Source organism: Passer montanus, unplaced genomic scaffold (assembly GCF_014805655.1).
Source record: "Passer montanus isolate IOZ18808 unplaced genomic scaffold, ASM1480565v1 scaffold37, whole genome shotgun sequence".
NCBI lineage: Eukaryota > Metazoa > Chordata > Aves > Passeriformes > Passeridae > Passer > Passer montanus.
In genome coordinates, this window is record NW_024368485.1 from 4,845,954 (window position 1) to 4,987,943 (window position 141,990).

A 141,990-nucleotide genomic window follows, 5' to 3' on the forward strand; every position below is an offset into this window, starting at 1 on the left:
ATAAATGGAAATTATAGACACAGTTTCATACTTTCAATCCTGTGTAGAACTTCAGTGACATGCCATTTAGGCTGTGTGTTAAACATCCTTAGGTAGGTAACAGGTGCTACAATACACTGAAAACAACACATTTTAAACAACTTTTGTTCCATGTACTCTGTGGGATTTTATCTGTAGGACTATTGAAGGGTATTCCTGCCAGTCTCTCAGTGAAGCTGTTGGTATAAATGGGACCAACTCCCACTGTCACAGACAGCACAATGCTAAAAGGTTTAATAGGCTGTTTGGCAGGAGACAGACAGAATGGATTCAGCTGCTGAAATGGTGACACTGACACTGTGCCCTTCGTTACCCGAGTTCTTATCTTTCCCCACAGGAAAATCAGTGTTGGACGGTGCAAGCTGTCAGGCTGTGGGTTTGTAGTTAGGCTGCACCACAATGGCCCTGCTGCACAAAGAGGAATTTATTTCCTGAGAATATTTGTAATCTGTTGCTATTAAAGGTTTAATTAAATATAGCTTTAGGGCACTAATTAACACATAATAATTACATGCTCTGAGTCTCCTCCACGCCCATCATCTAGCAAATATACAAGATTAAATCAAAATAGGCACACAAAGTATATTCATGGCATAGGCTCGCTTCCTTCCCATTGAAGTCAATAAAAAAGTTCTGAAATAATCAGGCAGAGAACTCTGCAGAGGATAAATTGCCTTACTAAAAGTAAATTTTTGTATCTTGACAAGTTGGCATGACATGACAGTTTTAGTATTCATTTATGGGTCACAGTTTTATTTTGAGTCCTGCTGGCATTTTAAGGCACATAGGACACACCAGGGAAAGGACACCTCAACAGAACTGTGCAGACACTTTGGGTACCCTGAAACAGTTAAAAAGAGAGATATGAAGGGGAAAAAATAATCGTCCAATCCAACAAAGCCAACTGAAGCTGTACATCAGATAAAACCCAATATAAACATTGTGCTTTTCCAGCCAGAAAAGGGCCAGGCAGTTTTTTGCATCCTTCACCATTAATAGGCCAGAGTAGTGTTCCCAGAGTTCTCTGCTCCCTCAAGAATGCTTATCTAATCCATCTTTAATCCCTCTGTGTTTTCACCTGAGTGCTGACAGCAAGAGAAGAAAGCTCCACCATTTAGGTTCCCATCTTATTCTCTCCAATATTTATGAAAGCAAAGAAATATTTGAACACATGTTGCAAAGCATGACTAAGAAAAAAAATCATTCCTGACATGCCATCCCTATTACACCCACCCAAGCAATTATTTATTTGCAATGGCCTGGCCTTCTGCAAGGCTTTACAAGGGTTTTATCTGCCACATGAATTTTTGTCAGATAACTCACTACCTAATGAAGCCACATCTGGACGCAGGGATTTTTCCCCCTCCTGCCATGGGCATTACCCTCTGAATCCTGCCGTTCTTGCCTGTCCCTGTCACTAGCACTGCAAGCAGCCTCCACACAGCTTCGGTCCTTACACGGAGCAGTGGGCGGGTGTCGCTTTGTGCATCATTGATTGAATTCCGGAGACCCGCGGGAGGTCCCTGGGAGCCGCCCGGTGACCCCGGGCCAGGAGCGGCCGCGGCACTCGGTGTTCTCGGGCGCCACCTGCCGGCGCCATCCATCACGGCCACCTCCGCGTCGCAGAGGAATTTTCCCTTGCGGAGGTGGCGGTGGCAGCGGGCTCCCCAAGGGCCACAAAGCTCCTAAACCTGCTGCGGCCTGTCCTGTTTGTGCTGCTGCGGTACCAGAGGAATTGTCCCTTGCGGAGGTGGCGGTGGCAGCCACAAAGCTCCTAAACCTGCTGCGGCCTGTCCTGTTTGTGCTGCTGCGGTACCCCACACGGTGGGGTTGATCCCAATCCCCAAAATGTAGGTCTCGACTCCGAGCCTTGCGGTCATTCTGAGCGGCAGTGAGGCTGATTCACCGCTGGATAATTGATGGAAGTGTGGTTTGTCCAGGACCTGGACTCAGCGTGTGTCAACAGTTGATCCCAATCCCCAAAATGTAGGTCTCGACTCCGAGCCTTGCGGTCATTCTGAGCGGCAGTGAGGCTGATTCACCGCTGGATAATTGATGGAAGTGTGGTTTGTCCAGGACCTGGACTCAGAGCCATGAATCCCTGGAGACCATGAATCCCTGCAGCTCCCAAACACACGGATGTAAGACTCCAGTTCATGGCTATTCCTAGCACAGGCTCTGCAGACAAAGGCACCACACCACTGTTGTGAGAAGGACAAACTGCTGTTTGTACAGATCTCTGTCATTCCAAAGCCAGCAGAATAAATACCTCCAAGAGTCAGATATTCCCATGAGGCACAAGAGAATTTGGCATTATTCGTGTGTGACAAACATAATCTAAATTTACAAGTGTATGAATCAACCAGGGAATTTCCAAAAGCATTTTAGAATGAGAAGACCATTGAGCTGCTCCTCTTCAAAAAAACCTCCTGCCACATGTAGGCTGTAGAATGAGGAAGAAATTCAGCTCTCAAATTCTCTGCTGGTGACACGAAACTCAATTTGGAAACATTAGCTAAAGAAAAATACAAACCTGTTCCTGAAACCACAGCTATGAAGACAAATTGCATACACTCACCAAATGGAAATTAGAAGTATATTTAATAGCAGGGCTTAGCAGAAGCAAGTGTACAACTATTAAACCCTGTCATACATTTTTTTGCCAAAGGATCAACCCTAAGAATAACTAAACCCACCCTGTAAGTATCTCAGTGCAAAGAGGATTTAGACATGGGCAACTAATGAGGGATGTATTAATCCTGATGCATAAGAATATTTATATTGATATACTCAGTGCTGAAGGAAAATCCTGAATATAACCTTGTATTCAAATATTCCATGAGCAGCTGCCAGTTCCTGTTTGCACTTCAAATCCCAGCCTGGAATGCAACTGTTGGGATGCAAATTCACGCAGCATTACTTGTCAGTGAGCCTAATTAAAGATACAGACCTGCTGCAAATGGCACAGCAGGGCTGGCCCAGCTCACATGGCACCCATCCTGCTCCACTGCTGTGCTCACACACAGTGCTCAGTACCCACCACTCACCTCTCTGCTCTTCTCATCCAGTTTCAAATATCCCAAAAGAGAAATTATCATCTCCCCTGGGATTATAATACCCATATTGTAAAGAAATCCTCCCTCCTAACCAGAATAATTTCATTTTTTGCAGTTTTCAGTTCAATACTGATATGACTGTAAACAATTCCATTCTTTTTTGGGCTCCTATGTCTCCTTCTACTGAAGAGCTCAGTGAAAAGGAGCTTTTTGTATACTAAAAAAAAATCCCAAAAACCCAAACAACTCCCCTAGAGAAATTAAAAAGGAAAGGCATACAAGCTATACAGCCCCGAGCTGAAGGGCCACTGGATGACAGTGTTTTCTACCTGAAGAATAAAGCTATACCTGTTTTTTGATATTCCTTCAATCTTTTTTATAAATTCATAGTTGTTTTCTTGAGCATTCCCTGCTGTTCACCCAGAAACATTTGCATTATTTGATTTTCACAGCTCAAGGAGTGCCTATGCTCCCTTAAATTTCTGTATCCTCTCCTACAGTTTTCTCCTGTTTTGTTTTTCTCCCATCTCAAAGTTCATAAATAATATTAAACTTTCCTCTCCTCCTTCCTCACTTGCATCCAGGTCTCCTCTTTCAGCTTTCCTTTCTGTGCAGCACCACACTGCCCATCTCTGTTCTTGAGCCCTCAATTCTTTCACAGATAAAAAGGGTAACAAAACCAAACCAACTGTTTGTGTACCTGGTGATGTGACACGCACATTTTAATGGAATAATATCACACATTCACGGTACAAAGTCACAGCTTCCCATCAGATGTGACATCCTGGATGCTGTGCCCCAAAACATTACATACCTGTTAAGTGCCTCAGATTGCAGCACAGAATCACCAGCCCTTCTGCCAGCTGCTGTCTCCTGTTCTTTCCATAGCACTCATTACCTTGGATATGACTCCTAACTAACTTTTCTTCCCTCTTCCCTTTCCATTTACCTTACCACTCCCTACCCTGATCTAATAAATTCTATTTATTCCTCTTACTGGCTCTAAATTCTACATCTCATTCCAAAGAATTCCCTCGGTGGGGACTGATACAAATGTAGCCAACTGTTCTTCTCGAGAAATGAACTTCAAACTTGGAGGCAAAATGTAAAAACTTGAATGAATATTTGTTCTGCAGCAGTGGCAAAACCACTTCCAGCAGCCCCCTGCAGCCTTTGGGAGCAGTCCCCAGCATGAACAAGTCTGTCAATGTCATTGCTCTGCTGCTGCCTTGCCCATTTTAATGGGAAAATATACAGGAGGAAGCTCTGATTTCTGTTCCCACCCTGCACAAGAGCCCTGCCACAAGACTTCATTTGCAGGACAGCTATACTATATATAGACCCAAAGACAATCAGGGCTCCAAGGAATTTACTGTCACAGATGAGACACAACACATGCAAATTTTCTTCAAGGGAAGTAATGAGATAATAGTATTGGCCAACATGAGAAGTGCTAATCATACAATTATGACCAAGATTTTTGTCAGCATTGCTGTAAGAATTAATTTCAAAGCTTTCCAAAAATGACCATGAAAAGAAACGTTTGATCCAAACAATGTAATTCTTTGCAATTAAGGGGGAAAATCGTGTTGTTGATAGTAATTTTGAGTGCAATGCCACTTCAAAAGATTAAGATGCTTTTTTTACTGTATCTGACATTATGTAAAGTTTTTTTGCACAAAACAGCTAACAGAGAGCAGCAGTAAAATTTATGTGAAGGAAAACCTGGATCCTTCATAAGATGTGATAAATATAAATGTCAGGTCAGCCAATCAATTTTAATTAACTAGAAATCAGAATTGCAAGGACAGACTGCATTAAGCCTACAGAGTGTTCATGTTCTGGTACTGATGAAATAAAAGTAATCGCTATTAAATTGAATTATAATGAAGAGGTAATGTTAAGAACTAAGAAACATTTATTTTTCACCAGTGTTAAGTTCAAAGGAATTTCAGTAACAGGCTCCTACTGTGACCAGCTTTGATAAAGGGATCAATACTCCAAATGCAGTTGCAGAAATGTGAGGAGGTGTGCAGAGTTGTGCTTTTTTCCTTTTTAATATTTTCTCACTCCTAGAAGAGGATGATTACAGACACCATCTTCCCTACTTGGTAAACCAGCTACCAGAAGCTTTCGGATTGTGATTCTTGAGGCGAGAGCCCCCAAGACACAGAGCAAGGAATCCTGAGAGCCAAGGGGAGGAGAAGCCCTGAGTGCTGCAATGGCTCCTCGAGGTGCCACTGCTCCTCTGTGTCAGAGAGCTTTGCTACCGGCCCAACAGGGAGCAGATGATGTGCCTCACCCCGGGTTTACCTGGCACAGTCACTGGCATGAACCCTCAAGCACGCCCTCCCAGGAGGATACCAGCACCTCTTTCCATGTGTTCATCTCTTGCAAAAGCCAAGAGAGAGCGAGAAGCTGCTCCAAATGGGAAACGTACAAAGCAGCATAACAGCAGCGCTTTGAAGGAGCCTCTGGCACCGTTCTGTACAACAAGGGCAAATATCTTCTCTGAACCACGTACTAATATTCTCCCTCTCTCTCCTCCACCCTTTGCAGAGCCCTTGGGAAATCTCTCTCCTCCCACCCTTCCAGCTCCCTCCTGCTGTCGCTGTGCTGCTGCCTGATCCTGTTGCCTGAGCAACGGCAGCCGAGGAGGGGAGCGGGGAGGGGGCCAGGCGCGCTGGGTGCTGTGCCCAGCGCTGCGCTCTGAGCCCCCAGCGCCTCAGGAAAGGAGCAGCTCAGCTGGGCCAGGCGCAGGCTCCTTGTCAGGTCTGGGGCATTTTGCACCCACCTGATGTTTTTGTGCAATTATGAATAAAATAACCTAACACTCAATGTTGTCGAGCAAGTAGTGGTTTAGCTTATCTACTACATCCAGATCATATTCATAAAGCAATCACATTTGTTACTCTTTAATTTTGGTCCAAGTAGAACTCAGATGTACAAATTAACCAGCAATTAATCTCTAGAATCAGATCTGATCTAAAAAATTCAAATTATTATGCAGTGTCTCTTTCCCCCCCTGCTCTTTTCATTGTGTATTTTAGAATTCAGAAAAGTAACCAAAACTAAAGTGTCTATCAGTGACCTTTCCAGATCTACTTCAATATTTGTAGTGTGCTTTCTTTTCATCTTTGCTGTCTGTCTCTTGGTATTTGAGCAATATCTGGTGAAATGAGAATGTAGTCTTGGTGCTATAGCTCTGCAAGAAATATTAATCTCTGCAAGATATCCAGCAGAGATTTCTTTTCTAATATGATTTTATTGGAAGGATTTTTTTTAAATAGCATTCTTCTTACATGGTTTTGTGTTCCTACAGTTTATGAAACTCCATGGGCTACCTCCCCCTCCCTGGATAGTTTATGATCAAAATGTTGGTAATTGACTGCTTGCTGCTCTGGTGATTCCAGGAGGGAGGGTTGTGCAGGTTTTCCTGCTTTTGAACAACTCTCACTTGCAACATCAAGCATGGAATAGTCTGTGCTGACACGTCTTAAATGACACTTCACTCTCTTTTTACTGTAATTTGATTTTTACTCCTGAAGTAGAAGCACAGTTAGCTAGACGTCCCACTTGCATCAGGCACTAATGGTGAGTTACTGGGAAACGATTTGGCCTTTGAAATTCCAGTGTGAGCTTCATTCAAAATCAATTTACTCCACCTTACCCAAGTGCCTTCAGCAGCTGCATGCTCGCTAATCCTGCCCCCTGCACTGTATTTATAGAACTTTAAAAAAATATTTTGTTTTTAGACTATGCTTATTTTTGCAGAGCATAAAATAGAGAACAACTGGAGTTCAACCACAAAAACCTCAGAAGATAATCCTGCATTTTTTGCTCTGCTTTCTCCAGAGATAACCTACTCCCATTTTCAGCTATCCAGCAGAATAGCCAGACTGAGCATCATCAGAGCAGAGCACAGGCCAGAATTTATGGCTTACTAAATTCAGGGAGAAGCTTTAATTAATGAAGTCTCGAGCACTGTGACTAGACAGCAGATTCCATCCATTAACTTGGAATAAAACTTCCAGGATTTGTCAGCGCATCTGGAAGCTTCCAAACCATTTGTCAAAAGTGTTCCTGTCTGCAGGCTTGGGAGTAATTGTGCTTGGGAGAGCTGGATCATTGGCCAGAGGTGCCTTTTCCATGGCTCTGACCAATGCCTGGAACAAATCACGTGGCTGCATCCAGCTTTGAGAGCAGAAAAGTCATGGAGTGAGGGAAGGAAAGGGAGCAAGGCCAAGCATCCTCAGTGTGACTCATGGATTTCCATGGGATTACAGAGGGATGGAAATAGACCACATTTACCCTCTTAGGTCACCATGTAATATCATTAATCTTCTGCCAGGCAAAGATTGCTCCTCCCATGCTGAGATTTCAAGTAGAAGGATGATTTGCCCATGGGGGTACAAGGAAGATAGAAGAAAAAAAGTGAAATAATGGCAAGAGCTTGAAGAAACAAGATTAAAAATAATTAATATCCTGATTTCCCTCAAAAGGTCCTAATGAATACAATTTGCCCATGGGGGTACAAGGAAGGTAGAAGAAAAAAGTGAAATAATGGTAAGAGCTTGAAGAAACAACATTAAAAATAATTAATATCCTGATTTCCCTCAAAAGGTCCTAATGAATATCACGTACAGACTCTTATCAGTATAAACCCTCATCAATACCTTTATCATTTATCTCTTCATCAACACAAATTCTTTTACACAGATAACCTTCTACCCATGATTTTTGTTTGGTAAAAGCTGTAACACAAAATTTTATTTGGCTTTGGATGACTTCAGAAAACCTAACTCTCACATCACATAAGAGATTTGTGCTTAAAGCAGACAAAAAGCTTAGTCATGCCCATCTCCACTCCATAAAATCTGTCAGAGTAATATTAAAAAAAACCTCACAAAGACAAGACTTGAATAAAAATAATATTATCACTGCCTCAAGCTCTAATAAAATTTCTTAGTGAGGTGCTGGAGCAAAATTATCTTCTGTGTGGTAAATGCACTGAGCTGGAAGTGGATCTTGGATGGGCTTTGTACTTTTTCAGTGAATAATGAATTAAAGACAGAAGATGAATAATCAATTAATTTTAAATCAGAAGAATCCCATGAAGCAGGAAGAACAGCTTATGACTTCCTCCTTCAGGTAAGTGTGCTGGGCACAGACTATGGAAGCAACCTCCCATTTCCTCTCATTCCCACAGCTTTAATGTCCCATTCAGTAAGATCTTGTTAGTTAACAGCCTAATTTCTGCATAAATCAAAGTATAATGGTGTGGCTGACCTTTGGGAGTGTCTGCAGCACACCAGTCAAGCACAGACAGGAAGAAATTCAGCTTCTCACAGGCTGGCAGTAATAAATTGCATATGACCATGATGCTGTGCACCTGTATCTTTTGTTCCTTCTTCAAGTATTTTAGAAACTCACAACTACTTTCTCATATTTTGACTAGACAGTGTCACCCAAGTCAGTCAGGCATTGAGAAAATGATAAAATCTAGGTTTGAATAATAAAAAAGAAAAAATAAGTATGAGTACTACCAGTATCCATAACATTTCAGAATCTCTCTTACCACTGAGGTGACAAGGCAGCACTCATGCTCCTCCTGTTTTGAAACCACCTACCTTTCCTTCAAAATAATATCTGAGACTGCAGGCAAAGTTTTGCAAGGCAGGGATCCTTAGACTTGTTTGGGCATTTACAGACGTCTCTAGCTTTCATGAAACTCCATTTCTTCTTTATTTGTAACTTTGGGTGTTTAATATTGCTAAAATACAGCTTGGCTTTTATGGGCAGTAAAAGTATATGGGTAAAAGTATATTGCCATCTTGCTAGAGAATTTTTTAGAGAGGGTTGTTTCTTTTTCCAGGATGAAGTGATTGAAAATTGTTGAGGTTACTGAATAAAGCATGCATCTAAACTGGTTTAAATCTCAATGGATGAATAGCAACTGAGTCTTGGATTGGGAGACACCAGGCTCTTCTAAGGAAAAAGAGGCACACGAGGCCACACCAGTACAACCCTTCTCAGTTTGCTTTAGACAGTGTTCATTTGACACTGCACCCGCACTTCCCCATGGAGCTTGATTTCTAACACTTCCAGAGGATGCTGAATAAAAACCAACCAACAAGCAAATGGGTCAACAACAGAAGCACCTAACTCAGGCCTGCATTTTGATCATGCTTCCCTGCTAGAAACCCCTGCTGCACTGTGAAAATGGCTACAAAGGGGAAAAAGAGACTCAGACTTTGTGGTTTGGTCCACCACTGTCTCGTTTGATTTAACAAGCACTTTCACTTCTCAGCTGCTGCAAACATTAAACAAGAGCCATGAAATCACTCTGGGGAGTGTGGCACTTACACCTGCACTGCTGTCTTGCATGGTCAGCTTCTGTGCAGTAACAAAGTCACTGAGTGACCTTTTCATTCACTGTTTTCACTCTTTTGGTCAAAATCTGATCCACATTGGGTTACATTCTGAAGGGTTATGTACTTGAGGGTGTATCACTCTACCTGTTGAACAGTGAACTTCCATACCTTTCTCTATTCCTCATCCACACAATATCTCTACAGAAGTAATTCTTCTTTTAACTACAGTTCTCTTGTGAATCCTAACTCTGCAGATTTATCCATATAATAAATATGCTTTTAAAGAGTGCCAAAATGTATTAAAACTGAAACAAACCAGCAGTAGCTACATGTAGCTTAATTACTGAGATAAATGTTCTTTGGCAACATGTATCACAGTTACAAGAGCAAAAGACATTCAGTGTTCTTCCTGTTGATACTGGCTGTGGGCTGAGCTAAAGGAGGCTCTGCCAACAGGCACCCAGGGAAGCTGCAGTGGGCATCTTTCCTTCCTTAAGGCTCAATTATCCATTTCTTCAGGATCAGCCTGGGCCAAGCTCATACTGGCTCTCACAAGCCAGACCATTCCCACAGCAGCCCAAGGAGCCCGTGGGTGCACGTGACTAAAGCCTCCGTTTGTTCTAGGCAGTTTGTTGTTTTGACAGGCTTTGTTAATTACCTTGATAATCTCATTTGTGCTGTGACTCAGCAATGACCTAGCAGGGAACAAACCAAAAAGACCAAGCACTGGGACGTGCCTACCCTGCAGCTCCCTAAGGAGGGAGCACTCAGAAGCAGTTCACTCACACTGACCCTAAACCCCTGTGCAGACTGCAGCAAGGACGGAGCTGATGTACTGCAGCTGGCAACACAATCACAAACCATTTCCATTCCATTTCCATCCCACCGCAGAGCTTTCTTCTCCACGGAGAATGTACTTCCAGTTAAAATACAAACATGCACACATTCTCACACAGACATATTGGTGGTAGGAGCATTGTCAGCATTGTTTGTAATGCTCATTGCTTCCTACAGCTCGTCCTGACCGAGGAGGATTCTTCACTTGCCTGCTCTAAGTGCTCCCTCTGTTGTTGAGCAGAGGAGCGACCAGCAAACACGTTCCTGCAGCCTGGAACTTTCTCATCTTCAAGTATTCCATCCTGAGATAACTTGTCATGCTTATTTTCTCCCAGGCAACTTCTGTCTTAGCCCAGCCTTACTGAGTACTGGTGGCATCATTCAGAATAACAATGCATCTAAGGAAAAGTAAACCCCACATTTAAATATCCTGAATTTGCCCTAAAAAGCTTTTTACTATTCATACTAAACATACTGTGGAACTCACTGATTTCAATGTGGATTAGAAATCCAAACACTGAGTTGAAAAAAATAAAGGTGATGAAATTAATGAAGAGAAATAGCATGTATTTTAATTTAAAAGGTTTAAAGGCCAAAACCCCTGCTTGCACTCAAAATCATTTGTGAAACCCATGACAGCAGCAGAATGACAGAGGAGCTGCAGGCACAGAGTCAAGGGCAGTGTACTGGAGCAAGACACAAAAAGCACATTGGATGCAAATGACTATGTGTGGATGCAGAAAAGCTAATTTTCAGAGATTTTGTCTTTAAGCACTTCTCTAGCTCAGTCCAGGCAGATATGTGTTAGCTTGTCTGCAGAGTGCTCTCCTGGCACTTGCTGCCCGTGTGATTTGCTGCAGTTGTCTGCCCTTGGCTTGGGTTCCTGCTGCCTGGAGAGCTTCTGCCCCTGGGTCTGGCAGTGCAAGGAAAAGCTCCTCTGAAAACTTGCAGACCTTGGAACCAGGCAGCACTCTGTTTATTTTTGTGTGTCCTAAGCACCAAGTGCTGCAGCTGCAGCTTGCCCAGGAGTCAGCTCACAGAGGCTCCACTGAAAGCCAAGTGCCTGCAGAGTTGTCTCCATGGAAAGCTGCCCAAGGGAGTGCTGAATCCAAAGTAATTTGTAGGCTGGAATCAGAGCTAAGTTAAAATTTCACGTTTCAAAGTTTGTTATTAAATTTTTGTTGTGTTTTCTTTATTTGCTCATTTCTTCCAGCAGCCCAAACCCATCTTTTGGGTAAAAAATCTTTTTAGGTTAAAGCCAGCCCTCATAAATGAAAATTGTAGTTTTCTAATCCACTGTTGGCTGAGACAGTGAATTAATGCAGTGTTAGGACAGTTTTCCAACAGAAAGAAGCAATGATCTGAAAAATCAGCTAGCAGGATTATCCTGTATTTGTGTATAGTTACCTCTCCCTTTCCCTGCCATAAAGCCACACCATGATCTTGACTGATTTCCCTGAACACTGTGGAAAGGCTGGACGTGATATTAATACCCAACCTTTTACCTGAAAACATGGATACAAAGAACATTTTATTCCTGTAAATAGAAAGGTCCTAGAATGACAATATCAGGAAACACTAGAAGAGATGGTAACCTGAAAATCCTCCATAAAATGGTCTGAAATGTGGCCAGGGAATAAAATAAGGATTAAAAATGGTGCCATAACCAAGCAACAGTCTAAGGAAGAGAACATACAGAAGAATGAAAAGGCCACATTTCACCACTGACAGGTAAATCTCAGGGGCTGGAAGTTCTTAGAATATATTGCTTTTCAAGTGAAATTACAGAAAATATAGCATCTGTGATTTGGGAAGAACTAATCTAATTAATCAATGGCTAGAAACAGGAGAGAGCTATTTTTGATAGCAGCTACTCAGCAGGCTATAGGAGATGAGTTAATGAACTAATTTGTGGGTTTGATACCCAGGGATTACATCAGCAGTGAGATCCCAGACCCAGGAATAGACTGTTGCATTACTGGGGTTTTCAGCAGCATCTAAAGCCCAGCTCCCTCCAGGACTCTGGATTTTTTTGGAAAAGCCTCAAGCTGCACTTTTTTCATCTGTACAGACTGAAGATTTGCTTGTCAGTTTTCACAACAACACAGAAGAGCTGAGCTCTCAATTTCAGTTCCTTTAGGGAAAGGGCCAGGGAAGAGCCTGTGAAAATGGATGAGAGGGGACTCCGTGTGCATGGCTGCCACAGCAGCACCTCCATAAACACCAAAGGGTCACCAAAAGAATGGGCACTGGTGTGTGAGCTGGGACACTGCACATTGCTACAGCACACAAACTCCTTTCCAAACATCCAAGTGACCCTTCAGCTGTTTTACAGGGACATCACAAACACAGAACATGGCAGGGCAGGATAACCCCAGCACCATCTCATCCATTCAGAGCCAAAACTGTTAAAGCCTTTGAAAAACAGTATTAGAAAACCCCCAAACCAAACAATCACAAACTTGATAAACCAATAGATTTACATGAAAATATATTTTCTAAAACTGAGGATTTTTTTTTAAGAACTGAAAAAATCCCCTCAGGCAGACAATTTTTCATGAAACACCTTTTGCAGCATCAGTTAAATTCAGGTTTTCACGTTATCAAGGTTTTACACAATCATTAGCAGCTCCCATATGAAAATAAAAGAATGGCAACACTTAAAAATACAAATGAAAGAAGCCAGAGACAATTAAATTATCAATGTCTTAATTAACATGTTTTCAAATATTTTAAATATTAATAATAAAGTCTTAAATTAAAATTATATTTAAAAATAAAATTATTTTAAAAATAAAATAAATTAATCTTAATTAATAATCTTTTCCTATAGTATAACAGAGCTGAGGGCTCAGATTCCAGAGCTTTTAATCTCCTGTGAAGAAAAAGCTGCATTCCTTTAACCATTCTTGACTCTGGCAATAAACACCCCACATTCCCATTTGGCTGAAGGGAGGAGATCCCTGCACACAGTAACATACTGCATGTATTTTTGGATATGACATTTATAGAGAGAATTAACAGGAAAACAACTTTCTGGAACACTCTAATAAGTGTGGCGTAAGGAAAATGAAATGAACAGAGAAAATAACAGAGCAGCTTCATGGTGCTGCTCTAAGATAACAAAACCCAGCCCCAAAAGCAAAGCACCATCATTCAAGATGATGACAATGCAGAACAACTTTTCATTATGAGGCAGTCTCTACATTCACCTGAGATTAAATAACCACCAATATGATTTAAAACCAAGGGAACCAGCACTTACTTGGACAGCTGGAGCACCACTTATTTTCTCTGGGTGGGCACTGAATGTCCTTTGCACCTACAGCTGTGGAAAACCAAGGGAGCAGGGGCTGTGCATTGTAGGATCTTAAAACACCAATCCCACTCAGGATTTAAAAGGAGAGCCAGCATCCCTTTCTCCTATCCATCTCCAAAACTTGGAATCTTGATTTATTCTAGGCCTTTCCCATGTCAGTGTCTGAAGAAGGCACAGTTAGGCAGGCAGGCAGGAATCCCTCAGGAATTTCAGCAAGAACCTTTGCACAGAAGGGCTGCTAATGCTAGCACAGGGCATGTGAGATAAATGTCATGGGTCCTTCTAGTTTTGTTGATTTTCTCCTGGTTTAGGACAGCTTTATCATTTCAAAACTCCCACAAAGTTACGAAAAGCAGTTTTCAAGCATGAACCCTACTGTTATTCCTGGGATTATGAATTCATTGTAGTGACCCTGACTCCACTGCAGTGTTTACAGGGGAACAAAAAACAGCTGAAAATGTATCAATCCTTGATTTCTGTCACAACACAGAGGTCACAGTCTGCTTACACCGACTGGAGACAGAAAAACAGCAAACCACTTCTTTTTACCAACTGTCAAGTGCTCCTTTGCTTGAAAACTGTTTGTTATCTTACGAAATGCATTATTGTGTACAATGTAACACTCCTCAGACAGCCCTCACCCAGCACAACCCACTTTCTTATCTTCTCACCAAAACACAGAAAGGTTGAAATCGTTAAAATGGCCCCAGCTTATTTATTCAAGCATATCCCAATTCTGCTTCAGCTTTTCCCATTTTTGACTCACAAGCATAATCCCACCTAACAAGTAATTTCCAAATAGTGACTTGGGAGTCCTTTATTTCCAATTTACTTACAGCTTCTCTAGTTTTAAAGATCTTTGCCCAAGTATAAACCTGGAATTGATCTCGAGGAATCTGCAGGTGGCAAAGTAGCTGTAAGGCGTGTTTAAACTGCCTCCTCAAGAACCAGGACGTGGAATTCTGGGATTTCACAGAACCCAGAATAGTTTGGGTGGGAAAGGACCTTAAAGCTCATCGAGCTTCATCCCCCGCTATGGGCAGGGACACTTCCCCCTAGACGAGACTGCTCCAAGTCGTGTCCCATCTGGCCTTGATGAAGACGCAGATAAATCAAAAACCTGCTAGCCCTAAAATGACAATGCCCCCGACGGCCAGAAAAACGCACAGAAAAACTGAGCCACACGGCCGGAGAACCCCGCCCTCACGGCGGCTCCTCCTCGTCCCCTCACGGCGGCTCCTCCTCGTCCCCTCACGGCGGCCCCGCCTCACCCGTCACGGCAGCTCCTCCCGTCATGGCGGCTCCTCCTCCTCCTCCTCGTCCCCTCACGGCGGCCCCGCCTCATCCGTCACGACAGCTCCTCCTCGTCCCCTCATGGCGGCTCCTCCTCCCCTCACGACGGCCACCGCGATGCACTGTGGGAGCCGCAGTTCCCGCCCACTCCTCCGCGCCGGGACTACATCTCCCAGCAGGCGCGGCCGCGGCCGCCGCTGGCAGAGCATGCCGGGAGCCGTAGTCCCGGCGTGCCGCCCGCCCCCCCTGCGGCGCGCACGGAAACCCCGTGCGTGCGGGCGCGGCGCTCTCTCGGGCCGCCGCCGCCATTCCGCGAGCAGCGCGGGCAGCCCGCGCTCCGGCCTCGCCATGCAGATCTTCGTGAAGACCCTCACGGGGAAAACCATCACCCTCGAGGTGAGCCGCCGCGCCGCCCGTGCCTGCCGGTGCTGCGGAAGGCGGGGGTGCGGCGGCAGGCAGCGGGATGCGGCGGGAGCGGCGGGGATGTGTGGGGGATGTGTGGGGGAGCGGCCGGGATGTGTGGGGGAGCGCGGCCCCGCGCTGCCTGGGGCGGCTCCGAGCACGCGGTGGGGCCCGAGAGGCCGTGGCTGCACCGGGCCTGTGCCGGGAGCGCCTCGTGGCTTTTCGGCCTTGCTGGGATAATTAAAATGTGCAGCGCGTTTTGATTCCGTTGTTCTGTTTTGTAATAGGTTGAACCGTCTGATACTATAGAAAATGTAAAAGCGAAGATCCAGGATAAGGAGGGTAAGTCCTAAAGGCACTTATTGACTATTATATATTGATATCGATGAGTGTACGTTATATACATTGTTCTGTCCTTCACTCTTGTGGATTGATGTGTGTCTTACACAGGCGTAATTCCCTGCAGCAATCTTGGTTTTATTACCGCATATAGCTGTAGCTCAGCTTTTATTATAGCATATAGCTCACGTCCCTCATTTATTCCTGGTTTCTGTCACCATTAGGCATCCCTCCGGATCAGCAGCGGCTGATCTTCGCTGGGAAGCAGCTGGAGGATGGACGCACACTGTCCGACTACAACATTCAGAAAGTGAGTAGGAAAGGCAGGACACTGCAGTGCAGCACCCGGGAGCAGGCACGGGCAGAGCTGACTGCCCTTTGCTGCTGAGGCTGAGAAATGTTTGTAATAAATTCAGCCAAATCGAGGGATTGGAGTAGTGCTGATGCTGGGAGCTTGGGATGCCACCTTAACAGAAAATAATCCTTTTAGAGCTTTCCTGTGTGCCTGGCACTTGAGATGTTCTTTCTCTAGGTAGAACAAAAGAGGCCTGTTTAAATGCTGCAATTGCCTTGAGAAAGCATTTTGAGTCTGTTTCATGTGCTTTACAAACAGGAATCAACCCTTCACCTGGTGCTGAGACTTCGTGGTGGTGCTAAGAAAAGGAAGAAGAAGTCTTACACAACTCCCAAGAAGAACAAGCACAAGAGAAAGAAGGTTAAGCTTGCAGTGCTCAAGTACTACAAGGTAGGTACAACAACTGGGGAGGGAATTGATAGAATCTCAGCTCTCACCAGGGAGGGTGTGGAGCCTGTAATTGGTCTGCACAGATTCTGGTGTATTTAATATTTAAACTCCTTCTATTTGCAAATATTCCATGTGGTAAATAAAAGACACAGGACCTGTTGCAGCTGGGCGCTTCTGACACATACCTCAAGAAGTTTGGTGTAGTTGCTGTTACAAAAACCATTATGCCACTGGAAAACACTAAAAATGATTATTGTTGCTAAAAGGTGGGGAGTAGGTGAGCTGAGCCATTGCCTGTTTGTCCTTGCCAGGTGGATGAGAACGGCAAGATCAGCCGCCTGCGCCGGGAGTGCCCCTCGGAGGAGTGTGGGGCTGGAGTCTTCATGGCCAGTCACTTTGACAGGCACTACTGTGGCAAGTGCTGTCTGACATACTGCTTCAATAAGCCAGAAGACAAGTAAATGTACCAGACAATAAAAATCTGAGCTTCTGTACGGCTGAAGGATTTCTTTCTGTGGCGCTGCGTTTCCTCTCTGCTGATCAGTGAGAAAAAAATCTGTGCACCTTGGGGTGCTGCCAGCCAGCTAGGGTGAAATACTTGGTGTAAAACTGAAGCAGCAGTTGGATTTAAGGAATTTTGGGTAGCAGTTGTAAAAGGAAGAAAACCTTTTACAACACCCAAGCTAACCTTAAAAGTGGTCTCTTTAACATGAGATTATTCTGATGTGGAAAAATAGCAACTTCAGAGGTCCAGAGTGGGTCAGTGCTGGAGTGGGTGACAAAATGCAGCCAACACACTGAAATACTGCACAGCAGCACGGGGTGGGGAGGGAGGAGAGGGCTCAGCTACTTTGGAGCAAAGATACTGTCATCAGGAATATTTTATCATGCTGGTTTTACACACTTTTAAGTGCTTGGAGTTACTGAAGTGGTTTATCCCATGTTCCAGTGCAGGGCAGCTGGTTGCTTGACATGATCGAAAAGCAGAACATTTTGGATATGAAATGTATCTGAAGTGCTCTGATGTAAAGAACAGCTCCTGTGCATCTCTGAAGTTCATTTAATATTAAGACTTAAAGGCCAGCCAGGATCATAATATTTGTCCATTAGTGTTCACATGTTAAAATGTCTTTAAAATCCTGGGTCCCAGGAAGTTGTCTGTTGAACTTCTTTTTCTTCATAACAGATAATTTCATCTCCAATACTGAACTCCAGATTTTTGTCCAAACTCAATCCACAATCCATTCCTGTTTTTATTACCTGGACATCATCTTTATGGTGCTTCAGTGATGATAAAGATCCTACAAAGAGAAAATGCATGAAAGGCAGGCCACCAGCAGCAGAGCAGAGCTGTGCTTTGGTTTGCCCTTCCTGCAGGATTAGTTTCACTTGGTGGCTCCACAAGGAAAGGAGGAAAATGTAGGGATGGGGGGTGCTTGTGGTTAAGGGAAGTCAGACACCAGCTCCCTTTGGCAGGTACATCCTGTGATGCTCCTACTTGCCTGCCAGAGTGGGTGGTTGGGAAAAGATCTGGGAACAATCCACTGGCATTTGGTGGTTTTCCTCTCCATCCTGGACAGAATTCAGGATTTCTCTAGGATCCTTTGTGCTGACTTCCCAGGGAACTAGCAATATCTAAAAATACTAAGCACAAATCCATGTTTTGTGCCAATTCCACTCACCTTTCCAAATAACATCCCTGTTACGGATTAGCTTAAACTTCATTTTCCTGTCCAGCAGCCCCTTGTGCACTCTGCATCCAGCCACTGGAATTTTGTTTTTTCCTACTGTAACAGAGAAGGTGTCAAGAACAGAAGCTTCCCCTAAAAGAAAAAGGTAAAGCTCAAGTCCACAGGAATAACAAACTGGCACGGGGTAGAAGCAGGGTGCATTTTTCTAGGAGTACAGAATTTGTCACATTTTGAGGCAAAAATCTATCAATGAAAACTCACCTATTGTAGTCTCCACCACAGTTGGGGGCAGCCTGCTGTTCAGCTCATCCTTCAAATCATCTATAAGCTTGTAGATAATGTTGTGAAGTTTAATTTTTACTCCCTTTTTATCAGCCAGCTTTTTGATGCTTTCATTGGCTTTCACACTGAATCCAAATACTACACCTGAAAATGAAACAACTGTCAGGTGATGACTACAAGGGATGAGTCTGAACAGTGAAAGTGAAACTCTGCAGCACAGGGTACATTTTATTCCTGCTTCTCTTTTAATGGGGAACCATTTGCCTCTCCCACTATGGCTCATGGACTGCTACAGACCTATCAAAAGAAATGGCCCCAAAAAGCCCACAGAAGGTCCCTGGTGACAGAGCTGGAGGTATTGAAACAGAAAATAACACACATAGCTCATGTAAAGGACACAGATCTCTCTTTTTGGCTGGAAAACCAACTAGGTTGTGCAAATAAAGCTGGAAGTGAGTTGTGGCACATGCAGTGACCTCACCCTCTGCAGCAGGTGAGAATTATGGGATATGAACAGCAACAACTGACTCAGTCCTAGATCGAGCTGCCTCCCTGAGCAAGGAGAAAATTATTTTCTAACCTGCTTTTCTAGCTTTGCCCTGTGTCAGCATCATAAAGCAGCCTGAGTGAAGAGCCAGAGTTTAACCTCAACAACTGAATTTCTGGTAAGAGCTTTTCCAGAGTCCTTCCATTTCTGTGAGACTTTGAGCCTCCCCTTCTGCACCAGTTTGATGTTCAAGGAAACATTTTCAAGATTCACAAAAATTTACCTCATTGATGCTCCTAATAATCATTGAGAAAACAAAACCTGCCTGAGGCCTGTGCATTTCAGCAAGTCAGTAATTCCAAAACTGTGAACTGATTTTGAAACACCCACCGTTAAACGCTTCAGCCAGGCTGATATCGTTTTCACTGATATCTCCCATTCCAAAGTAGACAATATCTAGTTTGCATTCATCCTCACAATCATAGCTGTCCAGAATGTTCAGAATAGCTTCAACAGATCCATCCACATCACCTGCACAGATAAATGAAAGCATTGGTGGCTTTGTGTAAGTCAAAGACACAGAAATATAACTTATGTCAATTCCACACTGTACAACAGAAAGTCTTCTGACATCTGTCACTCTTACTATATTTACAGTAATATGTTAAGACCTATCCAAAAAGTCTGTTAATTCCAAAAATAAAACTGGATAAATACAGAAGGGCCAGAGGCTCTACATCTGCTGTCACTGTCAGGTCAAGTTTGCAGGTTTTCAACTATAGTCACTGCTTGAGTATCACCAAATGAGGTTAAACCAAGTTCCTCCCATCCCACTTTCAAACTTAACTGTTATTCTCTATTTTGGTGATGCATTATAGTGTGGGAGGTTTTTTTACATATATAGGGTTTTATATATGTGTGTGTGTGTATTTATTTATTTATTTTTATTTTTATTGGGGTTTATATGTATGGGTTTTACTCAGGAGCTCCTGGGTAAGTGCAGTGAGCATGTTAAATTTTCCTGTTGCTCTGGCCCTGCTGGCAGCACATCCTCCTGACCAGTGGATGTTTGCTGATGCCCCTGCTCTTATAAGAGAAGTTCAATAAGTTTTAAACTGATCAAACTTTTGGTAACAGAAGCTGTGTTCAGTTTAGAGCTCTGTTTCAGACTGAGCACTACAGCAGCACAGAGCCAAAGGAGCAGCACACAGACAGGGACAGCACCTTTAACTATTAGTGAGAGTGTGTTTTCATCCATCTCTGTTCTCTCCTTAGGCCTTGAGAACATCAGATGCTTATTGGCCTTGTACAGCACTGCCTTCCTCTGCCTCCAGGTCAGGTGGGCCAGCTTCTGCTGCTTCTTCTCATATTCCAACCTGTGTTCCTTTTGCTTTGCTTCAATAACTTCCAGATCCTTCTTCACCTTCTCCTGTTGTTCCACATAGGTCCTCCAAGCCACAACTTCCTGTGCCCTTTGCTGGGTAGGAAGGCAGAAAGATTACCATTAAAGCACTGCATCACAACACTGCAATTTCATGCTTTCACATCCTCTCTAGGGGCTCACTCATTTTCCTTCACTTTTAACTATAATTTTTATTGCACAGATGGCAGAGAATGAGACAAGAGCTTTTCCTCCCTGAGCTACCACATGACTCAAGGCCTATTTTTATAGTATCTCTGCATTGCAGAAGAGAATTATTGTTCATTCTTTCATGTGGTGTTTTTCCAGCTCTCACAACACCTATTTCAAGCTGTATTTTATGTATTTTCTTTTTGTCAGGCAGGAGTTATGTCTTTCTCAAATTAAAACACTGATTTCCTCAAATACTGGATTGTTCCAGTGGAGATGAGGACAGTGCAGCAGGGGAAAGGTTGGGAAAGAGGCAAAATGCAGAACCTTATTCCTCTTCCAAAGCATCTAGCTCAGGTCCCTTAATCCCCATGCTTGACTTTTCATGGGATTATCCAGGTGATTAGAAGCTCTCACTTATTTTGTTACTCAGCTCCTTCCCATCCTTGCAGCAGTGTGTTCTTTCTGTACCTCAGACTCTACTTCCAGGATCTCATCTCCTGCTGAGGGGCATTCCTTCCAGCCCATGATTTCCACGGGGATGCCTGGTGAGGCTGCATCCACAGCTTTGCCATTCTCATCGAACAGGAAACGCACTTTTGCCCAGGTCTTCCCTGCAACCAGAACACAGCCTTTCCTCAGAGTTCCTCTCTGGATGATGGCTGTGGTGAGGGGACTAGTGAAGAGCAGAGGAGAAAAATAACAGACAAAATTCAAGTGATGTTTCTCCCTGTCTTCACAGCCAGAATGGATTTGTGATCCATCACTGGCAGAATATTCCTGTGATGATTTACTAGAGCACTCACCAAATGTTTCAGTGAGTTAAAAAGCCCCAAAATCTTTATACTGTACTCTTCATTTTTGCAGATCAATCCAAAATCTGACATTTGTGAATGCAACAACAGGATGATTTTACACATTAAGTGAACCCCCACCAAAAAAACTCCAACCCCAAACAACAAACCTCAACAACCTTGTAGAATTCAGTTCATTTTTAAAGAGGGCAGAACACACCTTGTTCATAGAACCTGACAATAGACTAAGATACTTAAGGGTAGAATGTCATGTTATCCAAAACTTGTCAGGACTTTTATATGTATTGACTGTTAACTTTATCATTCCTACTTTTCAAAAAGACATTTAAAAAACCACTTAAGTTCTACCATTTGAAACTATTTCCTGTTACAGGATTTTCATTTCAGGGATATGATGAATTTTTCCCCATCAGTTTTTAACCTCTTGTGTTGCAGAGCAGTATTTCAAGGCTTTGGCTAGGAACACTGCAAAGGAAAAGTTCTGGCTTTAATACTGAGGCACAAGTCCCCTGCCCAGCGTGTCAGTGCTGTCACAAAGTGCTTCCCTGAGGCTGCAGAGGTGGCACTTGACTCACCCTTTCCCTTTGTCTTTGCGAGACTCAATGATCGTCCCCTCCACCAGCCCCGTGGCATCTGCCTTCAGTTCCAACATCTCTGCCAGGGCAACAGTTGCCTCTGCCAAAACCATCAGGTTTTCCCCCTGCATAAAACCACACAAAACCTCACAGAATAAAGGAAGTGCCCAAGCAAAGTGAGATCAGCAGTCCAGCCCTTAGTGCCAAATTCCCCCAGTGAAATGTGATGACATTTAACACCCAGGCAAGACTTCCAGACATCAAACACAAAACTGCTGGACTGAATTACCAGTAGAAAAATGAGATATTATTGCTTGCTGGAAGCCTGAGCCTCAAAATACATTTCAGTGTCTTTCAAGTAATTCTGGCAAGAGCCAGTAGCACTGAGCTCATGGCAAGATATCAAATACTAGGAAGACCATTTTATTTTCCAGCTGCCAAATAAAAATGCATTTCTCTGCACATATTAGACACCCATGAAAAACATAATTTTTTTCTACCACAATCTTACCTTGAGTGCAGAAATATTTACAGCCTGAACATCACCTCCAAACTCTTCACAGACCACATCGTGAGCCAGCAATTCCTTCTTTACTCTTTCAGGATCAGCTTCAGGTTTGTCACATTTATTAATGGCCAGGATAAGAGGAACTAAAAAGAGAACACACAAACTCAGCACCAACCTAACCAAAATCTGCTGCTACCACCACAGCTGCTAGAAAAGGTTAGAGCAAGTTAGAATAGATTAGGGCATTTAGAATAGATCATCTCACTTGGTACCTCTTCCCTGAGCAGCTGTTGAGATCTGAGCTATCAGGAGAACGCTGGAGGAGTTACCCAGGTAGAGAAGATTAAAAAACCCCAAACAATGAACCACTGTCTTGTTAAATATTCATATTTTAGGATCTTTCTGTATTATTGCAACATTCAGGACATTTTCAAACATCGCGGGGGATGATGAATGGGACTAGGATTCCCAGGTTCTGTGGATTCCAGTCCAAGGAGGCTTTTTAGAGGTAAAAGCAAGGTTCCCAAAGCCCCCCACTCTGTACCTCCTGCATTTTTGGCGTGCTGGATGGACTCTATGGTTTGCTGCATGACTCCATCCTCTGCTGCCACCACCAGAATGACAATGTCGGTGACGTTGGTGCCTCTGGCCCGCATGGCTGAGAAGGCTGCGTGGCCAGGAGTGTCAAGGAAGGTGATCTTCTCCCCAGAAGGCATGTGCACTGTGAGCAAATGGTACAGCTTAACATCAGCACTTCAGCCAGCTTTATTGACATGTTGTCAAATCAAGCATCACTCCTGTGAGGGCATTTTGATAATAATGACATGTTTTAGGCAGTCAGGTAATTGTTAGCATGAAGGTCAAAGGTGCTGCTGAATCCTCAGGAACAAGAAAGTGTCCTGGGATCTTCCATAACCCCAAAGAGTCTAATATCAACTTGTGCAGACAATTCATTTCCAAGTTTGATGTACATAGTTACGACAGGTATCAGCAACAAACATTTTATGTTATAGTTTCCTTTCTCACCATTTATGTGGCAAATTTTTTTCCCCCAATGAAGTGGCAGCAAGTCAGTTCACCATTTACGTGGCAATTTTTTCCCCCAATGAAGTGGCAGCAAGTCAGCCTGCTGTGTGAGATGGAGAGGGAACTGTGCCACACCTGAGCAGGTGGGCTTGGACCATACCAATAAAAGCTCCAATGTGCTGTGTGATGCCTCCTGCTTCCATGGCCGCCACCTGGGTTTTCCGCAGGCTGTCCAGCAGGGTTGTTTTCCCATGGTCCACGTGGCCCAGGATGGTGACAACTGGGGGCCGTGGGGTCAGCACTGCTGGGTCTGCAGGAGGTCTGCAATTGCAGCAAAAACAGGGGTTGTAAATGGCAAAAAAACCTCACAGGGTCATGCCCACCACAGCACTCGATGCCTCACAGTCGAGGCTGCCTCCTCCCCAAACACCTGCAGAAAGGAACAGAATAAAATCCAAAAAGAACAGTTCACAACTTGCCTCTTGACAGCATCTGTGTTTTTTCTTTCCTTTTCCTCTTTCAGTTTTGCTGATTTATACTTCATTCCTGATTTTTGAACAATCATCTTGATGTGGTCTTCATCTAAGATGGAATCTGGTTCTACTGAATCAAGGTTAACGTTTGTGTACAGCAGCACTTCATAAATATGATCTGCAGCAAACATAAACACATTAACAATTACATCCACAAAAATGTGTGGGACAAAAAAACCCAACCCACTTCATCAGACTTTTCCATTATTTTCTTTGTGCTAATAAGTTTTATTCACTAGTCAGCTTTCCTTTAGTTAGATTTATCTATAAGTTGCCATTAATCCATGTACTTGCAGAGAACTTTTTGCAGATTTACTGAAAATTACTACTCTGTTTGCTATGAGAATCTTATTTTCCACTCAGATATTCTTAGCTTATTTTTTCAGTAACTCCAAAAAAGAAAACAGCTGAAACTTGTCTATAGCAAAGAGCAAAGGAGTGATTCAAGGAGGAAGGAAATTTGATAAATCTGATCACATGCTCCTCCCTTTGGTTGTAGGGACACAGAACTATTACAGCAGTCCAAAATTGTTACAGGGAGCAATTCCAGACAAGTCTTGCCACTCTCAGTGAATCATCCCATTGTTCTAATGAAACACAAATTGCTCCTGAACCCAAGATTCCTATTCCTACTCTGGATTTTGGGCTGAAGGAGCAGCCTGCATGGACCTGAGGCCTTTCTGCTGGACAGAACAGACAGACACGGCTTCTCCACACTAAATGTCTGGCCTGGTCATTTGGATGGCCTGACATCTTTTCTCCTTAGTCTGCACTGTGTCTCCCAGCACTTCCTTTGGGATGGATCCACAGCCACTCAGGCCACTGAAGACACCTTTTCCTGTCCCACTGGTGGGAGGGCTGTGACCAATGTTGATGTTTCAGACCCCAAGGCAGGCTCTCACCTATGTCTTTGCCCATAGCTTGTGCCAGCTCCTCCACAGTCATCTTCTGCCTTATCTCCACCTCACCTCTCGTCAGGGGAATCTTCTTTTTCTTCTTTTTTGTCTCCTACATGGAATTAGACACATACACAGGAATATATACTAAGGAATAACAAAAACAATATTAAAAAGACAATGGTCTCAAGCCATATGAGATAAACACATCTTCTTTACTATAATACAAATTAATTACAATTAATGAGTTAACACATCATAATGAACATTTCAAATGTATAGCACACTACCCTTAATCTTTTTGCATTTTTAATTTTTCAGAACAAGGACAAAAACCAATAAAACCATTTCCATTTTTGTTTGTAGTAAGTTCCTCCACTGCCAGCAAAAATTCATGATGCTACTGGTCTAAGTCAGTATTTGAGAGGGAATGGCAAAAAAATTATACATGAAGTATATTTGGTTTTATAGATTTACAACAGCTTCTCTATACTCATGAATAAAGCATTTTTTTCCTTTTTTAATTAAAATGTTTAAACTGAGCTCTTGTACTTGCCACACAAACCCAGGGACTACTGGATGTCCTTAATTACCTCCTTTGTGGCTAGATGTCTGCACTGTGACAAGGCAGCACTGATGAACCTGTGTTTTGGCCAGAGCTGTGGATGCAGAGGGAGGGACCCCACGGGATGTGCAGACAGCTCCACAGGCTTCCATTGTGCTCCACAGGCTTTCCTGGAGGACAGGGCACGCAGCTGCTGGCAGGCACCACGGAGCTGCACCAGATTTTCAAACCTCAGCAGCAGCCCTTGGTTCATTTCCCCACTGCAAGCACAAAGCACACACTGAGATCAGCCTCGAGGCTCAAAGATCCTCCTTCCCAGGAGGGGAGGAAAGTATACAGGAATACGAGGCACAAATGTTGTGTTTCCAAACAGGCTTTTTAATGCTGGCAAAACTAAACTGTTTAGGAACTGTTCCTGTTTTTCCATTTCCTTCTGTGCTTCACCTTTCTCCACTACTCCACTGCAGACACATGGATCTACTAAGACCTTAGAGATCTTTCATCTTTCTCCACTGATCCCTGATTTGAACCATTAATTCCCTCATTGCAGGTTCTCTGACATCTCCTACAAAAACCCCACGTTTGCACTCCTCGTGCCATACTGACAGAATTACCCAAGTGTCACAACCACCCCTCTAAGCCAGCAAAACACACCTGCTAAATGCCCTTTCCCTGAGCATTTCAAGACAAAAGCATCACTGAAAGACCACGGCAGTGACACCAGCGCTGACCTCAGCCCTGGCTCAGCAATCAGGCTCTGTGAGATCTTGTTTTAACCATCTGAACTTCGGTTCGAGTAGTTTTGTGAGTCGTTTTGTCATCACCCTGAGCTCAGAGCTGCCTGTTCTGCGCTGGCACAGGGTCCCCAGAGCAGCTGTGGCCGCCACATCCCTGGAAGTGCCCAAGGCCAGCCTGGACGGGGCTCCCCGGGACACTGGAAGGTTTCCCTGCCCACGGCAGGGGGTGGAGCAGGATGGCCTTTAGGGTCCCTTCCAACCCAAACCATTCCGTGGTTCTGTCCTGCCCGGGGATGGACTCTGTCCTTCCATGTCCCCACTCACAGGTGTCCCCGTGCCACCCTCCCCGCAGCTCCAAAGGCAGGGAACGCTCCCGGCTCCTCCCAGAACGGCTGCGGGCCCTTTAAAACCTCCCTGGCACCCGCATTCCTGCGGGAAGCAACCGACAGAGCAACCAACCAAACCCAGCTACTCTGGTGGGGTTTTTAACCCTAAAGAGAACCTTAAAGGGGCTGAGTGGGTAAAACGGAGGAGCCGCGGAGCTGCCTCAAGACGCTGCACACACACACACACAAACACACACAAAAATACAAACAGCACAAGGTCAAAAGCCCTTCCCGGCTCCCGGGGCGGAGGAACGACATTCCCGCTCCTGCTGCTCTCCTAGCCATGGTTCTGGCTGGTTAATACCTGTCAGCTGCAGCCCGCCCTCCCCGCGGGGGCAGCGCCTTTCTCCGAGCCCCCGGGTGCCGGCTTTGACAGCCCGAGGAGTGAAGGAAGGAATGAGGCTGGAAAAGAGGGAAGAGAAGGAAACGGAAGGAAAGGAAAGGGCTCCGCGTCCCCTCCGCGCCTCACGCCCGGCGCGCCGCTCTCTGCGCATGCGCCGCGAAGGAGAGCGAGGGAACCGCGCAGGCGCAGCCGCGCCCCCGGGGCTGCCCGGACGGGGGCGGGGCCTCGCCTCACGGGAGGCGGGAAATGCCCTCAGGGGAGGGGAGGGACACGGACCGTCAGGGGACAGGGATTTTCTGAGTTTATGCCCATTCTAGGGTTTTGAAACTTATTTTTTAAAACATCTATTTATCTAGGTACACACTTAAATCTGTTTTACTCCTTCCTGCCAGGAGACAGCAGCTTTCTCTCTGCAAAGCCCTCCCTACCCACATGCAATCTAAAGCCTGATTTTTAAGTCTTCTCCAATTTGGCGTCTGTAAAATAGCGCCACTGAATGGAGTAGAGGAAACAAAAATGTAAGATGAAGCTGTACAAGTGAAAAATCCTCAGTGTTACCTGGTTAACGCTGGTTGTAAACCCAGGGACAATCCCAGGGCTCTGCCCGGCACAGCGCTGGTGCTGTGGCGATCCCTGCCTGTCCGGACACTGCGAATTGGCTGTGACAAATAATGACCATAATTTCCTTTACACGCCTGAGCTGTGTATTTCATGCTCTTTGCCCATAATGTGGGACCCGTGGTAGTTCACACACGTGGTTTTCCACACGTGTTTTGCTGCCCTCAGTATCTTTCCTACAAGAATTTGCTTATTTATGATGCTGGGTGTTGGAAAAAATAAGCATTGTGCATTTCACAGGTGGGGTACTGGCACCTTGAAATGCTCAGGGCCTCTGAGTGCTTCTCCACGGGTAAAATTATCTCAAAAATAGATCACAGTAAAAAAAAAAATTAAATACCAAAAGTTGCGCAAAGCACATTAAAAGCAGTTTAGCACAGAAGACATGCTGGGAAGGAAGGGCCACTATGAGGGCAGCACGTCCCGGGACTGACCTGAAAAGTGTTTTAATGCAAAGATAGATTTAGCCTGTGAAACAATAATCAAAGTTTACTGCAAATCTGCTTTTTGAGTTGATCTTCCGCTGGATACTGCCTGGAAATCTTCCTGTGCGCTGCTGCAAGGCTCTGGGAATTAGCGTGGCATCGTATTTTATCCACATGTCTCTTAACCACAGAGTCATGCTGTTCTAATTTAAAGTTTATTACAGACTGCCCGTTTTTCTGAAGGGTAAACTGGAAACAAATAATTATTGATGTCATAGGTCAGGGCGATGGTTTGGGTTGTAGAACTATTTTCCAGCTGTGTGGCCATTAATGTTGGGCTTTGTCTCTTAGTTCTGATTATTATTGGTTGATTTAAAAAAATACAAATGAGGCAGTTTTTGTTTGTAGGGTGTATCATGTATTTTGATTTTCTTTTTAGCTTTGATTTTTTTCATAACTTTCTTATCTAGCAGCGTTTTCAGCAAAACTGTGTGTAAGGAGCACGCCAGAACCTGAAATTAGAGTAAGAACATATATAAAAAGAATTAATAGGTTATACGGAGACAAATATCTTCTTGAAACCGACATTTGAACCAACTACAGTTCACAGGGAATGTGTGTTGAAGGAATGTGTTAATGTTGCTATTTGGGAAGGAAATGGCTTTAAGGAATGTGAAATATGCGTATTTTATTTATATTCGCAAATATAAAAATGAATATTATATGTGTTATGTGAGGAAGTTATGCTATATTAATTTTCTTAAGTGGTGTGTTAAATATAGTTTTAGGTTATAACATAATGTTAAAACAAAAACTATACTATGTAGGATACTTTTTTTTTAAAGAGAGGAATTAAGTATTCACACTGAGATAGCAGCCACAGGACAACTAAATCATTCAGAGAAAAATAATTTATTGCCCCATTGTCAGAATAAACTAACTTCTTCCTGCCTCGCTCAGCCCTGGAGATGCCGTCAGGATTCAGAGGAAGAAGTTGACAGTGACCAGACAGAATCCTGTGTTTTAGTGGAATTTATGCATCATGTACGAGGTGTATGGATATGCAACAGGCTGTTGTTTTTAAGGGTTAATCCTCTGTTAACGTGGGTCCTTTTTCGGGCTTATTTTGCCCAGAAAGAGGCACCCGGACGTCCATAACTCTTTGTTTTTATTGTCTCGTATTGTCCTAATGCTAATTGTCCATATTTTTATTACTCTAATTATATTAGTATTTTTATAACCATTTTACCACGATTAAACTTTTAAAATTTTTAAAGAAAAACAAGTGACTGGCTTTTTTTCACAGGGACACGAAATGTCTTGAACTGCGTGGGCGGGCCCGGAGCGGGGCCGGGCCGGGCCGGGCGGGGCGGGCAGCGATGGCGGCCGAGCTGCGTGAGGCGCTGGAGCGGCGGCTGCGGGAGCTGGGCATCGCCACCGTCACCGCCGAGCACCCCCAGGTACGGCAGCCCGCTGGAAAGCCGGCAACAAAGCCCTGCCTGGCCAGCGGGGCACAGCGGGGTCCGGGCGGGAGGAGGTCCTGTCAGTGTGGGAGTTCTCGGCCTGGCACAATGTTTGGGGAAGTTTTTTGGTGGCTTTGACGCTGCCTCCAGATCCACCCCCTCTCCCCCGCGGTGTGAGGAGCGGCTCGCCCGCTTCTCTGCCCTGAAGTCGGCGGCATCCAAGATGCTTTCCAAGCTTCTGCTCGCTCCCGGTACGAGCCACGTCATTCCAAGCGTGTGGAGCCGCAAACGGGAGCGCTCCCACTTCTACTCGCTCCCAGCGCTGCCTTTAAAGCGAGCCATTGCTGCACACACGAGACAGAAACGATCCTGAAAGTGTGCCGGAGCAGTTCGTCACATTTTATTCGTGTTCTGTTAAAATTCCTTCATAAAAGGGTACAGCTTTTAGGCCGAGTAGAACATTCAGCATTTTCTAAAGAGTTAACAAAAGTTACGTGCCAGCACACGACTGGGAGTCTAATGGGATACAGAGTCTGACACCGCACTGGTGCTGTTTTCCAGGTGTTCACTGTTGAGGAAATGATGCCCCACGTCCAACACATGAAAGGAGGTCACAGTAAAAACCTGTTTCTTAAAGACAAAAAGAAGAAAGGGTTCTGGCTGGTGAGCGTCCTGCACAACAGGCAGGTCAATTTGAATGAACTTGGTAAAAAACTGGGCGTTGGAAGTGGAAACCTAAGATTTGCTGAGGAGAACGCCATGCTGGAGAAGCTCGGAGTGGGCCAGGGCTGTGCCACGCCGCTCGCCCTCTTCTGTGACCAGGGAGACGTGAGGCTGGTGCTGGACGCTGCCTTGCTCCAAGGGGGCCACGAAAAGGTGTATTTTCATCCAATGACAAATTCTGCTACCATGGGCTTAAGCCCTGATGACTTCCTGAAGTTTGTGAGATCAACAGGCCACGATCCCATCATCGTACACTTCGACGAAGACATTAAGTAGAGGCAGTTCATTTTTCCACTGCTACTCATAGATTTTTGTAGAGGAAAACTGGTGAAAAATCTCATTACAAATAAAACTTGAAAAAAATGGCTTACTCCTTTTTCGTTTGTATCAGTTATGTAAGTTTGTATCATAATCTGGTGAGAAAAAATACTGCCTTTCAGTTATTAGGTTAACAATGTTCTTAAAAAGACATTTTGCAATCTACCACTAAGTAGCAAAGGCATTATTTAAATACTATTATAGTCTTTATCAGTAAATGGATAAAACGAGAATTTCCCAGGCATGGGACTGGCCTTGAAGGTTTAAACTTGACATCATTAGGAAAGAACAAATTCCAAGTTGTAGGACACCTGTCAATACCCCCAGGACAGAGTGACTGTCCCTGCACCCACTTATGCCCCACTACACATTGCTTTCTTTTTATTCTTTTTAGCTAAAAAACCCCTCACCTACACTACAGGAAATGCATTTGATTGTCATTGTTCAATCACGGTGTGCTGAAGACAGAAGCAGCAGGAACTCCCTCAAGTCCAGTAAACATCCCATGGCAATGAGCACCCCCAAATCCCAAAGCCAGGGGAGCAGTGATGAGGGATGGAATCTGAAGGGGATGGGGGTAAAGGCTTTTGGATGCAGCCCAAGGGGAATGTCAGTACAAACAATTCCTCCAGGGCAAGAGCATCAGCACAGGCTGGATGAACTGGAACCAGAACTACAGGAGCATGAATTAAAAGCATGTAAAAGATCTTGGGTGAATGAACAATTACTATTAACTGAGTGGGAAAAATCATCATCTACAGTAAGGCAAGTTCCTTCACTCACAGCCTTACCACACTTCCTCCATCTGGAAGGATCTGGCACCTGCTCTCAGAGCTCTTCCTGACAGAACCCTTCACCATCCAGCAGTTCCACCTCTGACAGACACAAACCAGCCCCACCTATCCTGGGAGTCATGTACAGTGGGAAAGAAGTGACCAAAAAACGCTGCAGCTGTAGGAAGAGTACTAGAGAAACATCCAGATACATGGGACTGTATAGACTGAAGGGAACATCTGGTATTTAGGAATACTGGGCTGATGAATCAGCTCTGGATTGACAAATGCACCACTAAATTAGCTCCACAACAATACACCAGGATGTGTCTTTAAAAATAGTATTTACCTTGCTCTCTCTCTGCCATTCACTCTTCCTACCCCTTAATTTTTTTTTATTTTTTATTGTGGTACCCCAAAATCCCTTATCACTTAAAAAAACCCCAGTATTAGATTTGACTTGCCAAAGTTTTTACATCTGGAATGTTTTAAATGTGACATATTGTTTGAAGGATGTGCACAATCCTAAAATCTGCACTGCCTAAAATGTGACTTAACTTCATCCTCAGAAGGGATCCTGAGACTCATCTCAGCAATAATAACTACCAGGCTTCAAATATTATATCTGGCAAATTTAGAATGATTTCTTTTTTGTATTTACTTATGAAATCAGTCTCTTTTTTTTAAATAACAGTATCAAAATAGTGTACAGTTAAAAGCTACCCAGCTCTACAAATCACACAGAACAAACTACACATGGTCCAGAAAAATTCTGCTACAGTTTTATCAGTTTCCTTCCAGAAGAAATACTCACTGCACACATCACCACAACACCAATACCCTTCCAGTAACATCAGTTTCCAGAAAAAAGTGTGTATAAATATACACACACAAAATAAGAATAAAAATTATTTGGTTTGGCATTTTAATAACATCATTAATAAATGTGTACAATGGCAAACATTAAAAAAATCAATATGTAAAGGAAATTACAGTTTTAAATAAGAGCTTTTTTAGTTCTGTTTCACACCTCGGTACATTCCTTTAAGGCAGTTTTATTAATATCAAAGCATTATTTACATACACATCATCAGCTACCCCTAAAAATCACACATGAGCTCCTTTGTTAGGCTGCATCATGTCCTGGACAAAATTTAGAAACAATAATAATAATAACAATAGGTGTTGGGAATGTTACTAAATCCTCAGAGACTATCAGAAAAGTAAATAGAACATAGACATTGTATGGCACGAGAACCTCCTCTGTGACCTGGAACTGGCAGTGCTGGGTTTGGGATTCCTGGGTACAAAGCTGCCATGGGCATCCCTGGCACTGGGAGCAGCAGGAACTGAGAAGCTGCTCCCAGGTTACATTTGGTTTTTTATTTCCCTTTAAGGGCACAGACTGGGAAGATTAAGAAAGGAAGAGGGAAAGGGGAATTGGCAGAGCACAGAGAGCCAGGGAACTTCTCTGCAAAGCAAAGCAGGCAGTGTGAGCAGAGCTGAGCTGCTCAGTGGAGCAGGAGGGGATCCCTGTGTGATGGGAAGGACACATCCAGCTGTGCTGAGGGCACTTCCACGTGCCCAGCAGTGCTGCACACAGGAGTGTGCCAGACTCATGGCTGTGACAGTGACAGTGAGTGTCCCCAGGCACAGGACCCAGCTGGGACCCTGGCAGTGTTTGGCACTGCACTTTCAATCTCCTGGTTCAAGCCGTGCATTTTTCTGTAACAGTAAGGTGACAAATGGCTCTGGCTGGGGGGTTTGAGCTGCACCAGTCCTCTGGCAGCAGAGTGAGGAGAAGCCAGGTCCTGAAAGGAGCCTGAACCTGCTGTCATTCACAGTTAAGAGATACTTTCCTGTTCTTTATGGCCTTTGAAGTGTCTGTCATAGCCGCTATGCCCTTAGTACAGATCTTTTAGCCCATTTTATCACCAAAAAATTTTCAGAAGAAACTCATTTTAAAGAAAACAAACAGAAAACTCCCCCTTCTAAAGCTTATTGTGCATGCCTCAGTTTTCCTCTTTTTGAGAAGATGTCAAGCTTTTGAATCTGTTGAACTGCCTTCAGCAGTGGGGCTCACCTTCTGAGGAAGCTGCAGGTGACATCATGCACCTGCCTGCTGGACACTCGGAGGTGACACAGGGAACAGGAATGTGCTTACTGGCTTTAATAAAATAGAACAACTCGTTTTGGGTCTCAGTTCCCATCAACTTCCTCTGAGCTTGCTGCAAATCTTTCCAGACATATATGCGACCACCAAACGTACCAATCATGTTTGTTGACTTTAATATAAATCAATAATGAACAAAATGTATCTAGTAAAAGATAACCTTAGAGGGAACTGATTGTAAAATGCATATGATATTATTTACATTTCTTTTTGCCATCAAGAAACCTCCTAAGCCACAATCAGCTCATGTCAAAAGACAAACAGTAAAAAAAAATTAGTCAATACACAAACATCGTAAGACAGTCTTATCCTGGAAATGGCATTTGTGGAAAACAGCCTTATATTAAAATAAAAGGTATAGAAAAACCATACCTGACAATTTCCTGTCAGAAACATCTGAACATACATATGCAGAGTAACTCGGGAATGTGAAAAACACAAAGGACAAACAATGTCTCTAGAATACCATTATCCCGTGACTCCCACTTCTGTTAGTTACCAAGCTTTTCCATGGATGTAAACAAATTTTTCTCTTGCAGTATGCAACAAAAATCAGCATAAACTTTCTTAAGAGCAATTTCATGCAGATTATGCTAACCAAATAAGGCAGTGAAGTGCCAGTAGCTGTGAGGTTTTTGTATCTGTATATACAGTCCATTTCAACAAAATTCTACAGCATTTCCTTTAGATTTACAGACGTAAATAGAAACTGCTAGTTTTGGGGGTTTTTGGCTAATTATTAGCAGAAGCTTAAGCAAATCAGTGGCTAATTTCAAAAACAGAAGATGAAATAAGTTTTGTTTTGTTTGTTTTTTTTTTTTTTCCCCTGGAGTAATTCTTGAGACCTTAAAATCCTTGGTCCTTAGGGAGATGAGAACTGTCCTTTATTCAGTAGATCTTAACAGTGCAATGTGCAATAATTCCTAAGACCATCTACACATTTTCGGCAGTAGACTCCAGTAGAGCTCCTTGATTCAAGGAAGGAAGGTAGGTAGGTAGGTTTTTATTTCTTGCCTGCTCTAGTCACGAAGAATGTAAAAAATTCCCTTAATTTTTATTAATGATTCCTACAGTCGCTGTCTTGTTACTTCAGATATAAAGGCTTCACACTGAGATACTGAAGGACACTTTTCTCTCTGTGTTCAGTCGAAAGGCAGAAAGAGAAAAGAGTGTAAGAAAAAGCTTCAAGTGCAGAGGCACAACACACAGAGTTCAGTCACTAACAGCACTAACAGCATGCACCAAAGGGGCTCAGGGAAGTCAGGAAGAGGACAGAACACCAAAAACAAGCTTTAACAAGAGACAGATTCCGTGGGGCTCTGGATACTCTGAGTTTTGTTCAACTGTTCTTTCAGATTTACCTGTCCCTGTCTAAAAACTGACTACAGTATTATTTCTTAATGGAATTTCTTTGAACTTTCTTCTTCAGGAGATTGGAAAAATAAACATAAATGTCATTTTTACAGGCAAAAGGCTGAGCAGGATGAGGTTCCCTGCCTCTGGAAGAAGCTCTGGAGAGCCACGGGCCCCGGCCTAAGGAGGGAGCGCGAGAGAAGCCAGGTAAGCAAGCAGGATTTACATCTGGTTAATGCAATGTGCTCTGGGGCTGAGATGGAATGCTGTTAGTCTGTTGTAAATGAAATTCATCTCATTTACAGGTTGGGCAGGAAACTCACCACTTGGCCCACAGCTCAGGTAGTGGGTAATAGAATTAGGAGCTTTGTTGCTCCCTAGACCTGCTTTTTGAATTTCTGCTTTCTGGGATAGCTTCCACATCTGCAGAGAAAAGCATTTCAGGTTATTCATTGTGTTTATCAGGACATGAAAAAAAACCCTCATGCATTAAAACACATTCTACTCATCAGGAGAGCAAAAGGATACATAAACACTTTCTGGTTGTTTTTAGGAGGAAAGGACAGAGGAGAGGGACAGAAGAAACTCATTGGAAGTGCCTGCTCAGCTACACTCACTGACATTCATCTCAGCATTTACAACAGCCAGGTGTTATTCCTAAAGCCACAGTCAGACACGTGTCACCCTTAGCTACACCAACCCTCCATTTCTGCATGAATGGAGAGAGAAGGCAATAATGAGGTGCACTCAAACTGACTGACCCTAGAAAATAACAACTTTCATTGTACTTGGACCTGCTGCACACTGACAGAAACGTTCACATTCAGTTCCACAAACCACAAAACTGTCTTTGCATGCAACAGCTCAAACATGCAAAATGCAGCATCTGAATTCCCCATTCACTGAAAGCAAAGCATCAAGCAAACCCTGAGCCAGGCAAACCCCAACTGTGAGCAAACAGCTGAACCTGAACAACAAAACCTTTCTGGGCAGCAGCCACGTATTTAGTGTTTGTCAGTGTCATGCAGTCCTAACTTAGCACTGCCCAAGGCAGCAGGAACCAAGGAATGAGCAAGGGCTCCCTGTGCTTCACAGCCTGCCATGCACATGTGGCTGAGCAGCAGCAGGGATTGGGAACAGAAAGAATTCCATGGAGCCTTCCACTATTTGAACACAGACATCCACGAACTTCTTATTAAAGACCAAAAAGTGAAGGAAAATAAAGATCCTTCTGTCTCATGACAACATTTTCTTTTTTTCATATGTAATAAACAAATGTAGTTAAGACATTATTCAGAGCCATTAAATGCTCTCTTGCAGAACATTCTTCTGCTGCTGAACTCAGTGGAACAAAACAAGTTTTCATCCTCAGAACTGAAATGCAATTCCTGCAAGTTTATAGATCAGTGCAGAGTGGCTTGAGCTGGACAAGGTTAGTGTCCAACTCCAGCAGACTGGAGACACCAGTGCTCCAGGACACTCGTGCTTGGCAGTTCCAAAGCCCTTGGGGATTAAGAGGAAAGCTGAGGACAATACTGGAAGTTTCTGTAGGTGTCACTAAGAACCTAAGCAAGAGGAGGAGGCAACACCACACCCAAGGCTTGTGCAGCCAGAGCTGACCTAAAGCAGCTGCACACCTTGCTCTGACCAGTGCCTCTGCAGGGCACAGGGAAGAAAAGCCAGACCCTGGCAGCACAGGATGAGTTTGTGTTAAGGGCTCTCAGAGCTGGGACTGTAATCCTTTAAACAACTTGCAAAATGCCTTGTGCACACATCACTTGGGATACTGGTGCTCTTCAACCTAATCCCAACACAACTACAGATGAACTGGAGTCAAATGGCATAACCCAAGACAGAACACTGGTCGTGCTCTGTGAGAGTAAACATGTGTGAAATTGAGATTATACAGCTCAGATTTCTCATTCTTTTGCTGCTGAGATAGTTCCAGAGGGAGCACAGCAATAACTGACTGTGCCCAGTACTGGGAGAAGTGAGAGACTTCTCAGCCTGGTAACAATGAGTGGTACAGACCTGGGAAGGACCGTGTCACATCCTCAGTCATTTTATTCCCCACACACATTCAATATCCTCCCCTTGCTCCTGACCTGCAGGGCTTCCCATCCCATATAAAACAGAGCCCTTCCAGATTCCCACATGGGACAGCTGCTGCTCTTCCTTGGGGAGCTGTGCATTCACTGCCCCTCCCTAATTAAGCACTAAGGAATTAAAGTTCAGCCCACACAGCGGTTCTGTGACTGCCACAACACTGCTGGCAGAATAAATGCATTTGTACAAAACAGAATGTGACACTTGCTGTTTTCAATATATATTTTCAATTTTAAGTCTTTTTCCGCTGGCTATACTGTCATTCAACATTTTTATAATGTATTTTAGCTCCCACAACTGGCATAACCAATGTCCTCTTGCAAAGAAGTGCTCATGTTGAAAGCCTAGTGTAATTATAGCTTAAATCTGATACAATTTTAAACTCTGTTTAAATTTACCATTGAGAAGTTTCAAGCACATGAAGAGACAGTGGCACATTAACTAATTACTTTTCAACATTTCTCTTTAGCTGCTCATCTGGAATTTAAGGAGTTATTTGCTGAAGTATTCATATCCTCCCATGACCTTGCAAGCAACTTTATTATTTTTTCTTTTATTTAACTGCATTAATTTAACATTTTCTGTTACTTTGTTACACCATTTGCTTTCTATTACATCAGTGGTACTTCCATTGACAAGAAAAAATGAATTTCCACCATACTCAAGACAGTTTTTTATTCCTATGCATCACAAGGAGCCTGTTATCTGACCCCTGATAAAACCAAACACATCACCACAGCTGAACCCATGACTGGAAAGATAAAGCAGACCAAAGGCAAAAGGTGGAAAAGGTCATTTTTTCATGACAAGTGCTGTGTATCATGCAACTATTTAACACCTCTTTCAGGATTATGAATGGTCTATGTGTTTATCACTCAATATGGACAGTAATTAATATTTACTGTGCAAACTAGAGGCACTGAATTGCTTGGATTACTGGGCACTTGTTCCATGTGCATTTATGCCATGACACAGCATAAATGAAAAGGGCAAGAAGACACTGAGATCTCTCCAAATGCTTCTCTCCATTAGTACTTCATTTTAGAAAAAAGGGGGGGAAAAAGGTTTTTTTCCTCCAGGTAGATATTCGGTGTGTTACTGACAGCCCTGAGAGCTCGAGCTCCACTGCCAGTGCTGTCCTTGTCCCAGGAATGCTGTTCCCTGCGCCGTTCCGGGCATGCGCTTGGTTTAACATGCAGCAGTAACCAACAGCAAAACACCAAAATATTTGCAATGCGTGACAAATAAAAATAGAGCTTGTATTATAAAGGCATGCAAAATATACACAGTGCAATTAATGTTTCATGCAGACTTTGGTGGGGTTACAATTCCACATTCAAACATGCCACAGTCCACAGCCACCGTCCGCAGGGAACAAGCGCCCCGCGGATAAACCAGGAACGACTCCTTCACTGGAGGGAAGTTTTCTCTGTCATCCAGTGGACATGGAGAACACCTTTATGGCATGTTAGACATAAATATTGAATAATACAACTTTCTTTCATACACAGCCATACTCATACCACAGGGTCTGGTTATCTTCAGAGACCAGCAGTGGGGACTGGGCCTCGCCAGGGCCGGAGGCAGGGACAGGGTCCCTGGCCAGAGCTGCCCGTGGCTCACCCTGAGCCTTTGGAGCAGCACAAGGCTGTTCCTGGCTCCTCAGCACTGACCTAAACGCCGACACGTTTGCCTGGTCAGCTGCTTTGGAGGTGGATCTCGGGGGCAATCCACTGATATTGCTGACTAACTCGGTGTTGAGGGATAAGAAGGGCTGGGGGGCAGTGAAGGACCCTGCACTGCCACTCCCAGATCCGCTGGCTTTATCCCAGAACACACCCGCGCTCGGCAAAGTCCTCTCCCGACAACCTGGCCTTTCCATCCTGGAAGGCTTGGGAAGCTCAGAGTTGCCTCCTAGGTGACGTGGTGTGAGCGTGGGAGCTGCCTCGCCCTGCGGGCCGCGCTCCCCCCTGGCAGGCACACAGGGAACACAAGGAGAGGACACCCGCAGTGCCGAGTACTCACTGGAGCTGGGCGGAGCACTCCTGTCGGCCGGGGCTGCATCCACGGACACGGGCGGCCTACTGTCCTTAGACAAAAAATCATGGATGCTTGTCCTTCGGGTGGTTCCTTCTGCCGTGGAAATGACGCTGCTGGCACGAGGTAAGGTGGCGTAGGGGTTGCAGTCCCTGGATTGTCGCTGGGTCACAGTTGCTTGGATCTTTTCTTTCACGGAGCGGGCCTTCCCCGGGGCGCCGGGGGTGAATTTGATGGGAGAGCTGCTGAAGTAGAGATCTTCAGCCTTGCGGAGGCCGGGCCTCGCCAGCTGCTCCGGTTTGAGGGATCGTCCGTCTGAGAAATCCACGGTGTTTCTGACGCTCAGGGATCTCACGATCCCACAGCCAGCTGCAGGCTGCTTCCGGAGCTTCTCCCTCCCTGCCAGCTCCGCGGACTCAGACAAGCTCCTCATCACTTCATCTAAAAGGTTCTCTTCACTTGCAGATTTCATCTGTAAAAACAGAAAACATGTGTTTCTAAATTGCAATATTTACCTTTTCTTAAGCAATTTTTGTGCACAAAATGAACAACTCTACAAAGATTTGGGGTTTTTTTAAGTTTCTCATCTCTAAAAGCAGTATTAAACATCTATGATACATACTTAGGAATCTTCTGTACAGTTTACAAAAAAAGTTTAGGTGAATAATATTCAGACTCAGTGAAGAAAGACTGCAGTTGTTTTCAAAATGGTACCAGAGACAAGTGGGTAAGAATTAAGCTAAAGGCATTAGGGAAATGCTCTGGGAGAAGACTGGAAAGCTTGAATACCCTCCCAGAATGGGTCTGTGAGGCTATGAAAGGGACTCTGGGATTTGTGAACAGCAGTGGACCTGGCTTGATGACTTTGGTGGGTTTTATTTCATATTGCCTCAAGAATATTGTTTAATGCTTAAACCCAAAAATCCTTCTCAGGGAGACCACGAGTGAGAGCCATTTTAAGTACCGAGCCAAAAAATGCAGAATCTTCTCCAGATTTGTGTCACTTGCCCCAGACAACCCTGGATCTTCCTCCTGAGAGGCCCCAGTCACAGTGACTGGCTAGCCTGATCCTACAGAATGATATCCTACAGGAGTTTGGGCAGATCTGCTTAAGAACCAGGGATGCAGAACCTGGAATTCCCGCAGAGATGAGGTGATTTGGGGCTTCTTAGAAGCTGTCACTGATTTACAGAAACATTCCCTTCATCTTACTCCTCTCAGATTTCAAAAAGCTCCAAGGTCACTTTTGGTTTCCCAGTACTGTTAAGAAGATGAAACTGAAGCAGACAGGAGTCTCCTCAGGGAATGAAGCCAAACATCTTCCTTGTGGTTGATGCAGGACAGATGTGACAGCAGCTGCTGCTGGACTGGAAGAAGAAGAGTGAACCCACTCGAGCCCTGGCGTTCCACACACTGAACACCTTTATCAGTACAGGTTCACTTTCCTACCCAACCCAGAGACCACAGAGGGTCAAGCTGCAAAATTCCACAGATTTCCTGCTGGAGAAAGCAGGCAGTGCATCAGGAGTCAGTGCCTGTGACCTCTCAATGCAGATGTGACCGACATTTCCAGGAAATCTGTAAGGAATTCTACTCACTGTGCCTTGCTTTCATTCTGAGCCCACAGATGGGGCACTGTGAGTTAAATACCCTCACACTGACCTCACTGGAGTTACTCTTGTTGCTCTCTTCCAGGAACTGCTGCAGGGTGACAACTTCACTGCCAGGGGAGCCCGTTTTGGTGTGTTTGCCACGACTCTCAGGTGTCTCAGGTGTCCTGTGCTGGAGCACAGGGCTGGACCTGGTGTGCCCCTTCAGGTACTGGATGGGGCTGCTGCTGCTGCTGGACCAGGCCTCGTGCTCGTGCAGCAGGCTGAACTCCCCACTGCTGTGGCTCTGGGGCCTGCTCTGGCTGTTCACTGCACCTGCTTGGGGGAAGGCAATAAGTATTTCCATTAGAAACACACCAAAAAGTGTAAACCTGTACAACCCCACTGAAATCTGGAATGCTACCAGATTCTGTTAGCATTCATTCTATTTAAAACACTAAAAAAAAAGCTCAGTTGTTATTTTTTACTCTGTAAAATTACATTCCCCTGACTTACCTTTCGCAGCTCTTCAAACACAGCACAACTTTTTTTAAAAATAAAAACTACCTTTCACTTACAATCTGGGCCTCCACCTATATAATAATATATTCCAAGAGGTTAAAGAGACATCTCCACTCTTGTTCAGCATCACTGAGAGGCACAGGGTAATTAAATGTTAAAGGAAATACAAAGGATTGAGTGGAAAGAAAATATTTTCTCCAACAAGAACTACTCAGGAATGCTGCTTCTCCAAAAATTCCTGCTGTTACTCCTAGTTTGTTACAACTGGGACCTGGAGGAAGCACATGGTGTTAGATGCAAAATAAATTCCACAACACCAGTTTATTTTATTTGTCAGTAATTATGAATTGCTTAAAAATACTGATGCATAATCAAGTATTTCCAGCCTCATGTCACTCCTAAGAAATGAAATGAAGTTTGAACCAAGATAAATTGTTGATGGTGGAAATGCCTGATCCTGTACAGACTGGGGCAAGGGTGACCTCAAGGAATCTTTTACAGAAGGGAGCAACAGATATAAAATAAACTATTAGAAATATTCAGCTAGCACTCATTCCTAAATTTCCCAACAAACAGACACCATTTAAGAGATACAAGCCATGAATATTAAATGAAGTCTTGAGCTGGCAGTGCTCTAGTCTAGTCTGTACAACAGTCTCCAGCTAAAAAAGCCATGAGATACAAAAAATACATCAGGGTTCTTAATAAATAAAATTTAGAGAACACTGATAAATCCAGGGAGGTTAATAATCTATAAAAACCAAAATATAAAGGCTTCTAGCATGAATGACATGTGCCATTTTGTGCAGTTGTACAGCACAGAGCTCACAGCAGCAGTGCAGCGCAGGAGGATGCTTGGAGAAAAAAAACAAGTAGCAACTTCTCAGCTTAAAAAGCTTTTAAAGTAATTTGGGGGGGAATTCTTATTTTTCTTATAACAATGTTATCCAGGTTAGGTTTGATTTAAAATAGTTGGCAATTTAAAAACTAACACCACCCTTGTAATACTTACTAAAACCATAAGATACCTGTGCTTCTAATCTGGGGAATGAAGGCTGTGGAACACTCAAGGAAGCACAGGCTGTGCTGTGCAGTGGGAGGTTTTGGTTGTGGGGGTTTTTGAACCTCTACAGATGATCTTACAGAGAAAAGAATGGAAATGAAGCACGGATGTGAATTCACCCCCAGCATACCTTTGACTTCATGGAGTGAAGCATTGTTATTGCTATTGCTAGTGGATGTCCTGCCACTATCAAGGCTGGCTGGTCTGGAAGCTGAATGGAAAATTAGGAGACACCATGATGAACAACATTTTAGCAGAGGACACGGCACCTTCACATTCTGCTGCCAGAATGCTCAGAGGATCATGCACGACCTCCCAGGCTGAACATGCCCATGGGAACAAAGTGGATTCTTACAGATCAGAAAGCGAAGGAATTTCCAGGCGGTCCAAGAGGACACTTTGGAAAAGGGCACTACAGGAATGGCGAGGTACAGAGGAGAGGAAAAGAGAAAGAGTCTAGTTTAGAATTGAAACAGAGTGCTCAGTGGGGAAGCAGGGCTCAGACAGGGGCATGCAGGGGCTGCTGTGCTCGGGTCACTTACAACAGATCTGACAGGGAACCCTGCACAGGGCTGGAATGCCACGGACAGGAGGAGCAAGAGCATCTGCACAGACAAAGTCCTGTACTCCTAAGCCAATACAAGGGAAATGCACTGTTAGTAGCCTCAAAAATGTCTGCTGCTTGTACTCATTGTAAATGTTTATAGTACAGCTAAAACTTCACTTCTATTAATAGCCTATTTTTCACTTCAAAGCTTTGCTTGAAGGAACATGTAATGATTTTATAAACTACAGCACATGGCAAATTTGGGGTTCACTGAACAATAAACATTGAAAACTCAGGCCAGATTTGGACTTGATTTTTTTAAGATTGAAATGCTAACTTCCTTTATTTAAAAATAACTCCAAATGGAAGTTAAAACATTTTCCCACTAAAAGGGAAAATGTTTTGATCCTGTTCAGATGCACTTCACAAATACTTTCTACCAGAGATACAGAACATCTGTCTGATGTAGTAGTTAAGAGAGAAGAGAGAATCTGAAGAAATGATACAATAGATATGAAAATCAGAGAGAGCATGCTCATTGCAATGATACCATTCACTGTATTTTCACAAATTCATTAACATTCACATCATATATCCTTAATTCATTTAATTAAAGCTCACATCTTACCATGAACTCTCGATCCTGTACTAGAATCATCACTAATACCTTGTGGACTTACATCTTCAAAGGATGTAGTATCTACACACAGAGACATAAAGGAAGATGTAAAATAAAATAAAGTGGAAAGATTATTAAAATACTTATCATTGGTAAAACGGTGACAATTTAAATATTTTTCAAAGCAATCAATTTTTACTTAGAAAATATTCTGTAGGAAAAACCTTGAAACATTTTATAACTGCAGTTATTAAACAGGTTCATTATTTTAGCACTGCAACTCAATTATTAAGATTGAAAAACTTAAAACATTAAGTCAAACCAATATTTACACAGTTACATCATCACAGTGCAAAAAGCTTCTACCTATACCTTTATTATTTAGCAACTGCTTGGATCTGAAGCCTGTGGAGGAGTTGACAGTGGCAAAGTTGATAGCTGTAGTAGAGAAGGCCATAGCTCCCAATTCCTTCCTCCTTTTACCCGTGGATATATCATCAGGACCCTCCAGATGCTCAGAACTACCTGTCCATTGTCCTCCTGCCAGGACCATGGACTGCACCAGGTCATTCATGGCTGGGATGCAAATGAAAGCAAATGATCAGCGTGGGCAATGTACCTGCTCCGGTGGTTAATTTGCATTGCAAAGGTCGGACAGTTTTCTAAGCATTAAAGCAGCCGGCAGGAGCAAACCACAGCCCGGGTACCGCATGCAACAGGCTCGGCAGGAGGGAGGGAGGGAGGGGCTCGGGCTCCTGAGGCAGGGAGGTGCCCAAAACGCGTCTGTCAGGTTTGCCATGCGCCAGGTGCTGTTAGAGGCTCTGCCAGCTGCTTGCCGTGAGAAAATGGGATGAGCAGGGACAAAACGGGCACGGGTGCTCATACAACGGAGTGCCGGCGCTGACACGGGATCCTTGTACAGTGCAGGTTACTGCAGGCACACTGGGGTTTACAGAGCAACAGAGAGAGGATCTGAAAAATACCACATCTGATGATATTCACCTTTACTTCCCCAAACTCGAGAAAACTGGCCACCCCTCATTAGAAAACAAAACGAAACAAAAGAAATCAATGCAGCATTCTGGCAACGAGAACTGATGAACGCTCGCAGAGTGACAGACCAATCTCCTACACTTGCTTTAAACAAAAAAAGAAATTACAGTGACTTCTGAACAAAAGGCTTACGAAAGGTGTCATTTAAAACCATTTCCGTTAACACAGTGCACTGTAAATTCATATACACATGGGGCCATGTGTATATGGACAGCTATGTATACAAATATATGCAGTCACAAGGCACTGAATAGATTATATGCATGTGCATGGGAACCTGTGGCTACACAGCTGCACAGACACAAAGCATTCAGTGCCAAAGTTTAAAAAAAAAAAATTAAAAACTGGGGGGGAAGAAAAGTAAAAAGAAAAAGCTCCAGCTCCTTGTACTGTAGCAGGACTTGCACATTGCAAAAGAGGAGGAAAAACAGAGCGCAGTCCAGGGAGAGGTTAGTGAAAAATTAGTAACGGAAGCCAGTGTAGCCATTGAGAAAAGCTGAACTGTCATAAAGTCTTACACATGGAGCGACGGTAGAAGGCCTTCATTTTGTCTTTTTCCTTCGGTCTGTTCCTCAAAAAGGGCAGTCTTTTCAGTGCACCCACTTTTATGTCATAGCATGAGGAAAAACGGAAACAGGGAAATGAAAGAAAAAAAGGGAGAAGAACAGATGGAAGTTAAATGTTGAAACTAAGGACAGAAATGAATGTCTGAGTTTAAGCTAGGTATGCTATGCTAAAAGCTATTGTTCTCCTGCTTCTGGTGATAATGAAATATGAAAGTACACAGAAACAGGGAAACTGCACTAGGAAAACTTCCACAGATCACTCAGAAATGCACTGAAAATTACAGTGCAGAGGGTAATACAGTTTGAAGCTCTTGAAAAAATAAATGTAATTTCTCTGCAGGTGATTACAGGAATTGACCACTATGTAATTTTTACTGTGAAAAACAGCATTTTTTTAACATAAAGAAAAATGTGAAGCAAAAAAAGCTGAAAATTAAAGCAACTCTAAGTACAATTTCTATGTCGAAATATGTTGACATCATTATTTTGGGGGGGTTAATAAATTCTGTAATGCTTTGCCTGCAAATCTAAGAGGACACAGTCTATTATCAGTCTTCAGCTCTTCCATTCTGTGCTCAGTAATAACTTTGGTCATCTACTGTCTCACAGAAAACCTGAAAGGGCCTTCTGATCAATATAACTTGTGGGCAGTATTTTGGTAAAATACTAAAATCAATCTGCTTCAAATGTGCAAGTATTTTAGCTGAAAAAACACCAAAGGAAAAAAAAAAACCAAAACAGCAAAAGAAAATCCAAATGTGAGTGTTGCTGTAACGTTTTGGGAGGGCCCAAGGAAAACCGAGTTAAATTCTACCAGGAGAATTACAGAGTTAAAATTACAAATAGTATTAAAAGAGGGAGGAGGGGGAAGTCACGAGTTAATCTTGTCCTTGGAGTCAGGAACTCTGCATTAGGAACTGCTGACCTGCCTTGGGTAAGTCTGGGGGCTGATGCCAGGCACAGGAGCCACCGTGGAAAGATCCAGAAGGGGCCACAGGGTGGAATTCCCCAAAGCAGTGATTTCTGCAGAGATGGCAGCAGCTCTGCTTTCTGCAGAGCTCTGTCAGACCATGCTCTGCCTGGTTTGTCTCTGCAGCCCCTTTTGGGAGGTGTGCCCTGCTCCCCCAGCCTGGCACACAGCAGTTCTGTGTACAGAGCAGTGCATATATATCATAGATTCCATTTACAAGTGCACATGAGCTACCCTGGCACTGAAACATTCCCTATTCCTCTCTCTCCATCAGCTCTTCCCATGTCTGCACCCACAGGAACAGGTTCACAAATTAATCCAACCACAGAGGTCATTCTGCTCTATCTCTACTTTTTGTCATCAAGATCACACAGGAAAAAAAAAATTCCTCTCTAACTTCTATAATCCTTTACAGACAAAATAACTCATCCCTCTGTAATCCTTTATGGAACATACCTGACTCCTCTTCACTAAAAACTCCCAAAACTTAAGAAAGTGTAACCAGAGGATGCTCAAGAACCATTTGAGTCATCTGTCCTCCTGTCCATTAACACAGATCCCTTCCAAAAGGGCTGATTTATGGCTCTCAGCAACTGTGCCCACCAGGAAACCCCTGCAACCACTGACGTCCTGCAAACCCTGCATCAAAAGGCAAAATGCTTGCAGGGGAACCTGTGTCAGTAATATCTGCACAGAATTCACCTCAGAAAATGTCCTGGAATAGTAATGCTAATAATTAATCCTGGGATGGCAGAGCTACAGCAGAAATCAACTGTTCTTTTTCAGCATTCCATGAATACCTTCTTGCTTTCTGAGGTGAGAATGAATAATGAGTATTGCAGAATTCCTCAAGTGAGCAGAAAACATCCCATTTTGTAACTCTCCTGCTTGCCTGAAATCCTCTGGGGAATTCTGTATTAAAATCCTGACATGTTTTTGTTCATGCACAGAAGAAAATATGAAGCAGAAATCTTCAAAATGCCTCAGTATTGGGAGCCCAGAGCACTCCCTTTATTCCCTCTGTGACATGGCATACCTGCTAATGTTGTTCCTAGTAGAGATGACATTTTACTAACAGCCCTAATTCCTTGGGAACTTCTTAACTTCCTGAAATGGCTAAAGTGGAAGCCAGCAAAGGATATCTGTATTTCTCCACAGAAAACAAAAATCCCCTCTGCCTGCCTTGGGTTTTGTCTGGAAAAGCTCAGAATGGCCCCATCCAGAGGAAAAGCTCTGCACAGAGCAGATCCATGGCACTCACCTGATCATCAGGGGTGGTCAGTAATAATTTGTGGGCAGTACCTGGGAACAAGGAGGCATGAAAAGCCAAGGTGAAACCCTGCAGTCAGGAGCACACACTGCCTGCAGGATTAAGCTGCCCTCCAGGCACCCCCTCCTTCCCACAGGGATCAGACACAGGCTCTGGCCACGCTGTGAGACATCAGGTGGTGTTCTCTGAGAACAGGGTAACCTGATTTTTGTGCCAAAATCACTTTCCCAGGGAGATAACAGCTCACCTGGAAACATTTGCATGAGAAAGTGGCCTGTGTTGGAAAAACACAATCTCCATCACCACCCACAAAAGAGGAAAAACTACAGATGGCACACACAGCAAACACTTTTAAATCAGTATCTGACAGGGAATGGGGGTGTGAGCCCTGTGTATCCTGGAGATCTCTGGGTCAGATACTCAGTCCTCCAGCTCAGAACATGGCTGGTTTGTGCCAGGGAAGGTGAGCTGCCTTCTCCTGCCTCCTCAAGGACACTCAGGACATTTCACCTCAGCAGCTCCTGCTGGAACCAGCTCCTGGAGGTCAGGGAGGCACAGAACTCTTCCAGAGCTGCCTTCAGCCAGCACAGGGAGCTCCAACACCTCAGCACTGGCACAGACAGGCAGCACTCGTTTGCTCCCTCCTGTAGCTCCTTCAGTGGAAGCTGCTACTGCCAAACTGCTTCCCATGGAAAAGAATCCCCACATCCCAGGGTTTAGGACTTACAGTCACTCTAGGAGCAGAAGAAGAAGACAAAATGTGCACCATCACCAGCACTCGTCACACTGAGCTATTCTCTCTGCTTTGTGAGGCACAAACTGTCTCAAATCTCTGTCTCAGAGACTGTCAGAGCTGAGTTGGCACAAAATGCATCCGAATTCTCTCCAAAACTGTGGTTTCCATGGCGACATGTGTAATGGAGGAAGGTTAGGATCCGGAATTAGATCAGCCCTTCCAGTTTGTGGATAAATACACTGGGATTAAGGGGAACATGAGCAAGGTCCATGGAGTAGAAAATTAATGAGGTCTGAACAGCTTCAAACCTCTTTTGAGGCTCAGCCACCGTAACTGCAGCCGTGGCTCCCCAGGAGGGTAACTGCACACTACAAGGTCCCAAGGATCATGCAAAGAAAACTGTCACAGAAAAGCCCTTCCAGAACATGACATTGCTGACACAGATGCAGATGGGCTGAACCACAGCGTGCACACTCCCAGTTCCCACTGACACACGTCCAGGACTGCTTCAGTCACTCCCCAGTTCCACACCACTCACGGTTTGGATGTAAAAGCAACAGCTGCTTTTTTAAAAAGTTTAAAAGTATCTGTCTTGAAAATTACACTGAAAGAAGTTGAGTCCCCAAAGGGATAAGTTAGTAACAAAAGTGCTAAAATGTACCCTTGAACTATTTTCTTCAGTTATTAAAAAAATACAGATCTGATTTTAAAATATAATTTTTGGGATGTTTTTAACTTTGACTAAGCTTCTGCAAGAAGCACAGAAGAAAAAAAAACCACATCATAATGGTTGTAGTAATTCACAGCTGGCACAAACCCCAGACCTGCTGTCTTTTGAAACCCAATACATTTAAATTTAAAAGTAGTAGTGCAAACACTGGAAGTGACTGTTAATGCACATGGATTCTGATGCTTTTACATGCACAGCCAAAATGCTTGTGGTGCATAGTTATTAAACAGAACCATTACATCCTGAAAAGTTGGCTGTAACTACCTCTCAAGTTGTGAGAAACTGGGCAGTTTATGATTCATGCCAAGAGTGAAGAACAAAAAACACAGATAATAAATAGTAATATACAGAATCTGACCTTATATATCCTAATGGGGGCACCCTAATGGGATGGCTATCAAATCTTTCAAGGTCAGCAAATTGTGCCTGTAATAATCCATCTGATCACAATTCTCTAAGTCCTCATTCTCCCTCTCAACCACTTCACTCCAATTTCAGGATCAGTAACAATTCCTGTATTTTTAACAGGTTGTGTTTCTACATTAACACTTCCTCTGGTTGCATATCCAAATTTCATCGTTGGTTTTGTGTGAGATGCTGAGGGAACACCTTCAGACAGAAGGTGTTTTTAGCAACTCAAGGATGTTAGCACAGCCACAGCTTAGAAAACACTTCCAAAACAAGGGGGAAGAGTCATGCTGGGACAAGAGGGAGAAACAAAAAGGGTCCTTGTGGTGACACCTGATATTCTATCCCAAATCCTGCTCACCTGACCCAGTACCAGTGCCTGCTTCATCTTACCCAGGCACTGTAAGTGTATTTTAACACTTGCATTTTGAGATACAGAAATGCTCAAAACTAGTTCTGCTCAAACACTCCAGGGAGATTTCACGAAGTTCTGCCCTTCATAAATTAATTCAGGCTTCACTCCTACAGACTCAGAAATGATCTTTACAAATCCTCCACGACACGCGGTCTTTTCCAACATTTAGCCAAGGTTTATTCACGGAACCAAGCGGTTTGCAGTACTCACTACTACTCTTTTTGGTGCCCAGGGTCTGCCCATCCTCCAGGGAGTTGGAGCCCACGGAGGAGCTGTCCTGGCTGTCCTGGTGGGGCAGCTGCAGGAATCCCTCGCTGGACTCGGAGCGCGTGGGCGTCAGCGTCACCGACTTGAGGCGCTCGCGGTTCCCGTCCTTCTTGGACTTGATCAGCTTCCTCATCTTCAGCGTGATCCAGTTGCCCCTTCTGCCATCAAAACCACAGCACATCACTGCATTTACAGCACATTGCTTAGGCCTGCAGACTCAACTAATTTTTATGCAGGACAGACGTGATTCTGATCCCACACTTGTAATGGAATCTGTTTTCAGCGGGAACAGAACAGGTCTGCCGTGCTTTAGAGCTGTGTTTTATTTTACATCATGTTCAGCAGTACCTTCTTGGTGGAGATGGCTCATAAAATTTATACTGATCCATTATCTTCTCCTCCAGTTTCTCCTTCTGCCGCCTCAATTCATTTAGTTTGTCACTGCAAACAGAAATTAATGATAATTTATGCTCCAAAAATGTATACAGGATGTGTGGGCTGCACATTCCTCTGGGAATCTGTTACCTGAGAATTGCCACCTTTTGTGTGGAATTCTTACATTACCCTTGTTTCTTATTGAAAAAGCAAGAGAGACAGCAAACAATCAGCCTTAGGCTTAACCTCATGATATAAAATGGAATAAAATTCCATTTGCCTGTTTTACACATTCCTCCTTTTTAAATCAAGTGCCCTATGATTTAGAAAAGCACATTTTCTCTTCTCTCAAGTCCACTAAAGAAGCTTAGATTACAAATCTACAAATTAATCTACAATGTATGTAGACTCATGTATGAATATTATCAATCTACAAATACAGTGATTACAAATCTAAACTTTTTCAGTAGTAGAATGAGGAATACTGTTTTTATTCCTTATTTGCATCATCAGTTGCACTGATCCTTCAGAACTACAAATATAATGCTGATATTTTGAGTTATGAGTTTTACATTTATCACTGAAACTCTTATTTTAAAGAGAAACATTTCAGAAGCAGCACATCTTCAATTCTATATTTAACAGAAGTTTTTTTTTTTTTTAAATTCAGGTATTGGTGTCACTGCCCTAATCACAGTGATTTCCCTTTTTCACAACTCACATGTACTGCCTTTGCTCCACATGGAAGAGATCCTTGCTTTCCATGTTCTGCTCCAGTAATGTTCTGTTCTGCAGCATTAAAGTCTGGATTTGATCCAGCAGGTGTCTGTTCTCCTCCTCCAGGTTTCCTTTAAGTTGGCTGAGCAGCTGTTAAAACAGATGAAATTGCCCATGCATTTATACATGTGAGTGTATTTTACACACAGATAATGAGATTATCAACAAAATTTAGGTCTACAGAGGGGTTCTTAAATTCAAATCAAACTCAAAATGAAATCACGAATCAACTGATAAAAGCCTCTTTGATGCTCTAAATAATTTAAACCAGTTTCCCTAATATGAGCCTGAGCTTGTGCATTGCCTGTACAGCAGGCAAATTAATTAGTCTTTGGATCCACTTCATTATCTATAAATGACTGATACTCCAGCACTTCATATGATTTTATGAACCTATAAATACAGTTATAAAAATGTTCCAGTGATTCCAGCCATTACAAGCAGCAGCATTCCCACATACCTCACACTGATTATTTAGCTTTGTTGAGGTAATATCCAGTTGCTGGTACTGTTCCTTGAGTTTGGAAAAGTCAGCTTCCAACCGTGTTTGCTCCAGTTTGGAATTGTTCAATAATGTTTTCAGATTCTTGTGGTCAGTTTGCAGCACTTCATTCTCCCTCAGGAGCTGACTGTAGGTGTGAGTGAGCCTGGGATGCAAAGACACCATCAAAGAGTGCTGGAAATGAATTTGTTACCCACACTCCCTTTGAAACATGACATTTCTTACTACTCCATAAAATATACATACAAATTCCTTACTGTCACATACTGTAAATTATCCCAGCCTCATTTTCCTAGGAATATGCTCTGCCTTTGAGCCAAGCACTGCTCTCTGTATATTTAAATACAAAGCAGCATCACTACATCACAACTGGTTTGAAGAATAAAAGAATCTTACAAAAGATTCTTTTTCAGAATAAAAGAATCTTAAAAATCAGCCAGGATTTCCTGCCAACACAAAACAGGAATGGCCCAAACTTTGGCAATCATGGAAGTTACACACATCCAGTCCTGGGCTCACTTTGCTCCTCTGGGCCCTGCCATGCCCCTTTGTCCCCTGTGTCCCCTCAGGATACAAAGATTATTTTTGTGGGATCATGAATATATGGAATAGCAGTGTCAGGTGTCAAAGAAATGTGAAGAACACACCACTTGTTTAGGCTGCACTGGCAGGTGCCAGAATTCTCTTTACCTTTCATTTTCATCCCGAAGTTTTTTATATTCTGCTGCCACAGTTTCATGCTTCTCACTTTGCTGCAGCATTTTGTCCTGCTCTGTCTTGAGAACCTTCTCCAGTTCTTCCAGCTGCACTTTCTGTTTCAGCAATTGATTGTACCTGCAAAGACAATACAACTGTACCTGCAAAGACAATTCCTTCTGTGGAATGACAAAAAAAAAAAAAAAGGATTTTGATGAAATGGCCTCTGTTAAAGTTATAAATCTAGTGGTTTATTGAGTGATGGTGATTTTATTAATTCTATCATTTTATTAGAGAGCTGTGGAAGCCCAGGGCACCAGGAATATTTCTCTGTTTGCCCTGACCCCCAGGGGAGCACTGACTTTGACCCTCATTCATGGAGAAAGTTTCCTAGACTTCAAGACAGACTACAATCCACGAAAGTGTGAAACAGATTATAGAGAGTAGTGTAGGTGTATCACTTGCTGAGAAATTTAAGTTTTGGGATTTTTAGTATGTTGTGGATGGAAGCAAGATGGAGGGCACAGGGTGTTTTCCTGGGTTTCTTCTTCATGTGTTTGGGTGGCATTTTGTAATTGGGCAGAAAAGTCTGCATTGGGGCTCTTTGGGATCAGTTATAGGGTTAAAAGGGAAAATAATCTAGGTGTCAGTTCTTAGTTGGACAGCTTAGTCTTAAAAGACCTTGTAACAAGACATACTTAGCCATTTTGTGCCTTCTAATGAAAAGCTGTCGAACTTATGGCAGTGAGACTGTTTTACTGACAAGAAATAAAAAACACCTGAGTCTGAACATGAGCTACCATCTCCAGTGCCTTCAATGCAGACCCAGAGAAACCAACAACTGGTACCACCACAGAGAGTGACTTCTACTGAACACCAGACTGGTTTCCCTGAGCGCTCACCTATCCTCCAAGTCCTTGTGCTCCACCTCCAGGTTCTTGTGAGCAGACTTGAGGCTGCCGTGCTTGGCGATGAGGGACTCGTACTCGGCGGCCTGGCGCTCGTGCAGCTGCTCCAGGCGCTCGTGGTCCTTGAGCAGGGCCTCGTAGAGCCCCTTCAGGTCCTCGCGCTCCTTCAGCGCCGCCTCGCTCTCGCTCTCCAGGGCCGACTGCTGGATCAGCAGCTGCGCGTTCTGGTTCATCAGGGACGTGCTCTGCGAGTTCAGCGTGGAGTTCTCCACCTGCAGCCACAAACGTGCAGCACTCTGAGCTGTTTTATCTCCCACCTGAAGATTGCTTGGGTTTAACCCTTCTCAACATTCTGGCTGCTGCACTGACAATGATTGTATTTGCATGGAAAGCCCCGATGAAGGTAGGAATGATACACCTGACTCCATGCTCTCATGTGGCTAATTTATTACTTTATTATACAATATTATATTAAAGAATACTATACTAAAGAATACAGAAAGGATGCTTAACCGAATGCTAAAAAGATAATAATGAAAAATCGCGACTCTTTCCAGAGTCTCGACACAGCTTGGCCGTAATTGGCCAATGAGTGAAAACAATTCACAGCAGATGCAACCAAACCATCACCTGTGGGTACACAATCTCCAAACACATTCCACACATGAGCACAACACAGGAGAAGCAAATGAGAGAAGAATTGCTTTCCTTTTCTCTGAGGCGTCTCAGCTTCCCAGGAGAAAATCCTGGGCGAAGGGATTTTTTCAAAAAATGTGAATGCCACAGACAACCTTTTCTTACATCCCAGGAGACAGCTCCAATTCAAAATGTTCCCAGAGTTTTTAGCAGAAAGCATTGAAGCATGTGATTAAATTGACTGGGATGGATCAAATTATTATTTACCTTTCAACATCTGTTAAAATGTTAAATTGCTGACAGGGCTGTTTTCCTCTAGCACCACGATACCATGGAGAAATGGATCACCAGTGATCCTAATAAAAACCAAATCTGTAACTTGACTAAAATAAAAGGAACTTTCACACTGGCATGAAGATTTATTTTTAAAAAATTCTGTACTGTCACCATAAAACCTTCACGGCATCTACACATTCCTTCATAATGAAAATTCCAACAGGAACATCCATTTAACAGAGAGAGGGAGATAACAGCACCTGGAAGCAGCTACCCATGTTCTGTTCAGTTCTCTTTTGTGGAACAGCACCAGTTCTCCAACAACTGTCCCAGAACCGTATTCATGTGTATTCATACACTAAAGCCTTCAACACTAAACAGTTTAAAAAAGCCCCAATCAACCAACAGCTTCACTCTTTGTGCCTCTGCAGAAATCACTGCTATCTTAAACAACTGGTGCTTGTCACCTGACCTGCACCAGCCTCCTTCTCTTTCCTGTTCAAGAGATGAAAACCACAAACTACTGAGCCTTCTAATACCCTCGGGGTATCTATTAAGGAAAAAAAACTCCATCTCTCACTCCAGTTCCTGCTGTTACCAGGGAACAAATCCCTTCCTGCTGGAACTGCAGTGTTCTTTGTTACAGATGAGAAAGCTGAATCTTTCACTGGAAATGAAGTCATGTCTGATGGCATGGGTGTGCTGGGAAACTTCCCAGGCTGAATCCTGAGTCTGGTTAGGTCAGAATTCCCAGTTACCCTCTCAGACATCCTTTCCCTTGTCTGCTCCTTAGGGGTATCAGGAGGAAGGGAAGAATTTTAGCTGCTGAGGAACAATTCTGGCACAGTCCAGGTAGAGCAGCTCAGTCTGCTCTTCAGATTTAGCCAGCAGTTCATCACTTTGATTTTCCTGAACATATTTCAACTTCCACTTGGATTTGCACTTCATGGAGAATTGTCTTGCCAGAGAGGAAAGGGCTGTGCAGCTGGGCATGAGGCAAAAAAGGAACTGCAGAGATATTCCTGGGGTTTTTTGATGAAGGGAATTACAAAGCACTCAGAGAGCTCTGAATCCCAGCAATCCCCTCTTAACTGGTTAAATGGGATACTTCCATGTCATATCCACTGGTTTTTAACAACCAGAGGTGGCACAGGGTGTGCACCAATGCCCTGTTTTACTGGAGTGCTGTTTCAATGTGGCAGCAGAAAGTGCATCCATGGGACAACAAAGTTCTGCTTTCCAGGAAGAGCCAGGAGAGGACTCCAAGCATTCACCAAATGCAAATTTTTTGTTCCATTTAAAGAGTCCTTGACATCTTGATTTCCATCAGCCCTCCATCCTTTCTGACACTCTTTACTACTTCTGCTGCATTGTGGGCTTTTCATCCCCTCTTGAAGGAGTTTTGATTCTTAGAACACCAAAAGCATTAAAATGATTAACAAGAATATTTAATGTTTAAAGAAAAAATATACATATTTAATAACCCTATTAAACAATAAAGGCAGCATCTGAATTTTGGCCAGAAGAACTGCAAGACTCTGGGGACAACCATTTTTATAATTTCCACAGTTCCCATGTTACTTCTACTGCCTCTCAATTATCTAAGTTCAGGTCTTCACATATTTATGTAGCATTCCATTTTCTTTTGGTTTTTTGAAAATCTTCTGTATTTAAGTATCCTGATTTTCCTCTTAGGTATGGCTTTACTTTTGGTTTTTTTAATATTTATAAAAATAGGTAAAATTGATTAGAATATGGTTGGACACACTACTTTCCTGATCTAATTTAGATGTATAAATACAATAAAATCTCAAGGACTCCTGGAAGACTAGGTAAGAGAATCTACTCTACTTCTAAGTATAAAGCCAAGATTTTACATTGGACAAAGAATTAAAACAGATTTCTAAAAATGCAATTATTCATCAGCAAACAAACAATTTTTGACTGCTGAGTGCAGATTATTTTCACATCACCTTCTTTCCCATGTCTCTGCAGGAAGCCAAGTGTAATTTTAAAGCTAACGATAACGATGTATTTTAAGTTTTCCTTGGGGAAAAAACCCTTTAATTTTATTTCTGAAAGCAAACTAAGGCAGCATTACCTGCAGCTTGGCGTTCTGAGTTTGCAGAGTTGTGTTCTGCTCCTGCAGGGACACAGTCTGTCTCTGCAGGGCCAGGATCTGGGCCTGCAGGTTGTTGTTCTGTGTCTCGAGCTGCTTGAGCTGCGTTTTCAGCGCCTGCTTCTCTGCCTGCAGCGTCGCGTTCTGGGGGTGAAAAGCACACAAAACCTCAGCTCACAGCTGCTCCAGAAACTCCAAGATAAAACAGAAGTGCTCTCCAGATCACAGAAAGCAGCAGGACCACACAAAACCTCAGCTCACAGCTGCTGCAGAAGTCCAAGATAAAACAGAAGTGCTCTCCAGATCACAGAAAGCAGCAGGACCACACAGAGATTGACAGGGTGGGATAAAACTGCAGAACAAACACACTTTGGGGGGATTTACCACTGGAAAACCAGGTAAGAGATGTTGCACCTATGGAGGAACAGGAGAGGAACCTCCAGGACTGGTGTAAATAGGGGTTACATAACAGGGATTGGAGAGAGAGCTGTGGATGCCAAAGGGCAAATTCAGGTTTTCACATTTCCTTTTAAAAGGCCTGTCAAGTGCTTTCTGGCACCCCACAGAGCAGAATCCAGCTGCTACACACACTGTGTTTAATTCAGATTGTGCTTGGGAAGGGAACAAGGTGATAAATTAAAGAGTCTTAACAGCACCCTCATTTGCATTACTGGAACAGCTCACCACAAATAATTACCACCAGAACCATATTTAAAACACAGCTTACATTCCTCTCCACCTCGATTAATCTATCTTTAACTTTCAGTAATTCTCTGGTAGTCTCCTGATTTTCTTTCTCCCACTTATTGACAGACTGATTTCCTTCTCCACTTCTTGGAGGAGAATTCTGAACCATCCTTTCCTCTTCTTGTCTCTGCTTAAGAGCTTCATAGTTCTTCTTCACCTGCAATTATTTAGGACAACTTAGGTTAGGTTTAGAATTTTTCAATTTGTACTTCCAAATTTATTGCTTTATTACCTAACCATGACCCTTCTCAAAGAACAAGAAGTGCTGTTACTGCATTTGTAAATTTGGTTTTTGCACATGTTTGGGGAGATAATGTATAAGTTATTTATGGACAGTTTAACCCCAACAAACAGCAGACCTCTATTTTATATTTTATTTCAGTGTTTTTAACTGTACCCCCCAACTTTCATACGAAAACTCTACAACCAAGGTGACAGAATTTCCTTTTTTAACCAATCTACTCAGGCTGCTCAAGGTAGGCCAGAAAATGTAACTGGAAATGACATCCCAAATCAAATCAACTCCAGGTTACTCATCCAGCTGATGTCTTCATGGCCAGTGAATAAGCTCAACAACTTTTCATGTGATTTCAACAGTCTTAAAAGCACACACACCCTTATACTGCTTTCTATGACCTGAATGATGCCCATTTTTTGCTGTCTTACCCAAAAAGTGCAGAAATAACAACAGCTCATTTGATATTCTAGAAAAATGCCCTTTTCCTTACTGTTTTCAGCTCCTGACGCAGCTGCTGGTTTAGATTTGTTGATTCTTCCAAACGAGCCTCCAAAGCAGCAATTTTTTCTTCTTTTATTTCCAGGGACTTCTTGAGTGTGGATTCTAATTTGGACTCCAAAAGCTTGTACCTACTGGCCAACAGCAAAAAAAGAGTCTGTATTTTAAATAATTATTTGAGGTATTTAAATTCTAAAATGTTCTAGAAAAGACTCATAGTACATTCAAAACCCCTGAGTGCTGTGGTCAAAATTTTGAAGAAACCTCAGCATCCACAGCAAGTTCTATGTCAAAAATAACAAGATGAGGGTTGTCAAAACCATTTTTGACTCCTCCTTACTTTTAAAAGGTGTTAGACCCAGAAAAAGACCCATTCAGGCACACCAGGGGGGTGCTGGGTTTCTCTGCATGGTTACTGAGTGGTGCCTGCACTCCTTCTGGCTCCACTCCAGCGAATCCAGCAGGGACCTGAACTCAATTAGGATGTGAAGTATTTGGAGAGCAAGATTTTCATCAGTTCCCATTTCCTGCCAGCTCCAAAGGGGAGGACAGGGAAGGAGATGGAGCACAGGACTGTGCAGGTGCACACTCGTTTGGTGCATCAATGTGCAAATTGCTCACTCAGCCCAGCTGCTGGTATTTTAAGACTGCTGCCACCCTTGATGTGCAGAGCTTCCATTTTTAACCATATTCACGATATTGCAGGGCACCTAAAAGCCCCCACAATGTGAGTTTGAGAGAGAAGTGACCAGATTAAACTGTACTGATTTAGAACTGCACATCCTTTATGGGAAAAAGCAAAGCCCACACTCATTAATCACTTCTGAGCAGTTCAGTCCCTGTGTGTGGCTCAGAATCTGGAGAACACCCCACTCCTCCCCACAGCTGGATAAAATAAACCCAACCACTGATATCCCCCTTTCTAATCCTGGCTGCTGAAGGATCCATCAGTTTAGTGAAGGGAATAAACTGCAGCAGACTCCTGAATGGACAATGGCATCAGATCCAGTCAGGAACTGGAGCAGAAGACCAATGGCAAGAGAATTAATAAGCAGAAAGCTGTCCAGCAGCATCATACAGCACGAGGGGAATCTGAGATTTTCACATCTGACAACTAATTCCCAAGGATTTATGGAATAGTAGGCAGCCTGAGACTAGTAGAACATACAGTATTTCACCTTCTTGGGCTGAAGCACACATGTGGCTACAAGCAATTCCTGCTACTGAAAAATGACACAATTCTATAGAAAACAGAGGAGGAAGAACAATAGTAGCAGAGCCTCAATACCCACTTACACTTTGAACAATGAAAGATGGTACAAATTTTAGAATATAACTGCAAGTTGGGTTATTTTTGATTCAGAGTCAAAATCCATAAATCTGTTTGTCCAAGGACAGCAGGCAAGAGAAAATGGAAAACACTTCAAAGTTACCTCATGAAATGTGGCCAGTTTAGACCTCAATAGAAAGACTCTGAGGTGCTACCAAGATAATTTCTTAAAAACCACAAGCAGCTCTTTCCAATCAGGAGGAAGAAAATAGTACATTTTTAATTTCCATCATCAAAATGCCAGAGGCAGATGAAAAACTACACTGAGAAGTAATTCTATCCATAATGAACCCAGCTCTTCATAGCCCTAATGGAAGAGCTGGCCATGACTCACCTATGTATTGTTATGTAAGGAAAGCAATCCAGGTATCTTTGGGATGAATGAAGAAGTGAGAACAATGGGAAAGGGATATTTATGGGCTGAGCAAAATTTCAAACCAATCCTAGCTCTCACTTTGGAAACAAACATTGCCCTTTCATGATCCTCCAGCTCCACATGGAGCTTGGGAAGAAGCTCAAGCCAGCAGCAGAGCCCAACCCCCAACCACTTTTAACCTAGAACTTGATTAAATGTTGCTCCATTTGGACTTCATCTAAGTTTAAGCTTCACCTTGGATCAAGGTCTGGTGGTTTTTTATTGGGTATATTTACCTAAGGACACACCAAATGCTTATCAAGTGCTGTATGTGACACAGAAATGCTTAAATCGGAAGAAATCCAACCAGTTCAAGTTCTGAGAACTTTTCCTGAACTCTGGGATTTGAGGAAGGCAGGTGAAAGCCACCAGCAGAAACCAAGAGGGGTAACACAGGACTCTGGCACCACCCCTGTGACAGAGCACTGGGAAAGGGAAGCTGGATTCTAACCCCAAGTGTTATTTGTGTTCCTTTGGACACAGAAGGCCCAGACCAATCTCCAAGCTCAGGACAAAGCTGTAGTGACAGATCATGACAACAGAACTGCACTGAGAAGCAAAGCTTGGCTGCAAGCCCACACTGTCTGCTTTGCTCCTGTCACCAGTCTTCCCTAAATCCCTGCAGGATAAGGCAGAGGAGGAAAATGCAGCAGAGGAGACAGATGTCATGGCAGCTGCTTTCCAGGGGCAGCTGTGGAGGAGTGATGGAGCCACCACCAAGTTCTGGAGACACCCAAGCACTGGATCCTTCCCAGCCAGGGGAACTGGGAATGCAGCTTCCTTTAGGATGGAAGACTTGGAAGGAAATGGTTGCAAGGAAAGAGTGAGACACTTTAAGGTAATCACTATGTGATAAAAACCATTTGTGTCAGACAGGCAGACAAAAAGGGAAAAAAACCTACTTTGAGCTAATTATCTGTTCCTGCTGCTGTTGCTGCTGCTGACTGGAGCATAAAACATTTTAATTATAATTAACTGTATCTCCTGACATACTTCAATGAGTCTCTTAGCAACAAAAAGTGGCAACTCACTGTCACAGTCAGCTGAATGTGAAAGCACACCAACTAATTAATTTCCAAAAATATCAAGTTCCTTTTTGGGTCTATGAGTGTGCCTTAAAAATCTAAGAGTATGCACAGAACCAGTCTGCAAATCCACTTTATGAATACAGAAGAGCCTCATTTGTCCTCTTTGCCATGCAGGCCCTGCCATTGTCACCTGTCATCACTGCTCTGCTCATCGTGCAGGAGACGCTCCTTGTTCAAGCCAATTTTCTCAAGCTCGTGGGCCAGTTTTTCCAGATCATTGTTCATCTGTTGAGTCTTCAATTTCTCATTCACCAAGTCCTTGCACACAAAAAACTACAGTTAGTATTTTCAGTGAAATAAAATAATGTAGTCTCAGCTCTAGGAGTGCTGAGACAAGGGTGTTTGATCACTGCATGACTGGAATAATTCAGCTTGAAGTCTCCTTCCAGCTGCCAGCTTTCAGCTGTACCACAAATTACACTGCAACTAGAACATGATTTCCCTGTGCTCTCCTCCTTTCCCTTTAAAATTTCCTTTAGAATTTCCCTTTAAATTTGGTCTGGAACGACAGTTAAGAGAAACATTCCAGCAATATATTCTTAATTTCCATGACTGATTATAGAAATTTTGATTATCTAATGCATAAATGTGTTAATAGTACACAGATTAATGCAGAGTAAAACCCCCAAATCAGAAACCCAGATATAACTTCTGCACATTACAAACAGATTTATTTATTTATTTATTTATTTTTCCCATTCATGATGAGAATGGAAACTCCTCTGTGTTTACCTCTCTCAAAGTGACCAGGGTTTTCTTATCAATGGTAGCTCTTTTCACCAGTTCCTTGTTTTCCTTTTCCAGTTCTTTCAGGCGCAGACACGACTCTTTATATACAACTATTTCTTTAAACAGAGATTTATTTTCCCTTTCCAGGTTACTGATTTTGACATTATTTTCTTCTAAGGTACTATCTTTAATTTCTGCTTGCTGTCGAAGCCTTTTATTTTCCTTTTCCAGCTGTTTCTTATCCTTTTCCAGTTGAGAAGTCTCTTGTTCTAACAACTTATTCTCCTTTTCCAGCTGCTCCAGGCGCTTACTGGAGATTTTTAACTCTTCCAAGTTCTTTTGCAGGGTCTGATTTTCAGTCTCCAAATCTTGTAATTCGCTCTCTAATTGCTGAATCTTCTTATTGCTGTTTTCCAGGGCTTTCTGTAGCCTTTGGTTTTCTGTGTCCAGGCCTTGGTAACTGACTTCCAAGCGTTCAGTCTTCTTAAAAGAGGCTTTCATCAGTTCAAGGCTTTTTTTGAGCTGCTCCTTTTCACTCTCCAGCTCCTTATTTTCTAACTGTAACTGTGCCACTTTAATGCTTGTACACTTCAAGGATTCAATTGTCCTCCGTAACTCTAAATTTTCTTCGTCGAGTTGGGAATTCTCCTTTTCTAACGATTCTAATTGAAAAGTGAGGTTTTTCAGGCTGTCCAAGGTTTTTTTCAGCTTTCTGTTCTCCGTCTCCAGGTCAGAGTTCTCTTGTTCTAAGGCCTCGATCTTCTCACAAGTGATTTTTAGGTTGGTGATTTTCTTCTGTAATAACTCATTTTCCTTCTCCAGACGATGCAGCTCGTTTTCTAATTCTTCTGCCCTCTCCCCTTTCTCTTTGTAGTGTTCCAGTTCTTTCCTGACTTGTTTTTTTTCAAATTCCATCTTATTTAACTTGCTGCTGGTCTCTTTGATAGACTCATGGAGGATTTTATTTTCCTTCTCGATTTCTTTCATTCTTGCCTCAGCACTGATTTGTGAGCGCTGTCTCAGAGAAGCCACAGTTTGATTCAAGTGTTCATTTTCTTGTTCTAAGAGCTTTATCTAATTTGGGTAGAAAAATGGTAAAGTGATAACGTGCCAACATTAATTGCTTTCATACATAAACTGAAAGATACTCATATCATATTCACCTTTTAAGTTAAAGATCTTCTTACTCTGCTAATGTGAAGCATTACAAACATTATTTCAAGTTTGACAACAAAGTAAAGTGTTCAAATCTCTTCCTGTTGAATATTAATAGATAAACATAAAGCCAAAACTAATAAAGCACAAATCAAAAGAAAGCTTTACCTACTTCCTAGCAAATTGAATTTTTCATTTGTGTTTACCCATGTTTAAATTGTTTTTTCTTACACTCTGTGATTTCCAGAGCTGTGTCCACGAGGAACAGGACTGCAGCAAGTTCCAAACCAAACCTGAGATGGAGGGAGGTGTGGGAGCCACAAAAATCTCTTTATTTCATTTGGAAAAAGTAGAGGTGATGGGTGGGAGATGAGGAAATCCTGATCACATTCAACAACAATTTGAGAAGAAACACACCAAAGTTTCACTGATTTCTTGCGTTAAAAAGAATTTTTGGATTTTCTGTTTCAAACCAGCTTCAGAGAAAGTAAATCATGGTGGAATTATTTTTGTAGGAAACATTTTCCCAGATGTACCTCAAGGATAAAGGCAGAACTGACACCTTAATTTTTAGTATTTCTTGACTCTTTAGTTTGCTCCAAATAATTTGGAATTATTTGGGCATGTAACACCAGACAGCAAAATCCAGCAAAACTGTTTGGATCAATATTTAAATGTACACTAATAATCCAGTGTAAGGGATGTTTCAACAATAAATTGTTTGGGAGAAAAGCAAAAGTGCTGCTTGCAATGAAAAACAGACTGAGAAAATTACAGGCTGTTCTTCCACAGTGAAATGTGAATGGAACAATTAATTACAGATCCACAGCTCTGCTCCCAGCAATGACACACTGCTCTGCAATATTCACCAGAAACTCCTTAACAGGTGCCTAAAAACACAGCTCTGGAGCACCTGGCATGGCACTGAATTACTGTCCGTGAATTCTGCTTCTAGAATCCCAGTTCTACAAAAAAAATCCTAATAAATGCCTCCAGGATTTCACATGAGATCAAACAAACTTCCTACAGTCAACTCCAGTAAGAGTCAGCACAGGATTTTGGAAGAGATATGGAAGATGCTGTTGCCCCATCAGCCCCTAAGTATATTATTTTTAAGCAGAAATAGGCCCACTGAAATATCAGTCCTAAAACAAGATATGTATCTTTAAATGAAAGCAAACCTTCCATGCCAAGCTTTTTCTTTCCAGCTCCCTTTTTTCTTCCTTCTGGAATTCCATTTACTGATGAATGGCCTTTAAAAATATTCAGCATTTTTTGAAATCTAATATTCTGCATTTCAGAATACTGTACTTTAAATTAAACTAAATGGCCATGTCATCTGGAGGTATAAATAGAATTTATAAAAACTAATGGCAGTTCCAATTCTGAAGGACTCAATTCCTAAATCTGGGAATTCCAGAACTCTTTTTCCTGCTGGCTGCTCTGCAGACACCTCAAAGGTGCCAGTGTCCATCAGGCACAGGTACATCTCTTACAAGGATTCAGATGCCAGTTTTTGGCAGCCACAAATAAATCCAGGTGGTCACAGCAGGAACCCATCCAGGGCAGGGCAGAATGATGGAGCTGCACCCGAGGCTGCTGGAATTCCCATCAGTACTCTCACATTACTCCAACATTACTCCACACACTGCCAGCTGCCTGGGACCTGCTCTCCTCCTCTGGGAGATGCCTGGCCTCCCTCCAAAGTTCCCAATTTTCCCTCCTGGCTGAGCTACACCCTCCAAGCAGCTCCAGCAGATGCCCACGAAGCCGTGGGAGTGCTCTGAACCCACCAGGAAAGCCCCAGGCAGGAATGAGTCACGTCTCTCACTGCCTGCAGCTCCCAGCAAAGCTGTTTTCCTGCAGGAACCTCCTTCTGGCAAATCCACTACATTTACAACCCCTTTATGGCTGTAAAATGCTACAAAAGGAGACCAGCAGAGCACAAAGCAGCATTAAAACTTTTGGTTCTGTTACTCACTTGTCGCTCGGAGTTCTCTCGAAGTGCTTCAAGTGTCTTTTCAAGCTGTGCTTTTTCTTTCAGCAAATCTTTACTCTGATTTTGACTGTTCTGAAGACTTTGTTTCTCTTGGCTAATTTCATTCTCCAGCTCTTCAAGCTGGGAAGAGAAACAAAAGTTTTAAAATGTACTTAAAAATGACAGTCTTAGCTGGGTTGAAGGCACCCTTATAGAAATGAATAAAGAAGCTTAAGGGAAAGAATTAAACAGAATTTTCTAATCTTTAATTGAAACATTAATTTCTTCTGGGAATACATTTACTCCTGCCAGAATTTTCTCCCTGGCTCAGAACACTGTATCTATAAAGTACTTTAGTGTAAAAAAAAAAAGGTCAGATTTTCTCAGGCTCTGGATATTTCCTCAAGCATCTTTTTTTTCTCTTAAAATTCCATTTCAGTGAGATTTATACTGCTCCTCCAAGACCCTTTTAACTTAGGAAAGTTGAATGTTGTTTGATCTTACTTAACTATTTCAAGAGATAATTAAGATGATTCCTTGGGAATTCAATATATGAGTTTGTTTTGTCAAGTGTTTCAAACTTGCAGAGAGCACAGCTATTTAAAATTTAAAATACCCAAGCATGACTTGTCTGCCACATTTACGTGGTAACAAGTTGACCTGAATGATGTTTGTGTGTTTCTTACACCCATTCCTTTCTTTTGGACCTCCCAGCTTTCTTTTGGGCACAGCACAGAGGCTGCTCCAAAAAACACCAACTTTTTAGGAATCAGAATACTTATGGAAGCATGGAATTCAGTAGGGATTTCTTTAATTTTCTTTTTTTAATTATCTCTTAGCCACTCTAAGAATAGTCCTTCACCTGAAATAGCTGCTGAAGTCAAAGCTATTTCAGGAACTTTAGACATTTTCACTCCACTGTAATTAGCCCCAGCTTCCTGGCATGGCACTGAATTACTGCCTATGAATTCTGCTTCTAGAATCCTAATTCTAAAAAAAATCCTGACAAATGCCTCCAGGATTTTGGATCAGATCAAATGACCCTCCTACAGTCAACTCCAGTAAGTGTCAACACAGCATTTTGGAAGAGATATGAAAGATGCTGTTACCCCATCAGTCCCTAAATACATTATTTTTAAGCAGAAATAGGCCCACTGAAATATCAGTCCTAAAACAAGATATTTGTCTTTAAATGAAAGCAAACCTTCCATGCCAAGCTTTTTCTTTCCAGCTCCCTTTTTTCTTCCTTCTTTTATTTTATTTTTTATTTGTATTCTCTATAAATACCACTGACTAAATTATTCTATTTGATACACATAATTTGGGGAGCAAAGCACTGTAGCTCAGCACAGTTAAAGCTGGCAAACTCCCCTGTTGAGCTGTTTATCAATTCCTTGACCCACCTTCTCCCTCCCTCAGCTAAAATGAGGACACAGGACCAAGTTTTCAGCTCAGACTCATCACTCACTCTCCACCTCTGCACACACACTTTCTTCTGCTTCATAATTACCAAAATTAATGCTCTCCAGTATTCTAAACCACTTCCATTACTCATCATATCCCCAATATATTATTTTTTCCCCTCACTGGTCTAAGATATTTCTGAATAAACTGGTCACACTCTCACATAACAAAAAAGTAAAAAACCTCTCAGAGGTGGTTTCACTTTTTACCATACTTACAAACACTGTAACTCCACTTAGACCCTTGTAATGCCTTACCCAAAATAAGAGCAATTCATAAAATAACCCTTTGGGAAGAAAATAGCAAAGAACATCAGGCAGCTGTCACACAATCCAAGCACACCCTGACCTTTACCTTCTTGCTAAGTCTTTGGTTTTCTTTTTCCATTTTCAGAATCCTTGAACTGCTGCCTTCCACAGAGCCCACTGCACTTTGCAGCTCTTCCACAGTCTTCAGCAAACTTTGGTTTTCCATTTCCAGCTTCAGTAACCTGCTGGATGTCAGCTCATTCACCTCATGGCCCAGTGATTTCTGTGGCACTGCAGGAGAAAAACACCATTATTCCAATAAAAGGTGACTTATTAGCCAGAATTCTTTGGATTCTGCATTTTTAAACTCAGAGGATTTAACAGCCTTTGAAGGTTCTTCCAATGCCCTCTTGGTGACCAGAGCTGATTAGGATTAGAAATATTAGAAATTAAAATATGTTCTACTCTCCCAATGTTCCTAATCACAGCACAGATTTGTTTCCCACAACTCAGGATGTGTCTCCAAATTCCACAAGTGCTTTGCACAGAATCCAGTTTGTATCCAAGCATGTTATACAGAGGAATCAAAATTTTTACCACAGCTCTTCTCCTTAGCTTTGAGAACAGCAAAGCAAGAAGACTCATGACCTGTGCTGCAGAACACAGAAGTGTGAATGGCAAAAAATGCAATTTCAAGGTATTGATGGGGTTTACACACCTATTTAACTGACCCAAACCACAAGAACAGAGTTCTCATGTAGGCTGTATCCCAATGGATCCATGGGAATCAGCATTTCTCCAGAGGACAACACGCTCTGTACTTCAGAACTAAGGACATTTGATTTCCTAATGCTACCCAGCCTCTGAGATTTCAATTTCAATCACCTATGTTTACCTTCAGAAAGTTCAGTAGTCCTGTTGATCTGCTCCAGCTCCCAGCCAAGATGCAAAGACTCATCCATACTTTGTTTCTGAGCCATTTCTAGGGTCATATTTTCCTCCATGAGCTCCTCAATCTTCTTTCTGTCCATATCACGCTCCTTGAAAATTATTTCACAGGTTAAAAGAAAAGTCTCAATACATGCAAAGTATTTAATTATCTATATTCTATTGATGTCTATATTATATTATGTTTATTATGTTGTCACAGGGAAGGGCAAAGTGCTTTTTCTGGTCTGCCTAGACATTGAGATGGGGAGGAACTGGGAAAAGTTGGGAGAACTTTGACGAGGACAATAAAAAGAAGATTACAAAGAACCTCTTCTCCTCATAACCTACAGCAATTATGCCCTACTGTTCCAAAGTTTACTTCTCTCTGAATATTAGGAAGCAAAGTGCATGGGGTACACACAATATTTAAGTGACAATTGAGTCACATCAAAAAAATCAAACCTATTGCTCTTGAATCTCTGCATTTATCATCACATGCCTTCTCTTCCCTGCTATTTTGAAGGCTTTTATTAAAAATGGAAATTAAATTCAGTGTGTATCAGTTGCCTCTGCCACCCTCCCCTGGCACTCACCATCTCCATGTCATGCAATTTAGCTTTCAGCTGTAAATTCTCTTTCTCTAACTCGTGCAGTTTATCTGAACGAGCTCGGGTCCCCTCCAACTGATCTTCCAACATGGTCTTGGTTTCTAGCAGCACTTGATTGTCTTCCTTTAACTCCTGCAAAAATGGAACAACAACAACAAATAAATCCCAAACCAGAAGCATTTCCCTGCTCATGCAAACTTTGATACACATCACAACCAGTTTCAGAAACTAAAACTGGGAGCTGAAACAGACTTTTTATAAAAAGCACATTTACACACTTCCACATAAATGCAACTTACGCATTTCTGTGAAAATAAAATCTGACATAAATGAAATGCTCCCTAAGCCATTAAGAACAAATAAGGTGTTGATAATTATAATCAAACCATCAGAATCTCTGTGATTTGGAAAGATGTACTGCATATGCAGCCCAAAATTAGGTTTATAGGCCACTGGGCCCAAAGTCAGGCCATGATGCTGAAAATGCAACCACAATCTTAAAATACAACCAGCCACTCTCAAAGGGCCCGAGCAGCTTAAATTTGGGTATATAGAGGATTTTTTTAATAGCATCTGATGAAAGTAATGTGTAAAATACATAATTGGCAATTTTCCTCATGATACAAAGACAAAACTTTTAAAACTTCAGCACAGTCAGCTGCAAAATCTGAAAAAAGACCCCATAAATGTCCTTCATACTCCTCCCTACACAAACATTACGTTAACTCACAATTATTATGAAGCAAACCCAAATAATTAACATCTATCTGTATTGAAGAATGCTTGAAATATCTGATAATTTACAAGCTGTGAAACACAAACAATTTTTAGGGGGTTTATTAGCTTAAACATTCTATGAAAACGAAACTTCTACTGTTGTCAAATCCTGTACACTAATCTGTTTTCCTTTACTAATTTTTATACCATATGGCACTTGCCCATCAAATTTGTCATTTACAGACAGAATGATGGCCTGATAAATTCTTGCATGTTGATTTGCCTCCTAAATTACTAATTCTTGCCAGAATTTTAAGTTTCCCTTGCTTGGTGTTGGTACATCTTTTTTTAGTGTATTTTATGCCATTGTCCTGTAGTCATTTATGTGAACAGCCTTCCTTTCCTCAACAGTTGACTTAGAAAATTGCTTTTCCTTAGGAGACCTACAGGAGGAGAAAGGAATTATTATATTTATAGCATTTTTTCAATTCATTCCTCTGTGGGTTTCTCAATCCATCCTTCACAGAGGCTTCCACTGGCCTTGCTAGCTTGGAGTTCTGTTGAACACTGCTGACTTCTATGTTATTAGACATGGAAACAATTCCCAAAAAAATGGAATTTGTCACAAAAACCTGACTGCCACATCCCAGAGCAAAACGCTGCAACGCTTTCATCTCCAAACACACTTTGAAAAAAACCCAGCCAGGAGCAGAATGGTGCTCCTGGGTGATTTCCCCCCTGAATTTGCTCACCTCCACCCTGGCTTTGTAGAACTCGATGTCATGGAGCCTCTCCTTGTAGCGGCTGACTTCGCTCTCCAGCTTGTCCACGCGGATCGCCTTCTCGCGCAGCGCGTCCAGCTCATCGCGGTACACCCTGGCCGAGCGGGCGTCCGACAGCAGGCTCATGTTCTGGGACAGGGGACAAGGGACACAGCAGCGCGGGTAAGCTGAGGAGAACACAGCTCCTTCATGGAGGGAATGAAGGGAGTGCAGAGGGGTGTTGCTCATTGTGACAAATGGAATATGTTGGAGAGGATTGTAGGTGATTGTATGTCCAAGGAAACTGCACTGGGCTTTTTCAAGGACTCGCTATAATTGTATATAATGTATATTAATCTATGTGTTTAAGGTTTTCCCCCTCATTATCACCACGCAAAGTACAAAGAAAAATCAGACAAAATTGGAACATTTTCATTTTTAGAAGATCTTCTCAGAGGATGCACTGGTGGCAAACTGCTTGAATGAAGTAACAAAAAAATTAGAGAAGAAATACTAACCTAAGTCAGGGCATTTTTTCCCCATCATAATACACCAAATAAAGGAATAAGCTACACCAGGTCAGGTTCAGAATGCAAAACAAAAATATAAACATGAAAACATACTTAATATCAAAAAATAATGGCAAATTGTTCTGGAGGTGGCAACTTTTCTTAAAATAATAAAATTATTAAACCCACACCTCTTGCTGAAGCCTCTTCAGTTCAGCTTCCATCTGTTCCAGTTCTTGTTTACAGTCAAGCAGCTGCTCAGTCTTTTCCTCACTTGCAGGAGAAAACACAATCCAGTTAAACATGGCCACAAACCCTGCTAATGATCACCAGGTCTGAGAACAAAATGCTGAGATTTGTGAGGCCTCCATCTTGAACCCACAATTTCAGGGATATCAGAGTGCAAAATTTAGTGCTGTCATTATGATTTAGTTATTCTTTTGGTTTTAGTCTTTAGCTAATATTTTAAATGCTATTAGACTTTTCATAGTGCTTTAAATTGTTGTCTCCTACTCACCCAGGGCAGAAATCAGGGTTTAGTAAGGAATTTTTGCAATAAGGGATTTTGTGTAAAAAACTACAGACATTAACATGAATGTGTACCAGGAGATCCACATCCAAAACTCAACTCAGAATAATTTCAAATTATACATGCAAAAGGTCCAAATTCTTTCCAGGAGAACCAGACACTGACCCCTTGTCACAATCCAGTAAAGCCAATTTTAAAAGCTCTTTAATAGCTCTGTAATTTTTCCTTTTCTTGCAGAGAATTAAGGGGTTTAGGTGTCGTTACTCTATTGAAGAAGACACTGCTTAGCAAGCTCAGTAATTTCATGAAACACAGAATGAATTTTAACTTCATGGAAACAACAGTGTCTGTTTTAGTCTACTCAGAAACCTGTGATAAAAACAATTTGACACAGAATGCCACAATTCTTACATGACTCATTCCTAACTTCCAACTCATTTCCCAATCCTTACAAAATGAGTATGTTAAACCATGAGTAAGTGCAAAGGAAGTATTTAATTCTTTCACAGACAAAGAACGCCTGATGTTCAAAATTCAACTGCACCTCAGAACAAACAGTATTTGCTGTAGAAAAACCTGCCAATATTGAATATTCTTAAAAAATGTATTGCATATTCAAATGTGTTACTGTGCTATTCCATATTCTGGAATACAAGTAAGAAACTAAAGTAGAAAAGGGGGAAATAAGAAAATTTAAAGGACTGAAATGTATAATACCTCAAAGCAGTCCTATCAACAAAAAATAGGTATATTTTAAACAAAACTAGAGCCATTGTTTTCAAAAATGAGCCAGTTTCACCATGAATGATCTTTTTGGAAAAGGTCACTGAGCCTACAAGCACAGGAGGCTCAGCTCTGCAGAGCTCAGTGCAACATCCCTGCCACAGCTCTTCACCTCCAGAGGTGCTCAGAAACAGGCACAAACACAAATTTATTCCTGATTTCTGTAACTTTTCCATCAGCATCCATATTCCTCTTATTGTTCTACATGGGAACACACAGAACTCAACACTCAGAAAATGAGGTGTGCAAATTCCTTCTTTGGGGTTTCTGTATTCCCTGGTTTGCATCCAAGTGAAAAATAATCTTTACAGACCTTTTATAGGAAATTACATCAGCTGCACTGCATATTAAACCAGGTATGAAGGTTCACTGCCAAAACCAGATTATAAATAAATTTTATGCTGAGTATTTCCAACTCTGGAATTAATATAATTTAAAATTTATCAAATAGATGCAGCATTTAACACTAAATGCTGCAGACAGAAGTTAATTCATCCAAGTCTGGTATTTTAAGATACTGCTACACGTAAAGGGAAATTATTTACCAACTGAATTCAAATAAGAGTGCAAAATGTGGACTGTTCTGAGCCATCAGTGTTGCCCTAATTGCACGCTTCAGCTGCAGACTGGAGAGGATTGGACTAAATTATACAGAACATACCAGTGTTCACTGTTTAGGCTATCTATTAACTGTCAGTCAAACTAATAACAGCAATTTTTTCACTAATTTTCTTGGTGCAGCTGTTTATAGAATATCCTGGGCGGGCTCATTGCAGGAGACACATAATAACACAGACATCAGGAAAAAAGAGCCCCATCTTTTGTCCTCTGCTCCTCATGAAGACCATGCTGTAGTGGGGGAAGGGGATCCTCAGAGTAAATCAACAAGATCCTTAATCCAGCCAGCTAGAAATCATCTGATGAAGAAATTCTGGGAATTGTGACTTGTACTACCTTCAGCTGGTGATTTAGTTTACCTGTCTCCTCTTCCCACTGCTGAATTTAAAAAAATAACTCTTTATTTGTGCTGTTTCTACACATATTGAATCTCTTCAGGTTGAGCATTTTAATTCAGAACACACACACACACACACACTCTTCACTCTGCTAAAACAACTGACACATTGCTACAGGGAGAAGCAGATTCTCCACAGGTCTGTTATTGATTTCTTTAAATAACTCCTCACTCTGTCACATCTGCTCCTTGACTATGAAGACAAAGTGCCCACAGAAACCTACAGAACCAGGTACAGTTTTCAGGAGCAAGTAAGTGTTGTGTAGACAAGAAATCTTTTGCACAGGAACAAAGAGGTGGGGGACAGGAAAGCATTCTAACTGAAATTTTTTGTCCTATCTGCCATGATTTTAAACCATGAATTAACCATACTTGTTGGAAACAGGTCACCAAATCATGCTGCTGAGAAGGAATCCCTCCTGCCTCATGTCCCTTTAATGATCACCTGGTTTGAGAACAAAATGCTGAGATTTGTGAGACTTCCACCTTTAATCCATGATTTCAGGGACATAAAATTTAGGTCAAAACATCATTATGAATACAGAGACAAACCCAGATGAAACATCATATTTGTCCCATGGGCCCACAAATCTTCTTGTATTATAAAACCACCCCTCCCGGGGAGCAATAACTAAAACAAAACATTTGAAAGGACAAAGAACTGGTCTGAAGAGGACTAGAAGCGTGCCAAGGCAGCGTTTGGAGAGGATCAGGGTGTGCACTGGTACTCACAGCTCCTGCCTGAGCCTCCTGATCTTGGCCTTGGCGTCGGCGAGCTCCACGCTCAGGTGCTGCCGGCTCTCGGTGCGCTTCATGCCGGGGGAGCCGCACGGGGACTGCGCGGCCGAGGCGTGCGGCAGGAAACGGAGGCAGTCCCGCTCCTCCGACAGCTCGATGATGGTCTGAGGGGCAGAGCACAGCCTAAGGTCCACAGGGGTCCCGCAGAGCCACCTCTGGGGGGTCATTCATAGCAAATGCTGCCATGGCATGACAACCATGGAAAGGTTTTGGCCATCGAAGAGGTCACAAGTTCTACCTGCAGCTCTATGCCTAAAGTACAGAGCTGTCACTGTCACATTTTCTGAAAGATCCTCTTTGCCCAGGATTCCTCTCCTGGGATGCTGAGAAGCCTCAGAGTTTGTTTTGCTGCTTTTGAATTTGGTTGGAGATTGTCTATCCAACACATGAATTGTTTTTGTTTAATGACCAATCACTGCCCAGATTTGTCAGACTCTGAGGAGAATCACAAGTTTTCATTATCATTCTTGTTAAGCCTTCTGATGTATCCTTTCTCTATTCTGTAGTATAGTTTTAGAATAGTATTCTTCAATATAATATAATATCATATCATATCAAAAAATAATAAATTAGCCTTCTAAGATGATGAAGTCAGATTTATCATATTCCTCCTTTGTTCCAGGGACCCCAGAAACTACCACACACAGATTTTGAACAGGACCTTCTGCTATTTTAAATTTTGTTTTTCACTTCAGACTTTTAAGGCCACAAAACGGCCAGCATTCAGAATGGATTGGGTAATGAAAGGTGTGAATTCCTTGAAAACCACCACCTCTTGAATAAAGATAAATGTGTATCTCTAAACAAAATGGTTCTTCAGTGTGCAGCAGCACCCTTGACAACGAATGAAGCACCAGATCTACAGGAATATTCCTATTTCCCCCTACAAATAAAGGTGTTAGCCAAATATGAACATCTCTCATGGTTTAAAGTATTTTTCCTTTGCTTTGCACAAAGGCATCACCCCTATCCCCTACCCTTTATTCCTATCAAGGCTGAAGAACTGTCAAAGGAATAACTGGAATAAGTGCAACATTGACACATCCACTCCACTGAGGGGCAAATCTGGGACCACCGAGAGGATTCACAAATAAACTTTTTAGTAAATACAGTTCTGTTCCTTGATTCTAACACGGTACAACAACTGTGTCTCAAGAAAAGCCTGCAAAGCCTCCTCTCCTGGTATGGATTCTGCTTTGTCCCCCTCAAAGCTGGACAACAGGACATGGGAATAGAGCAGCTTTCAGTGACTGGCTTGCAAATTGATGGGTTATTGATTCCTGGGAAATGCAGCTGATACAGCTTTGGATTCTCTGTTTTCAGCTACTGATCAATGCTAAAGTTGTTTCCCACTCTGGCTATGTGGGAAAGATCACCTCTTCTCTTTTCTACTTTAACTTTCCTACATCATTTAACAAATATGCACAGAGGAACTCCCTGAAACAATGCTCTGGCAGTCAGGAATCCTTGCTTTAACATGTCAGCAGAAAATTAAACTGTTAGTTATAAAAATCCTGAGCTGCATTATCTCAAAATAAGATTTCTTGTATTTCTCTTAAGCCACATCCATACCTCTGAGTGCTCATCTCTTTCATCTATAAGTCTTTTCAAATGCAATGCCATATTTTTCAGCAGAGGCTCAACATACTCTTGTGTCAGCACAATGACATCCATCCACTGCAGGTCAAACACATTTTCCTGATTATGAGTTACCTACATGGGGTGAAATGAAAGAGAAAAAACATCCTCTTGAAATTTTAAGAGTAGAAAGCAAGCAAAAAAAAAAAAATAAAGCTGCAAGTCTACAGGTTAAATTCTCTGGATAAGGTATGAAAAAAACATTTAAAATATATTTAATTGTAAGTAAAGAGTTTTTTGTCTACCTGGAAGCAGCACTTTGTCCTTCTGGCAAGGTGACAATAACATTATAAATTATCTACCACATACATTTGATTGGAATTATATTTTTTAAAGAAATTTGCATATAAAGATTTCACTAAACTAAATTTGCTCTGTGTAACTAAGGAATCCTGGAAGCAACAGACTTGCTTTCTGGTACTGCTCTAAAAATAAAACCCAAAAATGCTCAATCATTAAATCTTTTTGTGAATCAAGTGAAAAAAATAAAGCATTTTTTGCTTACTACAACCACTCAATATGCAAATCACATATGTGATTTACTTGCCATTGAACACGTGCAACTCCCCCTCCTGCATCACAATATTCCATCTCAAAAAATCCCCAAAATGAAAAGCAAAATACCTCCTGAATATGGGCTGCAACAGCTGCTCTGGTATCAAAATCCAGACTTTGGATTCTTTCAATAAATTCTTCTTTTTTCTGACACTAAAAATAGAGACATCTATTTTATACACATTTATATGTATAATTGCAAGTATTTTCATTCCTCTTTTGCATTTCTTAAGAGCTAAAACTTATCAAGCAATGGCCACATGACTAAATTATTATCCAATAATTCTGGTGACCAGTAAATCCGTGGTTTGTGCCATGTTACAGTAATTATAACTTTCAACACTAATTAAATGATACAAGGAAAATCAAATTGAAATGGTACAAGGAAGAGGTTTCTTAAATTGCTACTTATTCAAATTCTGTGATAGTTTATTAAATGTAAGAAATAGTGCAGTGAGTTAATTTTCAGCACTTTACCATTTCCTCCCTTTCTTTAGAGTACCCAGGTAAATTACCACTAATGAAATTAATAACCCATTATGGTGGTATTGGAGGTATTTGTGCAGTAACTGGTGTAGGGTTGTAGCCATTAATTAAAAATCAGATATTCCAATTTTTTAAGGAGTGCAGTTGTACCACCAAAGGAAGAAATGTTTTACACCACCCCAAGTATTAAAATAGTAAGAAAAGAGATCAGCAATTCAAGTTTCATAAAGACAAACATAATTAAACTCACCTGAACTGCACAACCAAGCAAAAGCAGGAGGAGCTTTTTTACTTCTTCAGTACCTGGCTCTGAGAATAAAACAAGAAAAAATGGTAGCTGTAAAATTGTAATTAAAGCTTCTTCCCCTACACCTCAGAAAACAGGAGGTTTTCTTGTTATTTCCATATCATTTATGTTAACCTAGTTCAGAAAACAACCAGAGGAGCTTTCAGCTCAGTCCCTTCTGCCATTTAACTGCCAACTTCCAGAGTAACCCAACAGCTTAACAGCCATAACAATTTCAAATGGAAAGAAAAATTCAGCCCTTCAAAAAGGAAAACTTCAGAGAGACATTTTTAGAAGCTTTGGAGACCTACAATCAAGTTTTCAATGGTAATCTCAGGTGTCTCAAGATAATTACAGAAGTGTTTAAATTATCTGTTGCTCCCAAGTTGGAAGAGTTTAGGTGACAAGTTCATTGAAATTCCTCACAAAGCTGTATTAGATATTCACCTGCACATCCAAAAAATCAAAATGCATTTCCAAATCTGGCCTTAAGTATCTTAATCTCCTAAAGAAGCTTAAGTTAAAGAACTCTGTTTACAGATTAATAAAAATGTTTCTTACTTTTTACATTCACAATGTCCTCATCTTGCTACTAAATATAGAAATATATTCTATATCTAGAACATAAATGCCATGAAGCAAATGCTTCAAGGATGACAAAACAGTTTAGGCATTGACTCAAGCTGCTGCTTTTGGAGGGAGCTACATAATGTGCATAATCCAAATGATCATGGAATACTGCAATTTTTCAAGGGGTTTCTCAGGTAGATAAATACATTAAAAAAACATAGACTCAAATGGGAGATTTTTAGTCATTTATTCAGACATCCTGTATCCCAAAGGCTCAAGCTGTGAAGTCTTTTATGGAGAAACAGAAAAACCACCAAGGAACATGTTTCACCAGAAGCTGCTTCAGCTGAAGAAGGGGAATTCCACCTGACTTTCTGCCTTCTATCAATAAAGGTTAACAGGAATACTGCAACAGGAGGAATCCAACAGCTCATAGCCCACATTCACTTACCCCAATAAAGTAATCACACTTTCTTAATTTTTAAGCAATCCCTGAGCTCCTCTTCACTGTTCATCTCCTGACTGCCTTTCAAACACCTGCCTGAATATTGATTCCTTGTCTCTCCCCCACGTTCCCTGAAGGAACAGGGCAAAATACTGAACCACCTCAGCTTCCCTCATCTCCTGCTTTTCTTCCTTCTCCTCCATCAGAAACACAGAAATAGATTATTCTCTTCTACACCCTTCAACCTGCTGAGCTTTGTCCCTGCCCTGTGCCACAGTTTGATTTTCCCTGTGCTCACCCTTATCCCTGACTCTCACCCCCCTGCAGCCTTCCATCCTCCCCTGCCCTGCTCCCTCAGGAATATGGACTTGCTTTCATCTTCCCCCTTCCCCTTTGCCTCACCATTACCCCTCTGTAATTTAATTTAACATTTACAATCACAGGCTGTAGCTTTCCTCCAGTTTTCTCCTCCAACTGCCTTCCTGTCAATCAGCTCAGGAAATATTTCCTGATCAAATCCCTGCTGAGCTGTTTTATCAAAGCTCAACTCCAGCCTTCTTTCTCCCTGCTTTTTCCTCCATGAGCCAAGTGCCTCTGGTAGCTGCTCCTGCCATCTGCAATTTGGCATCTTCTGGGATTTCTCTACTAATTATTCCCTAAGTGCAAAGGGGAAAAACTGGGAAACATCCCTGTGAAAAATCACACCTCCAGCCTAAGTTTTAGTGGACTGAATCCAAGTCTTGATCAGGGAATTGACTTTTACTCCAGGGCTTGCCTTGATGCAAACAGATTTAACACAGCAAGTGTCTCCAAAGATCTCTGAGGTTTCATTTCCCTGCACCTGCCCAAAAAAGAGCCTAAAAACCCACGTAGGGATGAGATCCTTTTCCAAGCTGACACAGCAAGAGCAGCCTGACTTTGGAAGGGGAAAGGTTCTGGACAGAACCCAGAAGAACAGGTCTGTATTCTAGTTCAGACCACACTCTGTGATGAACTCCAGCAGGGAGCTGAAACACCTTCAAGAATGTTGTCCAAGCATAACAATTTTTTTTTAAATATGATGCTACACTACAGAAAAGTCCAAATTTTCTCACAAATCCAACAAAATCCCCACAGAAGAGCAAAGCACACACCAGCAGAGCTGCCAAACCACAGATCCCAAAACACAAAGACACTTCCTTAAAAATGACCAAAGCATAAAATTGAATGTATACAACTGAATGCAGCATTATCTCTGTGGGTTTTGATAGTGCATTTCCAATGAAATGTCATCTTATACTAGACAATATTGTGGAAACATTTTCTCTCAGTATCTTGAACAGAATAAAAAATGTCACTACAAAACAATATTATGAGCTGGGGTTTTTTAAATCTGTTTTTCCAGTAAATCTGGTTTCTAGGCAAATCCAGGGAGTCTTTTGAAAACCTGAAGAGAGTCTGGAATCAAAATTAAGAAAGCACGATGCATTCTGTTCTTTTGGAAAGGAAGAGACCACATTCACACTTCTTGGTGCATATGACAGCAGCTGCACATATAAAAACTGAAAAAGCTGTGACCTCGGAAGCAAAAGCAGCAATACTCAAAAGCAGAAAGTAAAACCCAAAAGAACTAAAGCAAGATACCTACAGAGATGGGATAGTGCAGATGGGAAATGGAAAATACCAATGTCATGAGCCCTGGGATTGGGAAGTGAGGAAACACAGATGGTTCTTCTGGCTCATGAGGAAGCCCCTGTCCCACAGACACAGAAGCGTGGCAGAGAAGACATCCCAAAGAAATCAAAGCAGCCAGGGGAAGCTACACAGCCTGTTAGAGCAGTTCCTGACCTCTCTGCTGAGGTGTCAGAACGTCAGGAGGACAACACCTGGGGCACATTAGACCTAGGTAAATAAATTCTGCCCAATCCATAGTGGCTCCATGCAGGCCAGGTGTGTCTGCTCCGTGCTTCTGGAATTGAGAGCATGGTGCAGAGATTCCCAAGTGGCTGTGGACAGTCAGCTGGCTCCACACAGGCTAATTTTCTTGGTCTGAAAATTGCAACTCTCAGAGCTGGAAGCAGAGAAGGTGGGAGCATGGAGAAGACAGTGTCAGTTCAGGGGAGAAAACAAGAAGGTAATTGCAATATTTTTCAGGTACGGATGCAAGAGAAGCAGGAGAGTTTGGGGGAAGGAGAAACAAGGATCAGGAGCTGGATCAAGTGAGATGCATGGACTGCCAATTCCCTCAGCGGTGACACAGGTAAAGGAAGTTGAAGGTGCAGTAGCTGGGAGTATGTGAAACTTTAACTTTGTGCCATCAGTGGTTCACTGGTTGCTGGGAAATGCACTCGGGCTCAGTGTAAATCCTAGTGAAAGCCAGGGCTGAGGCAGAACACATTTTTTAGAGTGTGGACCCTTTGTGTGGACAAAGAAAATCATTATTAAATCATTACTCATCATTATTAAGCCCCTTATTTGATGAAGTATTTAAACAATCTTCTGTTGAAAGGCTCAACACTACAGGAATTTTATTTCCATTGAAAGAATATAAATTACCACACCAGTATACATTTTTATCTTAGTCAAAAATAAACTTACCAGAAAAAGGATTTTTGCCAATTATTAACACATTTGGCAAAGACATCATGATCAACTGCTGCAAAGTCTCCTATAAAAGTTAATTAAAACATTATTTACATCATATGTACTGAATGAAAGCAAACATCAAATGCCAACAGCCGTTTCAGTATTAATTAAACAGTTTTGATGTTTTCCAGGACTTCATGCAGACAATTCATACAATACTTAATTATTTACATTCTAATTTAAAAAAACAACTAACAAATATGAGTTACTTCTACAGAAGCTTTGTTTTACTGGCTTGCACAACCACCTCACACAGCAAAATCCTCTCGTGGCAATGAGCTGGCTTAGGGATCATAAGCCAACAAGATCCTGAGCCTCAGAATGCAGCAAAACCCTTTAAATTTATTATGGTCATGTTTCCCTGACTAACTTATTGATACATTATTTGTTTTATTGGCTCTAAGGTGCATTCCTACTGCAAAAAATCAATTTCTTTTATTTCACAGTTTCTTTGGGCTCACCAAAACATGCATGTAAAAATCCCAGGGGTTTTGCTGCAGTGACACTAGGCCAGCTGTGATTATGAGGGTACAAACCCCTGTCTGCACAAATCACATGGAATTTTTAGCTGGGAAGTGCCACACACCAGGCAGCAGCTCTGCCTATCTGTCCATGGATTCCATCAATGGAGCTCCTGTAATGGCTGTAATCGGGTCAAATCCCCAGTCTAGACAGAGCCTAATTCTCCTGAAGCAGAATAGTCTTTCTCCTGTTCCCAGATATTTATTCCCAGCAGATGCCATCCTATAGTTCAGGCTTTTTGTTTTTCCACAGTGACAGATCCATTACTATACAAAATGCTCCTACTCAAAAGCAACATACTCCAGAAGAGCCCAAGGCACACACCAGGTGCCACATCACAAACAACAACCTAACACAGGTCTACTAGTTTTAGATCAAATTGAAAAAAAAACCCCAATATTTCTTGAAAAACACCAGTAGAAATTATTAGCTACAGCTGTACTTGGAAGTTCCCACCAGTTAATATACAACATCAAAATTACATCTGAATTGATTAATAGTAGACTGCAAAATATCCATTCCCACTGGACATGCCTAAGACAAATTATAAGGAGGGACAAAACAGCTCTGACCTCCTCCAATATCACAAAATTCAACCAACTGTGACACCTGTACTTCTCAGACTTTGATAAAGACTATTTTCAAATAAAAATAAGACATGAAGTGCACCACAAGATGTTTGAAATAAATATAAAACAGATAAAATATAATGAATTTAATGGGTGTTGACAGCTACTACGAAAGAAAATCACATATTTTTAGAGTGGCTTTTTGTTGTTTGCTTTTGTTGTTTTTGGGGGTGGTTTTTGGTAGTATCTCAAATAATCCCATGATGCTATCATGAAGCTGATCATGTATCAAAGCAGAGGATGAGCAGCAGTAACCAAAACATGTGTCCTGAATGGACATGATCACCTGTTTCCTTACAACACCTCTGCCTTGCCCCAGAGATCTCTGACACCTTTTCTGTCCCTTGGTGTTTCTGTCTCTCTCTCTCTTGCACAAACTTTCACAGTTCACTAGCATTTATTTTACTGAAGATTTTCACCTCCTCAGTCAAATCTGCTGAGAGTCATGGATGCTCTCTGGATTAAACCTCTCGAGCCCACCAAAAATTTAGAATCACTTGTCTCGAACAAACTGCTGAGAACAGTTCCACACTTACACTGCCAAGAAATGCACACACTCCAATTACTGTTCAGGATTGTAATTCCACAGAATAAGAAAGATGATACAGGAACAAAAAATTGACTAATCTAACATAACACCTTAATTTTGAATGTTACATTCTACCAGTGCAGGTTTTGGACAAGTATATCGACAGCACCCATGCGATTTTTCACTAAACTGTGAAAAATAGTGATTTTTCACTAAACTGAGAGAAGGTTTTCCACAGATGTTATAAAAGCACATGGAACAAAGCAGCATGGATAAGAGCTAGGTTAACACAGTGCTAAAAATCCCAGATTCCCACGTTCATCAGTGTCTGATGCCAAGCCTCAGTAAAATCCTCTCTCAGGACAGTGAATGGTCTCTGTCCCCTCCCTGGGATCCCGGCATTCCCAGAACAGCCCCAGGCCCCTGCCTGTACACTCAGCTTTCAGGAGCACTGGGGTGTGAGGCTCCTGCTCCCCCCAGGCTAAGGGAGGCTCTCAGCTCGATTCCAAGGCATCCATCAAGCCCCAGCTTTCCTGCCTTGGGGAATTTCACAGGTGACAGGAACTCAAGTGACCCCTCTGTGAAACAGCCCATCCTTTAACACTTCATCTACCACAAAGCACAAACCTCCCTGCAGGCACTGTAGGGAGTGAATATCTACACATGCAAAAAGCAATTTTAGATTCCAAGGAGCTCTCCAGATTGGAGAATAAATGCCTTTACTCCTGCTAGAAACACCAGCCCTTCAATGTCTGCATGGTCACCAAAACCCTGAAAGACTGGGAAGGGGAGAAAAGAGTATAAAACAGCTGAAAGGGCAGTTCAGTATAGCTTGGGCCACTAAAGGCATGGTGACTGGTTTTGCCATTTCTTAAAAAAGAATATTTTTTTATTTTAAAAATGCTGTAATAAACTTGTTTCTATCACAAAGTTTTGGAGCAACATCTGCAATCCTGAACCATCCAAAGGTACCTAAAATCAGCAATTCTGCCTGGTCCTGAAGCACTTGGACTGGTGATACCATGAGGCCAGTGCAGGATGGGGAATGCTTTGTGTTCTAAAAAAGATCAATCCTGTCAGTGTTTGTGCCTTCTGTTGCACCAGTTGTGGAACACTAATGCCTGGGGGAAAATGCCTTCAAGTAAGGAAAGGAAAAGCATCTGGGCCTCAGCAGGCAGCACATAAATCCATGTGCAGGGGCTGCCAAGGAGAGAAGGGTGGAAGTGCTGGGAAGGTGTTCTGTGGCTGGCCAGGGCAGTGACAGCTGGGAACTCTCACTGCACTCCCAGTTTTGGGAAGCACACACTGTGTGTGTCCCCCACACTGTCACTGTGGGGACACAGGAGGAGCACAGGCTGGCCAGGAGCTGTGGGGAGAGGCACAGCAAAGGTTTTCCCCCAGGTCTGGGCTCTCCTGGCAGGAAGGAGCAGGGGAGTGGGGAAGGGCACTAAAAGCCACACTAAAGGGACACTGGTGACAGCAGCAGAGCCCAGCTGTGGAGTGTCCATGTGTATAGCACCCTATCCAGCAGGTACAGGACCAGCTCCTACCAGGTACAGCACACACTTCAGCATCCAGCAGGTACAGGACCAGCTCCTACCACTGCATCAAACTGCAGTGGCTCTTTGACAGCTCTTAGATCCTCACTCAATTACTACAAACTCCCAAATTCTAAGCCCAGTAAAGTTCATCACATTTTTCTAACAGAAATTCCATTTTACAAGACTAAATGCACATGTAATATTCTCTCTCACTGGCACAAAACTTGTTTCAACTCAGAAAATACCAACCACAGGAGTAACTGCACACACAGAGTATTCTGTAAACAGATCATCATTCATACAGAAGTGTGTCCACACCACCTTTATACCTGTGAACAGTGATAAGAAATTTGACCAGATATCTAAACAATCATCCATACAAGCATCTCTTGCTCATCTTACTCCTGTTACCCTTAAAGTCATAACTACAGAAGAAAATTTAGAAATAATTCCAGGCAAAACATAACACCACAAACAATTACTGACCTGATAGTAAGTTTTTATTTGCTTCACCAAAATAGACAAATTTTGAATCCTTAATGATGCATCATTGTTTACTTTTTTGTTTATCCTCTGATTGGCAGACTTTGGATTGCTGCAAAAAGAAAAAAGAATACATTAAACACCCTGAACATTAATCTTTAAAGCTTTCTCTATAAAATAAATGGTAGTTAATGTGCCAGCACAGCCATTCCTTGTCTTGATAACCATGCCTTGTTTTTCCCTCCAGAAATCAATAAGGAGTTGTGGAAGATGGAAGGAGCTTGAAATGTGTCTCTGACACAGTCAGCCAGCCTCACATTCTTGTTTGCTGCCAGTGCAGCCTGAAACTGGGAGCCCACCACAATTCCCAGGGAATGGGTCTGACAGGAAAGTTTTTGTGGCTATATGATGATATTTCACTAGGAACAAAATGCAATTTTTAACTTTTAGAACGATGATGAATATGAAACACATCGTGCTAACACACACTAAACTGGTTTAAATGTATTTACAGATTGTTGGAATGTGACAACAAAGGGATTATTAATTGGAGTTTTGGTCATGTACTACCAGACTTTTCTCTGGTTTGTCTTGCCTTCAGGGAGGAAATCAACCACTTTTTCCTTCACAAAGCAGAAAGGATCTGAGGAAAGGCAGTTGAGTCCCCCTTTTTCAATACCTTGTAACACAGAGAGGACAGCAGGACAACCATTCACTGGGATTTCCCATGGAAAACCATGCAGAATCAAAGCACACCCCATAACACTCTCTGAAATGTTTAAAGCATTCCTAAGGAGATGGCAAATGTGAAGTTTCTCATTTTACAGCTTCTTGATAGAGTTGCACAATGCAACTTTTGATATTTAATGGTATTACTGTATTGTTTAATGACATTATCACCATCAGATAAATGAGAGCTGGCTGGGATGCTGCTCTCAAAAACAAACTCCCAATTTTTCCCTGTCAAACCAGGGCTCCCAGCAGGGATATGTGTCTGCTGGCTCTGGTTTTATTCAACATTGTCATTAATGATTTAAACAATGGAATGCAGAATACACTTTCCAGAACAGCCACTGGCAAACTTTAGGAGGAAAAAAACCCCAAAGAACAACCTCCAAAAAATACTATGGCAATGGAGAATGATCCTGGTAATGTGCAAAAGTAATGGAATTCAATAACTCACTCACAGGCAAGGATTAGAGTCAGAATCAAATGCAGAGAGAGGAGTTATTTGCTATAAAACAAAAATGACCTGAATATTGTGGTACCTGACTGACTCTGATGCAGTTTATCCCTTTGATTGGTAGTTTCACATACTCTCTGTACAAATATTATATATTTTTCATTTATATATAAGTTACCTACACAAACTTTATTTGCCTTTTACAGTAGCTTAACTTTTAACATATCAAATTTTGTTTAGAAGATATATTTATGTCTTTTCTTCAGTTTATTGCTATCAGCATTTCCTGCCTTACAAACACAAATAGAAATAACAGAAAAACCACTGCTGGGAAAGGAAGTCAGGTCATATTAAAAATGCACCTCCAACACACAGACATTTTTCAAAGAAAAGCAGTAGGCACAGTATCTTTTTTCTGTATTTATTACTATAAATCTAGGAAAATTAGGACATGGGTAATTGCCTCATTCCTAAATGCTCATCACCATGTTCCTAAAAATATTATAAACAATTAAATTACATTTTAGAACATATTAGCCAAACCATGTGGCCAAGATGTGACCTTGGGTTTATTAGACCAGCCAACCTGTAGCTGTAAAAGCTAAATGGGCTAAAAATAATTATGCTTTGCAGACACACAGAACTGGACTCCTTTCCACACTGAATTCATTCAAATTTGTTAAAATCAGAAGAGAAAATCCACAATAAATCCTGCTGACCTACAGAGATCAGCTGAAGTCTCCTGTTTCCACATGCATCTCTCCAAAAGGCCGATTTGGGCCCTTAATCTTCATCTTTAATCTTAATGACCATGGGATTATCTCTGGGCTTTTTCATCATCTTCAGCAGCATTTCTACAGCCACATTTCAGATGCCTCTCCCTTTAGAGCACCCAAAACAGGGCACAGGGGCTTCCTGGATCTTGTGCCAGCTCTTATTTTAGCATCAACACCAAAATTAGTGTGCAACCACAAGAACTCAAAACACAAACGTCATAAAAGCTCAGGCTTTCCATTTTCTGATTTCCAAAGCTGCATTAGGATATTGAGATTGATCCTGGATGAACAAAAACTTTGACATTTGCATAGCCCTGGATCTTCATGACACCACAGGATCAGCCCAGACAGCAGGGAAGAGCTGCTTTAACAACCTCACCTCCCTCTACGACAAGCTCAGTGACCTGCTTAGTGCCAAAATGATTCATTCCTGGAGCTTAAAACAAAGTTGGGGTTTTTTTTGTTTTGGTTTGGCTTTTTGTTGTTGGCTTAAATTGCAGGAAGCAGTTTACTGAGGTTGTGAATTTTTGCTGGAAAAACTTGGGCTGCAGACGTGCTCTGGGCACGTATTTTTACCACTGGGAAAACTCCACTGTCCAGTTTCAAGATGCTCTGCTAGTGCAAAAGACCAGCAGTTAAAATCAGAGTATCAGTCTTGGGACAACCTGGTGCACAGAAAAAATGCATTTTAGTAATTTTAAACTTTTCCAAAAGATTATGGCAAAGGGTCCAACAGAAATCCCAAACTCCAAGTTCCCTTAACATTTTTCAGTAGGTAGTGGTAACAAGAAGATTAACCCACTGTTTTTAAAGTTCAATAAAAAAGGAAGGTAGTGAGATATCAGTACTACTCTCTACCAACCATTTTGAATTTAATTAAACATGTACCCCAAATAACTCACTATTGGTAGTAGATTCCTTTTTCTGCTTTTTTGGTAATGAATGTCCTCTTGGCTCATTATTCTTCAACCATGAGAGGTCAGTTCTTTGACACTCTCAATTAGTACTTGTTAGCCATGACTAGGATGAGTGACTTGGACAAAAAATTGTCTCCCATGCTTGCCAGAGTGCAATCCTGCTCTCAGCACCTTCCAGTGCAAACAGGACTTCACCTCTGTGCTACAATAACTGAGATCTTTCTAACCACATCATGCCATTAAATTATTATAAACACAGACTGTTTATGGGCTACCTACTAAAATCACCCTGTGCTGAAAAATAAACACTGAAAACTGAGGGATTCCCACCAAGCAGCCTCTGTGCTGGTGCTCAGCAGAGCTCCCTAATCTTCAGCCACTGATTTATTTCTACCTTTCAGATTGTGTTAGAACTGTCAGGTTTGTGTAAGGAACAGCCAAGCACAGACCTGACAGATCCCTCCTCACACCAGTGTCATGAAAGGACCATGATCAGGTCCTTGAACAGGAAATTCCTTATTTTAAAAAACAACTAAATCCATCTTCACTTCCAATACTGATAACCACGTCTCATTTTCTCAAAGACTCCAACCTGAACGCTTGTTAATCTGCTGAACAGCATTTTAAATATTATTTATTTAGCCAATATAGTTCATCATCTTAAGTATTGATATCTTAATTTGTCCCTCTTGAAGAGGAAATAATATAGCAGGCTGCTGGCTGCACATTTCCATTTGATGTTGTTTGCAGAACTGTATTTTTTCAGGCTGGTCCAAGTCATGGCATACTAATACTTTTTACTAAGCAGGAAGTCTGATGTGTAACTGTTTTTCATACAGAAAGATAAAATTCTAAACATGAACTGCCAGAACCTTCTAAGAGCAGCTCTAAACTCATTTACAGTTCTGGAAAACTAATTTATTAAAGATTTTAATGAAGTACTTATACCCATAAGTTGAACTGTTGAATTTCTATGACCAGTAAAATGTTTATAATTATTATATTTTTATTAATGCAAAACAATTATGTTTATTAATATATCAGGTTCAATAACACTGAAATAAACAGGATGATCCTGGAAATACAAATGCAAATTAAATCATTTTGAAGATAAAAAGGTCTACTTTGCCAGCTTAAGACACAGCTTTAGAAAGCAGCTTTTTAAAACCGTCAGATTCTGGTGGCTACTAGAAACATTTTTAAGGCCATCCATGCTCTGAACTGCTCCTTTGATGAGGTGGGGACACTGAGCTGCTTCAGTGGCAAACAGCCCAGCAAAATAGGGCAAATCTGTCCAGAAGTCGATAGGAAGCAGAGCGGTAAAAGATACCCTTAAGCAATTTCACATTTAAGAGCAACCTACTTCTGACAAGAGACATTAATTTCAATAGCAATAAAACCAGACAGGAGCATCTATCCCAATCATGCTTTAGTTTAAAACTCCTGATTACAGAGGGAACTTCAGTGATTTTGAAATACTACCAGTGTCATGAATCACAGATTGAGACTTCATATAATCAGGGATTATGTGTCTTTAATTTTTCATTGACCAAAATCTATCAGAAATGGGAATGTGATAGCTTAATGGCCTCATGCTTAAATCTATGCAGACTGCAAACCAGTTGTGTCCTCCCTTGCCATCTGTTCCTTGATGGTACTTAATGATTAAGTCTGGTATCATAACGCAGCCTAATTTGAAATATACCATTGTTTGATTGTATTTGGTGAGTTCAGTGAAATGCTACCCTGTGGTTCAGCTTACAGCAGCACAGCATTCACTGGTACAACTAAATGCTGCATGCCTAATAAAGTTTATTTTCTGCCAGCTCCTTTTAACTGGAATGCTGAGGTTCACTCTTGGTATCTGTCAAATATTTCAGTCATTAATGATAACAGAGTTTTGGAATAGACTTCAACTAAAAAAGCAGCATCTTCCTTAGTTACTACTGGCACAAAAATAATAAGCATGCTCTAAACGTGTTTTACAAAGAGACTTAATACAGAAGTGTCCTTTTACTGACAAATAAAAAAAGTGAAAAAACCCCAAACCTGGGCTTTTCACAGGAGAATAATTGATAATCTTCAAATTGCTTAACATTTTACAATCTACCTTTTAGTTGTAAAACACTGTATTTCTATTCTTGAGACAACAATGCTTGAGCAGCAACCAATGCAGTGTTGAAATGGTCATCTGCTCAAACATCTGAAGATGCCCCAAACACTGAGACACACTTTGCCACAAAATCAGTACTAATACCTCCATTTCACGGCACTCTGCTAACTCTGCACTTAGCAAGGACTGACTGTGTGCGCCAGAAGTTCAACAGCTGTATCCAACGTTTTCTGCCTCGTGATCATGCGAGCTTTAGGAAGCAGGCCTAACATCAAAAGTCTTTTGGCCCTTGCACAAAACCCCACTTCCTAGGATTATGTCCAACATCATAAACTGTTAGGAGGCTAAAGCCCTATGCCTACTCAAAAATAAAAAACAACCAAACCACCACCAACAGGCCTAACCCAAACAGAGTGGCTGGTGGGATCACAGGGAGCACTGCCAAGAACAAACCCGTGCGTCCTGAGCACATGCAGACAGCTTCCCTCTGCCAGCCCCAGCTCAGCATCCCAGCAGCTCAGCTGCTCCCAGGGCAGCTGCCCGGTGCCTCAGCAGCCTGGCTGGCACTGCAGCACAGGAGCTGCATGGTTCCTCACGGCTGCAGGCTGCTGCAAGAGCTGCAGCCGTGCCCAGTAACCCTGTGTCTCCCTGCTGCAGGGATGGGAGCTGCTGCACATCACAGCCTGGCTGGCACTGCAGCACAGGAGCTGCATGGTTCCTCACGGCTGCAGGCTGCTGCAAGAGCTGCAGCTGTGCCCTGTAACCCTGTGTCTGTGTGGTCCCCCAGCGGGTCCCATCAGCCTGGAGACATCCCCTCACATCCCCACACTGCCGGGTGCACACGGGAATGTGCCAGCAGCCAGGCTGAGCCACGCTGCATCTAACAGGTCTGCTGACTGATCTTTCATTTCTTCCTCCCAGGGTTTAAAAAAGAAACAAAATGAAGTCCAGAGCAGCCCAGATTTATTTTTGTTCTCTTTTCCCTAGCTGCAGTAAAGAAGATGTATGCAGGTGAGTAAAATGTGTGAGAAAACAAGAAAAGAGGTAAAACAGTTCACCTGTCACTGACTAAGCACACTCTTGTGGAAAAGACCAAAAACTCCCAAACCCTCAAGTTCCAAGTTTATAGAGCAACCACCATCGTGATCATCAAATAGTATGAAATAACTTTATTACTATTGTTTCACCTTGACCTTGACTATTCTTTTCCTATCACAATAAAATGTAGCATGTAAAAAAAAAATAAAGCCTTCTGTCAAAAACTGAACCTAGTGAGTCACTGCTGACCACACCAAGTAACCTGGGTGAGCTCCCCACAAATCAATGAATAGCACAGGTGGCAAAAGGTAATCTGGCTGCCACCAAATTAACAAGTGTCACTCACAGAAAGGAAAACCTACAGGATTCAGAGCAGCACAGAACACTTAACACACAAAATAAACACAGCTAGGTATTAAAAATTGAGAATTCCCAGAAGAAACATCAACAAACAACATTTTTTTAGTAAAGAAAAACATATGAGAACCAAAAAATCTGACAAACACACTCTACCCCACAAATTTAACTATCTTTCAAGGAACACCTTGGTTTTTTGCTTGGTTGGTTTTGAAGGGTTTTTTTAACTACAGAAGGTTTAGCAGGAAATATCATTTGAAAAGGGAGAATTAAACTGCTGTAGTACTTGCACCACACAGTTTTCCAAATTAAACTAAACCCAAAAGTTGCCCAAGGATGCAAGAGTGTACAGGCCAAAGGTCAGGAAAGCAACAACATGGACACACCACAGAAGCAAAATACAGATGATCACCAAGCCTGAAGTTTTGATTTCTACTTCAAGCACTGCGTGTTATTTTCCCTCTCAGAGACAACATTTTTTACTTCTGAAATGAGTCCAAATTTTCAAGACCTATTCAGTTCAGTACCAAAAACCAGAGCAGTTGAGAACTACCTGACTTTGTGATGAACACCTCAAAGCAGCTGACCACGGGGACTCTGCAAACACTGTCACCCCAGCAATGCTGTGACACCGCTAACAGCAGCACTGCCAGAGCTGCAGCACAAGATGCAGCCTCACCTGGCACCAAACATTCCTGCAGGCAGGAAATGCTTTCACAGCACACCTTGGGAGGAGCATTCTGCCAACATGAAGGGATTTGTTTAGAAGAAACATCAGGTTATGAAAGAAGCAGAGTTGTCATCGCTGCCAGGAAGCAGCAAGCAGCAAGAACAGAAGACAATGAACACTCATTGCCCTGAGCAAATGACATTTGTGGAGCTAACATGATTTCTAAGACGTTTAAAATATTAATGTAAGGGAAAATTACTATGTAGGATTTTAAAGCAATACACGTTTATGCAGTCTTCTTTATTTAAACTGAAAAAAACTTTTAAGAAGAGTTTGTAAGGACAAGTTTCTTTTCTTCTACCCTAACAGCACCACACAGTAGTATATACTTTGCTTTATTTGATAATCACAGCACTATCAAAATTATTTCTCCTTTGAAAGACTTGGAAAAACGTTCACTCATTTTACTCTTGAATTTAAACTTGCCCGAAGCTACAAATTCTCAAGAAAATTAGTTCTCACTTCAGAGTCACAAATAGTCTGACCACAGCCTCAGTACCCAGCATTAACAACTACAGGAAATACAGATGTGTGATGGCACCAAACCTACACAAATATTGCACTTTTAGTGACTAGAAAGGTCTTCAGCTGTACAAGTAGCACCACACAGATTTCCATGAAATACTTTTGGTTGGAACACCATAACTGTAGATAATTCCATTTCTTATGAAGGGAAATAAGCCCTCTATAAGTAAATTATTAATAATAAGTATTTGCATCGTTCTCTAGACCCATTGTTAGACTAGTGACAATGTGACATTTGCCTCATACATCTCCCAGTATCTGTATTCTGGTTTTGCCCAGCACACACAATACTCCAAATATACAGCAAGTGTATTCCCAAGCCACCAGGAAATTCCAGCAGACACTTTTTGCTCAGGGGCTTATTTAAGAAAAACAAAGATACCACACAGAGAAAAACTAGAGCAAATATTTCCCTGAAGCTTAAACCAAGATAAAATTCTGTAATAAACCTAAGTGGACTGTCTTCTGTCACTAGAGGAAAGAAAGCAAGTATTGGAGTGTCTCTAAATGTGCAACACGAAGATTCACCCAATGGCCAGGAATACAACAGAAACCATTTATGAGTTCAGCCCTTACAATTTCCCATCCCAAAATACAACATCAGGCCATTTTTGCTCGGGTCAAGCAGTAGCCTTGCTTCAATTCCAAGCCCTGGCATCAATTAATCCCATTAAACAAAAGGGAGGCATTTTGCAAACAGTGCTCAACAAATGCCTCTGGAGCATCTTCAGGATAAAGACTGGACTCTAAAACAAAGCACACAAACTCAGACACTCTCACAGAGTTATTCCCAAATCATCTTTGACCACTGAAATCATGTGCTCTAACAAAGCAGCATCTTGGAAAAATATCTTGATCCCTAAATAATTACTACCTAGGGAAAAGTGGTTCATTATGAAAGACAAGGAAGGCAAGAAATTGCTATTTAGCTTAGAGAAAAAAGAGGAGGAAACAAAAATAACAAGAACATATGAAAAAACACAAAACTCAAAAAGTCCCTTCTTTACAGAAGAAACAAATGAGGAAAATCTAGAAGTAAATCTTAAATTTGGTGCAAGATAAGATGAGCTTAATTTAGCATCCAAATTCAGTTAACTAGGTTAGTTTTCACAAGAAAGATCAGAGCACAGCAATGCTTTCCAAGGGTTTGTGGTGGAGAGATCCCCAGACCAGCCAAGAAATCTGAAGCAGCACAGCCTTGCCACTGAAGGGGACAAGCTGATCAGCCAGGTGTCTGTAGCCAACTTAAAACTGGATTTTACTGCAGCTCTTATTCTCATGGAGTGCTCTGAAACAGCATGCAGAACGTGAAATGCAAAATTCTCTGGAAAAGAAACTGCAAAGCCATGGTGAATGTATGTTCTTTCCTTGCCAGAATGCTTTCAATGCTGAGACAAGTTATTTTGATATTGCATCTAAGATGGCTATTTATGGAACAGGTTGACAGGCTGAATTCTCTGTATGTATTAAAAAATCATTTTAAATTCAGTTTTTATTCTATGGCCCAAGGTACTAGCCTAGAGTAAGAATGGATTCAGTGGCAGGCTACCAAAAAAAAGATAAGGAGACAGAGTCAAAGAAAGGTAACCAAGAGGGCACATGAAGGAAAGAGGAAAGAAGTGGATGTGGATGTGTAAAGAAAGGTTAGATGATTTAATTCCTAATCTTGAAAACCTTGCACAGAACAAGAGCGAACTACAGAGTAGTTTTCTGCTCAGGAATGAATCAGGGTCACCAGGATGAAGGAAAGTGGACATCAGCTGTGGAAAGGGTACAAAAGCATAACAAAACCTAGTAAAACAGAGACGAGCCAAGATAACCACTTCAAGCAGTCCATGTTCAACCCTTGCACTTTCCCCTCTACCTATCAAAAACCCAAGCACCTCACAGGTGCAGGTGTCAGCCTGTCTCCCCCTCACCTGCCCAATTCAGAGCTCACTGCAGGCTGATGGCCCCATCTAAAATCATTCATCATTCCAACTAAGAACTTTCCTCTTCTCTAACCAAAAGGGTTTCATTTCAACAGTCCTGGTGCACATTGTGCTGAACCATTTACTGAAGAATTTGCTTTTTTTACAAAAAAAGTGACTGTTACAAATTCAGCTTTCCTGAAGAAAAATCTCAGCCCTGCTGCTTGCAGAGCTACTTTTGGGAGCAACAACTCTCACGAAGTCCAAGTGACACCTTGCACCTGTGGAAAACCTGACAGAGCACATCTGGGAAGTGTGAACCTACGCCATGAAGTGATAAAGTGTGGACTTAATAATATCTGACCTTTTTCTAAAATACACCTTCCTACTTCTGCTGCCAATGCCACCGATTTCCTTCTCCTCAAAACTCTTTTCCATTTCCCCACCCAGCCAGGGCCTGGCTGAAGCTGCCTCTCCTTCCTTGGTCTTCCCAAGAAGGAGTTAATTGGATTGAGTGGCTGCACTCTTTCACAGAGCAGCTGGCTCCAGCACTGGAGACCGAGTCCAGTTTTCAGGGGGAGATACAGGCAAGCCAGAAGTATGGGCTGGCAGGCTGAAGTGCTCGGAAAAAAGCACACAAGTGAAGGCTGAGAGCTGCAAACAGCAGCCAAGGAAGCTGTCCACATTCTAGGCACACACCAGCAGCGTGGTGGGAGGAAACAGGCAGCCAGTCCACCTGGAAAATCTGATGGTGTGAAAGGCCTGCATGTGGATTCAGCCAGAGAAAAACAGTGGGAGAACGGTAAAAGGGGAAAAACCCAGGAGAAGAATAAAAGACTTCATCCTTGAAGTAGTTTTCAGCACGTCTGGATGCAAAGACTGATATGGAAAGTATCACTTAATTTATATAATTAAGACCAAAGTTATAAAAGGCACAGCAGGATGAAAGCAGCCAGGTTTTCCAGACAGTGGATTAAGTTAACTCAGTTCCAGAGTTTGGTTCTGTCCATTACAGCCTGGGTCCAGTACTGTACTTCTTTTAAACCAGATTTATTTCCATAAATACAAAGCACAGTAAAAGAAAACAATTAAAGCTAAAATGCCGTTTCAAGTCTTTGTTGCTTGACCAAATATTAATGGTGGTGGTAAACGTAATGAAAGCCCCAATCTTGTAACTACTTGCAGCTGTCTCTTTTTATTCAAAGGAACCAGCAAGACTCTTGTCAGTTTGGGAACCACAGCTCATACTGAAAGACTTTCATCGTTTCTTACCCAATCCTACTGGAATTCAGTTAACAAGTATCAGAGAGCAAGACCTATCAAAAAAGGAAATAAATACATCACAGAAAATGAGTGTTTCTGTAAAAATATTGCAGGTTTTTTTGGATCAGAGGAGTTTATAAACAGTACAGTGCTAAGGCTATTAAAAAAAACCTGAGGTGATGTTAATCAGGTTCTGGAAAAATATCTCCAGGACAACTGAGTATTATTTTACTGCAATTGTAATATGGTGTGCAACAGGTGACTAATCCACTGAATGACACTGCTTCACTGAATGCAGTACCAAACACAACAGATTCTGCTCAAGCCTATGACACTTTATAAATAAAATGTTAGAAGCACTAAGACACAGAGGTGCAGTGAAGGTATGAAGCATTCCTGGCATGTTCCTCCACCTCCCTGCCATGGCAGAACACCAGTGCAGTGATCTCGTGCTCTGATTTATTTCCAAGATGCATGACCCCTTTTTTGTATCAAAGAGCACCAAGATAAAGGCTCAGATTTAGAAAGACAGATGGGTTTCTATGCACAAGTATCAGATACTGACTGATCCCAGCAGAAGGTAAGTAACTGGATACCTCTGAAGCATGGGACCTAAATTTAAACAGGAAATTAGAGACATTCTCTCAAGTTAGGAGCTAATATTATAAACACTGGGAATCTCCTTAATTAAAAGTAAAATTAAAAAAATAATATCAATTGGCCTGTAGCATCTCCAGCAAGGAAGAGCCCTTCAGATGTAACTGGTCACTGAACAGAATCTGGGAAATTTTTCACATGTCCCAAAACATCCAAAGGTAAAAAACATACAAGGAATGCAATGAATTCTCTCATGGAGGAGGTACTAATAAACTCAGTGCTGATAAAGCTCAGCACCATCAGCACCCTGCAACAATTCCAATGCTGACACCTCTCTGCCCTGTCTGAATCATTGCAATTGTTGAAAATAAAATTGATCCAGACAAGCACAAGGAGAACCAAATCTGGACTCTCACTTGCAGGTGATGGAGGGCAGGATTAACTCTTTTCTAACTGAACAAAAAACCTTCTCTAACTAACAAAGCCAGTTTTTTTTTTTTGACTGTGTGACTATTTACAAACCATGCCTAATCCAATATTAACACCCACTTTTATGGTCACAGAATTTGTTTTTTCAACATTTGGCAAGAAAAAGGTATGTATTAAAGTCCATATGCAGCAGGACCACAGCACCTCTAACAGCCCCCACTGCCAGAGCTCCTAACCACAGACCTCTGGTTCTCAAGTGAAGTCACTGAGCTTTAAAAAAAACCAAACCACCAAAAAAAAACTTCCCCAAGCCCAACATTCTGAAGAAAAACACCCCTCTTTTGAAGTCACATGACACAAATATTTCTGCCACATTTCCTCAATATCTGGTAGTAATGAATGAAAGGAAAATAAAAGAAATAAAAATGGAAAACACTGGAAATAATCTATATTGATGATTAGTTAGAGCTGCATCCTGGAAGTGTTTTTGCAAATGAAGACACTTGTTTAATAGGTGGATATTCAAAGTGAACAGGACCAAAAGTTAACACAGGTTTCCACAGTGACTTCACCACAGACACGACCACACTGCAAAACATGAAACAATTTTTCCCCTATTTCAATCCTGGCACAAAACCCAAAACAAACTGAACTTTCCTAAAATATGAACAGAGTTCTAAGAGGCAATTCTAAGCAGTAACCAGCCATGATACATCCCAGCTCCCAAAAGACCTTCCAGTACAGTGACATATTTCTAAAATTAATTTCATTTGTACACCAATGCTTTTCCACACACCTCCAGTTTGAGGTAGTTTTCACTGTTCTGAATACCAAAATATATATTTTTTTAATTTACATCTCCAGTGTGTATTTTTTTACACTTACACACCCAGTGCTTCCTAAGTACAGTAATCATGGCATGAGGTCAAGGATGCACAAAGTCACAGCCAAATTCAACACACAGTGCCTCAGGCATGGGAATGTTCCTTCTCCAGTTTTCCATTTTACATCCATGCATCAATTTATATTCATATTAAAAAATTGACAGGAAAAAAGCTTAGGACCATATTCTTCAAAATCACCTTGTTCCACTGCTAAATTTGCCTTCCAGCTGTCCAACTTTTTTATCCCATAGAAGTTCTACAGAGCAAATGAGTGGCCACAGCTGACAATCCACTTTATGCAATCCAAGAAAAAAAAAAGAAAGAAGTCATAAAATAAAAATACTATTCTTCAGTGAAATGCATCACTTAAAATTCTTATTAAAGTGTGCCAGATTCCACTCAGAATTTTTTTTTCTTCAAGAAGTTCCATTCCACCGAGTTTTCCATGTTTTTCAACATTAGAGTGAATATTAGAAGTGAGTAATTGGGAGTCTTAGTTGTACAGAAATAGGTGACAAAGAAAATACTGGTTTCAAAAGGCTGTGAATTCACACTTCCATGTGGTAAAGTGTTGCTCTTTTGACACAGATTAGTTACACAAGCTGAACACCAAGGGTAATAACTTTCAAAGCACTAAATATGAATAAAAGCTATAAACAGAGCAGGAGGATGCCCATCCCTGAGCAGTGTTCCTGAGGAACAGCTGCCAACACAAGCTGCTCACACACTGATGGATGTACCCAGCCGGCCACAAGCCCACAGCTTTTCATACCTATACAGAAAATGGATGTATTTCTCTGCAGGGACTCAAAACACCAAAAAAAAAAAAGGTATGTAGAAATTTTTGCACTAGTAACACTTTTATGATTATATGACTAGACACCTGACAAGTGTTACTCTCCAGCATGACAGTAGTGGGCAACATTCCAGTCAAAATTATGATTAACAGAGAGCCTCTGTAAAGGATTTTTCCTGACAAGCAGAGTTTTCAATAAACAGTTTATAACCCCATGCAAAAACGTTTCTTCTGTTGGGTATAGCCAGAAATCACTCTATGCTCACAATTAAAGCATCAGATTTACTGCTCAACTGCTATCTACTCTAATTAGGAAGGGTGGAAAATGAAGAGGAAGGAGTTTCAGAGCAGCCCTTTTGCTCAGTGAACAGCCCTGTGTGAGTTGCATGCCATCCTTAAGTTGCATGTCACGTGCACCAAGATATGGATTAGAACCTTATTAGCCAAGCAAATTTATTCAAAATTTTCTTTATGAGCATGACTTACAGCAGGATGAACCTTTTTTATGCCTCTCAGTGGAAATCTGAGGAAACTATTTACAGTCATCCCATTTTCCAGTAAGTTCTACAATGATGATTCAGCCTGTATCACACTATACATCCTGCAAATACATTGCTCGGACATTCGGCTGTGTGGAGCCGGGATCTGCCACGATCCCAAGTCTCCTCTTAACCCACCACACGACCGGGTCACGCACAAATGAAAGTAATTTACCAAGGTCAATAAGGGGAGCATAAGGCAGCAAAAAAATACAAGAGAAACAAACCAGCAAAAAACTACCCCAAGGCAGCGCTTGCCCACACTCACATTTGCAGCATGACTTCGTTCAGATACACTCCATCCACCAGCGCCACATATTCCTCCAGGTTGGTCCCGTTTCCTCCAGCCAGCGGTCCGAACGTCTTCACCTGGAACAGAAGCAGCAGCAGCTCCGTGACACCGAGTCCAGCTCGCTCCCCTGCCGCAAGGCTCTTCTCAAACAATGAGCAAATTACACCAGGAACGTGTGATGAGGGGAAAATGAACGCTTACCCAGGTGACAAGAGGGCTCGACATGAACTGCTCCAGAAGGGGTGTGAAGATCTCGTTCTCCATTTTACAAAAAAATGGTTAACATCAATGCAGCTCCTCTGATGCAAAAAAATAAAGGTAAGTCCCTTCACTGCAGCAACTCTCTGGAATGCTCCAAGGATTCAGCTGGAGTGAGTGAACCCCATTTTTACCAACAAAAGTCAGTGCACTGGCAAGCGGGATTTATCTTCCTCTTTCAAGAAAAAATGCATCCGCAAGTCCATCTACGCGTATTTCAGCCTTTCCATTGATGCCTCTCCCTTCCTACATAGCGAAGAGGTGGAAGGAAGGAAGGAAAGAAAAGAGGGAGGCTGCCTAGCTACTGGGATTCTGCATCAGACAAAAAAAAAAAAAAAAAGAGAGAGGAAGGAAAAATCTGCTTCAGCAGCGGCAGCGCCTCAGAAAGGAAGGAAAAATTCCAGCGAAACTCCGCAAGCTCATCCTGCCCCTTCCCCACAAAAAGAGCCCCAAGCCCGGGCGAGGGGAGCAGCGAGGGCAGCGACCCCCGCCCCTCTCGCAGCCCCGGGCTGCGGCTGCACCGGAGCCCCGCTGTCCCCCGCAATGGCACCGACAGGGAACCGGCCCCCGCAGGGATCGGGGGCTATTTTAAATCAGTTCCCTTTTCTATCCCTTCCCTTTTCCACTAAACTACGACGCCAGAGAGCGGCAGGAGCGGCACACGCCGCCCGGCCCCGCAGCCTCGCCCTTCCCCCGCGCTGGCCGCTCCCCTCAGGCTCCGCTCTCCCCTCGCCGCTCCCGGAGCGCCCCCCGACCCCTCCCCAGCTGCTCTCCTGCCGCTCCGCCACCGCTCCCGCGGCACCAGCTCCGCTCCGTTCCCCACCCCGCGTCCCCCCGAACTGCGGGGCCACCTCGCTTCAGCCAGCGCGGCCGCGCCGCATCGCTCGCCTCGTCCTCGTCCTCCTTCCCTCCCTGCCTGCCTCCCGCCCTCCCTGCCCGGCCGGCCGCTCCTGCGCGCGGATCCCTCCGCCGCCCCGAGCCGGGTATCCCTCCGCCGCCGCTCGGGGATGGCGGCGCGATTGGGAAGGGGCGGGGCCGCGGCGAAACCGCTGCAGGACTCGCGCCCGGCGCGCGCGCGCGCGCTGCGGCTGCGGGCACCGCTCAGCCTTCGGTGCGGTGAGGGGGGAGAGCCTCGTCCTTTACCCGGGAATAAAGGTGTCCCTGAGGGATGATAGTGCCCTTTCAATCCCCCTTTTGGGGGAACAGAGGTGCCCGTGAGGGAGATGCTGTTCCATTCCCCTCTTGTGGAATAAAGATGCCCGTGAGGGGATCACTCAGCGTGGGAGAGATACTCTCCATTTCCCTTAGGAGAATAAAGGTGCCCGTGAGGCAAAAAGTGTAGGAGCGGAGGGTGCTCTTTCATCCTCCTTTGAGGAATAAAGGTGCCCGCGAGGGGAAAACTCAACCCAGAAGAATAAATGTGCCCGTAAGGGAAAAAGCCCGTGAGAGAGGGCGAGAGAGGCTCTTCCAGTCACCTCTTGTGCAAGGAAGGTGCCCGTGAGGGGAAAAGGGCGGGAAGGAGATGCTCTTCCCTTTGGGGAGGGTACCCGTGAGGGGAAAAGCGTGTGAGGGAGGCAGATGCTCTTCCATTCCTCCCCTAGGGAATAAAGGTACCCATGAGGGGAAAACTCGGCGCAGGAGGGATATTGTCCACTTCCCTTAGGAAAATAAACGGACCCGTAAATGGACAAACACCTGAGGGAGGGAGAGAGGGAGATGCTCTCCCATTACCCTTTGGGGTAATAAAGGTGTCCGTGAGGGGAGGAAAAAGCACGGCAGGAGAGGCTCTCCCAATCACCTCTTGGGGAATGAAGGTGCCCATGAAGGGAGAAGGGTGGGAAGGAGATGCTCTTCCTTTCCCCTTTGGAGAATAAAGGGGGCAAAGCCTGTGAGGGAGGGAAATGCTCTTCCATTTCCCCCTTAGGGAATAGAGGTGCCGGTGGGGGAAAAAATTTGACACGGGAGGGATATTCCCCATCTCCTTTAGGAAAAGAAAGGTGCCCGTAAGGAAAAAAAGGCACGGGAGGGAGAGAGGGAGGAAGGGAGAGGCTCTTCGATTCCTCCTGGGGGAATAAAGGTGCCTGTAAGGGGAAAACTCAGCTCGGGAAGGAGGAAGATCCTCTTCCAATCCCCTTATGTGGAATGAAGATGCCCGTGAGGGAAGAAGGGTGGGAAGGAGATGCTCTTCCATTCCCCTCTCGGGGAATAAAAGTAGCCGTGAGGGAAAAGCTCGGTGTGGGAGACAGGTGACTTTCCTTTGCTCATTTAGGGAGTAAAGGTATCCATGAGGGGAAAAGTGTGGGAGGAAAAGATGCTCTTTCATTCTCCTTTGGGGGAAAAACTCAGTGCAGGACTGAGATGTTCTTCCATTTTCCTTTTTGAGAATAAAGGTGCCTGTGAGGAGAAAAACTCATACCCTGAGGAAGTGGAATCCAGAAGCAGGGCAGGTTTTCTCCTCAGAAGGTGGAATCAAGACACACCCATATTAAGGTAAAATCCAACTTTCTGGAAGGATTTTGTGGGGAATCAGAGGATGACAAGCAGTGTGTTGGCCTGATCATTGTCCCTTCCCTGAGCCTTCTCCTGCTTCTTGTGCTTTCAGTATTCAATCCAGCATTAATATGCATGGATATATCTGCTTAGTACATTATGTGGTTCATTGGCAAAGCATTTTACAAAATCTCAAACTAAATCCAGCTTCTCTTCTGTGTGGTATAAATTGCAGTAGCATTTTTTTCAAATACCTTTAGTTTTGCACACCTAATTAAAAAAAAATCCCACAAAACATTTCAATAGAAGTGACTGAAATTAAATGCTTTTGAAAAAAATTGAGTAACAGCTAAACAGATAAGGTTTTCCTTAACCCAAATACCAGATATACATTTTTCCTGGTGTCCAAGGTTGGGAAAAAACCCAATTCCAATCGTGACTTGTTTCCCAGAATACCTAAGTAACAGATTAGAAAAATGAATTATGGATCTTGTAATATTAGTCAGTCTTTTGCATTCTAATGATATTTTTTTTAATTTAGACAATGTTGCATAGTTAAATGACTTGATTCTCGCAGCTTTATTCTTTCACCAAAAATCAGGACTTTCCCTCCCAAGCCAGATCTCTAGAGTGAACTCAGCCCTCCTGTGAAACAAAAGAAATAAGGAAGGCCAAAGGAAAACTCTGCAGTCTTGGTTCTGAACAAGAACCTGGTGATCCATGGGTGAAAGAACTGCCAATAAATTCCCAGCCCTTGAAGGCAGCCACAAAAGCATTTTTGTACAAGGCTGACCAGCCAACCGCTGCGCTCCCTGTGTCTGGCAGCAGTCTGTAAACATGCCACTGTGCCCACAATGCCATGGAACTTCATGGCTCATCCCCTTGTTTCTTGTGGGCTCTAATTAGGCAGTAATGACTTTGGCATAAAGCAATTTCTAGGAATTTGAGCCCAGCCAGTAGAAGCTGATAGCCCAAGTAGTAGTAACAGCAGCTGGCTCGCAGAAACCATTTTATACTGAGATTCCCTAGCATTGAAAATGGAATTAAATTGTTTTAGATGCTTTTGCTTCCATCCACATCATGCAGTTGGCCTGTGTGCTCAGCATGGCTGTTGACCACCGTTCCTGCAGAAAGACTGCTACATTTTAGATATGAAATGTGTTGTCAGCTGTTTTACCTCAAATGATTTACAGTTCCCTGTTTGAACTGGAGATTAGTACAAGATAAAATTTCAGAGAAGGTGTCCAGACGCAGTCAGAAGAGTTTTGTTTTCAGTTTTGGTTTGGGTTGGGTTTTGTTTTCTTTGTTTTTTTTTTCCCCAAGAGTAGGAACCTTGAAAAGCTGTGAAGAAACTCTAAAGTTTCTTCTAAGTAGGTCCCCCTTTGTGCCACCAAGTGTGAGATCATTTACCTCCTTTCAGGTACACACAGACACCGACCAGGATGAAGCGCTGCAGGGCAGATGTTTGCAGTGGAGTCAGAGCCAGAAGAACCTGGACTGCAGCCACCTCAGTGAGGTGAGACAACTTGCCCTAGGACAGGAAGCTGTCAGCCTTTGATTGCTCAGCCCTTGTTTGACAGACAACCCTTAAAATGAATTTAAATGTTTGTCTTTCGAGTTATTTCTCTGATCTTGAGCTGAACACGGAAGGCTTTCATTTTCAGTGTAGCTGTCAGGAGTCCCAGGAGTATTGTTCTAGGAAATACTCACAAGTCACAGCTCTACAGGACTACTTTACTGTACCCTGTAGCTTGTGATATATTTGGCTGCATTGTTTTAGCACTTTTTACCTAGGCTAAAAGGCTCCTAAAAGAAAGTTTGATGATTGCACTTACAGGGGTCAATTCCAGAAGTTGACAACTGAGGTTAGCTGACCCAGAAACAGAGAAGAAACATTATTAGAAAACTGAAGTTTTAATAGTTCTAACTATTCTAAGAATGTACATTCAGGAGTATTTTGGAACTAAAAAGCTGTCCTTTTTATGTGACCTGCTGCTTCTGAACAAACAGATTTAGAGATTACCTTGTTGTTAGAAGAGCCAGGTTTGTTCTTGTACAGGTAAAGCACCCTCATCTCATTTCTTTTGCATCTCCTGTACCACAACGACTCTACACAGACATGGAAATTATAAATGATCTGTGCCTAGATCCCAGAGCTACAAATTACAGAGTTACTTCATCTTCTCAGTGAACTTTTTTTTTTTTTTTTTTTTTTTTTTTTTTTTGCTTGTGTCATCATTTCCTGTACCTGCTATTGCAAAATAAAAATTGAAAAAGAATATCCAGGAAAAACCTGATGCCTTAAATCTGCAGACAGCAGGAAAGTGTGACCATGTGGAGCCCCACTTACCTTGTGAGGGTTTGTCAAAACCTTTCTGGTCTGCCCTGCCTGCAGTGAGCCAAGGGAGGGGACAGTTTGGGGAGTAGATGACAACCAGCCTTCCCTTTTTGGCTGATGCAAGACGCAGTGGTTTTCTCTTCCTCTCACACACGAGCAGAGGAAAGATGTGACACTGCTCTCACTGCTGGCTCTGCTGGCTCCCAGTCAGCACTGCTGGGTTAACAGCCTCTGCCTGATGGCACCTCAGAACACAGGAAAAACAGGGACCTTTGGGATCCACAGCAGGCTTATGAAACCACAGCCAAAACTGGAGTGCTCTGATTATAGCCTGGCTTGATAGGACAGTGTCTGGTGAAAACTGCAAGCCAGTGACAAGGACCACCTTCCTTGTCCTGTTTGCTCCCAGAGAATCCCATTTCCCTATCAAACCCTAGCCCTATCAAGATGGGGCAATAAAGAGAAAGGGCACTGAGAGGCTGAGCCTTTTTAAGTATGGCTATGAATTCCTAAAGGTGCCACAAATACTCTGGTGAAAACTGCAAGCCAGTGACAGGGACAGCCACCTTCCTTGTCCTGTTTGCTCCCAGAGAATCCCATTTCCCTATCAAACCCTAGCCCTATCAAGATGGGGCAATAAAGAGAAAGGGCACTGAGGGGCTGAGCCTTTTTAAGTATGGCTATGAATTCCTAAAGGTGCCACAAATACAGCAGACTAAAAGTGACTTTTTGTTCCACAGGAGTGGAAAGAACTGGAAATCCCTCTCTAACATTGATAAAGAACTGAAAATTCCACAACAATTCTTGAAGATTTCTTCCCTGTTACACTGTCTGTTCTGACGTGATCAAAATTCCCCATCAACTTTAAGGGAACTTCCTGAGAAAATTGTAAGTAACCTCAAAATTTGGGTATTTTGACTGAAAAAAAAATAAGAAGAAAACAGTGGGAGCTTGGGGAAAGTTGGTGTTGTCCATTTAAGATTTTTTACAGATCCCATTTTACAGTTTGTGTCCGATTGTGGCAAATAGCAAGAAATTAGTACAGAGACAGCAGACAAAGAATGTCCTGTATGGGCACCAGTGTCAAATGCATCAGAATTTCCTGTCAGGCACAATGTTCATTCCAAGAACAGCTATTGACCATTTCTAGTCATGCCTACCTAACTAATCCACACTTTCCTTTGAGGACTACATGGACAGTACTTGAGAGGTGAAATATTTGGTGAAAGTGTCACATTTAATACTGGGATTTATCTGAGGACGGAGGAGCCTACAGCTTCTTGTTACTCTTCAATCAGTTGGACAGGCAGGAAGAATGTTACTGTGGCAGGCCAACTGATGTCATCAGAAATAAACCAAGTATTTACCTTGATTTTAAATTTAATAGCCATTCCTAAGATTTTCCATAGGTTTAAACTCTTAAAAGGGTGTCAGAGAAATACTCCCTTTCAAAGAAAATTCATTTGAACTTAGTATTACAATTCAGCTCGTTTTCCTGTTTAGCCAATAGAACATTTATCTGTTTCCAGCTGTCATCTGTGAACTACAAGACTGTCTAATAACGCTGCGTGTGAATTTCCCCTTGTTATTTGCTGCATATAAAAGAAATAGCTTGTTCTTTTCCTAAAAGCAAGCATTGAGCATTACAGCAAGAGCAGCAGTTACCAGGACAATAGCTTAGGTGCTCACTTTGTTGTGGCCAGTGGAGTGAGACTGAGCAAAGCCCTTGCTGACATGCCTTCTGTCAGACCAGCTCCTGCCAGTACGAGCCGTGTTTCTTATGAACTGGGTCAGAAAGATGAATTACAGAGCACGCTCTGCATTTCCTCTGCTGAGGAGCAAAGTGCAGCCCAGGCTGCTCATTGTTAGCAGACACAGCTGCCCGTGGATCTGCAGATCTGTGGCTCAGGAAAGCAAGACCCTGGAATTGTATCTACAGCACTAGGCCAGCTCGGATCCCTGATGTACAGAAATGTTGAGCTGTTTTTCTTCTCTGGAGTTTTCCTTCAGCATGGAGCACTCTCCCCATTCAGCTTCACAAAACAGAGAAGGATTTTTATCCCTGGGAAAGACTTTTGAACCTCTTAAAACTCCATTTCCTCAGTTTTGCTTTATTATGGCATTAAGTTTACTTTCCTTCACACAACACCACGTCCCTGGTAATTGGCTCCCTGTCCTTTGCCATGGACTCTTGCTGGTCCCTCCCTACTTTCACCCACGTTTTGCAGTCTGGATGTCACTTGACCCCAGCAGCTTGGGCAGTGCTGCCATGAGACCCAGATTTCTGAGCTCAGGAGAGGTTATTAAGTTCCAGAGCCCTGCATCACCTTTGATGTTAGCATGTCTCATTAGAGAGGCATTCCTCACCAGCTGGAGGTGGATCTTCCCAAGGTCAGGAAATAATGAATTGGGTGGAGAACATTTCTGTCCTTGAGATTTCCATTTATGTATGTGGACTTAGTTATGAAAAAATATACAGCACAAAGAATGCAGCTGTAGTAGAGTCACTAGAGTCACTTCTGTTCAAGCCTCTGCTCTTCTGAGCTCCCTCCCTCAGGATTATGCTATTCATTTTCATGTCTGGTTTTACCCCTGGTTGTTTGTCAAATTATTTACATCTGAAAACAGCTTTTCTCTCCAGGAAATACTGGTGAAACAATTAAAAGCTTTTAAGATTTCCCTATTTTGCCTTAGGGAAAATAATTTGACAACTCATAGAACAAGAAAACACAAGTTATTTACAGCATTACACTAAAAAGACTGATATTAAAATATATGAACTAATTAACATAAACTACAGGTCATTAAAAAGTAATTAATGCTGGATTTAAAAAATAATCATTAGACTTATTAGATAGCATTCCTGAATGAAGCTTCTTGAAAGAGGGTGGATTACTGGTTTCCCTAGAACAGGGAACAGCCCACTCACTCACACCTCTTTCAGACACCACTGTATGACCCCTTTGTTTGCATTTAGTGTAGAGTTCAATTCACTGTGACATCAGCTGAATTGTGAATTTAATTGGGAGATGAACACAAAATTGCAATTCTTACCCATGTTCATCTCATATGCCATTTTTTAAATCCAAATCTACCCCCCTTTAAAATTTCTTATTGGAGCATTTTTCTACAACAGGTAATTTTTCTTCTGCAAAAACCCACAGTGATACATTTGGTCATTTTATTTAGGCTTTTGCAAACCACTGGCAGCTATTTCCTGCCTATCCCATTCCAGTGCCTAAATATCTCCCTCTGTGGATTCTTCTTGCCAGCTTTATGCATCTACAAAATGCTCTATTTTTTCCTAAGGTGGTCATACAATATTGAAGTTCTTTATGATTTTTATATTCCATTCTGTAAAACAACTTCTGAATTAAGTGTACAGTGTGCAGTGGCTGAAAGGTCAAAGGATGGCTCAGCAAAATACTAAATTTCCTTCTAATTTCAGGCTTATACCTGAGATGTCAGTTGTCTGGGTCTTTTAAAATTTATTATGAAGCAATTTAACACACTCCTTATTTTTAATGCTAAAATTAATAAGCAGTTACCTAAAATTACTGCTGAAACAGGGTGCCTGGGGTGTGGTGCAGTCCCCAGCCCTGGAGGGATCTAAGCCATGCAGAAGTGGCACTTGAGGATGTGGTTTAGTGGTGGCCTTGGCAGGGCTGGGGGAATGGTTGGACTCAAAGATCTTTTTCAATCTAAAAGAGTCTATGATTTGTTTGATTTTTTTTTTAAATAGCCTGGGTAAGATTAGAATTCTGATTTTTATATGTATCAGATATATCAGTGCTTGACAATTCTTGTGTGGGCCAGAGAAGGTTTAATTCCTCTTAAGGTTATTAGTTTTAAATGTTAGTAACAGGTCAAAGATATATAAAGTATTAAAATATAACAGATATATTTAATATACAAAGTAGAAGATTGTAGCCCTTTTCCCACAGGAAATTCTCTACTAAAATAATGAACAGTTTGAAATTTATTTCTTCCTGCTATTATGATCTATGGAATATTTTTGATGATAGAATTAGTCCACCTTAACAGTCTGCCTTAAAAGGATGAGATTATTCAGCTTATTCAGGCTGTATCTCTGCAAAAGGAAAACACCTTAACAAAGAATGGTTTGTTGCTGACCTGCAGCTGGTTATGGTATTTCATCTGAAAGCCTATTTAAGTCCTTAATGGTAACATTTATTCCCTCTCTCTCAGAGGAGTATTTTACAAACAAAATTAATTAACGAACGAGGCCAGCCAATTTTGTGCTATAGCTGAAGCCGACAGTCACCCAAAAGGGGTGTTGGCAGTAATAATAATCATTATCCCAAGCACAGCGAGGTCTCCTGCCTGTGGTGAGCTCCCTGCTGGAGCTGCAGCTCCCAGCCTGGCTGCCTGTGGAGCACAGAGAGCAGGAGCTGCTGCAGACCTCGAGTATTGACAGTGGGAATAGCCCACGAGTAACCTCTGACTCAAAGGATCCCCCTCTGCTCCCTGCAGACTTCCCCCGGCTCATCCACACTTCCATTACAAAGATGACTGACATGCTTCCAGCTTGTGAGGCTTTTTTTTTAACATTTCAGAGCTGATCCTTTTGCACTGAGTGGAAATTCACATTGCAAATGATTCAGATTGACTTGACCTCAGAACTGTTCCGAGCCCAGATCTTCTGCCCTGTCTGGTTCTTTCCTTTACTGCCTCTGTCCTGATGCAGTTAAGTGGAAGCAGGGAACAGTGGAGTTTTGGGAGTTCTGTACTTCCCTTTGTAGCAGCGACATGGACTGTGTTTAAGAAATTAGTCAGGCATTTAGGAACTGCTAATCCTTCTCCTAAAGAATACAAGGCTTGTTTCTTCCAAGGAATTCCTCGCTCAAGAGCCCATTACACAGTTCAGTTTTACCTACTAAATGTTCTTCCAGCAAGACAAAAAAAGCAAAAATAGGTGTTTAATGTAATTTTCTTCTCTTTCTGCTAATCTTTCTTGGGCTGTTTGGTGATGGCATTGTTATGATGGATAATATATTGATATATCTGCTCTTTGAACAACTAATAATTTTGCTTAATAATGACAACAAAGAGAATTCCAACTGGTCAAGAAGCTTAACAGTATACAAATTCAGAAATAATTTCAGTTCAATTGTTGTAGGCTTGAGAAATGGACACAAGCAGGAAGCTTCCTACAAATTACCAAATAATTTCTTCCCATAGGTATCTTGGATTTCCCTGTCACTGTGGGTTATACATCATAACCTGTAACAGCAGGAAAGCCACATCACATACAGTGACAGTTTATTTCTCCTCTTCTTTTACATACAAAAAAAATTAATGGTTGCAAAAGAAATAAGAAAAGCAATGAGACAGATAAGTCAGCTAAATCCCAAATTTCTAAATGATGACCTTTCATTCCTACTATGACCCTATTTTAAGTGAAAGTCAAAATTCTGGCAGTAGAGATTATATAACTAGATTTGCTTTATACCAGAATTACAGAATTGAAGCTCCTTTGCCTTATGTAACATTTATTTTAGCTTATTTTTAACTGTGACTTGAAAGTCATTCTAGGAGCTCCTTAAGCTTTTTTTTTTTGTCAGTCTACTACAAAGGAAAATCAAGATGAAACTGCAGCTCCTCTGCATTGTGCTTAAACCAAGAGTGCCCCCGTGAGGATTTTTATATATATATGTATGCATACGAATAGACAGCTTGAGGGTGACTGTTCAACTACAAAGGAAATTAAATTTAGTACTTTTTCCTACAAATGAGGCCCAGAAAGTTGGAAATGGCATTTCTACAGATTTTTTTATTAGGCTGATGTGGATCCAAAGAGGCCTTGTTCCTTCCAAACCTCTCTGTAATTTTGGCTAATCCTAAGACTACGCAATTGAAATGCCCACCTCCTCAAAGCAATAAAAAAGCCTACCAAATTTTAACAAAAATAACAGTGCTGGTTTGCAGTAAAGACCAACATAAAAAGGATGAAAATGGGAAACAATCCTCAGAAATAATGGCAGGTAAGAAAGGTTTCAGAAATAAACAAGATTTATTATGACATATCACATTATGAGCAGAAAAGGCGAAAACATATTAAAAAAAAGTTCCCTGACATGCAAAAAAGTCTAAGAGGAACAGCATATGAGAAATTCTGAAAGTGTCATGTATAAAAATCTCATAAGAGAACTGCTGATTTGAAAATCAAAGAGTTGCTTCTGTTCCAGGGTGTGCCCACATAGGGAATGGAACAAATTAATTGTACTGAGCTCAGTTACTGCTGATTGGAAGGATCTGAATCCACAGGATGCAGTCGGTGACTGGCACGGTGTCACACAGCTGCTTCTCTGCAAAGTGGGGTTTGAGGGGGCAGAGAGCTGGTGCTGCCTTTGGTATCGATGCCTCAGAGCTGTGCTTTGGTTTGCACTCCTCCTGGTGCTTCAGCACCCAGCCTGCCTCCCCAGCAGCCCAGGCAGCTTGCTCTGGGATCTGCTGTCACCCTTAGAGCCTCGATGTCCCTTGTGCTCCCAGGACTGCCATTAGACTCAGAGCCTCATGCAAGGCTGAGCCCTGAGGAGCAGCAAGTGCTGGAGTGGGCCCTGGTAACAAATCTCTCAGCCCTCTTACCTGCCAGCTCTCGACTCCTGTGCACACCCAAAGATGCAGACCAGAGATGTTGGTGATTACCTTGTGGCTGTATGCCATCAGCTTTACTCTTCACTCACTGTGAACCTGAAAAAAATCACCCTTGTCCTGTGTATCTCCAGTCACCTGCTCCTAGCCAGCCCAACCACCACTCAGCCTGACAGGAGCTGTCACCTTCTCTTTCCAAGCTCCCTGTCCTGACCTAGTGTCAGAGCTCCTCACTCAGGTATTCTGTGGTGAACAGCGAAGGCCTGGCAGAAAAACCCACTTAATTCCTTTGTACCTTTTGCTCAACAACTCCCTTATCTCATTCCTTCATGTTGGTTCAGCTTCAGAGTTTGCTGCTCTGGAAGTACTTCTTTTTCCCACCCCTTATTCCCTCTGGCATCCTGGATTTACAAATGAAAACCCTGCCACAGAAAGTGTTCACTCAGCTAAACACTTTGTGAAGGTCAGTTTGAATCACTCCATCCTATTACAGATTAATACACAACACCACATGAGACCTTCTGGAGGCATTTTCCAAGTACAAAGTATGGTGTTTCATCCCTACAAAAGCTTTCAGGACATATTTTTCTCATATAAAAGTATTCTGGCACAAAAATGCATACAAACAGCAAGGAGCCAGTAATATTAATACCAAACATGCTAAACTCTATTTATTTCAGTGAAAACCATGTGTATTTCTGCAGGGAATGTGAAATTGAATTTCAAGTACAGGAAGTGCTCTATTACTACTCTGGCACCACAATGCAGAGCTGCTTTGTTGTTTGCTCTAAAATAGTAAACTAAGCCTGTCCAGCCAAGCAAAGTGTCAGGAAGGAGCCTCCTGATCCCTAGCTCCAAAATGGATCTGGCTGGTCTCTTGTCAGCTTTCCCAACCAGCACTTTTCCTGCTTTATCTCAGTGAACACATTACCAGTATTAAGACTCCCAGCAGAGTCTTAAATGCAGTTTCCAACCTCCCCCCGACCCTTGTCCTCCATCCAACTTCCCTCATGGCCTAAAGTCCTGCCAGGATTTCTGCCAGGAGTGCAGAAGCAGGGATTAGCTTCACCCCGGGAGCCTCAGAGCCCGTTTGCCAGCTCGGCGTGGGCATATGCAAACCAGCAGAGCTCCACAAAGCCCCACAGAGAAACTCCAGGGCAAGAACTTCTGAACAGACACTGAGCTCTGAGGAACCAGTACCAGCAACTGGCTAAGAAATCATCATCATCACCACCCCAGCCCTAAAACAATAAAACTCCAAGAGCCCTAACCGCCAACAAACAAGGAGTGATAATCCTGGTCTGCCAAGATCCCCAAAGCTCCTTCATTTTGGGGACAGTGGTTTGTCTCCAAGGCTGTCCAGTCAGCCTTTCTCCCTGCAAACTGTTGAAAACTAAAGTTCATGGCTGACTTCTGAGCCCTTCAGCTGAAAGCACAGGGGGCTTTAACTCTTCTCCAGAAAGTAGAACCAGGACTGGACAGAAAAAGCCAGGGCAAAAAGCTTTGTGCAGTGGTAACTTCCTGCTGTCCACCTTCCATCTTCAAACTAATTTGGAATCACAATTTTTTTGTACTACTCATTTCACCTCATTCCTGGTCTTTGTTTCCTACAAAATCTAACTAGCCTGCTTTTTCACACCTTTGTAAAGACTGCTGACAAATTTCATACACTTGACATATTTGACAAATTTTTCAAGGTTAAAAAGCATGAGCAAGACATGCAGGGTGAAATAAGTCCTCTGCAATGACAGCACAGCCCACATCTCTGAGCTCCACTGTGAGGTAATCCATGATTCAGTCACAAAATAACTCACAGTTACACACAGCATCATTTGATAATGAACACTTTATAAAAGCATAGTTGCCAAATTGTTTTTTTAATTATAACATTAAAGCACAAGTAAAAATTCAATAGTTCACAAACTACTTAATAAAGAACTTATGGTGCTTTCATAAAAGTCAACTATTAAAAATTACAGAGCTTAATGAAAGCCATGCATATACTGGAATCCTACAGTGTGTCCTCCAAGTAAGAACAGGAGCAGCCCTGCTTATGCTGCTATCATTTAACCTGCTCATGAAGCTGTGAAAAGCTCCACCCTTCATCTCACAGCTCTGCTTTTTATCCCTTCCTGAGGTGACACCTACTGGTGTGGCAGCTGTATCCAGATGTGGAGAGACACATCACAGCAGCTCCTGGCCATGTCCAATACACCCCAGCTCTTCCTCTGTTCCAGACAGAGCCTCTGCTAGGAGCCTGAGTAGATGGCACCCTAGGAAATGCAAATGGCATAGCAAGAGGGAAGCAGCAGCACCACAGCAGCACCTCTACCCTCCCCACTGCTGGCTGTGGTGGCAAAACCCCTGATGGATCAGTGCCCCTCAAACCTGCAGGTTGCTGGAAGGCCAATTGCAGCAGTGAGGAGAGTTAATGGGGTGGAGTGAGGGGCCTGGAGTTCCTGGGCTCTGCTCAGGTCTCAGAACAAGTCACCCTGACACTCCTGTGTCACCCTGGACACGGGGCTCCATCCCATCAGTGAGCTGGGAGTGTGGAGCCCCTTCTGCAGCTGGGAGCCAGAGAACACACCCTGGAACGTGGGAAGAGTGCTGCTCCCCAGCAGATGTACTCTGCTAACCCAATTTGTGTGATTCTTCCAATATCCCACTTGCTAAAGTCATATACATCTGAAATCCATGAAACAGGACTGATGAGGTTCTGTACAAAGCACTTCCATCTGTATCTCTCTAGAAGTATTTTTTTCTTGTTCATCCAACTGATTTTTCTGCTTCAGCAGTAGAAGGCACAGTTTCTGTGAGGCACTCCAGTGCATTGTTTTCCTTGGGGTTTTTCTTTGGCTTTTATAATCAACAATACAATGCAATTAGCCAAAGTTCTTGGGGGCAACTGAATCATGTGGGTAATAAAACCCAGAAATGCAAACTCCAGTTCTTCCCCAGAGCCCCCAGAACCAGCACTTTGTCTGTAAATGCCTTCTTGAAAGCCAGGCCCTGAGGTAACACTAAATGACTCGAACCAAACTCATGCCTCAAATAAATTCTCTCTGTGCAGCCAAGGAAACTCCAAGGCTGGGCAGCCTTCAGACCTCTTCTAGTCCCACTCCCCACACAGCCCCGGGTAACACTTCAGTAATCCTAATATTGAGGAGTCCTTTTTAAGGGAAGTTCTACAAAGAAATTAAAAATGCATAATTCTCACAGTGCTAAAGACTGAAGAGCAAGTGAAACGATTTTGTGTGTAGAAGTCTTTCTGCAGAGCTTTCATGACTCTTGGCTGAAGGTGTTAGAAGCTGGACTTGTGTAGAAAGTCTCCTAAGCTCAGAAATAAAGATCTTTCCCCAAAATCAATATACAACTGATTTGTTGTGTATTGAAACACAATAGTTTTTTTAACTATTATTGTCATGGACCTGTGGCAACCACCTTTCTCCCACTCTTATTCAGCAATTTATAAAATGCCCATGCATCTGGCAATTTCCTATTTTACTATTTCTAACCATCTCATATCTTTATTGATACCATTTCATCCTCCACAGATGCCACCTTTCCTGGTTCAGTGAAACTCTCCATTCCAAAGAAAGGTCACAAGGCTTTTTATTTTTCTTTTTTTAACCTGCTCATGGCTGCAGAACTCCATGCCAGAAGAGATTAGAATAATAAAGCTCACAGGCTTCAGATCAAACCACAGGCTTCACCTTGCTGTAGTTCATCTTCCATCAATAACACCCAGCTGAAATTGGACAGAAAAATTGAAACTGTTACAAGGCTTTTTGGAATTCAAGAGAATTCCACCACAGAAAAAAAAAAAACAATGGTAAAAGCACTGCAGCACTGTCCACCTTCCATTGTCAAACTAATTTGAAATCACATTTTTTTGTTACTAAAACACTGGGTCAATGTCTATGGAGAAAATCCCTATGAAAAGTGTATATGGGAATGAATCCTACTGTTGCTAAATAAAGAACAAAATTTGCTTCAGGAAAATCTATGAAATCAGGTGTATAGATAGACTTTCAGATAAGTGTGTGGGTAAAATGTGCATGGTTTGTGGCAAGCACATAAATTAAAAAAAAATCTAAAAAAGAGAAGAAATAATCTTGTAGTTCTAGTATCTCTTTTTTTCACAAGCTATAAAGAGAAAGCATTAGCTGTTGGACACTTGAGATGCTTTTAAGATTAGATAATTTAGCTAAGAAGCATTATTATAGGAAAAGGAATGGCATATGCTTATTACGAGATAATTATATTAGGAGTGGCCTCTCAGGCAGAGAGGATTCTGTGAAACAGCCTTACACTTGTATAAAACCTTCAAGTCACAATAGAAAAGAACAGCTTTATAAAATGAAAGAAAATTATCTAAATAGGAAGATCTTTACAAGTTCCTGCAAGAGCTCAATATCCCAGGGGGAGGAAAATGAAGATAACTCACAATTCCTTACTTGACTTTAGGCACTTCTTCAATGTGTCTGCATTGCTCAGAACCAATTTCTCTCCTAGATTAGCTTTGACTAAAGTACAGTGAAGTCCCTGAAGTATAACACATTAACCAAAAATCTCCACAATAAATTGTTGCCAATAAGCCCAAAGTGATTTTTGTTTTAATTTTCAACCTTTTATATGGAAGTCACATTTAATTCTGTCTGCTGGACTGAAAGAAAAGGCCTTTGCACCACAGGTTTTCAGAAGCTTGAGCTCAATGTTCTCTTTGAGGTCAGATTTATTTAAAAAAATCCCTGACAAACTAAAATTTATAAAAACAAACTGGAAAAGTTGCATTAAGTTTACTAAGGTAAAAATATTTATAGCTGTTGCAGTAGTAAGACTATTACAAACTGGGTGGATGGGAGAATTAAAACCTAAACAAAAGAGTAATTAAAAATAATACTGTTTAACTATTAATCTGATGATTGCACTTTTGCCAATATCCTTTAAATTGTTCAAAAGCTACAAAGTTATCCACGTTAAAGAAATTAGAAGTGATGTAAAAACCACCTCTGCCAATAGCTAAGGAGCTCATCTGCCTCACTTCTTGCCTCTTTATTTATAAATAGATAAAGAAATTTGTAAATTCAGCAACAGATCAAAACCGGCATTCAGCAAAAAGAAGTCAGATATTCTCAAGATTCTGGAATTTCAAACTTTATTATTGTGCTTGTGAATGGAACCTGCTGGATGTGAAGAGAGTTGGGTGAATTCTTGACATCAAGAATTCAGTGGAACACAGGGACTGGAAAGGCTTGACAAAATTTGCCTGTCAGCGTGTGAGTATAAATATATATATATATATGTCAAAATGTCTGATGTAACAGATTGCTCAGAGAAGACAGAAAACCAAGCAATAAATGCTTTTTGTGACTCACACAAGGGAGCATTTCCTGCTCCATCTTTTGTATTACTAACAACTAAACCAGCAGCTCCAGTGTTTCCCCTGACATCTATGGCCAGAACATGATCACATTGGGCAGCTTCCTGTGAGGTGACAAAATGGATTTGATTTCAGAGGACAGAATTTCCTCATACTCATTACTACAGCAATTTTTCTTGTAACCTTGATGAAATACTTTAAATTTTTATGCAACAAATAGGAAGTGAATATCCTGTCATCCTGCTGATGCTCTCAGACCACAAAACTGGCTGTAGAAATGGAAATGCTGATGGTGAAAAGAAGTGGCCTGCAAAAGGAAAATTTGAAGTTTTTCCAGTGCAGATTCTTATTTAAATGATGATCAGGTACTTCTCTGCAGTTCTGAGAGCATAGATTTGTTACCTTTGAGAAAAAATAGTGAGAAAATTAATTAGCCTTCACCCAGCACTGAAACTTTGTGCAGGTAAAATTTCATTAATGGCTACAAGAGTTCTTGAGCAAGACCAAGCCAGAGCCTGATGTGACAAACTAGAATGGCCACTGTTTGTGGTTATTAAAATCTTTCAAAAAAAGAGCAAGAGGTTATTTGGTTTTTTTTTTAATTTTTGGGGGTTTTTTTGGTGGTTTTTTTTGTTTGTTTGTTTGCTTTTTGGTTTTACTTACCAGACATGCACCAGTAAGGCAAGCAATCATCCAGTATTAGGAAGAACAGACATTTAAACATTGGGGAAAACTTTTCAATTTGACAGCAGTGTAAGAGATGAGGACAGTGAGAGAAATTACCTTAATTTTAGTGGAAAAAAAGGATACACCCTAAGAAACACCCAAATGATTAAGCGTCAATGTAAACCTTCTTGTAAATGATTTCCTAACTCCGGCACTGTAGGGTTTGCTCCACAATGTCACTGCATTCTGAACGTGGTAAAATAGGAGCTAACAGAAATTTTCCATCATCTGCGATAAATTTTTAATAATATTTAAATACATAAGCCCAACCTGGACTGTACTGTGAAAGTGTGAGAGGGTGAGAGAGGCGCTGGAGCAGCTGCGGCTTCTCCGGGCCGTGTCCCTCGTATCCCGGCTATCCCCAAGCCTGGCTGCACCGCCTGCTCCCGTGCTCCATTTCCCTCAGCACCGGCGGCTAACCATCACCGCAGGCGCTCATCTCTTCTCTTTCCCCTGCTGTGCAGGACGCGCTCGCCAGGCGGCCGGGGCTGCTGCGGCCGCTGCCAGCCGCCCTCCCCTGCTCCTGCTCCGGCTGCCCCTCAGCCCCGCTTCCCGCTGCTCCTGCTGCCCCTCCGCCCCGCTTCCCTCTGCTCCTGCTGCCCCTCAGCCCCGCTTCCCTCTGCTCCTGCTCCGGCCGCACCTCCAGCCCCGCTTCCCGCTGCTCCTGCTGCCCCTCAAGCCCCGCTTCCCTCTGCTCCTGCTCCTGCTGCCCCTCAGCCCCGCTTCCCGCTGCTCCTGCTGTCCCTCAGCCCCGCTTCCCTCTGCTCCTGCTGCCCCTCAGCCCCGCTTCCCTCTGCTCCTGCTGCCCCTCAGCCCCGCTTCCCTCTGCTCCTGCTGCCCCTCAGCCCCGCTTCCCGCTGCTCCTGCTGCCCCTCAGCCCCGCTTCCCGCTGCTCCTGCCCCTCCCGCCCCGCTTCCCGGCGGTTCCCGGCGGTTCCCGGGCATGCCGTGAGGGCGGCTCCCGGCGCGCAGGGCCCGCCCCGTGACGCCGGTTGCCATAGCGGCCGCGCCGCTGGCCATGGCGGCCGGGGAGGAGGACGACGTGGAGTGGGTGGTGGACACCATCGCCGGCTTCCTGCGGGGGCCCGCCTGGTCCATCCCCATCCTGGAGTTCATGGAGCACAACTGCGAGGGTGAGCGGGCGCCGGGCGGGGCGGGGCGGGTGTGCCGGGGCCTGTCCCGGGCCTGTCCCGGTGCGGGGTCCCTGCGGGCCCGGGGCGCTCCGGGACCCGCGGTGTGCCCGGGCGAGCCGTGTGCCGGGAGGTGCGGACTGCATCCATTAGCTCCTGCTGGGATTATGGCGTGGGCTGACACCCGGCGAGCGCTGCGCCCCGGCACGGCCTCCGGAGCTCTCCAGAGCCGGGAGTTCCCCTCAGGAAACTCCTCTGGAGAACCGAAAGCGCCGTCCGGCCAGCGAGGCAGAGGAGGAGAAGGCCCAAAGTGAAATTCCTGCAGTTACGTGAATGTTGTCAGTTCAGAGGTGAAAACCCCTGAGTTTCAGTACCTCGCAAAAATGCCAGTCAGCACTGTCAGTGGTTACCGGCAGTGTCCTGTAGGTGATTCTGAGTTTAGCTCGGAAACAACTCCAGTTCAAACTTCCATTTCTTCCTTTGTCTTCTTGAGACCATCAAGGCATAATCTGGGGAGCAGCCTGGGTGAAGTGGAAGTACAGGCAATGAGGAGGGGCCGGGTTAGTCCTGTAGCCAGGGGAGGCCTGTGCAGGTTTGTATCTGCCGAGGGTGAAGGAGGAAATAGACTTTGTGATGCAGAGATTTGGCTAAATTACTTCTGCTTACAGAACAACTGCTGCTGCCAAAAACCACCTGGATCCTTACAGTAGCAAAGTAATGGCAATTTGGGCAAGTCTGAAAGCAGTGCCTAGAAGCCCTTTGGAAAAACAAAGGCACCTTTTTCTTGTGATTCTTGAAAAAAAAAAAATTGCTTATTAGTTTCTTCCTGAATGGTTTCTACTCCCCCAAACTTTGCATGAAGCATGATTGTCATGAGTCCATACACCTTTCCCTCTTAAAACTGGGAAAAGAGGAAGGGAAAGCTTCCAGGAGCTGGAAGGGAAAGCTAGGAAGAGTTAGAGAAACCTAGACTGGAAGTTTTGTCCTGGGAAGTCTGCCTAAACATGGGGTGAGCCAAACATTCTGGTTACCTTGCAAAGGGTCTGGGTTTAGCTATCGAGGGAATGGATTTATCCCTCTCAGGAGCAATGATCCCTTCTCCTTAGAAGGTTGAGGGAATTTACTGACAGTAAGAAGATTTGTGGAACCGCTGTAAATTTCCACCTAGTGTGAGGCAGGCTCGTGGTGGTCACTTCCTGCTCTGCTGATTCCACTGCTGGTTTTTACTGGCATACTTTGTCAGGACAGAGTCCTTTGCACTCCCAAAACATTTGATCTTTGGGCTGGACAAGCAAATTAGCAACGCTCTGATTAACTGGGAATGATTTGTGACTCCTCGAAAATACAATTTGGATTTTGGTGATAGGTATGTGAGGAATTCATTTTAGAACTGCAGTTACTTCGGCCAAGTCCTTGCACTTCAGCTTGTAAACTTATTGTAGTGGTTTTCTGTCTGTTAGTAAGTGTTTGCTTTCTCTCTCTCCCTCTTTCTGGGAACTTGATTAATTTTTTATAATAGTAAATTTTTATAATAGTAATTTCCTTTTACATCAAACTGGAATTAAATAGAGGGGTGTGTATCATCCCATTTGAGGGGTGCTAGCCAAGATTCTCAGCTTTAACAAGAAGATAATGAGTGTCTCCCAGGACATCTGTGTCCCCTGGCTTGTCTTCATACTGTGGTTCTTCAGATGTTTATTCCTCTTGGGCAACCACAGACTGTGCCAAAACCTTAGGGAATAATGACTACGTGATTCAGAAGCCCTGACTCAAGAAAATCCAAGGTCTCTGTTCCAAGTACTCCTTAAACCACTTAGCTGAGAGGAGATGCTGACTGCAGCTTGCTTTACTTGGCACTGAACCTCATCCCTCGTGTCCCCAGCCCGGGGACAGGGCACAGGCTGTGCCAGCTCCCTGCTCTGCCCTGCAGGAGGAACATCCCCTTGGCAGTGCCAGGCCAGCTGCCACTGCCATCCCTGTGCTTGGCATCCCCAGGGCAGGAAGGGTGGGGGAAAAGGGGACAGAGCAGCCAAGGTGAAAGTTGTGGTCTGCAAGAGCTGGGAGTGATCCCCAGCAGAGGCTGTCAAGTGTCTTCACTCTCCCGAGTTTGGTGATGTGGTGGTTGCACAGAACTGATAACTATAATACCTTCCCTACCATTTGAATTTAATCCTAGATATTCGTAAGCCTTTTATTTTCATTTCTTCGTTAAAAATTTTGCCTTGTGCAAAACCCACAAGCAATGTTGGTTTTCCAAAGTATGATTAAACCTGTGATTTTTGGGGATCTGAAATGTGTCATTGGATTTTTGTCATTGCACCTCTGTGTTAGGAAGTGATGCTGCTTTAGGAAGTGCCACCTCAGCTCACACCGTGCCCAGGTCTGGAGTGGTGTGGCCTCAGGGCTGGGAAAGATGCTGGATGCCTTCAAGAAGTCCCCCTGAATTTGTGTGAAGGTTGCACTGGTTCCAGAGGCATCCCCACCATCAGAGATGTCACATGTCCACAAAGAGTAAATCACACTCGTTCACCAGTTTAAGCAGAATTCCCATTCTTCAAATGACTTCAAAGGACGTTCCTGGCAAGTGACTTGTCCAAGTGCCTAATCTTGAAGGGGATTGAGGCAGACTTGTTTCTAAGCCTCTGCTTTAATTGCCAGGTTTTACATTACCTCTCTTAGTTGTTGGCATGAAAAAATGTAAATTAACCCCTTCCCCCAACCCTTGGTTTCCAGTTCCTCTTATTCTCTGCTTCTTCCACATATTCTGCAGCATAGAGATCATGAGCTTGGGTAGCTCCAGTCAGGGATTTTAATATGAATTTACATATTAATTCATATTAATATGTAATAGTGTAGTATCTAGTATATAGTATAGGAATGTCCAATTTCCTAAATGAGGATAGATATAATTAAAATGTCACTAAACTGCACCAGATTTCCTCTTTGGGTTTATCTGGTTGTGCAGGCAGGGACTCATCTTCATCACCTTGGCTTCTCACTACATGAATGACATTTAAAAAATTATTTAAGTCATTAATAAATGCATCTTCCATGTAAATACGTGGAGAGTGAGAAATTTCCTGCTTGATGTGTCACAGAACAGCCTTACACAGAATCATGGGGTAGTTCTTATATTAAAACTTACTTTTTGTAAGTGAATGTGTCTGCTGAATCCTCAACTTGCTTACAAGTCTATTATGAAGATGCATTTTCCCAATATTAAATTATGCAGCTTAATTACTTTCAATTATCAAAAGCACACACTTAGCCTGAGTGTGTGGCAAAACACAGGCCTTTTATAAATATTTAATAAATTTATAAATTTATTTAAAAGATTAATAAATTCATCTTTATAAATTTATAAATGGCCTATATTTTCATTGATTAAATATATTACCCTGTAAAGGTTAATCTTGCTGTTTAGGGTGCAAGTTAATTTGTGGTGGTTTGTACACTGACTGCAAAATGTTTCTTCTTCCCCCTCCTCAGTTTTTGATGATGAAGAAGAAAGCAAGTTGTCTTACACAGAAATTTATCAGGAGTACCAAGCTCTGGTGAGCATTATTCACTATCTGTGGTAAATTTCTAAGCAAAAGAATTTAAAGTGCTAAATGAGTATTTAGATGAACTTCTAATTGGGTGATTATTGTTATTCAGTATATTTCCACATGTTATTTAGAAATCCTGTGAGTTGTAGTTGTCATATGCATTTATAGGCCTAAAGACCAGGGACATGGAAAAGAAACTGTGACACAGGCATAGCTCTTAGGCTGTTTTACATATTCATTAAAATTAATATATCCACTACCTTCAAGATTGTATTTATAAGCTTGATAATGTTATTTTCTGTCATGTGAAAATGACAACCAGCAGGATGTCTGAGAACACTCACAACTTGTATTCTGTTCACAAAAATCTTTTGAATTATCTTTCAATTATCAGAAAAAACTGCAGGAGATTTTTGGAGCTTAAATACCTATAAAATAGCACATGCATATTTCTAACACCTTCTGTAATGAGGCTGGGAAATACATGACATTAAAAAGCTTTGATTGAATAAACACAAACCAGCATTTATTTCTGCTCTGACACAGACTGGCAAAAGCCTTTTACTTTCATGAAAAAGCCATGAGGAATACTAGCCAGGAGTCTGGGGAAAAGGTGCACAAGGGAGAGCCCTGGAAACTGGAGAAGATACGTTAAGGAGTCATCAAATTTAGCAATAAAAATGCTCATTTTGAACAGTTCATGAAAGCAAATAAAGCTTGAAATCAGAAAAATAATTTATGCTATTGTAGTGATTTTCCTTTGAGTTTATAAACCACATCAGCAGAAAAGAACAATGACAGAAATTCCTCTGATTTTCAAGGAAAAACCTTAGAAGGTAAGGCTTATCCTTTCTTACAGGTGGAGAGGTTACTAGAGGACTACCTTAAAGAAGTTGGAATTAATGAGGAGAAATTTCAAGAAGCTTTTTCTTCTCCTCTTGCAAAGACCCACACCTCCCAGGTATTTGCCCTCATTGAGGAATGGATGGATTTCATTCTGAGCTTGATGGTTTCCCTAACACAGCTGGCAGGAGATGAAACTTGGAAAAGTTTTCCTGGTGAAACTTTCATGGTGAAACTGTAATTTTCAAGTGAACTGCAGCTGCAAACTGGCACTGGGAAACCCAATTTTGTCCTAATATCAGAATATTGTCAGAATGTTACTGCAGACATGTTGATCTAAAGACATAACCCACCAAGTTATTTTCCTGACCATGAGCTCTTCTTGTATATCTGGAAAAGCAGACAGATAGAAGAATGAAATATAATTATTAAAAGCATGCTCTCCAGAATTGAAAAATGAAGCTAATTTCAAACAGACCGAGCTGGTTAGGATTTCTGTGGGGGTTTAATTTTGTGCATATCTTTCCTCCCACAGGCCATTCTGCAAACAGTGTTGGCAGCAGAAGATTTTAGACTATTTAAAAAAATGATGGTACAGAAAAATATTGAAATGCAACTGCAAGCAATTCGAATCATCAAAGAAAGAAATGGTGAGAAGTGGTGCATGTGGGGGTTCTCTGAAGGTTTTTTGTGTTCTTTGGTGACTCTTTAAGCCATTCATAAATGAGTGTGGAATGCTGGTTCTGCTCCAGTTCAAGTTACAGGAAAACACCCAGCTGATGATACTGGGACAGGGATTTATTCCTCAGTCCTTGGCCTGCACCCCCAGTGACAGCTGTCTGTACTGTCAGGTTAACAGAATTTTCAGGTCTGTTTGTCTGCATTCCTCTGTGAAACTTACCTCAGTTTTCTGTTGCAGAATTTTGGTGGCATTTCTGAGTTAAGGCAGTCAGAGCAGTTCTTCAGAAGGAGCAATATCAATAGCTGGGACTCTGCTCCCTGCATGGCAGGGATGTTGTAGTGTCTGCTGTGCTCACTGTGCATTTCACACTGAAAATTCCACTCAGGAAGCACAAGTTAAGGCCTTCATCATGCTCATACATGCATGAGAAAGAGGATGAAGGGAAAATAATCCACACCCAACTTTGCTGCTCTGTTGATGCTTCTGAAAGGATTTTAATCCCACTCCTTCCTTCCATGTCTTTCGTTTTACTTACTTCTTACCGTGTGAGTGTTTTTCAGAGAATAATTTTAAAATATCACCTTTTATATAACAGCTACATTTGGGAGTGGTTCAGGTGGCCATGGCTGAAATGCAGCCTACAGGAAATGCCACATAATGGTCAATGCAGAGCTTGGCTTAACTTTTGATGTCAAAACTTTCATTGCCAGAAATCTTTGCCTTTTTCCTAACAGGATTTAGAACATTTTCCTCTAGGATCTTTGTGGAAACAGTTTACATGGCTTTGGTTTTGTGAATGTGATTTTCTTTCGTTTGGGTTTTTAAAAAAATTTTCTTATCTGCCAACTGGAGCACAAAATCATTTTCCTTAGAGTAAAGCATAAATCTTGGGTTTTTTCCAGGTGTATTGCCTGAGTGTTTGACAGAGGGTTCTGATGTATTCAGTGAAGTTGAACAGGAAGAAATGAAAATACTCAGGGAGGTTTTAAGGTAAGAAATCAATCAGTCCCACTTTGTATGTTACTTTAAAATACAGCTCTGTAGGACCTAACTCTTTCAGCCTTTTCCAGGAAACTGCCTTTATCTTACAGATAACAGGAATATTCCTGTCAGCGTCCAGCCTGAGGGAAAATGGGTGGTGCTGGGCAGTAGGTGTGCTCAGGAATATTGAAATAGTGAGTGAGAACTGTTGCTGTGATCTGAGATGTGTGAGACCAGCACAGCTTCTGCAGATCTCCCCACTCCCAGTTCACAGACACACAAACAAATAACAGCAGATGAGTCCATCCAGGTTATATCAGATAATGCTGTTTTCCCTCTGGATTCTGGGAATACTTCCCTTCCTGTCTTTAAATTAGCAAATTAAGTAAAGTAAAGGGATAGGTAAGTCCTGGAAATTCTTACACAATTATTTTAGCACAAAGGTGGTTGAGGACAGTGGGCTCTTGTCACTCCCAGTTCACAGACAAACAAATAACAGCAGATGAGTCCATCCAGGTTATATCAGATAATGCTGTTTTCCCTCTGGATTCTGGGAATACTTCCCTTCCTGTCTTTAAATTAGCAAATTAAGTAAAGTAAAGGGATAGGTAAGTCCTGGAAATTCTTACACAATTATTTTAGCACAAAGGTGGTTGAGGACAGTGGGCTCTTGTGTGTTTATCCCAATTATTTATTTCTGTTAAGTCGTGGAAATACTTTAGATACTGACAAATTCACATTACCCTGTAATTGCTTTGATAGTCATCAAATATTTAAACAGTGTTAAATTTCCCTGAAAATCACTACCACTAAATGAGTTTTGAGTATTTACTCTTGTTTATTGTTACAGAAAATCTAAGGAAGAGTATGAAATAGAGCAAGAGAGAAAGAGGACTGAAGAAGTGAGTGTCTCACCTTTGTATGTGATTTATGGGACTGATTAAGAAATCCCCTGCAATTCTGTCCTGCCCAGACCCCTTCCAGGCCGTGTTCCAGCAGTGCAGAATCCCACAAGAGGCACATTCCCTGCTCAGCACCTGAGCCCTGCAATCCTGCTCATGGGTGTCAGCCCTTCCCATCCAGGAGCAGCTGAATTGCTGGTAGTGTCAGGATCAAAGAGCCTTCAAAGTGTAAGCTGCTTGGAGATGACAGCACTCACAATCCCACAGGAATTACCTTCGGGATGGCTTGACAGACAGTGTAGTTACTCATTAAGTGTTCACAAGAGAGAGCTAATCACCAGGACCCAGAAATCCCCTTCAGGAGAGCATCCCGTGGTGTCCATCAGAGTAAACCACAGAGAAAGGAAACTGAATGGGAATGGGGACTGTCCAGACTGTGGGATCATGGCAATAAACCTCCCCTTGACTGGGAAAACAGGCAGGTTTTATCCCAATCCCCACAGACCACCAAGAATATCAGTATTCTTGATGGACAAGCCAGATTGCAGAGCCCCCAGTCAAGTTCACCTGGGCAGAGAAGATGATAGTGTTCAGTGATATGGTTTCTGTTAAAAGAATGTTTCAACACAAAATAATTTAATATTTTAATGAATGGTGTGGGGTTCTGACATGAATGCCATGGTTGATCAACAGCAATTTCTAGGCAGCAGTTCTGAGAGCAGGGCTGGATTGTCTGCAGTGTAAACAATGCAGTTTTAATTGGAATTTCTTCTGGGAGATTCCTGTGTGTGGACAGTTCAGTACCTGAGGTACAGTGCCAGGAAATGTAAAACTTGGGTTTATTTGTTTTCTAATTCAAGGCACGTGCTAAACTCAAAGCTCCAGATGTTACCCAGCATTTTCCAGGAGATTCGAGAGAAGCTGTAAAAGTTAAGGAATCCACTGAGGGAGCTGAGGATGCTGAAGAAAGTCCAAAATGCCCATTAGGTAATTTTAGGGGGAGTGCAGTGCTGAGTGGGCAACATGATGCTGGTTTTAAATGGTTCAAGAGTCCTCTTGTATCAAGGTTTTAAGAACTTGGCTGGATAAGGCTGTGAATAAAGTGAATTTGTCCTGCATGAATGCCTTCCAACATGGGATGTTTTACTATTCCATATTGTTCTGTTCTGATTGATTATTTTTATCTCATGTATTTATTCTTTCTAATTGTTTTCTGTGTAAAATTACTTAGAGGGATCTCATAAATCTACAAAAGAAGACCCCAAACCAGTTTGCCCAGTACAAAAAGGAACTGAAAACTTACCTGAGCCCTCCTGTACCAAGGGGAAGGAAGACACTAAGAAAAGGTCTGCTGGGAAAGGTTCAGAGAACACAGTGCAAAAAGCTGGGGTGAAAGGACCTGTAAGTTAAAAACAAATTTAAAAAAAAGGCAAACATTGAAGTAGAATGCAAAAAGAGAGGATTACATGCAGAATATATATTTAAAATAGTATTATATCTAAATACAGAATTTCTGTTATTGTAATGAGGTGGATTTGGATTATTTTGGGTTTTTTTAAAAAACAAATATGTAAACACTCATGTTATTCACAGTTTAATCAGCACAAAGTTCAGCTCATGATTTTTGGTTTCAGAGTAGAATTCAGCATTCAGTCCTTTGGTAGTTTTTTAGGAGACAGCTCTGACTTGAAGCCTCAACTTGGATTTGCTTTCACTTGGTAATTTTGGAAGCAAATAGGATGTAAATGTGCTTTTCTTGCACAGGACATTGATACAAAAGAATTAATTTCAAAATTTTCAATTTTTCCCCCCAGGATTTATCAGAAACTGAAAAGCAGCAGCTGAAGCAACGTGAGGATTACCTAAAGAAAAAACGAGACCTGCTGCTGGCTACGAAGAAAGAGTCAAAAAATAATGCAGCACCACCCAAGAGTGATCAGAAAGAGGAGGAATCCCCTCCCAAAGAGGTGAAGCACTTTCCTATAAACCCACAGGTGCTTTCACTGCAGCTGTCCATGCTGCTGCTGAAGAGTGGCAATGGGTTAAAAGGACAAGGGGGGAATATTTCCAAGTCACTGGCTTTGCAGAAGCTTCAGGCTGGAAGTTCCAGTGCTGAAGTTGGCATTGGTTGGCTTCAGCATCATCACACCCTCCTGATTAACTCCAGTTTATGGATGGATAAAATGCCAGTTTGTTCTTAGTCTGTGACCTACTGCTTGGCTCCTCACATCTCAGGGGTTTTCTTTTTCTTTTGCAAATGCTTGAAAACTCTCTCAAAATTAAGAGGAAAATACTAGAAGACCTTAAACCCTTCTTACATTACAAAACAATGTGGTAACTGTTCTGTTTCTAACCCAAAAATCACTACTCTTCTTTACAGAGCAAGTACTTAAGGGCATGAACTAAAGTCCAAAGACTTTCTATTGCCTCAAATACTTTTCAGAGTGCATTTTATTATGCTCAGAAGGTGCTCCAAAAACTGGTGACTGGGGACCTTCAGGACAATTGCTCAGCAGGAGCTGAAGCTCCCAAAACAGAGACCAGGGCAGTGGGAGAGGGCAGGGTGCTGGCAGGAGCCCCATCCCCCCCTCTGCTCCATGCTGGGGCTGGTGGTTGCTCACTGCAGTGTTCTTTCCACTCTGTTTTTAGGAAATGTCAGAGGAGAAGCAAAGGCTGCTCCAGAAGAGGAAGATGCTTGCAGAAAAGCTAAAAGAAGAAGTAATTAATAAGCGGTAGTTTTAAGAGGCTCATTGCTGACCCCAAGAACAAAAGGATGTTTTAGAATAAATTATCAGTAAGTGAGGCATTTCCAATCTTGCACTGGGATTTATAGAACTTTCAGACAAGCAGCTCAGTTCCTGGTAACTCCCAATTGCAAAAGCCACTGAAACACACCGTGAACACTGGTTTTGCAGAGTGCTGCAAAGCCCTGCCTGTCCCACAGCGAGGCCGTGCCAGCACTGCAGAGCACAGCCCTGCTCCAGCCCTGAGCCCCAGAGCAGAGGCAGATGGAGAGCTGGGAGAGGAATTCCTGTGGCTACAGCTCCGAGCTCAACACTGGAACTTTTCCATGGCAGCAGTGCAGAACGTGGTTCCTTTCACTGGTCCATCATAAACCAGTGGCTCTTTTTCAGCTGTGCAGTGTAATAAAGTCTGGTTTCACAAGGAAGTGCCCTCGACCACCTCATTTGTGAGAAAGCCAAGGTACCTTGGGAGTCAAGACATGCACAAATGAACTCCAGGTCACAGTGGTTTACAGGCTTTTGGGGCAGCTTCCCAGACTCCAGGGCCCAGGTTGCAATAAATGCAACTTTAAATAAAAGGAGTTGCTTGAGTGCAAAGCTGAGACTGTTCCAGCACTTCACTGCCAGAGTAGCAGGAATCTTTTAAAGTCCTTTACTGGTTTGGCTTTCACAGACTCAAAAAGAAGCCAGGAGAGGTCACTCTTGGCCATGGCATGGCCTCACTGAGAGGTCACCCTTGGCCATGGCATGCCACAGCTTCTCACAAAAGAGACAAACCCACCCCTTCTAGTTTCATGGAATTTTTATTAAAATAGCATTTATAACTGGTACACGTTGGCAGATGTTCTGTTTTTTCCCCAAAAGCAGCAGTGGAAGGGCCCAGGCAGGAGAACAAACGTGGCTGCCCACGAGGGCAGACTGGGAACCAGCACCGAGGGGTCACGGCCCCAGGAGAAGCCAGAGAGGGCTGGGTGTCACCTTCTCCTGGGATTGCAGGCTGGTGTTTCACAGGGATCTGCTGCCACTTCACCCAGTCCTTTCCTAGGAACTATAAAAATCCATGGCATTCTTGGTTTTGCTGTGAAGCAAGCTCCTGTTTGTCTGGGTGTTTTTGAAGCTCCAGCTGTACTGCAGCAGGCGCTGGCGTGGCGAGGAGCAGAGCAAGGACTGACCCTCCTTGGGAGTCCTGTGGAGAACTCGGCTTGGAGGCTGCCAAGAGAATCAGGAACAGGGCTCCACGCTCCAGGAGATGTCACTTCTGCTCCTCAGGTGAGTGAAGGCACATCCCAGCTCCCTGCTGCTGTCATGGCCTGTGAATCTTTACTGGTGGAGACAAAGAGCCATGGGGGAGCACAGCAGCTTGAGAGGGAGCACACGAGGATGGGGCTGCAGCTTCAGCAGCAAACTCCTCCTTGGCTCTGGAGCTGACGGGTGCTCCCTCACAGTCCTGGGTGGCCTGGAGCTGTCTGGAGACAACACCACTGTCCCCAGGTCCATCAGAGCACCTGTGTCTTGCTCACACATTGGGAAGAGCTCACCCATTCCCTCTGGGATTCCATCCAGGGCTATGGAGTTACTTCTGAAACCTGCATGGATGACTTAACCTGAAACAATATCCTACAACAGCCACATTGAAAAGGCTGAGTTCACCTTACCATGTGTAACAAACCAAACAAAAGCAGTAATTATGGAATTACAGGGTCACATTTTAATTCCTGAATTTTACAGTTCAGCATTAATATCACCACATGTATACAAATGGTGTAAAACAAGTACAGTGGTATCTTTAATACAAAATAAACTTCTGTTTTATGGAAAAAACTATACTTCATATCTACACAGACAGCCCATCTTTTCCAAACAAGAGCTAAAATTAAAACTAACTACAAAAATCTCCAAAACAGAGAAACTGCTTCAGTTTAAACTATTCCAGGAGAAATGGACCCATAACACGTATTACAAGAGTGATCTATGTGGTGGATTGCAGCTGGTTCCATCTTGAACATCTCTGACACAGTCGCTGGGAAATCTCCTCTCACTCAGTCATGATCTCAGATCACATGTGGGCAAACTAACATTAAAATATTTACAGTTCATGTGCTGCTCTTAGAAATAAAACCTGGACTGTTTGCCTCTGTCACCTTGCCATGAACTCCCCTATTCCTGTCACAGTTCACTCACCTATGTGGAATGTGCTTTTGTGTTTTAAAAAAGCAGCTTTTGTACCACCCCAGGTTCAGGTGCTGCTTGTGGATTCTGCCTCCAAGCCCTCAAGGTGTTCTGCAATAACCCTGCCTTGGTCCAAACTGCCTTTGCTGTTAAAATGCTGCTCAGTCCATCTCTGTGAAAAACCTGTGAGTGTTTCTTATTCCCAACCAGCTCCCAAAGAGGGAAGCAGCTGCTCCAAGAGGAGGCAGCCCTGGAACACCATGGAGCACATTGGAATTCAGGATCTTCCCAACCTGAGGGCTGTGCCAGGTGCAGCCCCACCATGGCACAAGCAGCTCCTGCAGACCCTTGGGAAGCCACTGCTCCTTGGCATAGATATTTCTGGACGTCTCACTGACAAAACAAGCAAAACCTTCCATTTTGAATCCAGCTTCCATTCTCTCCTCTTGGAAAATACAAATTAAAACTTGTTTTAACTGTTTTAAACAACTCAACATGCACTATAACTGCAGTGTCCCTCCCTCCAATCATGAGAAATGCAGTTTAGTTGGTAATAAATGGTCCCAAAATGTGGATTGTTCTTATGCAAACAGAGTTAGTTTTCCCTTAAATTTTTTTTAAAAGAGGCATTGCTAAAAGAACACAACTGACAGCACCATTACAAAATTAAGATTACTGGGTTCAAAATTTAAGTTTGAATTTTTTTTCCTAGTTCTGTTAAACAATGGGGAAACCCTGCAATATTTTTTAAAAAGTGTTACCATACCTTTCCCTCCCCCTTTCCCTCCCGACACCTGAGACTTTCCTTGCTGAGAAGCCATCATCCAGGTTCTGAGAATACTAACCCACCTTTTTTTAAAATTTTTCTTTTTTTTGACAGCCTGAATGGCAGACTCCTTACTTTCTAGAAAGACATTAAGTTCCTTGGAAGATCTGTGTTTACAGAACTAACCCTTTCTAGCTGATACACCGAGTTTCTTTTGCTACTCCTTGTATTATCTTATATACTCATGGGAGAAAGCTTTCTGATTCAGATTCTTTTTAGCTCTTAAAACAGTTGCAGCATTTGAAACCCCATAATAAAAGTTCTTATTCCAAAGTTTTGGTTTCTTTTATGAACCCAGACGAGGTCTTTTCCTTGGAGATGTCTCCTCCTCTTCATCATCGTCTTCATCATCAGGATAATCCACTAGCCCAACTAGACTTCCCTGCCAATGAGAAAAAGGAAAAAGGAAGTTTTTATATTGAAGAAGTACCTAGAAAGGTGCAAATTTTGAACAAAACCTCCAGCCAACTTGTCCAGGGCACACCAGCCTTTGGCATTCCATTTGCCTGGAAAATGGGTTTGAACCTCAAGCTGTAAAATGTACTGGAGCTTCCTCACTCCTCTGGGTGTGGACTGAGAACTGTTTAAAAATCTGTCAGTCCAGCAGGACAGACAGGAACTCCAAGGTGCAGGCTGCCATCCCTTTGGCTGCTCAGCCTTAGGGTGGGCAATCAACCCCTGCCACACTTTTCTGCAGCTGCTCAGCAGCTCAGTGGCTGAGGATTCCAATAATGCACGGCTGAGTCGGGCACCACACAGGGGTCACTCACTGCACTTGTCTGCTCAAAAGCACTGGGCAATTCCCAGCCAGCAGGGCACTAACAGCTCCCAAAAACCCCAATTTCCTTTGTACATCAGATACACAGAGCAGCAACTGAGCAGAACAAAAAGTGGAAACAGTGAAACCATGCAGAGGATGTGGGATGAGACTGCACCCACCAGATTCCAACAGAGCCCAGCCCCACTCAGACCTCCCCAGAGCAGCGAGGGGCTCAGGGTGAATTTATGCCCAACTCAGCCCTGCTGCCCACAGGCTGCTGCTGCTGTTCCCCTGGCACAGCCCCACACGAGTTGTCCCACCTTGGGGGCTGGCACTGCTGGGCTCAGGGCCGTGTTCTTGGAAGAGGAGCCATTGGAGCTCGCTGGTGATGTCTGAGCTGCCACGGATTTGCTGTTTGCACCATTCGCACCGTTGGCTGCGCTGGCTGAGTGGGAAAAAGTGAATTTGAATCCCCCAGCTGAAGTCCTTTTTGGAAGATTCTCTTTGTCTTCACTCTCCTTAGCTGAGGGACAAACATTGTCACACTTAGGTATCAGCTGCACACCAAGGAGTACAATCCACATCACAGTGCAATCGCAGGGCGACAGCCAGCAGGTTTTTTGGTTCCAATTCTGCTGCAATTCTCAGTTCCCCAACCAAGCCCATCCTGAGCCCATCAGCAGCAAACTGAGCAGGGCCTGGATGCTGAGGGCACGGGGACATGGCTCACCTGGAGCACACAGGCACATTCAAAGTCCTGCTTTTGGATACCATTTAAACTCGTTATTTTAATCCTGAACTGGCTTGCGAAGACACATTTGGATCTCAAGACTCAATTACATGGAATGCCCTGTACTGCTGCTTGAGGTACAGAGCACAAACCATGGGATAGTTTGGGTGATACTCCACGTATCTGCCATGGAGCACTTCCAGTGCCAACAAGCTCAAACAGAGTAAATACCTTTTTTAGTTTCCATAAATTTCTCATAGCTATCTGGAAAATCGTCCTCCTGTTTTGACTTCTCAACTGGAGGTACAACAGCTTCGCCTTCTTCCTCTTCATCTTCATTGAACCACATTTCCTCATCCTCCTCCAAGGCTCTGGCATCCCTGCGGAATCTATTGCTACGCAATATGGATGGGACACTGTAAGAGACACACACAGGGATTCCAGCTGGGCTGCTGTTTCAGGCTCGGGATCAGAAATGCCTTCCAGAGCTTTAGAGGGAGCTCAGTGCATTTGAGAAGGCAATGCAGCTCCATCTGTGGTTCTGCCCTCACCCCAAGACTCACCAACACCCCAGCTGATGACAAGCCAGACTGAATCCCAAATCAGAGTGACAGAGCAACATTTTGCTCTTTTCTTAGAGAGCTCTCCCTGTGCTCTTAGAGAGTTTTCTGAACATTTAGTCCACTGGCCAACATCAGCTCTACTATACTTGGCCACAAGGAAAGGCACATGGGGCTTTCCTCTAATCTGAGGAGTTTCCACCAAGAATGAAACCCAACCCCAGTCCCAGCCTCCTGCTGCCCTCTGGGAAAGGGAAACACAAGGAGCAGAGCACAGCAGCAGCCCCTGCCAGGCTCAGGGCACAGAAACCAGGGCCTACCTGTTCAGCTTCTGGCTTTGTCTGTCCTTTTCCTGCTCATATTTTGTCTTCAGTCCCTTGAACGTCTGAACATACTCAATAGATTCAAGTGCATTATAGAAGTTTTCAACTATATGTGCAATAAGGGACTTAATATCTTCCTGCAGAAGAACAAAACAGGGTTTCAGCCTCAAATGGGCACAAGAAGAAGTTGACAAAGCTTTTGAGTTTAGTTTGGAAAGTGACTGATTTCTTGCCCAGAACCAAAGTGTTATTGTACAATATCGTACAAATGTGAAACATTAAATCAGATTTATCCTTGATAAAAGAGATGGGATTGAGAAATAATTATTAGGCTTCCCATAGAAACAGACAATGGACCCAGCAGTGTCCCAGCTGTATTTGTGACACTTCTGTTAAACAAAGATCTCTTATGTGGGAGAGCTGTGCCCTGTCCTCCCCACAGGCTCCAGCTCTCCCCACTCCTCAGCAGCTCATGTGGGACCAGGCACCTTCTGGTCAGTCCCCCTCTATCAAGTCTGTCACCCTATCAGGCAAATCCTACAATTCCTAAAGTTCTTCTTGCTGGAAAAGACAGCAGCCACCATATCCTACAACTAAAAACCACCCTTCACTTTCACAGACCACAGAGATTGCAGCAAAGCCTCCCACACACGAAGGCACTGGCAGCAAGTCCTCGTTCCCCAAGGAGCTGGGTGCTCCTGTGAGCCTGCAGCTGCACTCACCACCCTGATGAACTCGAAGAGCTCGATGACAGCAGAGTTGAGCAGGTTGTAGCGCGTGCCGTTGTCCAGCAGGGCGTTGATAACTGGCTCAAAGAGGTTTCCCTTGGTGATGTAGCGGTTATAGAACTCGTCTTTCAGCCCGATTATCCTCCTCATGAAGCGGAGAGCGCCTGTGCCAAGGAAAATCAAGGAGTTCATAACCACGTGCCAGGGTTTGTGGAAAGAACTGACACCCCAGGTGTTACCCAGAGGAAGATGGGCCCCCAATGCAGAGCACGACAATCTCATCCACACCCACCAACACAAATTCCAAGTGTGCACTGGAACACCTCCCACACATCATCCACACAGCCCCACCATGCCTGGAAGAAGGAAAGAAGGAAATCACAACAGCTCCATACTCACACAAGGCCAGAAATGTGTGTTTTGAATTCATCAATACCAGCACTCTTCTTAGCAAATCTTTGTTCATAATGTAATTCTTGATGTGATATGTGTGGTGTTCCACACAAAAAGTAAGCAGCTCCAAAATTAAGGCAAGTAGTTGTGCTGTTTGGTAATTGTCTGCAAGAAAAAGGAACAATTTCAGCTTTCAGCAGCAAGGTTGACTAGGAAAAAAACAGATGAAAATGTTCCTTCAGCTTCCAGTCATCTCAACTGAATCAAAGCTCCTACATCTATTTCAGTAAAAAGTATTAAAAGGAATAAAATATGGGCATGCCTAACTTTTTTTTTGGGGTTTTTTTTGTTTGTTTGTTTTTTGTTTTGTTTTAACAGAGTGCCATACACAGCACACAAGACAAGTTTCAAAACTCAAAGTCAATTCAGACTTACCAGGACAAATTGTATTACTCTTAGTGGATCCAACTACTGCATCTGATAAAGAGAAAATAAAAACAAAAATCTGAAAAAGCTTTTCAAAGCACTGCCAAGATTTAAAAGATGGGGATAAACAATCAATTCTACCAAGTGGTCAGATTTTTCATCAGATCAAAGGTTTGTGAGCTACAGGGACATAAACACGCAGCAAGAATGCAGCCAGGTGAGATTTCTGTATTTAATTTACCTTACAAAGTTTTAAATCCATCTAGGTGAAAATGTATAACCTAAACCTTAGGCATATCATGTAGAATAACAGCACCAATCCTAAATTTTCAAATATGCATTAAAATGAGTGCATTTTAATTTACAGACACTGCATTTTAATTACAGACACTCTGCTTTATAGGAAGTATTTTTTTACATGCAATTAACAATTGTATCAAGGAAGTGCATCTTGCACAAAGCTACAGCAGCACCCAGAGCTGCAGGGAAGAGCTGTGAACTGCTGCCCACAGAGGCCCTGTCCCTGGGGGAGCAGCACTTTTCCACAAGCACATCCCCAGGCTGATCCCTGGGACCAGCACTGTCAGCACCAAACACTCCAGGCCTGAAAGGAAGAAAAAGAAAATGGAAATATTCTGTACCTTTGTCACATTTATCTTCTGATGTATTGGCCAGAAGCGGAGCAGTGAGAACGTGCATACAATGGTTGTAGAAGAAATTGAGAAATTCACTCTTTTCTGTTTTCTAAAACAAAAATAACTTTATTAAACACTGGGATTTGTACACAGGATTTTTAAAGAAGAAAGAACAGTAACAAAGGAAACAGCCCATACAGAATTCTACTGACTCCTCAGGTCTGCCTGTATATTTGTTGGGCCTGCAGGACTGCCTTTGCTCAAGGAAGATCAGTTTTTGCATTTTGGGGCAACTAACCAAGCTCACCATCACCAAAAAATCCCCACCATGCAAACATCTACTGAAAAAATATCAACAACTCAAGAAGCTTGACAAAACTTTTGTTAATGAACACCTGCACAATGCCCCAAAATGGAAAGGTTAATCTTATTTTTGGCTTGTTGAAATTCAGTATCAGAGCAAACACAGAGAATGTGAGGTTTTCTCAGCTGTGCTGAGACAGTGCAGTATCTGCAGCCCCATCTCCTTACATTGGCTGTGGCCAGCATGTTCTCTGGGTCAATCAGAGTTCTCAGCAGCCCCATGAGCTGAACAGCTCCCCCGAGCTCCGGATCTGTGTCGCAGATCATCTGCTCGATGACCACATTGATGAGGAGGATGTCCTGCAGAAAAATCCCAAACAAACACACCCCCAAACAGTTAGACACAGTTTCAGGCGTGGAAAACAATTTCCACAGTCTCTGTAATTTTTTGAAGACAATTTTAAATGAAACTGAAGAATTGAGAGTTACATTTGGATACAGAAATTCTGGCAAGCACAACTCTCCACACCTAAAACCCCTGTTAGTCAGATTCCAAAACTGTAAACTCATACAACACCCACATGCTCAGAGATGTTTGTACATTAAACCTACTTTTTCCTGCACTTCTAGAGGTTTGTTTTGCTGTTTTGTTTGTTTCCTCCTTGCCCACAGACTCAACAAACTGCAAACCACTGTGACTTACATCATCACTCTGCTGGGCCTCTTGCATCACAAATTCTCGGACCATGGATGGGCTAAATTCTACCAGATAAGAAAATATATCTGTAGCAGCAGATCTAACTTGCAGATCATCCATTCCCTAATAAAGAGAGAAATTGATTAGCAAGAACAAATTAAGCTGGTATTTATTACCAAGTAAAGCTGAAAGTAATAGGTAGTTTTAAGTTTTGGGAACCTCTCATTACCAGAGTTTCTATGAGAAACACAATAATAGGGTTACAGAAAAACAACAATAAACCAGCAAAATGAATTGCAATGTTCAGGCAGCAACAGCTGCTTCAACCACAGGAGTGAAAGAAATTCTGTTTTCCCACTGCTGATTAGGACAGATTAATCTGCTAACGACAGGATTATGGGATCTTTTGGGAGGAACCAGCCAACAGTTCAAGATTATCTAAAAATACTTCTCGGGCCCTGGGCCAGCAACAACCACAACAACAATCCAGCTGCAAGAAGAGCCTCTGCCAGTTTCTACACCCCCTTGTCCCAAGGACTGTCCCACAGGCTCACACAGAATGAAAATGCCCAGAGCAGCCAGGGCAGGCACTTCAGAGCTGGGGCAGCCTCTGCACTGGGAACGCTCCAATCAACTCCCACTCCCGGCACAGCAAAACTGACACAGAGGGGCTCAGCAGAGCCAAAACTGCCTCAATGGCTGTAGCTCTTCCACATGGTTAAAATCAGCTTGAAGTTTCACTCACCATTACAATTTCAAGAGCTGGAAGAATTCCCAACTTTGCCAAAGTTTTGAAGAACGCATCTCTGTTCTGAGGTTGTAACGTCTGAGAAAAGGCGCAAAATTCCTTGAAGAAGTTCACCTGTCACACAGGGAAACAGGAATTTGGGTCAGAAATCTCTCTGAAAGGATGGAACAGTTACATTTTGTGGCAGAGTTCGTGTGCTGGCTGGTTCTACAGAAATCCCCAGTGACTGCAGAAGAGTTTCAGTGTTCCTCCTCCACCCCTGACCCAGAGTCCCGAGGCTCCACGGGGAGCTGGCACTCACCAGTTCACACCGTTTGTCGTCGTCTGTAGCTTCGTCTGTCAATTGTGCAAAAACTTCTGATAAAAACTTCTCGTCTTCCTGTGTAACACACAAAAGGAACACACCTTACACAGAGCCTCTGGAAAACAGCTGCCATCCCTACAGGAGCCAGCCCTGCTCAAAGTCCAGCTCTCCATTCAGTTTATCCCAAAGAACACAAATGCCAGAGCACACATCCAGTGGGATCTTTCCCAGGGTGTTGTTTCAGCACTCCCTCTGAGCAGCAGAAGCAGCTCCAGGAGAGCAGAGCCAGGTGAAGCTGAGCTCAGTGATGGTCTCTAAAAGTGCAATTACAAAGTGCCAGCCAAGGGACAGCTTTGCAGCCATGTCCCCATTACCTCACTCACAATAAAACCTCTCCCACTTGCATGTGCTCTGCTTTGCCAAGCTGGGAAACTTTATGGACTATTACTGGCTTTTCACGTTCACATCCTCTGTTACCAAGAGATATTTAGGTATATACAGGAACACCTCACTTCTTGAAAAGCATTTCAGTTACCCCATAAGATCAAGAGGTACCCAAAAACCAGGGTGAGCATCAGCATCTCCCAAGGGTTCAGGCACTTTCTGCCCTTTGATTATTATGCACTCTTTCACATTGAAAGTAGTGTTGGCATTCTCTCAAATTCAAATGTTTCTGTTACCTTTTAAAGACAATAGAAATCTGACAGCAAACAGTAACATGTCACAGCTTTACAAAACTTTCCATCACTGTACCAATTCAACCCAATAAACTTGTGCATTGAACAAAAATGAACAGAACAGCAGCATTCCAATAAATACACATGAACTTTGCATTGTATAACAGAGTGTGCTTACCTCTCTATTTTGCTGTGTGCTGTCACTAAAATCTGTCTGCTTTATTACAGTAACAATACAGAATTTTTACAGTTACAGCAAAGCCAACCAAAGACTGCCAAACCTTCTCCTGACAATTTTAAGATGCGGGGATAGAAGTGCTTTACAAACAAATGATAGCTGGAATCAACATCACAGGGAGTGCAACATACACAGATTTAGTAGTTTATTTTAAGCTTTGCTGGCTTAAACAGCTTAATTAAGCCTGGTACAAAAAAAACCCCAAACCATACTACAATCAACAGCAGGTAGAGTAGAAAATCCCTACTGCAGAACACCTGAGCACAGAAGCAAGATCTGCTTGTCTAAGGCTGCTGCTCAGCCCAGTCCTGTGTCCTGGAGCATGGGATGGATGGAGGTTCCTTCCCACGTGGCTGCTCCAGCACAGCAGCACTGGGATCCAGTGCTCCGTGGCACGTAGAAAGGAGCTTTGCTGCCGTGGCAAGCACAATCTGCTGCTCCTCTAAACTGCCCTCTCCCAGGGAGCTTTGCCAGTGTATTCAGGGTAACAGGACGTCCCATGTGTTCCCCAAACCCAAAGGAGCTTTGGAGTTCTTGTGCCCAACAAGCTGATTTACACCACAGGCCTGTGAAAGCAGTCCTGGACCTCAGGTCCCCACGAGCTCAACTGGGAATTTTCCTCAAGTGTGCTATAACATCTTTCCATGTGTGCTCTCTTCTCAACCTGTAATTCTCAAGGATCAACATTATCTGTAAATCACCACACATCTCACTAGAGGCTTTGGAATCAGCATGCAAACCTGTGTGCACATGCTCCATCTACGATGGCAAAGACAGCCAGCAGACCCAGCAAAGAACTGTCAGAGAATTTCAGAACCTTCTGCAAGGAGTACTTGAGGTAACAGCAAATCAGAGTTCTCTGTTAATGCACAATTAAATATTCACTACTGTAGAGCCCCAGTGAAAAAAAAACTCTATAGACATAATCCATAAATGCAAACAGGACTGTGGCCTCAGGAGCATAATACTGATTTTTAGTTTTTGAAAATATATGCAAAAGAATTTAAAGGAAAATCTTTAACACAAAGCTAGTAATTTCACAAGAGGGATTGATGTGTCCTACACAAATGGACCATTTTTGGACACAGATAAACAGAATAAAGCCACTTGGGTACCCATGAGTTTGCACAACACAGCACCAGCTGAAAACCCCAAAATGCCATGAATTCACACAGCTCTTCACTGAGGCTCCTTCCAGGGTCCCAACCACCTTGGAACCTGTTCTGACTACAAACTGTGCAGGAGAGTTTTTCATAAAGTAACAGCTTGGTTATTTATTATCACTTCTGGGTATCAGTATGAAACCCCCCCCCCATAACTAGTTACTTAATCTTTAAGACACCAGTAACATTTGAAATTGGTACCATGATGTAACAGCAGTGTAACAGGAATGGTTCTGAACATGCTCTTTGGAATCACAGATCCAGAATTTGTTACAAAACCAGCACAATGTGCCTAACACAGAATACAACAAGTTACCTGTTCTCTAAATACCTTCACAAACTTGACCAAAAATTCTGTGTTGTTTGGGAATCACGGAGAAAAATCTTCAGCTTTACAACCCATTAAAAATATTAATATACTCACCCGAAATGTACCTTTTCAAAACACAAATTCAAAGTATCAGAGAGCAGGGCAAGCATTCAAAACATTGTGCAACTCATGCGTGTGATTAACTGTAATCCATTTTGAAACTATAGCTACAGGTATCTACAAACAATCCATCTAGACCACATGAAGAACCACTTACCTGCAACATACTGACAATCTCAACTTTGTTGAAGAAAATAAAGGAAGTGAGGGTAGAAAGAAAATTCTCTTCAAAAACAGATGGTGTTGGCAAGATGATGTCCTGAATATACTGTACCCTGTAAGTCTGGTGGATTTTTTGCCTGAGTTCAGAGTCTGTAATAGGAATAACCTCCTTAAATTTTGCTGTTTTGGTCAAGAACTCCCTGTGCCGTTTTGGCTGAGCCAAAGAAGGATCATACTCGAGGCATCCGACCACATCCATAATACACTCGTCAGAGAACATCACCTCAAACAGAGTTGCTTTGTTGAGGAACAAAATCCCTCTAATAATTTCATACAAATGATGCAAGCCTTCGGTGTTCTCTAAATTCTCACAGACTTGGAAAAGCTGTAGCAGTTTTTTGATGTAGCCTTCGTTCTCCAAGGCCAGCGCCAGCTTTTCCCTACGGATGGGTGAGGAAAGAACAGAGGTAACTAGGTCAGCAATCTCTTCAAGTTTGTTGAGTTCACAAGTAGGAAGGTCAATCAGAGGACTGGTTTCAGGCATTTCCTCTATGTGTTCCTCTTCTGACTCAATAAGGTCCTGCGTGACTTCCACTGAAGGATCCTTGCCCTGAACCTAAGGGAAGAGTGCACACAGTTACTGTCTGATCCCAAAATGAGCAGTAACCAAAGCAACAACACAACTGCCCAGTGTGTCCCAAGGCAGCTGCGAGGGGATCTGAGCTCTCTGGTTCCTTACAGCACGTTTGCAGTTCCACTGCACTCCAACAAGTGCTTCCTGAGGCCAGCTGGGAGAAGGACAATGAAGGCATGGAACTCTGGCAGTGCCTTTCCAATAAACACAATCTCACCGAGTGCCCCAGAACACCGACCACCTGAGTCTCACCATCACAGGGATTTTTCAAAGCCTGACATCCAATCATGAGAACAACTGGTGCTCTAAGCAGGGGCAATTCAAGACCTTGCACAGAAAATAACAAATATTTGCTTACTTTACAAGGTTTAAAAAGGATGCACAAATACATCAAGGCACAGAAGACATAAAACACCTGGAAGAAACAGCATGTTTCAATTTACTGTACCTGGCAGATTTTTTCCCAAATTTCATCACAGCCAGCTTTTTCTTGAAAACTCAGTGCTAAATCATAGTTCTCTGCTTCTGACCAAACAATCAGGGTGTCCTGTTTGAGATAAAACCAAGAAAGTAATTGTTTCTGAAACAGGTCTGCAGTACATATTAGCCTCTACTGGTACAGCATTAATTCTTCATTTCTACAGTAACCCTAATTCCTCAATATTCACAGGGAGTTGTATATTTTGGGAGTTTTGTCTTTGCCCTTCTCTTCTCTTTGAAAATAAAGTTAAGAACAACATCAGCATTGACAAATGCCTACCAACAGATCCATTTCCTTCTCCCAAAATAATCACAGGCCACACTAAAAATAATAGAATTTGCACAGACAATTTTTTTTCCCTTTCTTACTAATTTTTACACATTTCTTTAGAGAAACAAAGTTTCCCTGTTGTGGAAAGAGTTCAATGCACTGTGGTTTCAGCACTGTTGTGAGTTGCTTATTCATATTACAGTGTCCTATATTACACTTGCACTTTTCTCCTACAGAGAAATATTAATAGGGAGCCTCTCTGCTGCCAGGCTCCACCACAACTGGTCCAAGTTCTTAGAGCTGACACGGTTTTCACCCACAGCTGTCCCCCCTCACCTCCAGCTCAGGACCTCTGGATCTCTGCATTTACCTTGTGCCATTTCAGAGTCAACAACTCAACTGGGCTTCAAGGGAAAAATAGTAATTGTCAGCTGCATGCACTGAAAGCCTCATCAGCTCCCTGATCTGGTTCTTGTTCAGAGATTAATAAAAAATAATTTTTAAGTACAATTTTATGGCTGCGACAGAATTTCAAATCTGAAATGTTTACCTTGAAACATTCTGTGCAAGTGCTGATGCCCTGACACTCAAAACCAATGCACTGCAGGTAAGCTGAGCCTCAGAGGTGCTTCACTGAACAAAGAAGGACACGCACATTCAGCAGCCCTATTCATAGCCCAGGATGATTCAAGTCAGAGAATTAACGCAGTAACTTAAAATGACTCCAGGCACCCAGGGACTGCAGTCAAAAATTTGTGAAAATTCTCCAGTTACTGAATGGTACTTGTTACAATCTGTACTGCCCACACAAAGCACAAGTTATATAAGCTTTTCCAAAAATATTTCAGAAAGACTGAAAGATGGTTTCAACAGAAAATAATTGTCCAAAACCAATATAAGACGTACTCATCTGGCACACACTTCCTGCATGACCTCAGACAACCCATGAAGACAGACAGACAGACACCTTCCAGGCCGAGCTCTGCCACACTCCCACCTGCTTAGAGGCCATGCTGTTCCATCCACGAGCAACAGCAACCTTCCTTAATTCACTCAAGCACCAGTAAAGACAAAAAAGATTAATTCTGAACAAAAACTGAAACTCAGAGCAGCTCAAACCCCTCTCCAGTGCTGGTGTCTGCTACTCCACCCCTCCGTGCTCCTGCACTGCACCACGTCCCCATGCCAGCACCAGTGTGCTGCACAGGGAAGCAGATGGGGAACACGTGGGGATAAAAATGAATCCAGCAGGAAGACATGTTTCAACTGACTCAGTCCTGCATCTAACCTGCCGCTGGATGAAACAGCAGTGAAGAAGCCCTCTGGCAACTGCTCTGGCTGGCTTTAACAGCACCCCTGCAAATGTGTTAAATCCTGGCCACCAGGAACTCCTATTCAGCCTCGAGCAAAGCACTGTATTGTCACACGATGGCAACTTTGGGCAAAGGACAGGATTTGCACAGGATCTTCACCTCAGAGCTGCAAACAGAGCACACCCAAAGCAAAGGTAACACCAGAAGGATTTCTGCATCAGCTCCATGTCTTTCAGCCACGGACTCGTCTGCCAGTTCTGCCAGGGAACAGTAACCTCAAGCAGAGACTGAAACACCAAATGGGTGTGGTGCCAGCCTTTAAAACTACTCCTGCCAGCCTCCAAGAACACATCTGACCCTGCCCTCGGGCTAACGTGGGGTGCCCAGCAGAGGTGTGTAACTCTCAAAGCCTATGCCCCAAAATCCAGGGGGACCTAAAGCTCTTCAGGCTCTCATGTTCTTTGCATTCATCTAACTCGAGATAATTTTACATTGTATGCTGAGCAGCTTGGCACCTGTGTCAGACCCACCCAAGCCCAATTTCCCTGAGAAAGGGAAAGTCGTGGTGACAGTGTGCCCAGCACCTGGACAGAATGAATTCCCCAGGAACCACAGACAGACTGGAGCAGGGAGGTACCAGGCCTGTCCTGTCTGGGGTTAGTCAACAGCCACAGCACGACTTGGCACTAACAGTGTAACACTGGAAGTCACAGACTGATGCACAGCACTGAAAAATCAGGGCTCGGTTTCCTTTTTTCACAGGAGCTGTCGTGCAAACCACAATTAAGCGTTAAGTACCCTCTAAGTCCAATCAAGTCATTTACATAAGGACAGATGTAGGCAGGGCATGTTTCTTTTCCATCAAGCTGCACCACCCTGCAGCTCTCCCCAAATCCAACACCTTCAACTCGAGGACAATGCTCGGTGTCAACTGAGAGCTGCACGAGGTTGCACAAACCTTAAGGAGCAAACAGAGAAGAAAAAGCTTTCTGCCACACGGACACAAAAGTATCAGTATCAGAAATAAAAGCCAGCCAAAACAAGAAAAATGGTAACAAAAGCTACTTAAGTCACTTGAAAATTTGCTACCAAATAAGTAAAAAAACCCTACAATTAATCACTTGTAGTTTCAGGAAACAGGGTGTGAAAGGAAGCATTTTAAAACTTTACAGCAACAAAATGTGCATTTGTATTTCACTATGTAGAGGTTTCCTCTAGTAAACAGGAAGCAGTTCAAGACTCCCGGCTTCTGGAGCTCTGCAGAGCTCCTTCCTCAGCACGGCCCCCCAAGGAAAGCCTACAGCCACCAACCCCTAACATGAGACCAGCAGA

At 42.7% G+C, this 141,990-nt stretch overlaps 6 protein-coding genes and 1 long non-coding RNA gene across 31 annotated transcripts in view; 3 read left to right on the forward strand and 4 right to left on the reverse strand.

Moving 5' to 3' along the window:
• Positions 1 to 11,713: 11,713 nt before the first annotated feature.
• LOC120506046 lies at positions 11,714 to 14,924 on the reverse strand. The gene is made up of 3 exons (XR_005628415.1): positions 14,897 to 14,924; positions 13,572 to 13,634; positions 11,714 to 11,811 (listed from the first exon to the last, which is right to left on the reverse strand). It is a non-coding gene; the product is annotated as an uncharacterized LOC120506046 (long non-coding RNA).
• A 235-nt stretch (positions 14,925 to 15,159) lies between these two features.
• On the forward strand, positions 15,160 to 16,906 carry RPS27A (ribosomal protein S27a). Its single transcript, XM_039717054.1, has 5 exons — positions 15,160 to 15,314; positions 15,608 to 15,662; positions 15,884 to 15,969; positions 16,273 to 16,404; positions 16,716 to 16,906. The coding sequence occupies exons 1-5, from the start codon at positions 15,267 to 15,269 to the stop codon at positions 16,863 to 16,865; spliced, it is 471 nt and encodes a 156-aa protein (XP_039572988.1). The 5' UTR covers positions 15,160 to 15,266; the 3' UTR covers positions 16,866 to 16,906.
• Positions 16,907 to 17,444: 538 nt separating this feature from the next.
• On the reverse strand, positions 17,445 to 26,967 carry MTIF2 (mitochondrial translational initiation factor 2). Its single transcript, XM_039717053.1, has 14 exons — positions 26,780 to 26,967; positions 25,381 to 25,612; positions 24,794 to 24,899; positions 23,838 to 24,009; positions 23,519 to 23,679; positions 22,877 to 23,053; positions 22,336 to 22,475; positions 21,825 to 21,949; positions 20,906 to 21,110; positions 20,089 to 20,341; positions 19,255 to 19,395; positions 18,357 to 18,521; positions 18,087 to 18,227; positions 17,445 to 17,705 (listed from the first exon to the last, which is right to left on the reverse strand). Exons 2-14 carry the CDS (start codon positions 25,603 to 25,605, stop codon positions 17,536 to 17,538), a joined length of 2,181 nt encoding a protein of 726 aa, XP_039572987.1. The 5' UTR covers positions 25,606 to 25,612; positions 26,780 to 26,967; the 3' UTR covers positions 17,445 to 17,535.
• Positions 26,968 to 29,159: 2,192 nt separating this feature from the next.
• On the forward strand, positions 29,160 to 30,416 carry LOC120505962 (prolyl-tRNA synthetase associated domain-containing protein 1-like). Its single transcript, XM_039716975.1, has 2 exons — positions 29,160 to 29,321; positions 29,886 to 30,416. The coding sequence occupies exons 1-2, from the start codon at positions 29,241 to 29,243 to the stop codon at positions 30,321 to 30,323; spliced, it is 519 nt and encodes a 172-aa protein (XP_039572909.1). The 5' UTR covers positions 29,160 to 29,240; the 3' UTR covers positions 30,324 to 30,416.
• Positions 30,325 to 98,243, reverse strand: CCDC88A (coiled-coil domain containing 88A). Of its 21 annotated transcripts, none has more exons than XM_039716970.1 (35): positions 97,251 to 97,442; positions 97,026 to 97,126; positions 82,704 to 82,812; positions 78,949 to 79,018; positions 75,321 to 75,379; positions 74,654 to 74,737; positions 73,964 to 74,104; positions 72,326 to 72,495; positions 69,458 to 69,539; positions 68,749 to 68,907; positions 67,265 to 67,411; positions 66,637 to 66,781; positions 65,848 to 66,032; positions 64,033 to 64,170; positions 60,900 to 61,970; positions 60,298 to 60,425; positions 57,327 to 57,468; positions 56,579 to 56,755; positions 55,834 to 55,995; positions 52,815 to 53,092; positions 51,907 to 52,050; positions 51,175 to 51,361; positions 50,659 to 50,804; positions 49,911 to 50,003; positions 49,506 to 49,720; positions 44,719 to 44,802; positions 43,520 to 43,723; positions 43,157 to 43,228; positions 42,524 to 42,610; positions 42,337 to 42,393; positions 42,112 to 42,192; positions 40,470 to 40,735; positions 38,796 to 39,279; positions 34,988 to 35,087; positions 30,325 to 30,460 (listed from the first exon to the last, which is right to left on the reverse strand). In XM_039716970.1, exons 1-34 carry the CDS (start codon positions 97,311 to 97,313, stop codon positions 35,023 to 35,025), a joined length of 5,796 nt encoding a protein of 1,931 aa, XP_039572904.1. In that variant the 5' UTR covers positions 97,314 to 97,442; the 3' UTR covers positions 30,325 to 30,460; positions 34,988 to 35,022. The 21 variants fall into 21 exon arrangements, 20 of the variants coding, with proteins under 20 accessions (XP_039572904.1, XP_039572903.1, XP_039572889.1 ...); XM_039716969.1 differs by lacking the exon at positions 30,325 to 30,460 and adding an exon at positions 32,050 to 34,447; XR_005628385.1 differs by lacking the exon at positions 30,325 to 30,460 and adding an exon at positions 32,050 to 34,447 and having other exon boundaries at positions 34,988 to 39,279.
• A 17,576-nt stretch (positions 98,244 to 115,819) lies between these two features.
• CFAP36 (cilia and flagella associated protein 36) lies at positions 115,820 to 126,117 on the forward strand. The gene is made up of 10 exons (XM_039716908.1): positions 115,820 to 115,991; positions 119,478 to 119,542; positions 120,396 to 120,497; positions 120,915 to 121,029; positions 121,964 to 122,051; positions 122,893 to 122,944; positions 123,805 to 123,931; positions 124,176 to 124,345; positions 124,759 to 124,911; positions 125,594 to 126,117. Exons 1-10 carry the CDS (start codon positions 115,877 to 115,879, stop codon positions 125,678 to 125,680), a joined length of 1,074 nt encoding a protein of 357 aa, XP_039572842.1. The 5' UTR covers positions 115,820 to 115,876; the 3' UTR covers positions 125,681 to 126,117.
• A 358-nt stretch (positions 126,118 to 126,475) lies between these two features.
• Positions 126,476 to 141,990, reverse strand: part of PPP4R3B (protein phosphatase 4 regulatory subunit 3B) — an 18,387-nt gene continuing 2,872 nt past the window's right edge. Inside the window, exons 3-16 of one of the 5 annotated variants that reach the window (XM_039716904.1) lie at positions 139,043 to 139,141; positions 137,956 to 138,576; positions 135,288 to 135,365; positions 134,984 to 135,100; positions 134,245 to 134,361; positions 133,770 to 133,901; positions 133,245 to 133,347; positions 132,613 to 132,654; positions 132,184 to 132,342; positions 131,779 to 131,948; positions 131,054 to 131,193; positions 130,405 to 130,589; positions 129,764 to 129,888; positions 126,476 to 129,065 (exon numbers count right to left, since the gene is read on the reverse strand). In XM_039716904.1, coding sequence (XP_039572838.1) covers positions 128,970 to 129,065; positions 129,764 to 129,888; positions 130,405 to 130,589; positions 131,054 to 131,193; positions 131,779 to 131,948; positions 132,184 to 132,342; positions 132,613 to 132,654; positions 133,245 to 133,347; positions 133,770 to 133,901; positions 134,245 to 134,361; positions 134,984 to 135,100; positions 135,288 to 135,365; positions 137,956 to 138,576; positions 139,043 to 139,141 — 2,184 coding nt within the window. In that variant the 3' untranslated portion in view covers positions 126,476 to 128,969. Of the gene's footprint in view, positions 129,066 to 129,763; positions 129,969 to 130,404; positions 130,590 to 131,053; positions 131,194 to 131,778; positions 131,949 to 132,183; positions 132,343 to 132,612; positions 132,655 to 133,244; positions 133,348 to 133,769; positions 133,902 to 134,244; positions 134,362 to 134,983; positions 135,101 to 135,287; positions 135,366 to 137,955; positions 138,577 to 138,699; positions 138,879 to 139,042; positions 139,142 to 141,990 lie in introns of those variants that run through there. The other 4 variants (XM_039716902.1, XM_039716903.1, XM_039716906.1 and 1 more) reach the window with 4 other exon arrangements.

Excerpts from the sequence above, each read along its gene's own strand:
- RPS27A (XM_039717054.1), top strand. The coding sequence starts at position 15,267 with ATGCAGATCTTCGTGAAGACCCTCACGGGGAAAACCATCACCCTCGAG. Across the intron at positions 15,315-15,607 it reads GGAAAACCATCACCCTCGAG|GTTGAACCGTCTGATACTAT; the intron begins GTGAGCCGCCGC and ends GTTTTGTAATAG. Across the intron at positions 16,405-16,715 it reads CAGTGCTCAAGTACTACAAG|GTGGATGAGAACGGCAAGAT; the intron begins GTAGGTACAACA and ends TGTCCTTGCCAG.
- MTIF2 (XM_039717053.1), bottom strand. The coding sequence starts at position 25,605 with ATGAACCAAGGGCTGCTGCTGAGGTTTGAAAATCTGGTGCAGCTCCGT. Across the intron at positions 23,054-23,518 it reads GCACATTGGAGCTTTTATTG|TGCACATGCCTTCTGGGGAG; the intron begins GTATGGTCCAAG and ends ATTTGCTCACAG. Across the intron at positions 17,706-18,086 it reads CAGGGATGTTATTTGGAAAG|GATCTTTATCATCACTGAAG; the intron begins GTGAGTGGAATT and ends TTCTCTTTGTAG.
- LOC120505962 (XM_039716975.1), top strand. The coding sequence starts at position 29,241 with ATGGCGGCCGAGCTGCGTGAGGCGCTGGAGCGGCGGCTGCGGGAGCTG. Across the intron at positions 29,322-29,885 it reads TCACCGCCGAGCACCCCCAG|GTGTTCACTGTTGAGGAAAT; the intron begins GTACGGCAGCCC and ends GCTGTTTTCCAG.
- CCDC88A (XM_039716955.1), bottom strand. The coding sequence starts at position 97,313 with ATGGAGAACGAGATCTTCACACCCCTTCTGGAGCAGTTCATGTCGAGC. Across the intron at positions 69,540-72,325 it reads AGGAGGCTCAGGCAGGAGCT|TGAGGAAAAGACTGAGCAGC; the intron begins GTGAGTACCAGT and ends TTCTCCTGCAAG. Across the intron at positions 43,229-43,519 it reads GCAGTTGCTAAATAATAAAG|ATACTACATCCTTTGAAGAT; the intron begins GTATAGGTAGAA and ends CTCTGTGTGTAG.
- CFAP36 (XM_039716908.1), top strand. The coding sequence starts at position 115,877 with ATGGCGGCCGGGGAGGAGGACGACGTGGAGTGGGTGGTGGACACCATC. Across the intron at positions 120,498-120,914 it reads CAAAGACCCACACCTCCCAG|GCCATTCTGCAAACAGTGTT; the intron begins GTATTTGCCCTC and ends TTCCTCCCACAG. Across the intron at positions 122,945-123,804 it reads AGAGAAAGAGGACTGAAGAA|GCACGTGCTAAACTCAAAGC; the intron begins GTGAGTGTCTCA and ends TTCTAATTCAAG.